This window comes from Cucurbita pepo, chromosome LG13 (assembly GCF_002806865.2).
Source record: "Cucurbita pepo subsp. pepo cultivar mu-cu-16 chromosome LG13, ASM280686v2, whole genome shotgun sequence".
In the NCBI taxonomy this organism is placed as follows: domain Eukaryota; kingdom Viridiplantae; phylum Streptophyta; class Magnoliopsida; order Cucurbitales; family Cucurbitaceae; genus Cucurbita; species Cucurbita pepo.
In genome coordinates this window covers 2,530,536-2,659,363 of record NC_036650.1, presented here as the reverse complement: position 1 = coordinate 2,659,363, position 128,828 = coordinate 2,530,536, and the positions used below count along the sequence as shown (strand labels likewise).

Below are 128,828 nucleotides of genomic sequence, written 5' to 3'. Positions count from 1 at the left end.
TTTTTTTTTTTTTTTTTTTTTTTTTTTTTTTTTTTTTTTTTTTTTTTTTTTATAATTGTTTTATAAGTATTAGGGTAAGTATCAAGGTCATAAAATAATTACGCTAAGAATAAGATCAAACCAAGTAAATTAAATTCATATTTAAAAATAAATTATTAAATGTTTTTTATATTAAAATTTTATTGTTATTAAAAACAAAAATTTTGAATAAATTATTCGAATAACTTAACTTAAATATTTTATAGTTCGATTAAGCTGATGAATACGCTTATGACCTTGATGTTGCTATGTTATGACTCACTAACTATGAATGGAATGTGAGTGTTATGACTATAAAGGTGGAAGGAAATTCCTCCGTACGTGTTCCGACGAGAATACCGACGTTTCTTCAGCCTCTACAGGGGTTTGCCTTTTGAAGGTTAGTATAACACTTCCGAAATACTTCCTAAACCCCCAAAATCAACGATCTTTGTGAAGTAGAAACCCACGATTTTCTTCTTAAAACCCTCTCTGTTTCCTCTCTCGATCTCGCAACTTTTCTATCTTTTCGTTTTGCTAGCTTACTCCCAACCGAGGTTTGAGCATAGAGAAACTTAAAGAGATTGGGAAACGTTCCCGAATCTAGAGTAATTGTCACGATCCAATTTTTTAGGCTTCGAAACTCGAATCGAGACTAAAAAGATAAAAGCAAAAAATAATAATAATATATAAAATACAAGATTAAAAAATTGAATAAAATTTAAATAAAAAAAATCTCAAATTAAATACAATTATAAGACGGTATTGTTTAAAATATTACAAACGGGAAACAAGTTTGGAATACAATTATAAAACAAAATACAAAAGTCTCCAAAATGTAAAAATGGAGTAACACTCCAAAACGACCCCCTCTTTAACCACATAGCTCTCGAATGCTCCTCCACCTCATCCCACAACTTCAAACACCAGAAAAAGAGAGGGAGAACGGTGAGTATAAAAATACTTAGTAAGCAACCTATTTATAGGCTCTCATCGCATCCTTAACCTAGTAAGTATGCACGAGCTTTCCATTGCTATTTGAGTAATTGGGTACCCTGATGTTTCGAGCGAGTCTCTAAACTGAAGCGTACCCCTAAGGGTATATGCTAGTTTTCCAATCTTTCTTTTCTACAACTTAGGTGGCTTGACTTGCTCATGCAGTAAATGACTAGTGTATTAGGTGGGTTAAAGCGCGACCACATAAACTGCGAGATAGTATGGTTGGATCTCAATTTGAACATCATCCATGAAGGTTAGTTGACGAGCCCTCCCACAAGACCACGATCCTCTGTGTGCCGATCAGCTACTAGGTCAACCTACGTGGTCCCACACTCCAAGCTTAGGGACGGGTTTACAATAAAAAGGTCATGTTCAAGAGACTCCTGGTCATTTCTACTAAGTTGGGGCACGTGTCGCACTACCCTAATCAGTGACACTTAGCTCTACGATATGGAAAATGGAGTAGAGTCTCGATGGTACACTACCAGAGCAAAAAAGGTAGTGGACAAATTAGTGACACTGTTCACATTGATATAGTCTGATCAGTTATCTTGGTTGTTCTTGGTTGTCGTGGAGGTCTACGAGATTCTTAGGAGCTTCTAGGCAGTTTAAATCTCATCTCTTGTTTCCAGGACGCTCGAGCTTAGCTCCTCGAGGATAATCCAAATCTCTAGGTACATTTAGGTCTAAATCAAGTCTTCAGGTACACTCAGGTCTAAAACCTCTAATCGCCACTCACGATCCTGAGGTTCTGGGTCTACTGAAAATATTTTGACCTAGGTCATCGTGTAAGCCGCACTAGCTGTAGTGCCCTAATCTTAACTAAGTTCTCTCATGCATGATTTGCTAGGGAGATATACCTATTGATCACCTAAGCGCGTAATCCATACTTTGAACTTTTCCTTGGTCACATTTGGGAGCTGAGGAGGTTTATTGGATTCCTAAGGCGGCTAGGTGGATTAACGGGGAATTTTGGCTCTAGGTTGCTCTACTCCGAGATCTCAAGTCTTTCTTAGATCTCAGAGCACTAGAGTCTAGATCCTCTGACCGTTGCTCACAATCCTAAGGTGCTCAGTAGGGTCATCGTTTGAGGCATCCAGTCTAGGGTCATCGTCCAGCCAACCAAACTCTAACGCCCTAGCTATGTGCAGATAAACACGCTTTATAGGAAGAATACATAGTCAAACACATGGAGCTAATACATACTATATCATGCATACATGCTCAGCAGGGAGATAACATCCATCAATCACTCGGAGCATAGATTACAATAGTTCATCTTCCTTTTCAACACAGCGGAAAGCATATAAAACAGCATTATCACAAATCTCATCATAGGGACATTTTGGTCATTTCTTACATCATGCATAACATACTCATACATGTTGCCCAACTCCTATTTTAGTCTTGCAATTCGTGTTTCTAGCTTTTCATAATATATAAAACAACATGCTTCTCGGAAATCTCAACCTAGGGACATAACGGTAATTTTACCCTAACACACAAACAATACATACTCATCCAAAAACTCCCTTCCGAAGTCCATAACATGCATTTTCCAAAGTCCATAACATCCTAGAAATTCCTACGAGTATTACTTTCATAAAATCCATGTGGTGACTTACTTGGATGACGTGTGACTTCCGAAGTTAGCTTTTCCACATGCTAGGAACTCCAAACCTTCTGAAATTTCTCTTATAAGTCCTAATTTAAGTAAATTTAGGGTTAGTAAAATTTGAACGAATAGCTGATAAATGAAGGTCAAACGGGCCGAAAACACCTCTTACGTGCTATCACCTTCACATTCGACTCCTACGTCAAATTTTTTTATTTCCTAACCAATTTTCGATTCTTTTCTATTTTATATAATTTTTATAACTTTCTCTACACAAACTTAATTAAGTTAGTTTCTTCACAAAACTCGTAGAAATTTAATCCATCTTTAATAAGGTATTTTTCTCATAATTTTTAGTCAACCACAACAAGAAATAATTGAATCCAAAGATGGTCGAAAACTAAAAACTTACCAAAATTTTCATTTTCATGACGTTCATCGAAACGCCACCTTCTGGTTTGAATCAACTTTGAATTCCTTCGTGAAACCTGTGTAAATCCCTTGAATATTAACATACTGAAAATTTAGAACTTAAATCCAAGAAAAACTCTCGCTTTTGAAAAAAAATCATAATCAAGAACTGGAAAATCATACGTTCGGTTTTTTCTCAAATTTTTTTTTTTTTATGAAATGAGTGAATTCCTAGTGTGAAGTTATGTTTTCATCTCCCTATTTGGTCAAGTCTCCAAAATGTTTGGTATACTGAATCGTCTACCAAAACATTCTCATTCATATAAATCAAAGAACAAATCCTCACAAGCAAGAGTTCATTGCTCACTCAGGATTAAGATTGAGTCGCATATGATTATATTGTGAAATATTAATCTTCTCAATTAACGGATTTATAAATAGAGATTAAATATTTTGTAGTCCAATCTTATATAAACTCATTGCATATGATACCCCCAGTCACATGCTTCTACGTAAACGATTTGAATCAAATAATTTGTAACAATTACAAAGTAAGTCGTATTAATAGTGCTTAATAAGTCACTTAACCTTATCCATATGAACATGATACTTTTGTATGTCAACTACATATTGTTCAAGAAGAGCACCAAAAGTTATTGTAAGATTCACATGCCCACTCGAGATGTTGATACTCGCCACAACCGAAGACTGTGTTGTACAAAATGCCAGAACCAAAAAAATGTTATGATACCCAATTGTTGTACCGGAAGTGGAAGTAAAATCGATCGCACTCACACACCCACAAACAGAACTTAAGACACAAAGATTTACACGGGTTGGAGAGAATAAATTCCCCTATATCCACGGGTGGTAGCCAATCACTGTAACCAAAATATTTACAAGTGTATCTTTCACATTACAATGTCTTTCAACAAAGTTTCTCCTAATTGCCTCTAGAATGGCAACGATTCCACATCTAACACAAATGTCATTAGACAAATACAAAATAACAATAACTCCACATCTAAACCAAAATGCCACCAGACAAATACAAAATGGCAATGACTCTGACTCCACGTCTCAAAACAATGCTACACAAGGCTTTATATATATTATAGGCATAACAATATTAATTCTAATACATGAACCAAATAAATGAGAATATGAAATGAAATGGTTATGAATTAAATGAGAGTTAATAATTAATAACCATAATAAATGAGAATATGAACCATTAAGTTGTCTGTAGATACAGGTTGCATGTGCTAAGGCTACATTTGGATCTATAGTTACTCGGACTAGACAATGGGGCATGGTGCGAGTTAGAGGCCTACATCCATTTGCATCTGTGTGGTGCAACTATAAATCTCGAGTTCATGGTCGTCTTTCTCGGCATGATTATCCATTTTCATCTCCAAATTCGTGCTTTAAGGTACTTTACTCTTCCTCTAAACCTCCCCATTTTTTTAATTAATTTTGAATATTACATGTAGTTAATTTTTATTTATAATTTTAGAGAACAAAATTCAATTAATATTTTTGAAATAATTTCAAAATAAAAATAAATAAATAAATAAATAAATAATCAAAGTCAAAGATAAATGGACCTTCTAGAGCTTCTAGTGCTTTCCGTTTTCTCTCACTCTTACTTAAACCCTCGTTCCATTGGACCGATCTTTTCAAGCGATTTCTTGATTCTGCTTGCGTCTGCCCGCCATGGCGATTATCTCCGACTACGACGAAGAGAAGGAAGAAATTTCGAAGCCAAAAAGGCCTTTCTCCTCCTCCTCCACTCCATCATCTTCTTCATCTGCTAAGCCTTCTCACTTCAATGCCGACTTTGATCCTTCAAACCCTCTAGGGTTTTTGGAGAAGGTGTTCGATTTTCTTGCCAATGAGAGCGATTTTCTCTCCAGGGATAGAGCCGAGAAGGAAATTGAGACGGTGGTGCGTAGAGCTGTGGAGAAGAGAAAGAAGCATGAGGAGTCACTTGAGCACAAAGGGAAGGCTGAGAAGAGGATCAAGGAGGAGGTGAGGAGTGTGAAGCAGGAGGTGAAGGCTGTGAAGGAGGAGACGAAGACTGTGGCATCACCACCAGAAGAGAAAGTGGGTGTGAAGTTGGAGGGGAACAGCGAGGAGAATGGGCCAAGAGGTGAGCATTTTGTGCTTTATTTTGTCATTTTGTGTTGTATTCGCTTTATTGATATTGTACTATCTAGAAGAGGTAAAGGAGTGGGAAACATTGAAGAGCTGAAATGATTGTCTGTTCATAAACCTCGACGGACAAGTATGGCTAGATTTTACTGTCAATAGTGCAGTGAACAGGCAAGGTTTAGCAATTGGAGTGAGGAAATTTGCATTGTGATGAAGCATTGGTGGCAGTAGTTTTGTAGCTCTTAGTCCGGATGGTTCATGGTTCTAGTTTGTAGTTAGCCCGTTGTTTACTTGGTTAGTAGGGTGTAGGCTAATCCGTTAACCCTCCATAAATCAAGGGCGGGATTCATCTGATGTATTGATACCTGTTCAATGTTGCTCTGAGTTCAAGATTAAAGTGAAATAATTGGGATATTATTCTATTCTAGCCATATCACGGGTTAGAAGTTATGTCCGAGTCTTATTGTTTTTCATGTCAATTGAATGGTATTATATTGCTTTTTTGGGTATATGTGTGTGTGTGTGGAAACTCTGCTGTAGTTGAGAAAACTTACGTAGAAAATATGACTTCTTATGTGGAGTTTGAATTTTATCCTTTTGAGTTAAGCATGATATCTCATCATGCAGTGTGATAGTTTCTGTCTTTTCTTTTCATAATGTGTCTGTTAAAGGTGTCTAAAATTCCTCTGGAATTTGGAACTCAGTATGAGGCTTCCCCAATCAAATTTATGAAATAAATCTTTTTGTCTTGTGAGTTCGACTGCCTGATCGACCCTAGACTTTGTTTGTAAACCAAATGTCATCTTTAACTTTGTTTGTACTTATGGAATGTGCAGTTCCCAACAAAGGTAATGGCCTTGATATGGACAACTACTCTTGGACACAGACCCTGCAAGAAGTCAATGTTAATGTACCTGTACCCAAAGGAACCAAGTCCAGGTTTGTGGTGTGTGAGATCAAGAAGAATCATCTCAAAGTTGGACTAAAGGGTCAACCGCCAGTGATAGATGTATGTTTGTTAGCAGCAGCTTGTTTCTGTTACGGGCATATTTGCACGGAGTGTGTTTTTATACTTTCAAGTTCTGAATTATCATCACTTGCTTGCAGGGAGAGCTTTGTCAGATTGTCAAGCCAGATGACTGTTACTGGAGCATAGGTACTTCTGGAGTTCTGTTCACAATAAAAGAGTGAATAATGTTAAATCTCTTTTAGATATGGCTTATTTTGATGCTGTTCAAGTCCTTGGGAAAAGGGGATAGCATAAATAAGAAGGGATGCATAAAGTTAACTAATTGTTCCATGTTTTATATTGGTACTTGTTGCAGAGGATCAGAGCACCATCTCCATTCTTTTGACCAAGCACAACCAAATGGAGTGGTGGAAGTACCTAGTGAAAGGTGATCCTGAGATTGATACACAGAAGGTTGAACCTGAGAACAGCAAACTAGCAGATTTGGATCCAGAAACACGACAAACAGTTGAAAAGATGATGGTATGTATTTTGTTCATCTATTTTATATCTAATACACGTATAGCTTTGTTATATTCTCCTGTATATTTATTTTTGTGCTTTGATAAAGAATCCAACTTTTTTTTAGTTGGAAACAAGAAATACTTTTCTATTGTATTGGTGAAAAGTTATAAGCATAATAATTTATACACTCCAGCTAGGACTTCCCGAAAATCACCCCAACAAATGTTAATATCTTCAGAAGTACAGTTGCAAAAAGAACTTGAAGTCCTCACTGAAAGGATACATAACATTTTGCTAAGTTCACCACCTCCTCCCAATATAAACACTTTTCTCCAAAATTCTCTGGTTACTTCATACCAAACCTCGTATGATTGCTTTATACATTTAAGCCCATTGTGCTTGACGCCTCAGTGGGATTTTCAAATGATCAACAAATCATCCAATAGTTCTCTTAATCTTATTCTTTTCCCCATTCTGAAGAAACGTGAAACCTCAAGTTTCTTACGACTGAATTGGATCTTAAGCGGCTTTGTGATGGAAACCAAATATATTGAAATATATAAGATAATGATATTACTTGTAAACCACCAAGAAATTTCAGGCACTTAAAATTTCCTCACTCTTGTGATGCCACTCAAGCTAGCTCATGCTTTGACTCACTGAACAAATGTTTACCCCCATCTTTTCAGACTTACTCTATTTACAACGAATCATGAAAATAACGACTCCTAACTGATTGCTGTTATTCCCATAATATCCAATAATATTCCCACTTATATCCTTATAGGATTCCATCACTTTGCCAACTACTACTAGTATGTCTCAGTAGTATTTTCAAGCACAATCATCCTCTTAATATACGAATACCCCCTTGAAAGTTGAAATGAAGGCAAGACCACTTTTTTCAACTCACTAAATGATCGTGACTCTAAATCAAGGCCTTCCTCAATAAATTCCTCAAGACTTATTCGATGGGTCTGCCCTGATTTTATATATATAGTGGGACATTGGGGTGGGTCATGTGAGAGTCAATCTTCCCTCAAAGAGAAAAAGGATTTCTTCTATATCGGCAGATTGTAGTCACTCTTAACAATCAGAGGAAGTCTTAACTCAACTATCAAAAACTGTTAAATTCCCCAGAGAAGGATATAGATATTGTTAGATTTTTTTGACAATATGATGAAAGGGCAGAGATCATCTCAATTTTAACCATGTTCCGCATCATTCTAGGAGTTCATCTCCCTCATCCTTGATGCCAATAAAAATTCATGCTCGTGAGTAAAATTATTTTTTATCAGCAGAGACACCTCTGAAAACTACCATGTTTAATAGATCTAAACTCATCATGCCTGATTATGCTTTCCTGTCTCTTGACATTCAATGAGTTACCTAAGTTCGCTACTTAGTGCGCATATTGTTATGCATTGATGATGGGTACGGTTGCAGCCGTTGCTATATGTATATTAATATATTTTATAATAAATTGATAATCAATTCATCTTCCTTGACTTGGGGGAAATTTTTACAGTTCGATCAAAGGCAGAAGTCCATGGGACTCCCAACCAGCGATGAGATGCAGAAGCAAGAGATTCTGAAGAAGTTCATGGCTGAGGTGATTTATTTGTACATGTGTGCATGTGTTTGCTTTTGGTTTATAATATTCTATTGATTCTCTCGACTGAATCTCTGAATTGCCATGCAGCATCCGGAGATGGACTTTTCAAGGGCAAAGTTATCATAAATGGAAATTTTCTTCCTGATTCGACAACACATATATAAGAGAACCCGCTAAAGAAAAAGCAAAAAAGATTATAGTTTCTGTTCAGAGCTGGAGAGTTTTAGGTTGCTTTTGGGAGATCGAATTCTTGAGTCGGTTTCTTAATGTTTAGGGGATAGAGGGTCTTTTCTAGATTACAAGAATGGCAATGTGGACATATTCTCATTAACTAATGAATCGGGATTTTGGTATGATGCACGTATGGAATTAAGTCATATCATTTTATTTTTCATGATAATTTAGATGGGCTGTCTACGATGGTGTTCCAAGATCTATTTCAGCAAAAATCAATGTTGGGTCCGAGTGAAAGGCCCATGGATCATGAGCAAGCAGATCTATTTCAGCAAGTAAGATCCAAGGTGATCTCTCTTACAAAATGATATTTAGATTCCATTACAAATAAATGAGCAGTGCTATTCAGAAGATTATACATGATTTCGTTAATTGTCTGGAGAGTGTGATAATTCCAATCCAATAGACAAATCTTGATTAGGCTACCTTCGCTAATATTTGGTCGTTTGGAATTTCTTTTTCCAAATTTTTTCTCTCTAGGTGGTGGCCACAGAAAGAACCAAGCTACTTCATTGAGACCATGAAAGGGACTTCTCAACCTAATTGAATGTTGGGTTAGGACATCATTTTGATTTTTCTTTCATATGTTATTCTTTTTCTATATTGAACGGTGATAAATTGCGATGATTTGTGATTCAAACAGTGGCATTCATCCTTGTGGCGGAAACGTGCTGACAGGCGTCGACCCGTGCCTATCTAAGGCATTTGGGTTCTTCTAAATGCCCTTTTCCAATAAAAGGTAGAAGGGTCTACACCCCTTTGTCATTATTGTGTGATAGACCCACAAATGCCCCATCAATGGAAATGATTCTCCTTGGAAAACCTGTACCCTGGGGGGACCTCTAATCCTCCCTCCAATGTCTGAGGGGCTTGGTTTGTAGTCTTCCCCTCTCCATTCACTTTGCTACCAAACAGCCTGCTTTTGTTGTTGTGACCAATAAAACCAAGCTGAAACACAACAGCATGCCATTCCCCTTTAAATCTCTCTCCCACATGCTTCCCAAACCATCCCAAAATGATTCCCCCTTTTTCCTTCAATCTTGCTAATTCGTTGCATTTTGTTGGTGTACCCATAACAATCCCTTTAGAACCATTCTAGCACAGGTATAGGGATGCCATGAATTCCACGAAATATAGGTTTAGAAATCTTGAACATCTTTTATATCTTCATTAAAATACTCCCACTTTCTTGTTTGATAATATTCATTAATAAATCTTTCGTGAAACAACACCCCCCCCCCCCCCCCCNCCAAAAAAAAAAGGATTTAAGATTCAGCTTCTAGACATAGAGTTCCTTTTTTCTTGGGCTTTTTCCTGTCAGTGAAAGCAAGCCAGTTGTTTTCTTATCAAAGGGGAAAGGAATCCTCCAAAAATATTATCATCAAGACAGACAAGGACATATTCTTGATGAACCCACCTCATCTTCTCACAAATTTTGACCCAAAAAAGCAATAATTCTCTCATAATCCTGGTGAAAGCAGAGCTCAGATTTCCCCTTATTCATTCTTTTTCCCATAGCTTTGGGAAAATGGAAAATTTTTCTTTAATGCTTATCTTCACGTCCAAATTCACTATCATTGGCATGCCACTTGTCATTGGAATTTTCTGCTCTCTTTTTTCCCATCTTTGTTTTTGGTTCACAATTGAGATGAGATGGCCCTCCACCTGCAGGACCAACCCCAACACAACGAATGAGTCCTTGTCTGAAGTGATGGCAGAGGAGACCTTCTGCTAAACTTTTGCCTCAAAGAACTGTCTCTTAGTGTTTGGTTCCTCACTGTTCTTTTCCAAGATGTGAATCATTTTTTGTACTAATCTTGTACTGCTGAAAAGCTTGGCCGTTTAATCAACTGAAAACCCCATTTTATTGTACGCTCCAAAATGTGAATAAATGATGAAAAACAAGGAAATTCCTTGGTATCAAAAGCAAAGGCAACTTTTCTCTAAACCGATCTGGAACAGTGCTAAACCTTATGTGAATTTTCATTCATTTTAATGATTTTCTGTCTCTCTTTTGATTGATGTTGTATTGTTCATCCACCAAGAGACAATGGAAAGAACCATTGCCAAGAATTGGTTCATGTTCATGATGCAAAAGGAAATTAAACAAAACAACAAAAGCTGAACTTGACAAACTTTTTGACCTTTTCTTGGAATAAGACCGAAAGCAATGAGAGATGTAATTGTGGAATAACTTAATTGTTTTGAGCTATGAAATTTCCAGATCTTTATTGGACCAAAGCTATTACATTGGGAAACTGTTATGAGACTGATTCTGAAAGCTGATGCCGACAGCAAAACTCAACAATTTAACCCAAAACAGAACTCATAAAAGGGTTATAAAAGGTTACCGTTGTTGCGCACAAATGTCACAACAAAAGATGCTCTAATACCAGTTGTTGTATTCTAATGTTACAACCAAAAAACGTTACGATACTCGATTGTTGTAGCAGAAGCTAGATCGATCTCACAAACAGAAATTAGACAAAGAGACAGAAATTAGACAAAGAGACGCAAAGATTTACGAAGAAATTCCCCTACATCCAGCCAATCACTATAACCAAAATGTTTATAAGTATATCTCTTGCATTCTCACACTTAAGTATATCTCTTGCATTCTCGCACTTTAAAATTTCTCAATAAAGTTCCTCTCAATTGTCTTAGGCAAATATAAGGCTCCATACCTAACCCAAATATTTCTCAACAAAGTTCCTCTCAGTTGCCTTAGGCAAATATAAGACTCCACGCCTAACCCAAATGTCACTAGACAAATACAAAATGATAATGATTCCACACCTCAAAACAATGCTACTATATATCGGCATAGTAATACTAATTCTATACATTAACCAAATAAATAAAAATATGAACCATCAAAGGTTATGAACTAAATGAGAACTAAATGAGAGTTATGACAATACATCTCATAATTGAAGATTTTGATCAAAATAAAAGGACTTTTATCAGAAAGTACGAGCCACAGAACCCGAAAATCTCGTGGTTATTTCCTTTCGAGTTTATATGGTGTTGAATGCTCTAGAAAGAAAGAAAAGAGTCGGTTCAAATCCAAATTGTTTATCTCATCTCAGTCGCCAAACGCAAGAATGCATGCCATGGACAATGACTGCCACTTCATTCATGGTTGTCCATGTCAGCAGAATCCAAAAGGACAATTCAAAGCTTGAGGCATGTAAAAGGGGTCCAAAAAGTGGGGCCATGCAGCCATAGCCACCTCACTTACAATTCTCTAAAACAGACAAATCCCACTCCAGCTGTTTCTTCTTTAAGCCATCTCTTTCTCTTTTAGTAACTTAAAATTCCTCTTCTTCCTTCAGCTGAAAGTGATAAAAAGAAGTCACATTTTTAAACACAGTTTCCACTCACTTCTCCAATTTTCCTTGTTTGTTCTTTGTGATTTCTGCTAATTTGTTGTCCCCACAACATGTGATCCAAGGCTGCTTAATCTCATGCCATAAATTACCATGAGTAGCTTTTAATTCTATGCCTAACTCTTCTCTAAACCTTCTAGCCACCATGCATATAAGGAAATCTCGTTGCTCTCAAAATTCGTAGGATATTAAATTGTGAGATCCCACATCGGTTCGAGTGCGGAACGAAACATTCTTATAAGGGTGTGGAAACCTCTCCCTAGAAGACGCGTTTTAAAAACTTTGAGAGAAAACCTAAAGAGGACAATATATGCTAGCCGTGGGCTTGGAGTGTTACAAGTGATATCAGAGCCAAAAACCAAACAGTGTGCCAGCGAGGACACTACGCCCTCAAGGAGGTGGATTGTGAAATCTCACATCGATTGGAGGGGGGAGCGAAGCATTTCTTATAAGGGTGTGGAAACCTCTCCCTAGTAGACTCGTTTTAAAAACCTTAAGGAAAAGCCTAAAGAGGACAATATATGCTAGCGGTGGGGTTGGAGTATTACAAGTGGTATCAGAGCCAAAAACCAAACAGTGTGCCAGCGAGGACACTATGCCCCTAAGGAGGTGGATTGTGAAATCCCACATCGGTTGGAGAGGGGAACGAAGCATTCCTTATAAGGGTGTAGAAACCTCTCCCCAGTAGACACGTTCTAAAATTGTGAGGCTGATGACGATATGTAACGAGTCAAAAAGACAATATCTACTAACAGTGGGATTGGGCTGCTACATAAATGAACTAAACAAGAGATTACCTGGGACAACGAATCTCTTTATATTTCTACAAGAATATGATATCTAAGTTAGCGTGCATCTGCTTCTAGATATCGTATCAACAGAAACGTTATCGTTACTTATGTATTCAAGGTGTTTTCGACCTCTAATCAATGTCAAACTTTATATATATATATTTGATGCATGTTAAATGGTGTATTTGAAGAAAGTGCTATTTTTGTGCACATAGATAGTAGATGAAATATGGGGATGCAAAGATGACCAAATGCATTTAATATCTTCCACCTAGCAATTCTTTTCCACCATCACCTACTTTTCTGTAATCATGGACAAGGATTTGCATTTAACTATCAAAATAAGTGGAAATTTTTCAGCACATTTGGTCCACAAAGACCTCATCATCTTTAATGGAATTAACACAAAACCAAAGAAATAGATTCTTTTGGTTTTCACTTACAAATCCCAAACCACACTTGTACCAATCCAAACCCGACACGTTTCAACCTGGTAATTGGCTCTTTCGGACTTTCCTTGTTGTCTTTTTTGGGTTTTCTCTTTGAGACTTTCTCTCAAGGTTTTAAAATGCTCTGCTAAGGAGAAGTTTCCACGTCCTTTTCAAAAGAATGTTTCGTTCTTCTATTTAACTGATGTGGGATCTCACAATCCATCCATTTCGAAGTCTAGCGTCTTCGATGACACTCGTTCCCTTCTTTAATCGATGTGGGACCTTCCAATCTACCCCCTTTAGGGCCTAGCGTCCTTGTTGGCACACCGCCTCGTGTCCACTCCCCTTCGGTGCTCAGCCTCCTTGTTGACACACCGCCGTCCACTCCCCTTCAGGGCTTAGCCTTCTCACTGGCACATCATTTAGTGTTTGGCTCAGATACTATTTGCAACAACCCAAACTCACCGCTAGCAGATATTGTCCTCTTTGGGCTTTCTATTTCGGGTTTTCCCTCAAGATTTTTTAAAACACGTCTACTAGGAAGAGGTTTACACCCACTTAAAATAAAATGTACCGAAACTTGAAACTATACTAAACCAATGATTATATTAAACAAACTTCTAAGACTAAAATTCTGAAGTGGGTTTCACTGTTTGTGTCTTATTCCTTTCATTCATGCTGATTCCCTTTTGCCTATGGAACTTCTGGAAATTCATTTTTATTGGATTCCATAAGTCTTCATACTAATCATACTCCAAACCATATTTTCTCTCTATACCCAAATGCCAAAAAAAACCTATATATTTGTGCGCGCACGTGTCGATAAGATCTTTATATCGCTTAAAACATCCAACATACTAAAGCTCCAAGTGGCAAACAACATTTTAAAGCAGGAGCTCTCGTGTTGTTCAAATCCTTGTAATGTAATTTTCTCATCGTTCAAGATTGATTTCTACCTCATGGACTTTAACCCGTTACGTATCACTGTCAATCTCACAGTTTGCCTAACTCTAATATCATTTGTAACAGCCAAAACCCACTGCTAGCAGATATTCTCCGTTTTGACCCTTTACGTATCATCGTCAACCCACGATTTTAAAACGTGTCTGTTAGAAAGAGGTTTTCACACCCTTATAAGAAATGTTTCGTTCTTCGGTCCAACCAATGTGGGATCCCATCAACATAAAGTTTTGAATTGATCGGTGACTTAGATATCCGTGCATTTAAGAGAGAGAAAGACATATTCTTTGAAATTATGGTTTGAGATTCACTAAATGACAAGAAAGTTGGGTGGAAATTTTTATAACTCAAATCCAAATTGCAATGTGGTGGAATAGGACTCTCCATATTCATGAAGAATTTGAATAATTTCTTTGGCCAAATAACAACAATCCTCTCTCTCTCTCTATATATATATAGATATCTATATATATATATATAGATATATATAGATATATATATATATTGTAGTGAAGTGGGCATTGCATTAATATTTATATAGTGAAAGTTCTTTGGTAACTCACATCAGTGGACAAATGTTAATTACATTAAAGTATAGGGCTAGAGTTGTAATTAGGTTGTAGATGATGTACCTGTTTGCAAAATATCAATTCTAGAGGGTCCAGCTAGATAAACCTATGTCCTTTCATTACAAGGGAACAACATATTTCTATCAGGTCCTTCAAAAACACATTATTTATCATTTTTCATCCTTTTAGGGTCTCTGCCTTTGGTTAGGCATGTTGTGATATTTGGGCAGACAATCAAGGTTTTCTAAAATACACTTCTTTTCTCCTTTTTCCTTAGGTCCTTCAATTTTCATCAAATTAACCGTTTACACGTAGTTTATAACGGTTTAGTCCTTGTAGTTTTAATTTGTAAACGTTTTAGTCTCTATACTTTAAAATTTGTAACAATTTAATAGCCCATTTTATTGCTAGCGAGGTCCCTAAATGTTAGATCCCACCTTGGATAGAGAAGAGAACGAATTATTCCTTATAAGGGTGTAAAAACTTATTTCTAGTAGACGCGTTTTAAAATTGTGAGGTTGACGATAATACATAACGGGTCAAAGCAGACAAAATCTGTTAGTGGGTTTGGGCGATTACACTAAACTTTCGTGAAAGTAATGGTTTAAGTTCTCAAACCATAATTAATGACAATTTTGCCCTTGTACTTTTAATTTTTGGCCGTTTTAGTGTTGACACTAGATATTGATAGAAATTTTTCGGGTAAGAATTAAATTGTTACAAATTTGAAAGTAGAATTATATATTGGTTGAGGGAAGATAAAATTGGAGAGTTTTTGTTTGTTGTGTGAAGTCTCACATGGGCAACTCAAAATCTCTATCTATAGAAAGAAGTATATTCTTTTTAACCTTTTGTTCTAAAAGAATATACTATATAAGTTTAAATTATACCAAATGCCCTCCAACTTTGTGTAATTTTCAATTATGTCCTTTAAATTTTATTTTTATTCTAAAAAATGTCTTTAAAAACTCTTTAAAAATGAAAATTTACGCCTAAAATAAATGATAACAACAATCTCTCAGGGAGAGTACTGGTTGTTAGATGAACACGAGTCTCTACAATGACATGAAATTGTTCATTTTGAGCCTAGGCTCTCATGGCTTTACTTTGAGCTTCCCTAAAAGGCCTCACACGAATGGAGATAGTATTCCATGATTATAAACTCATGATTGTCCTCTAAATTAGTGAAGGTGGAACGGTGGGTGGTTAGTATAGATCTGAAAATTTTATTATATTTGATGATTGAAAAGGTGATAGAATTATTGTATTGCATTTTGTGAAGTGCTTGGGCTGCTGCTACCTATCCTGTTTTTATGTGTTTTTTTTTTAGGATTTGATTTGATCTATTTCAGAGAGATATTGTTTTAAATTGCTGGGTGTTGTTGAAAATGGCAGCATTTCGTCGTGAATCTATTAAAAAAATAAAGAAATTTGAGTTTCTAATGTGAATACAAATTCTAAACAAAATTGGATTGCGGCTAAACTTAAATCATTCGATTCCATCCCGTAGAAATGTTTAGAGTTTAGGGTTTAGGGTTTTGAAATCGAGTAGAAATATTTAGGGTTTAGGGTTTTGAAGAGTAAAAATATCTAGGGTTTAGGGTTTTGGAATCGAGTAGAAATATTTAGCGTTTAGGGTTTAGGATTTAGGGTTTTGGAATCGAGTAGAAATGTTTAGGGTTTAGAGTTTAGGGTTTAGGGTTTAAGATTTAGGGTTTAGGGTTTTATAATCGAGTAGAAATGTTTAGGGTTTAGGGTTTAAGATTTAGGATTTAGGGTTTAGAAAGGTTCATTTAACTCATGTAATTCTACCTTAGTTTTATTTTAAAATTGAACGAAGAATCCTTATTTAAATAGAAGACAGAGGAGAAGTAGAAGAGATTTCTCTTTATTACTGAAATAAGATCGAGAACTAAGATTCGCCCCTTTATATATATATATATATATGTAAATATTAGCCACAAAACGAACATATTATATTACTTATGTTATTGCGTAAATCTGTTGATTTTTTTAGATATTGAAAACGAAATTACGTTGGTCCATATTGTATTATATTATTTTGTTTATGAAATATTATTAGATTCGCTAGAATGTAAAATTATTTTAAAAAATAGAAATTATCCACTAAAAAGATTATTTTAAATTAATATTTTAAAAAATTTTACGCGGAAATAAATATAGAATTTTGTGGGAATAAAAATTGAAATAGGTGACGGGACTGGGACGAGAAAGATTTTTCGGTTTCCACGTCACAGACATCTCTAACATTAATTTCGGGTGTTGTTGAATTGATTTTATAAGTATTTTAAAACACTATTCTCTTTACATTTTTAAATTACTTTTTAAAATATTTAGAACAATCCATTCAAATAACATATGGCAATTAAATTTTAAATTTTTAAAAAAAATAAAAATATATATTTTTAAAAGCTGACTAAAAATTTAAATATTTATTTAAGATAGAAAATTAAAAACAAAATCATTAACAAAGAAGGTTTGATACTACTCAAATTTACATTTAATACAATTTAAATTAAAAATAGAAATAATAATAATAATAATAATAATAAATATAAATAAATAAAGTGGTTATACTTTAGTTTATATAAAATCATATACCAACTATTTTTAAATTCTCTATCATGATTTATAATTAATAATTCTAAATTTATCTCTAACTTAGAAAGTTAGGTTCAATATCTATTTAAGTTCTAAAATTCCCATCTACAATTTTAAATAATAATAATAATAATAATAATAATAATAATTCATTAAGAACAAATTCTTTATATGCTTCATAAACACTTTTGTTAGGTCACATTGACATGATTTAAGGATTAAAATATAATTAGAATATGAAAGACCATAAAGGAAATTGAATGGAAAGATAAAAGTTATCTTAAAATACGTGAAATTGAGCTTAGTGTCACGGACATGTTTGTCCAAGTCGTGTTGGATGTCTTTGTCATACTTGTTCACGACATGTTGTCCATAGTCGTATGTTGTGTAGGTCTTTATTATTTCTATCATTTTGATGTATAAATGCTTATCAAGATCGTATTTACACTCGTTAGGGCTGAAATGCCTCAAAATATACTAAGGGATGTGACTAATCGTTAATTTTTTCGATATGGGTTATATGCTATCAAAGTTGTTGTTGCTGCTTATTTGCTTTTTCATAAATAGTTTTCAACGCATTTCCTCACTTACACTTTCTCTCAAACGTGATCGAGAGTCGATCATACGTTTGAATTGTTTGTGACTTATGGTTTTCATTCGACGTACTTGTTCGTTCGATTAAAACAAGTGTCGTACAATTGTTGCCTCGCTGCCACAAGAGTGTGATTGTAACACTTAGCTCAAAGACAATTATCACGTACAACCTATCTTGAGGTCAAATATTTAAATCATCGTGTAATTGGCGGAAAAGAATTCTCACTCCCTCTCTCTCCTTCCTACCAACCCTCCCTAGACAAAATCCACGTGGCTCGCGTGGTCGATGATACCCATCTCTTTATCTAAGTGCCCCTCCTTACAACTAAACGCTCGACATTCAAATCTATACGTTTTTCAATGGTTCGAAACTAAATATAAGTAGTAAATTTATGTTTTTTTTTTTTTTTTTTTTTTAAGAATAAAGACTATAATAGAATAATTGAGATGAATTATCAAGATTTTTAACTAAATTTACACCGTCTTTTTCCCAGCTATGTTAGCATAGCTTTACTTTAACAGCTACATGATGATTCGACGTTCGTGGTAGACATAAGAGCTAAACGGACTTAACCGATATAACAAAAACAACTAAAGATAAAACTAGAAACAAAAAAACATTCCCGAATTTAACTTTTTACTTTTTACTTTTTACTTCCATAAAACTTACTTAATTCCAAAAAAAAGTAAAAAGATAATTTTATTGCAAATAATGTAAAGAAAACAACAAATAAGAAAGAAGGGAGATGGGAACTCATCATACCACAATAATAAACCAACAAATTTGCAACTTGGAAGGTGTCATCCACGCGCTACATTGGCGCGTGGATCCTCTGATATGGGACCTGTCTGACCAGCCCACAAACTTTTCCCTAGCAATTTGGCTTGGTGCTCATACCCTATGCAAATTGCAATAATTAATTATTATTTTTTAAATTAACAAAAAAAAATTATATAATAATTACAATAAAATAAACAACAAATTGAGACATTGCAATATATAAAATATATAAAATAATGATTTATTCAAAGGTCTTTTCTTTGTGTTTTTTTTCTTTTTTAATTTTTTATTATTGCATCAGCATCATCATTTAAAGGACAATATTTCCACCCAATTTTTTAATTCTTCTTTTTGATTTTGTATGAATTTTATAATTCAAGATTCTTATGTAACAGTTTATTTTTTTTTATTTATTTTTTTTTTTTTTTTTTCAGTTCCCAAATCCAAAAAGGCTTAAATACAAACCCCACAAAAAAAATTTCAGGGTTGCTCTCAGTTTATGACCTACTTTCCTGGGATACTGGAGAAGGCGTTTTCTTGGCTTCTCTTGTTCTTCAAAGCTTTGGAAATGTATGCTGAAACTGAGCATTTGCTTCCTTATTTCCAGAATTTCTCTGATGAATTTCAACTAGCAAAGGATTTCTGCAAGACCCACAAGCTTGATTCTCCATTGGTACTCTTTTTTGCTTCTGGGTTGCATTTTTTTTGGATGATTATGAACTGGGTTTGTGTTTAAACTTGCTGATTGCCTTGTTTTAGGATGATTATGAACTGGGTTTGTGTTTAAACTTGCTGAATGCCTTGTTTTTGGGCTTGATTCTGTGTTTTGGTTGTTGTTTTTGTTGGATTATGACTTCTAATGGTTAGTTCATTGAGAAATTGAGAAGAAGAGCCTCAGAGAATACTTTCTTTGTTACACCATTGTATCTGTGTCTGCTTTACATGCTGGATCTGGAAAAGGATGTGTGCAAAAAGGCATATAAAAGGAGACTGAAAAACAGAATAGCTTCAATCATTCTTCCTTTTTTTTAAGTTGAATCCATTATTTTCCACTGTTCTTTTGCTTAATCTTCATGGAAAAGTGTTTTTAAGAGAGGAAAATGGCCTGAGAGAGCTTGTGGAGATATGTTCTTAGTGATGGAAGTGGTAATGTTTGTTTATGAGAGCTGTTTAAGCTATGATATCTGCAAAGCTTCAGTATAAATAGTTTTGATTCCTTATCTGTTCATCATAGAATATGTTCACCTGTTTGTTGTATCCTTTAGGTAGCATTAGGGATTAGTTTGATTGTTTATGTTCATCTGGAAAAGAGAGCTCTTCTTTCGTTAGTTTCGTTTTTCATCGTTCGAACTCGTTCTTTTAATGCAGAGCAACATGGTTCAGACGTCGACGGTATGTGAATACAACATGGGTGGTGAAGGGGATCTATTCAAAGCTCCAGAGCCAATTATTGAGGAATCGTTTTTGGGTCTCGATCCTATGATGGCTGCGATTTCTATGATGTCGTGTGGCAACACAAATATCTCGTTGGAGGGACTTGAAGATGCTGATTTTGAATCACTTCAAAGTGATCAGCTCTTGAGTGAGGTTTACTATGAATGTGAGAAGGATCTTTTAGAGAAAGCAGCTATACAAACACCGATATCTGAAGTTCTCGATCTTAAGGATCAGATTTCAAAGACGGACGAACACCGAATTCCAGAAAACAAACCAGTTCTTGATGCAACACTTCAGAAGAGTGTTAGCTCTGGCTCCTTAAGATCAATGGAATGGATGCAAGGTCCTGCAATGAAGTCAAGTCTTTTAGATTTTAGTGGAATGGATATCAATGAGGTCTATGGGATGCGACGGGCGTATAGCGAAAACGATATCAAGGTAAGACTTTGTTTCTAACTTCATCATCAAAAGTTCCTTACATGTTCTTGAGCTATTTAATATTTCGGAAACGAAGCATTCACAAATTTGATACAGAAACCGACATGAAGAAGAATCGAAACGTTCATGATTCGAGTAAAATGGGTGTTATATGTTGTCTTTAATCATCTTCACAAGTTAATTGGTGGCTTTTTGTTTGTTTCTGAACCTCTGTTGCAGACTCTTAACAATGGCAATAGGAGCCAGTTCCATTCTCCTCTCGAACGGCCATTGTTAATCAGCAATTGCACGGCCGAAGAACGCAAAGAAAAGCTCTCAAGATATCGAAATAAAAAGACAAAAAGGAACTTTGGGAGAAAGATCAAGGTAACTAATTTATATGGTCGAACGAGTTAAGTAACACTCAAAAGGGATCGTTCACTTCTATCAATGGATTCAAACTAGATATATTCATCGATGTCGTCTTTAAATCTATAGACTACACAATGCAGCAGCATGTTTAGCGATCATTTTTCGAAAAAAAACGATCGATAAGACGAATGCTAAGAACAGAATGGTTTTTTTTGTTGACAGTATGCTTGCAGAAAGGCTCTGGCTGACAGTCAACCAAGAATCAGAGGAAGGTTTGCGAAGACTGAAGAATGTTAGATGAGGAACATCAGGAAAAGCATGAATCTGCAATTAGAAGGATAGTTGATTTGTAAATATTGTTTGCTTAATAAGAACAAGAACGAGAACGAGAACGAGAACGAGAACGAGAAGAAGAACGAGAAGCATGAAGGAAGTGTTTGTTGATAGTAGTAGTCTAAAGCTGTGCACTGTTAATGTATTATTAAGAGTCTGTATTGTTGTAATTCAAGTGTTCTCTAATCATCCTTCTAAGAACATTCTCTCAAACAATGTCTATGTTCATTTCTTTTCAATCTTCTCATCTCCAACCACTAAATTCTTCACTTTTTTATATTTTATATATAAGTGAAAATCAAGTGAAGGGTAGTTTAGGTATTACACAAAAGAAATGAGGTTAGTGTTGTCCAACAATGTTTCTTTGACCCGCTCACATAACTTAAGGAACCAATCATCATTAAGTTTCAACCTCAACGACCAAAAGTACATTTTGTACTCTAGTATTATATTTCAATTCTGTGTTTTGTCGATGTCTATCATAGATGTTCATAGAACACAACGAAGATGGAGAAATTTTTTCGTCTTTGTTTTTCATCCATATATCCATATATATTAAAAAATATTGTTTTAAAAAAAATCTATTTATGATAATTTCAATTTTCAAGGTAGAAATTAATAATTATAACTAACCTAAAACATTTTTTTTTTAAACATATATATTTATTATTAATATCTAAAAGTGAGGCATGGGAAGGAGGAAGAATATTCCCGATCCCGTTTCCAGTTAGCTAACAAAGAAAAATCTCTCCTCACGTCCTTCATTCCCCAACGGAGAATTCCCACTATATTTCTAACATAAAAAACGCTCTCTATCATCTTATTCACAAGCATTTTAGTCCAGTTAGTTCACTACTTTCTGAACAGCATAAGAACTCAAAAGAAAGCTGGAATTAGTGACATTTTCAGAACACTTAAAAGAGTTTAGATATTACCTTGCAGGTCGAAGCTCCCCAGCTTGGCGGTTGTGTTTGGCTCCTGAGAATGGACAACTTCCTTGGAGGGAATTATTGACACTAACTGACCAAGAACAAAAGCAAGCAACCTCAAGACACACTATGCACCAAGGTGCAGAACAGTAGGAAATTTTATTCCTTGCAGGAAGATGAAGCAACATGAATATAGAAAAATCAATAACTTAAAACTAAGCAATATGAAATGCAGAAGCGATATTAAAATTGTTTCAATGTGTACTTTCAGGAGAATGATGTATCTGCTGACTCAAAATTAAAGACTCTGACCCTATTGGCACACCACCACCACCACCACCACCACCCATTAACCCCACCTCCTCACAACTCTCCCCCCCTATTTCATCTCCTCCTGCTAAAGATAAAGGACCACTCACTGCTTTGTCAAAACAAGAATTACCAACTCCACATCCTGGAGATTCTTTGCCATTTTCGTTCTTACTCAATTCGTCGCATCCTGGAGATTCTTTGCCATTCACAATCCCCTTTATGTCGTTGTTGTTACTGAATTCATCGCATCGTGGAGAGTCTTTGCCATTGACAATCCCCTTCATGTCGTCGTTACTGGATTCATTGATGTTATTAACTGGTGTGTTGTCATTTGCTATGACAATGGTATCCTTCTCAGCGTCTAGGTTCGCCTGCTGCTCTGAATCCATCATATCCACTTCTGTTGAATTGGTAATCGGCACCGACTCCTCTGAGTTCTCAAGACACTTAACCTCCCGAGTGGCAGGAGAAGCCAAATCCTCCAGTTCCCCCAAAGCAGCATCCGCCTCAACTGCCAAATCCTCCAATTTCCCCAAAGCAGCATCTGCCTCAATTGCCTTATCAACACCAGTGGTTTTGATGGGTGCCTGTGTCATTTCCGCATCAACAGTTGAAACAGGAGCCTTAACGTCTTCATTATTGAAAGTAAAGCCCTTCTCTTCATGTTTCCTCTCCGAGAAAGCCATTCCCCCGGAAACAACTTGCATCCCCTGCTGCTCTTCTTCAAGCATCCTCTCAGAGGAGGGCATTTCCCTAGAACTAGCTTGCATCTCCTTCATTTCCGTTCTCTGCTTTTTGTACAAGTCCATTGCATGCTGCAAAATATCAATACCACAATTATTACATGGTCTATTAACTTTTGAGCGTCATTTGTCGCTAAGAATCTACAAGGATAAAGTTTTACTAACATACAAATGGCATGGTACTTTACAAGTTTTCCCCCATATTTTATCAAAAGAGAACAGAAAGGGCCATGAAATCCAGCAGAATTGCCAAGACACAATGATTAAATATCAGAAACTATAACTAACACAACGTTTCATAGTAGTATAGTATTTTAATACATGAAAAAAAAGGACAGTCCAAATTTGTACCATCTTGCGAGTCCCGAGCATCAAATATCTAAAACCTAATGTGAATACTAAAAGACCACAGACAACTTATATTTCCTACACTTACGCAGCCAAGTATTATACCTGAAAAACTGAGTTCTTGTTTGGACGGAAAAGAGATATTTGTGCACTATTTGAAGAGATGGACACAGCTCTCATACCACCCTGTCAAAAAGTCGATGCAAATCATGAATAATAATTAAATTCATAGAATTATGAGGAAGGCATAAACAGACATAGGTGAAATATGAAACTTAATCCAGGATTTTACCTCAAGAACTATATAAGCAGCAGTTTCCTCATCTGCAGTTGCACAGTGCTCAATGTCCATCAATCTCTGACACTGTTGGTACAAATCAGGAAGTGCAAGTTCTGTGGAAATCTTAAGCTTAGAAAGGTAAGAACAACTAAGTTTAGAATTATCATCCATTGACCGACTAAGAGGACCTGGTGTTTCAGATAAGAGTTCGGGGGTGTTGGGGCTTTCTTTTGCAGAAGGGATATTAGGCCTTATTTCAGCAGTTTTTGTCAAAACAGTATCAGCATTCTCATCACATATCTCTTTACTTGATACATCATCAACAGGATCTTGCACCGAACGCTCATCTTTCTGAAATTGGGAAGGTATTTCCCTTTTCAGGGAGCCACTCTGTCTCTTCCACATTTCAGCTTTGGAGTCCCAACCTCGACCATTCACCATCTGCCTGTTCTCATCCCATTCAGCTCCATTATAAATATGAGATTCATCCCTAAAGATACCGTTGTTTGCATCCCATCCATGCAAGTGAGAAGGGCTTGAACCATCCAACATATTCTGCCACCCTAGTGGATGCATGTGACTTGAAAATCTGTCAGCATCAGGCATCCGATAATGAATTCCCGAGTGATTGATATCAAGTGGGGGTCTGATACCAAACATAGGCGGTGCTGGAAACTGTGGCATAAGTGATTGGAAACTTCCATGAGGAGGAGGTCCATGCTGGAAAGGGATAAAGCCATTTGGTAGTGGTGCTGTCCAGTTTGGAACACCTCTCCAAGTGTTGCCATGTACTCTACCCATATTTGGATCATTACCCCTTCGAAAACGGCTATTAGAATTAAGTCTGCCATCATCATCTAGTGAACCATCAAAAGGAATATCAACTCCACCCCTAAAAGCAGGGCGAGGATGGAATGGTGATGGATTGCTCTGACTACCTTTGCTATAATAAGACTCTACCTGAGATGAATCATCCATCACAGGCTTCTCTCCTTGTATATCCCAGCTATGCCTATCCTTATTGGAAGAGAGGTCTTTGGCATCAATAGAATTATTGTGCCTTCGTCCACTTTCTTCAATGTCAACATTCTGCAGAAACATAAGAACTGTTAGCATGTCCAAAGTCATTCATAAATGTAACAGATCTTTTGGACAAGCTCAATGCTGATAGATACCTTAGAATTTAAAGTCCTGTCTCGTAACATCTCAGTAGCATTGCCACCCTCTATTTCACTGGGTTTCTCCGAATAAGTGTATTTGGAACCCTTTTCTTGTACTACCGAAAGAACACCTTTATCTCTAGTAGAAATGGATTTGGACCTTTCTTCCTTTTTTGGGTATCGGTCTCTCAAATCTTCCTGATCTTGATGCCTAGAATGGAAAAAGATAAATATTAGATGAACATCTCATTGCTCTGTTAACTCCTGCAATTCATGAAGTCAGTTACCCACTTACTACAAACAAATTATAATCCTTTAAATATAATAAATCCTCTTGACGACATACATAGTTAAGAAGTTTAATAAAAATCAAGACCACATAACCGTCATCAGTTGTTGCATCATTTCCTATCAAGAAGAAATTCTTCCAAAAAGGAGAAAAGGAAAAAGGAAATCACTACACAAGAATTAAGACAAACAAATGAATGTATGGAACCCTAAGTTTCCGCACTATCAATCCTAAAAAATATAAGAAAAAAATAACATGATGCAGGAAGATGCAGTGAGAACTCCTTTCAGAAAAAGAAATAAACCGAAGTTGCACCACACAATATTAAAGAGTTTCTTTGTGGCGGAAATTTTTTTAACTGATACTAGTCTGTGAGGCTCCCTTGTCAGTACCTTTTATTGGACCCAACTAGTGTGCCATAATGCCTTCGCCATTCATAAGGTAAAATGAAAACTCAGCCAAGAAAAATTGCCAGGTATTATAATAGAATTCACAACAATAGTTATTCATAAAAAGAATCACCACTTAATCATAATAGAATTCACAGCTACGACCATTAATAATAATGCAGATGAAAAGACGTGGAGAAGAAATTGCTCATAGTCTGGTGCTCTCTCCTCCTTTCAAAAAAATTCCTTGAATGAAAATTTGAGAAGTAGTTAAAATACCATTTTGATCCATCTACAACATTTCGTTCTATCTTAGCCCACGTACTTTCAAATATTCAAACTTAATCCACATACTTTCAATAAATTTCAAGATTAGTCGTATTAGTCAATCCCCCCCCCCCCCCCCCCNCCTTTCTTTATGTCAATTTCGGAAACATATTCACATTGCCTTTTCTTGAATGGAAACTATTATTATTCTACCAATTTCAATAAATATTAACTTCAAACTAACACTAAGGTTCAATTTCAAGATTTATTAAGCGTATGGGATTAATTTTGAGCATTTGGAAGTATAGGAACAAAAATAGAATGAGAAATATAAAGTACAAGGTCCAAAATTCTATTTTAACTAAAGATGTGAGTGCTTAACCATGCTTTAAAAGAATGAGAAATAAAGTACAAGGACCAAAATTCTATTTTAACTTAAGATGTGAGTGCTTAACTATGCTTTAAAAGAATAAGAGATGAGAGCTACCAATACGTAAGTGCAAAATGGTATTTTAACCATAGATGTAACTACTTAACCATACTTTAAAAGCAATAAAGATGATAGCTACCAATATATAGTTGCTTATTAACCTATTTATGCAATTCAACAGAGATAACATCATTGCACAAAAAATTTATCTATGCATCAAGGACTTCAAACACACCATAGACCAACTGTAACGATAAAGAAAAAGAGTTGAAACCTGTATTCATCTGTGACAACACGTGAATGAGAACTGGGCGAACTCTTCCGTCTATGGCTACTTAAACTAACATCTCCATGCCGGGATCGTGATTGAGACCTTCCTCTCTCAGCATCTGAATCCACTTTATCATTGCTCAAAGACTTCTTTTCATCATTTGCATGGTGACTATTCTTCAAACTTTTAGATCTAGCATCAACAGAATCATCATGATCATTAGGAGATCTTTTCCTTCCCCTACTATCAACATATTTTGTGTATTGATCATCAAAATGTGAACCATCACGGTCAACATCACATTCATAATCAGAGTAACGGTCACGTGCACGGCTTCGACTACGATGTCGTCTACTATCCCGATCATGGTCACGGTCACGGTCACGATCCCGACCACGATCACGATCACGTCTACGCCTACTCTCTTGTTCATGATCACGTTCATACGCATGGTGGCGATCATGATCTTGATCTCTCATAGCATCTATATCACCTTCACGTTTGGCCTTGGTTACCTCTCGATCAGGATCGCTATCTTGAGGCTTATTTCTCTTATGATGCATATCCACTGCATCCTTCTCATCTCTCAAATCTCTGTCATTTGACCTGCTGATGTGATCTTTAACAAGTTCATTTCTTTCCTTGCCATCCCTATCAACATCTTCCCGGTACTTCTCCCTATTTCTCTCATCCTTGTATTTCTCACTCTTTCGTCTTCCATCCTTCACAGTATCATTCTTTGAAGATAGCTGTCTATTATCGACATCCCCTATATCATCTTTATGTTTATCCCCATCAAAAGAACCAGTTCTCTTCCTAACTCGGATCTCCAGGTGATTCTCTAATCCAGGGCTATGCAACACATTTTCTGCATTAAAGTGCAACATGTTACAAACTAACATATTTACACAAAATTCCACAAAATGATAAAAACAAGTTGAAAACTAATAATGAGCCAACAATACAATGGTATTAGGGAAAGCTAAACCATCTATTTGTTCAAGGGGATCACAACTCATCTAATGATGAGACCATAGGGAAAAAGAAAAGTTAAGCTTTTCATTAGTACATAAACCAGCACCAAAAATAGATCATTAAAAAAGTGTAAAAGATGCTACAAAAATGCCAAGAAGATGACTAATATTTCCATTAAATTAAAAAAAAAAATTATCATACGATGAACAATTTCATAGTTAATATCTAGTATGACACTAACTCCAAGTCACCAAGTATCAAATATTAAAATACTCAGCATGACAATTTTCAAACTAGACTTGATTGTTTAAATAGATTCCAAAAGAAAATAAATATGTCTAGTAAAGTTCCAAACATCCATCTATACTATAAGAAAATGACCTAACAAGCACAATCAGCTCTCGCTAACGTAACACTCAATAAAGAAAATTTGTTCACCTAAACATGATTGCCTGAATATGTGCGTCTGAGAGAGAGAGAGAGAGAAGGGAATAATTAGTTATCATGATTGAAAGCAAACCAAATTGAACTTCACATCCAAAATTTGCACAAAATTAGAATACTAGTAGTACAAATTGAAAGAAAAACAAAAAAATACTTCTCCAAAAGCAAGTATAATCTAATTCTTAAGATTAACCAATTTAGCAAATCATGCATATATACAGCTAAAATCTGATGAACGAAGACTAAGAATTGTAAAATGACAAGAATATCAAATAAAATCAGAATTCTAGAACCAAAACATAATTCAAAGAAAACAAAAACAGACAAAAAAGAAAAAACAAAACAAACAAAAAAGAATTTGGAAACATAGTGAAAAAGAAAAATAGAATTTAAACCCTTAAACATCAGTGTACAATAAGTTAGCAAATTGAGACAAAGGAGAAATAGAATAAAATCTAGGAACTTATATCCTATCCTAACTAAAACCAACTAAAAAATCACTACTAATCAATCAAGCCATTTGCTGGCATAAGGTACGCCAAAATCTGATATATAAGTAATACTGTCATTAAACTGCACGATTAGGGGCAGAAAAAGTTGTGTATTCAGAAAGGCGTCACTGGTGATTTGTGAAAGGGAGGGTAGTGTAACTCCATTGTTTTTGTGCAGGATTGTCACAAAACCTTTGATTCTAAAGTAGTTGATCAAGGAGTGAGTGGGAAAGTCAACATATAGGACAGTAGTGAATACAGACAGCTCCAAATTCCCTTGAACTAAGGGCTCGTAGTATGGGTGGTAGGTTGTTTTGCTGACCTACTTTTCACTAATAAAACCTTGGCTTTTTCAGGAAATGAGATAGGAAGATGACATTCTTTGGGTGCAGAAGGTCTTGAATAGGAGATGTTGTTCCAAGGAAGGCCTCTCCATGAACGAAGAGGAAGGATGTAAATTATTACATACCAGCAGATGGGACCTAAAGGGGTAAAAGGACCTGTCCTCTTTGATACACATATCTTCCATGCCTCGAAGTTTGAAGGGGCGATCTTAAGCTGAGGTTGTGGTCCTTGATATGAGTAGAGATGAGGTGGTCATCGTTGATTGGAGAAAACAATTGGAATCACTGGAAAATCTTTCAATGTCGGTTAGTCTTTTACATGAAATTTGATGCAAGAGAAAGAGTAATCTAAGATGTGGCATTAATTTGTTTCAACCAGACAGAGAACTTAATTCTCATGGAAATGCAGACAAGGCAAGAGGGTTTAGTAATCCTTGTGTAACTCTTCCTTGAAATTCTGTGACAGTCATCACGGCGGAATCTCACCAAATCACGCACTTGGGAAAATTTAACATTCATTCTTCACCAAATCAGCAAAATGAAAGCATCTAATTATCATTGTATTATCCTTTTAACTTCACACACAACTACACAAAGATAATAATAATGATAATAACAATAACAAACAATAACAACAAAGAAAGAAAATGATTACCACCAATTTTTCCAGAAAATAAAAAATTTCATATTGATATTAAGAAAAGGCAAAACCCATCTTAGGTGTGGGGTGTAAGACGATCCTGAAGAGAAACAAGGAGATTAACGCCATTGCAACCTTTAGTACTCAAAAAAAGAATGATCGGGTATAGTCTAAAATGTGGCAGCGTAGAAATACAAAAACCACTATCCTCACTGTCATTTCATACAGAACATCTTCAAGCAGAGAATCTATCAAACAAGACAGAAATGGTACTTGAAAAAGTTTTTAAGAGAACAAAATATGACCAGATTATAATAGAGAAAAATAGAAAATAAATAGTCCAACCAAATGAGTCAATGACGGGAACAAGATCTCCAACGCAACAGAAAACACTACAAAATCAACCCGTTAATCCTAAAAATGAGGCTAAGAAAAATGTGGACACTAATCAGTAAAGACAAAGAGCAAGTTCAATAGATACACAAGTTGGCCTGTGATGAAAAAAACTAAGTGTAACCCATTGCCTGACCTGAGTTCTTTTCCACTTGTTTTTCAACACGGAGATCTTCACTTGCAACCCCCCTGTCACTTCTTCCTTCTCTACCTTTCCTATCCTTCTCCCTCTCCCTTTCCCTTTCCCTTTCTCTTTCCCCTCCACCACTCCTACCCTCCTTTCGGCTCGACTCCCGGTGCCTTCCCTCGCCCTTTCCACTACTCTTCTTGTGTTCTTCGCCATCCCCCTGAAATCCCACACTCTCGTCCCTTCTCTTGCTCTTGGAATCCACCAACGTTTTTGACTTTTTGGAAGGAACACCAAGCTCATCGTTGCTTCCCCCATTCCACCTATCAGTCGTTCCCTCATCATACCTCTCCTTACGCCGCTTCGAATGTCCATGCTCTTCCATCTCCAGATTCTCTGAACCGTAGAACTCTTTTGAATCCTTCGATTCGAATCTGCGCTTCTCACTAGAAGCAGAGTCCTTCGTTACCCTACTCCCACTCTCTTTGCCCTTCCGATCTCTCAGAGTGGAATCATTTTCCGAGTCCGAAGATTCCTTAGCATCCTTCAGACCATGTCTACTAGATTTGTGCCTCGAACCCCTCGGCATACTGAATCACACTGAAAACCCTAATTTCAAAACAAACCCCCAAGTAAATTAAAAAGAACCCTAAATTTCAAATCTTCTAGCCGTATCCCACAGCTCGACTGGGGAAAATCAAAACCCTAACAGCAACGCCGTTCCCCACAAAGATAAAACAAAAACACCCAAATCAGGGATTCACACTGAAATAGCAGAGGTCTCAAGCGGAACACGAAATACAAAAAGAAAACCAGAAAACCAGAAAAACCCTAGAGAGAGTGAGGTAAAAGGATCGCCGGAATGTAGATGCACCGGTCGGTGATAGGGCGACGGCGGCGGAGAAGAAAGGAAAACGGTTTCTTAGGAGTTGGGAATCGGGATTTGGGGTTATGTCCGAGAGAGAAGACGAGACCCGGAGAGGACTAGCGGTTTGCGGATAATTTGGTCCACGTCAAACGAAATTACGGTGCTGCCACTGCTCCACTTAGCCGATTAAAAACCCATACCCCATTATCCCACCACCGTTGATCTCATCAATCCCCAGCCGTCGATTCTTTTTTCTTCTCCCATTCCAATAATATAATAGTTACAAATATTATAATATTTATTCCAATTAATACAACTTAATTTTCTATCTTTATTTCTTATAGTGTTAAAAATATAAATAAATAATTTAATAATTCATAACTTCATATCGTCCATCATCGACTCGTGTTTTATTTATATGGTAATGAGCTGGCAGATCTTCATATTGTCGACTCGTGTTTTATTTATATGGTAATTCGTTTGCAGCTTTTCGTATTATTGACTCGTGTTTTATTTATTTGGTAATAAGCTTGCAAATTTTTCCTAAAGTCTACGGTAATGAGTTCGCATTTTCTTTATGCGTTAAACTTAAATTCATGCTAAATTATGAAATAACTCAAACTTTAAACGTGTATACCATTTAAAAATTAAGTTTAATAATTAAATTAAAATTTTAAATTGAATCGAAATTTAAATTATAGAGATAATAATAAAACTTTTAAAATATCTTAACTAATTGAAAAATAAAAATTTAAATCATACAATTAAATTATAAATTTTATCTTAAATTTTTTAAAAAAAAATTATCATTAATATTTATATTTTGTTTAATTTTATCAATAATATTTATATTTTGTTTAAATTTATCATGCAAAAATTAATAAATGAAACCTAATTTAATTAGTGAATATTTTAATAATATAATAGTAATTAAGTAGGAATGTTGTTGCTAATTACCACGAATACAATGACATTATTTAATTTAGAAAATGAAAATAAAAATCACAAATTGTTAAGAAAAATGTTTTTCACAACGGATTGATTTCACTCGTTGGTTATATAAATCAATCTATCAATATAAACGATACTAAATAAACAATTATTTCATACGTCAAGTACCGAGTCTCCTTACCAACGAAGAAACTAAATACTAAGGAGTCATGATATCATTGAAATGTGAGTGGCAATAGCTTAAAGCTTAACGTTGTACTCTAATGTGGTGGAAGTGTCTCATCCATAAAGTGGAGACAATGCCACTTGTAACTGTTCGTACCTCCTGAGTCGCTCTTGGAGGCTTTTAAGGAGCAAACGGCGGGACGCTATTGTTCTGGACAAAACTTCAAATCTGCAAGTTACCAATTAGAAATGAAAACATAAAAGATGGAGATGAAAACGGCTTCTTTTGGAGTCCTTTGTTCGATATTTGAGGGTTTACCAATCTACGACTAAGTTTAGAGCATGCTCTGATACCATGTTAGACGAACACGACTCTCCACAATGGTATGATATTGTCCACTTTGAGCATAAACTCTCATGTCTTTGATTTGGGCTTCTCCAAAAGGCCTCGTAACAATGGAGAGAGTATTCTTTGTTTATAAACCTAAGATCATTCTCTAAATGAGTCGATATAGGACTTTCATCATCCAACAATCGTTGCCTAATTAACTATAGATTTATAAATAACAATGTGTGTAGCGCGGCTCTCCCACCTTATACTATGAATTTTTCTTTATATTATATAAATATTTAAATAATTTTATTCGGTAAATATTTCTTTTAATTATAAATTTAATTTTTAATATCTAAACTTTTTATATTTTATATTTAATAAATCCTTTAAAAATTTAAGAGCATTTTTTAAATAAAATATTAACTGTTTCATCCAAATAACTATAAAAGATATATTTAAGATTTTTTTTTTTAATTTTATTTGGTAAATATTTTTTAATTATAAATTTAATTTTTAATATCTGAAATTTTTATATTTTATATTTAATAAATCCTTTAAAAATTTAAGAGAGTTTTTAAACAAAATACTAATTAGATATATTTGAGATTTTTTTTTTTAAATTTAGGGTATTATTCAAACTTATATTTCTTCCAATTATAAATTTAGTTTGTCCAACTTTAAATTTTATATTTAATAAATCTTTTAAAAATTTTAGGGTATTTTATAAATCTTTTAAAAATTTTAGGATATTATTAAACTTATATTTCTTCTAATTATAAATTTAATTTCTCAAACATTTAATTTTATATTTAATAAATCTTTTAAAAATTTAATATCAGTTTTTTTTAATAATTTCATCTAAATAATTATAAAGTTTTTAATATCTCAAAATTTAATTTTATATTTAATAAATCTCTTCAAAATTTGAAGGTTTCGGTTTTGGTTTGACTTACCTCTGCTCGTAACAATAAAGATATATTCCTTCACTTACCATTATCCTTCCCTAAATTAATCGTGTGACTCCAACCTAACAATCCTCGACAATAAATTGCTTACCATTATCATTCCATAAATTAATCAACGTGTGACTCCAACCTAACAATCCTCAACAATAAATTGCTGAACACCCTAAATTAATCAACGTGTGACTCCAACCTAACAATCCTCCATAATAAATTGTTGAACACAATTCTTGGTAAACACTCGCATTTTTCATTAGAGATTACAAGACCTACTGGAAGACTATACTGAGTGTACGCAATTTACTCTTTAAAATTTTAAATCTGGACTTGCTCCTATTGGGCTAGTAATATATTTTAACAGAATTTGTAAAAAAAAATTAAATAGATGGTTGAACTCTTTCTAATAGATTCTTATATCTTCAATTTTATATCTATTAAATCTACCTACTGTTCAACCAATTATTAAAAATTTCCAATATTTTATTTAATTGACAAAATATATTTTAAATATCATGTATTTACTAAAAAAAAAAATCAATTTTATATGTAGTAGAAAATTATCAAATATATTTTTTAAAATTAAATATATTAATAATTTATTAAATATAAAATTAAAACGAGAGATATGAGGACAATATTTATTATTAAATATAAAAATTTAAACACTAAACTTAAAAAAATTTATTAATTTAGTAGGTAGATAATTTTTAGGGATAATTATAAAAAAAAAATTTAGGCAATCTTATATCCCAAATTAAAAGTATTAATTTCTTTAAGTATACCATAAGTGGCTTTGTTATGAATTTGGTTGGATAAATTGAATGAAATATAAACGACATATACTATATGGGCAAATGTGTTGTATTTTATGACGGATTGACATGTATTATATTATACTATGACTTATATTATATGGTAAATTATGCTATGATATGTTTATATCATGTTATGGAGCTTGTTGTGACTTCATCGTCACATGATGTATAATACTTCTATATGATATGACATACCCACTGTGTTAGCACAATTACTTTAGGATTATGTAATACTATTAAGCTACATTATATGTTTATGTCATGATTTATAACTATGAAGATTTCATGCATTATTTTATGTCGTGTGCATTGGGATACTTACCTTTTATGATGAATACGATATCTATCGCCATGATATTATGTGAGATTCTTTCCCTCCGCTCTAGTAACATGAGTGTACGTTAGTTTAATGTATCAAATGCAATACATATACTTCTCTTTTATGTTTAATTTATTTATAATAATAAATATTAAATATATTTTCTCATTTTATATTCACTATATAACTATATTAAATATTAATTTGAAAAATAGAGCTTTATAATTTCCGATTATAAGCTCAAATTATATATAATTATTTAATTAAGAATTTTAATTCATTAACTAGAGATCACTCCATTATAAACCCATATTTAATGTTTATGTACTGTCGCACAAGTTATGTTCATGAATATAATTATTATAGATAAATCGATTACTTACTCTTGGTTCATAATTACATTTTTTTCATCTTAAATTTAATTGGATTAAATTGTTTAGGGTGCAACCACAAACCAACTTCCTTTTGGCCCAAGAGTGAGGCCCATTGTTCACACCGTGAGATTCATGTCCATTGTTCCTTCTGGATTGTCGGGTAGAAAACGTATTTGGATAGGTTAATATCAAGTTGAATCTTTTGAGAAAGTATTTTTAAAATAGTAACCGGGAGAAGTAAGTGTGTCAACATACGATCGACGTGAGATTCATGTGGGGTATCGTGGCAGCTGGGTTGTTCCTAGATGGAAGGTGTTTGCATTATTTAATAATGGGATTAACTCATAAAGATAAAATAATAATTTTATTTCTAATATTTAACCTATCCTACGGTAACTTATTGGGATAAAAATACATGATTTAAAATAATGAGTCACGTTTAACAAAAGGTTGATTAATGAAGTATTTGACCAAATTAATAGTAACTAAATATTATAAAATAAAAGTTATTTTGGTGTAATATTTGTTTACATTGTACAGTAAAAACACTTGACTTACCGAACAACACTAAATACTATAACCTTATAAATCATTTATAAGGTTCATTTTTTCAAATTAAAACTAAATAACATGGTGAATATTCTATCATAATTATTCACAGCAATTACAAGTCTACAATTTTTTAAAAAATAAGATTAAAGTTGAAAATAAATTGGATACGTCTATCCAGATATAATCATCAGATCATAATAGATAAGACAAGAATCTTATATTCTAAAATTAATTGATAGAATTTAGACCGTAATGTTAGGCATATACACGTTATATGTCATTACAGAATTCTTGTGAGAAAATACAACTAAGATTGTGTGATGAACATGACAACTTTCAAAATTTTCTACTGTCCGCCAAAAATGGCATTCACTGCTATGGACAAAAAGGGTATTAACAAATTAGTTTTGAGCTCGACACCTTGCTTGAGAGTTGCTCTGGGACTTATTTCACTCGGTAAAGCAAGCATTAAGAAAAAGTCAGTTCTTGAATCTCGGTAAAGCTGCTTCTTTCCTCTCCTAAGTCATTGTAAGAAACCCCCCATTTTTTCTAAGCAACATCTGTCCATTTATACGTCTATATTAGTTTAGGTCTAACGAGATCAACAAAATTGTTAGCTACACCTATTTTCCTTTTCAAATCCAACCTTATTCTAATGTACCGTGAAACGTAGATCATCGTCGTACTTAATCGAGACTTAGGTCAAATTCCATCTCGAAACCTAGTGGGATTAGGAGTAAAGCATCCCGAGATTAACGAAGTTTTTAAAAGAAAAATGATAATAAAATAAAAAATTACTACCAATATAATTTTTAAAAATAAAATACAAATAACAAAAATAATTACAAATTTGATTTGTGGGTAAAGAATAACTTTTGAAAAGTGGTCTATGGAAGTAAGGGCCAATCAAATGCTCTCACGTAGTCTAACGCCATTGATACTAACAGAGCAACCTCCGTTCGCCGTAGTTTCTTCGATCCCTTTCGGCGGCAAGGTATCTGTGTTCAATGACTCCCAATCGAAAATATTTGCATCTGTTTTCATAATTTCACTCAATTTAGCGGTTTCTGGAAAAGTTTTGAATGGATGAGAAGGTGAATTTGATTGGATTGGATTGAATGTTCATGTGGTGGGTGAAATGATGATTCGAATTTTCTTCTTCGTTAATCGACGAAGAACATTAGCGATTTCTACGTTTCATAGCTTTGATTGATCGTATGGTTCTATTGATTCCTTCGCAAAATTACTTGTCCTCTTAATGTTGTAATTAGGAGACATTAGGTTAATTATTTCTATGAGGATTCAGATTATGAGCGAGTTTTCTTCCATATCAAGGCATAGGTTTCCCATGTCAGGCCATTATGGAAGGATTGCAGGAAAATTTTAAAGGAGTGACTGGAAAAGTGGAGTGGAGCATCTTTTACTTACTTTGTGCTGTAGTTTTCCACACTAGTGGCAATATTCTTCAATGAGTATTTCTGTTGTTGATTTAACTTTGACATCCTTTTTTTTTTCCTGATTTCAATTAATCTTGTCTGCTTATTGGGAACATGGACTGTAGTTTGGATTTAAAATAAGCTGCTCATTCCCTTTGAAAAGGGAAAGGTGTCTTTTAAGAACAAATTAAGGTTCTTTGGGCTATTATGACTATAATCAAGAAAATAGCTTTAGAAGTTTCGTTATTGAGTTGGGGCCTCCATATTGAAAAGGAAAACTCTGTGTTTATAGAAAAATTGAGAATAGTTCTTTAATGCCATTCACTTCACAAGACTTATTGGTTCTCTTGTTTGTTTGTTATTCTGAAACGAACAGTTCTTCAGGATTTTCTTTGTTCCTTTGCATAATTCGGTATCTCTGGTCACCCTGTTTTTTACTATATGAGGTCGTAGTTGTAGTTTTTTTGGTTTTTTTTGCTAGGAACTTAGTCATGTTATTGAATATCGGATAAGGCTTTTGATTCATCAATGCTAAGAGAACTAAAAGTCGCTTGGCCTTGTAATGGGAAACCAAGAAAGAAAAGGAAAAAGGGTCCTTGTATAGATTGATTTGTGGCTGGAGGACATTGCCTGCTTCTCATTGCAGTTGGCAATAAATCTTCATTTCTCAAAAGTTTGCTTAGCTGCTTACTTTGGTGATATGTGAAGTATCAATATATGGCAAAAAGAAAGTGCATCGCACAAGAATTCAAGGTGGGGAATCTCAATTGGCTCTCACCTTTAATACTTCCTTACCTTTACCCTACATCAATAGGAAGGGGCCTTCTCCTACTGCAATCACCTCATACCTTCCACTTACTGGTACGTGCCTTAGATTTTTATCTATCTCAATCTGGCTTCTTCTACTTTGTCTCTTATGATTAACAGCAACAAATAGGAAGAAAAAGGTGCGATTTTACATTAATTTTGTTATGGGCTTCTTTGGATGGAAGTGTGTGTTATACACTGTTTGATTTGTGACATGTTTGTTGTAGACTGAAAATTGATCATTGTAATACTTGGTGCATGCTGCATGTTGAGCTTCCTGTGTGATTGATGACCGTGGGATCTCGTGTAACTTGCATTTCTTCACGACATATGGAATTAATTCGATACGATATGTGGGCTTATTTATCATTATTATGAATTTCTTAACCTCATGAACTATATAATCTCAGGGGTCGTAGGCTATTCACCAATTTGTACACTTCACAAATGCACAAACTATACATAGACCAGATAAATGTTGATTACTTTGCACATTTCTCATCGTCTATTAGATGCATGCATATGTAACTCTCCAAGCTCAAAATTCAATTCAAAATTTGTTCTTCTTTGATACTATAGGTATGCAATAAACTAGTCAAAATCTAGATTCTAAATCCTACTTAAAATCGTGGGCGTGGAGTGTTATAGATCGTATTAGAGAGAAATCTCTCCATTATGATGGGGTTTTAGGGACGGGGTTTTAGGGACGAATTAAGACAGAATAAGAGGACCCATACTAGTCTATAAGGACAATCTTTATTGCATGTTGTTCAAAATAAGTAAGGTGACCTTACCATGTAAAAAATGGAAGAAAATGTTAGGGCTACGGGTTGAATGAATTTTTTTTATTTATATCTTGGGTCTGGACAATTACACACTCCAATAACGATATAATAGCGAAAAACAAATGAAGTGCATTTTGTATCCGATGTTTCAAAAGGTATGTAACAACAGGCATATGTGAGTAAGTTCTTTCTTTTTGGCCAGAACTCGTTGTATAACATGAAGTATTGTTTGGGTGCAGTTTTTTTTTGTGAACTAACCAAAGGACAAGGCCGAGGCAAGCTAAATCAGGTTGCTTTCTTCCATGGAGTTTTTTTTTTTTTCTTTCTAAAACCTTTTGACTTTCATGGGGATGTTGATAACATTGCATTTTTTTTGGAGTAGGAGGAAGCTGCTTGGAAGCAAAATCAAGTTACATTCTTCTATGGTAACATTGACAACATACAATTGTTGCTAGAATGATGTTCACTAAGAGTTCCTATTTAATTTTTTATAAGTTATTTTTAATGACTTATATAGATATTTATGAGATCTTTTTATCCATTAAATACAATAATAGACTTTACTCGCCCATAACAAAGTCACCTATAGTTGAGTTGAGCGAGTAATCTAACGCATTTTCTATACAATGATTAGAAATTGTTTTATTGTTTAAATTAGGAAGAATTGACGGTTTCGAAGTTAAAATGAAGCATGATGTTTATTCTTTCCCCTTATACTTCTCTAAATTTGGTTCGGATTTTGTACGTATCGACCAATCATGATTGTTTACAATTTAAGCGTTATATGTACGTTTTTTTGAATGTGTCATAAATGTAATAAATATTTCTCCTCTTTTTATATGATAAATTACTTTAGTCGCATAACAAAGTCACCTATGGTTGAGCGCGTAATCTAACGCCTTTTCTATACCATGATTAGAAATTGTTTTATTGTTTAAATTAGTAAGAATAGACGGTTTCGATGTTTATTCTTTCCCCTTATACCTCTCTAAATTTGGTTCGAATCTTGTAAGTATTATAACGTCTCAACTAATCATGATTGTTTGCAATTCGAACGTTATATGTACGTTTCTGAATCTATCATAAATGTAGTAAAAATTTCTCTCCTTTTTATTTGATAAATTATTGTCGTGTTGTATTAGCTACTCAAACGTTCAACTCAAAATTAGGTAATGGAGCCAAAAGTTTATCCTACCCAAAAATTCTTAGTTCATTTTACCTTCTTATTTGGTCATCTTAAGCTCTATCTATCCTTGATAAAAACCGAGTCTCTACACGTCTCTGTTCAATATGTTCATAAATATATAAGCGAGAACAAACAAGTCTCACATTAACTATCTATGTGTGTATCCATGTATGCATTTACATACTTACATGTTTACATGCACGACGACATTTATATTTTAATCTTAAAAGTAAAAGTTAAAAAGAAAAATAAAATATAATAATAAAAAAAGTATGTATTACACGTAGGATTTAGCATTATAATTATAACAAAAAAAAAATTGTTTCCATGATTCTCTAATAAATATTAAAAAAAAAAAAAGAATTTTCTACTTTAAATTTTTATTAATAAAATTTCTTTTACCTTTTCCTTCACTCACTTTTATATGGAAGAAAATACATTATAAATGATTAAACAAATTTAGCATATTACAAACCTTACCATGGTTAAAAGTTAACTCTAGTTAAGCAAGGGTTTTTTTGTTCTTCCATAAAAAAAGTGCACCATGGTTAAATCTCAAAAAAAAAAAAAAAAAAAAAAAAAAAAAAAAAAAAAAAAAAAAAAAAAAAAAAAANTAGGACATTTGGAAATTCTCTCAGCCCTTCTGGTGGTTTTGACAAATGGGTCACTGTACATGGTGATGGTCTTCTCAGATTCAAATCACTTCAAACTCGGACCTCTTCTATTTATTTCGTATTAGGTAATTCTTTCTACGATTTTCAATTTTCTTGATTCGGATGGAGCTTCATTTCTGCTTAAAGTTGTTCTTTCAATCTCACTTGTTTTAGGGTTTCATTTTCACTACTGGATTGCTTCAATTCAAATGCTCTTACTCAAATTTGACCGTTAGCTTCGAGTTCCAATTCCTTGTTCTTGGATCAGTCGTTAGCTTGCTTGTTCTTCCGATTGTTTGTTTTTTTCTTTTTTAAACTACTATCGTTTACTGTTCAGTGGCTCTCAGTATGCAATCGTGATTTTCTCGTATCTGGTTTTCCGATGGGGGTTTTAGGAGAATGTGGGTTTCAATTTGTAAATTATATTGTTAATTATGCATTTATAGCAAGTGATGTAATGTGTGATGACTTGACGGGTAGTTTTACTTTTAACAGTTCATAGGTGCATGCGAACAATGAGTTCCTGACAGGAAGATGATCTTATATGGATAGTTTTATAAGTCTATCCACATGCGTTATGATGCTGTTCTTGGTTGCATGTATGTAAATTGTAATATGCAGTCTGATTAGCGAATACAATGTTTTATAGGTTGCTATTTATTTCAAGATTTAGACGTTGAGTATAGGAAATAGATGAAATGCTCCGAACATCCCGAGAACCGTGACGTAAAGAAGTTTTAGATAGGTTGCCTGACATAGAAGCAATGAGTCACATATCCCATGGATCTATTCTTTGATTTTATCACTCTGCCTGCAAATCATTTGCTCTATCGTCAGCTGGGCACGGAAAAAAGCTTCTTACTAAAGTTACCTAATATAATCGTTCTAACATTTCAGACCGATGGGATACTGACCAAACAAATGCTGCTCAGTCTATTTATTAGCTCTAGAATGAAGTAAATAAGAGCATGTTATCTTTCTTCTGAATAAAATGATATTCTTGTCTAATCGATTACCAAATGTGTTGTCTTTTTTTTTTTTTACCAACAAGAGCATAACTTATCCGTCAAGGTGTCTTATTTTTCCCTTGAGATTGGAGGTTCAAATTCTTATCCTCACATTTGAGGAAAATAAATTGAATAATAGATTGATAATTTAATTTTTGGAATCTTGATCTATACTATATTTGGCAATTTCAGGATCTCTAGTGGTATTCTCATGCACAACATTTGAGCTAAATAATATTGCAGTTGCGCACTGTGCTTCAAAATCTTGTGGTGTTTAAAGAACTACTGAAAACTAATAACCATATTACAATATTAGAAGGGACAGTAAGAAACGATATCTAAGTTAGAATTAAAACAACAACTTGATAAAAACAAGAAACATTTTGTCCTTGGACTTGGTAATTTAGTAATTGTGTGGATGTAGTAAGAGTATTTGCTTTGGAGATCATGCGAGTATATTAGTGAGATTTCCTGATCTTTCATGTTCTGGATTTGGATGAATGATGGAGAAAACTAGCACTTAATTGTTGCATGTAGGAAGCATTAATTCTCTAGTTTGGTTAGAATTTGATTAGAGTATTACGTCATCTTGGGCATTCGATTTTTCACTATTATCTTTTAATTTGGTATTACAATCCTCATGGAGGATATGTTGAGCGTTTGGGCACGCATTTTCTAGTGATACTGCAGAGAAAATACTATTAGACTAGTAGTTGAGGAGTATAAAAATTGAGGCAGTTTTTGCTGAATAAAAAGACGAATGATAGAATTTGCATGACATTTGAGTTGGATTTTTTTTCAGTACATTCATCATGATTAATGTTGATATATATACTAACGCTTAACTTTTATCAATCTATCTCTAAGTTTCTTTAGCAATTCTCTCTTCTGAACCTAACCCCCAGAAAAAATCTATTGTACTGCCCACTCTAGCAGCCAGGTGTACTTATAACATTTTATTTGATTTTGTATCAGGTATCTTAACTTCTACTATACCATTGCCTATTTAGAGTCAGATATTATTGGTTGATTGAAGTTTCATAGATAGGCGTGGTTTTTAAGAGTCAGATTCGTAGGGAATTATGGAGTGCAACAAAGATGAGGCAGCTAGAGCAAAAGAAATTGCTGAGAGAAAATTTACAGAGAGAAATTATTCTGCTGCAAAGAAGTTTGTTTTGAAGGCTCAAAATTTGTATCCTGGGCTTGATGGTCTCTCACAAATGATGACAACTCTTGAAGTGTATATCTCTGCAGAGAATAAGATAAATGGGGAAACGGATTGGTACGGGATACTTGGTGTGAACCACTTGGCTGATGATGAGACTATTAGGAAACAATATAGAAAGCTGGCTCTTGTCCTTCATCCTGATAAAAACAAGTCACTTGGTGCAGAGGGCGCATTTAAATTGGTTTCGGAGGCCTGGAGTTTGCTATCTGACAAGGCAAAGAGATTGGCTTATAATCAGAAAAGGGACCTGAAAGGGGGTCGACAGAAAACTCCTACCCACACACATAGTACTTCAGTGCCGCCAAGTGCAAATGGCTTTCAAAGTTTTAAGAATGTTGCTTCAAATGCAAGGAACGTTCAAAGTAAGGTCCATGTAGGGGCTACTACCCCATTGCAGCCTTCTCAAAGAAAACCAGATACTTTTTGGACTCTTTGCAACCGATGCAAGACACACTATGAGTACCTTAGAGTCTATCTAAATCACACTCTCCTTTGTCCTAATTGTCATGAAGCTTTTTTGGCCGTAGAGAGGGCTCCACCCCCAAATGTATTGAAGTCACCTAGTTGGTCTTCTCAGCAGCAGCATCAAAACTCTAGACAGTATACAACTGGTGATGCCTATGGTACTGGAAGAAACTCTAAAAAACCTGATTCTGGCCATTCTGTGGGTATTAATTCAGTTGATAATACAAACTTTCAGTGGGGTCCTTCCTCCAGGACAGCTGGTGTTGGTAGCACTTTTTCATCAGCTTCCGCACGAGCTGCAAATTTGGGTCAACAAGCAAGTGAGAAAGTGAAGAGAGATCGCGATGAAACACAGCCATCGACTGAAGTGGATAGGAGTCAATTGTCTTCAAAAAAGAAAAGAACTGATGGAATTAACAGCTTTGGGGTCCACGCGGCAAATCAAATGGCCAGTGGAGATGTTGGCTTATCTGAATTAAGGAAGAGTTATCCTGATACTCAAAAGTTTCATAGTTTTTATTATGCATTTAACAGGACCGATAGCCAGAGAGAGTTGTCAATCTTTGAAATCCGAAACATGCTAATGGACAAGTCTCGTGCTGAAATACATAAGAAACTTAAAGAATGGAGCTCATTGGCTGAAAAGTCAACTCTGAATAAACAGTCCAAGAAGCAAAAGAATGTGGTGAATGATGGAACTCATGATATAAAAATTAATGGTAAACCTTCTGCAAACGGTAAAGGATGGAATGAGAAGGAGCCTGAGTCTGACTCTTTAGCTAGTAAAAATACAGGCAGTGAGAAGGATCCTATCTCAATTAATGTTCCAGATCCTGATTTTCATAATTTTGACTTGGACCGAGCTGAAAGTTCATTTGGGGATGATCAAGTCTGGGCTTGTTATGATGATGATGATGGAATGCCTCGTTTCTATGCGCGAATTCACAAGGTGATGTCCCTAAGACCATTCAGAATGCGTTTCAGTTGGCTCAACTCAAGAAGCAACATGGAGATTGGCCCAATGGACTGGATAGGTTCGGGGTTCACAAAAACCTGTGGGGATTTCAGGATTGGAAAATATGAAGTCACAAGATCATTGAACTCCTTCTCGCATAAGGTTTGCTGGGTGAAAGGTTTACGAGGGGTGATTCAGATATTTCCTCAGAAGGGTGAAGTCTGGGCTCTTTATAGAAACTGGTCTGCAGATTGGAATAAAGATACTTCAGAAGAAATGATTCACAAGTACGATATGGTAGAAGTACTTGATGATTTTAATGAAAAAGAAGGCGTGTCTGTTGCTCCTCTTGTTAAGGTTGGTGGTTTCAGGACAGTGTTCTGTAGAAACATGGATCCAAAAGAAGTGAGGAAGATCCCTAAAGAAGAGATGTTTCGCTTCTCCCATCAGGTCCCCAATTACTTACTTACGGGAGACGAAGCTCAAAATGCTCCGAAGGGTTGTCGGGAATTGGATCCAGCAGCAACACCTTTGGAGCTCCTGCAGATTGATACAGAATCATTTCAGGTAACCACGAAGGAGACTGAGGTAAAAACTGTAGGAGAGATATCTCATATTAACCAGGAAACTGTAGTTAATGAGGTGGAAGACACATTGGAAGCTAGGAAGGTAGATGTAGTAACCCAGGAAGATGAACAAACTAAGATGTCTGGTGATGTTACCTTCCAGGGTAGCTAAGGAAGCTTATATGGCAGATAATGCCAACAAAAGTAAATCAACTAAACAACGTGGAGTTTGCTCGAGGTATACCCAATAGGTGCATTTTTTGAATTCTGTCTGACCAAAGTTGTAGAGAATTCTTGCTTTTGTTTGGATTGGATCCATTGTTGCTCCAATTGTTTATTGGTTTTGTGGCTTTGTACTTGACACAGTGGAATCTCTCAAGTCTTATCGAGAAATTCATCGATAATGACCGCCATACTTGAGACAAAAATGAGATCCAACTTATCTCTACTTACCTGAAATTTTTGAGGGTCTAGTTATATGTGGCTCCTTAGCACATAATTGACTCAAACCCAGTCCTTAATTCCTTCATTGAAGGCCCGCGTTTATACTTTTGGTTCATATTCCCTTCTCTTGTAAGGATCCTTTAAATATGTTTGTTTTCTCTTCCTTATTGAAGTATCTTTTAGACAGCATACAGAATGATATCTCCGTCAGTATATTTCAGTTTTTGTTGGTTAATTCCTTTCCCCTTTTCTTCACTTGAACGTACAGAAATTGGGTGATCAGGTACAAGTAAAAACATCAAACTAGTATTAGATGGCACTTGGTATTTCTACCAGACAGAGCAAGCATACGGGCATGTTTAATGATTGTCATATACAATAGCTACATAATGTTCACAAACGCATGTAGAAGTCATTCTATTGATGTGTCATTGTGCACGGTATGACCATGAATATACACCATTCATACAACATACAACATACACATACAACATACACATACAAACACACATGCCTCCTCTCTTCTATGTACATGTGCATATGGGTGGAAATTTTGAGTTTTGCAGGTACGTTATAGTTCAATTGGCTTCTTGCTGAACGCACGGAGGGGAAGAGAGAACATCTTAAAAGGTTAGCCAACAGGCAACCTTCTGAATAAAATATGTTCAGCTAATAGGAGTGGAGGAATTTCGTAATGGCTCTGTGGCAAAATATCTTAATGTTTGTGACTGCCAATCTTTCTTTATATTAGTTTAATACCAAAATCTTCCTTTGTTGCAAATTATGACACGTTATTTGTTTTTTGTTGGGCACTTTACACCAATAATCACATGGATGAAGATTTGCAGAGCTTATAAAAATTAGTACTGATCTAACTAGTGTATATCTGATTGGTGCTGTGAATTAGAGAATTGATACTTAAATCTTTGTGCGTTCTAGTCATTGTCCAATTAGTCACAGGCTTAAGAATCATAGGATGCATTCATGATTTTTGGCTTGACATTTTCTATAAGATTTCCGACACAAACAACCAATTTAAATCCAGTGTTGTAGATTTCTTTTGAGCGAATCAGCACTCTGTTTAGGTTATATATCCATGTATTGGCCACTGTGTCGACAGCATTTTCTTTGCCTTTTTCAATAGTGGCTTGGTTCTTCCATCTGTGCTCTTAATTTAATATGCCATTCTGCTTAGATCTTTATGCATTTGTTGTACATGGTGGTGGCTGTGGGAGATCTTTCTTGCTCCTAAATAATTTACACCATATGATCTGCAATTATTGGTTCATGATGCTTTACTTCTCCATTTTACTTCATAAATACCATTCAAATCAGCTGTTGTAGAGAATTTTTTTCTTGATTTTCTGCATCATAGAGCCCAACAACACCAAATCACTTACAGTTAGATCTTTAATTTACTTGATCAAATGCATTGGATCATTCTTTTTTGCATTCATTGTTGCATGTGTATAAATCATAATGCTTTTCTCTCTCTCTCTCTCTCTCTCTCTCTCTCTTTTCTTCTGGAAATGAGAGATTGACAGGTGCCTGACATGAGGAATTTGAAGTACAATAATGAAATGGTTTGCTTTTTTGGTTGTTTTGTTAGTGAAAAATGCTTCATCTTTAACTGGAGAATGATGCCTTTGGTTGGAGAAGAAGAGTGAGGGGATATATGCAGTCCTCACTTTCTGTCTGGGGAACCATTCCTCCAATTTCTTGGTAACATTGATATGACTGACCATTCTTTTTCAGCTCTGCCTTTGAATTTCTTATTCATTTTTTCCAAACCCACTTTCATATTTTTAGCAATTTCCATTTTCATTGCTTGTTGATACCCACATCAAGGCTTCAAAGGCATCTTGCTTGTGGGAATTTGTATTAGTATAAATTTTTTTTTGTCTACTCAAGTATGATCGAGACATCATTTGGGGCGTAGCGTAAAGTTATTAAGTCTAGAATTATTTAGTATAGTTAGTTATTTCATCCGCGGAGTTAGAATAATTTGTAGAATGCTAAATTGTTTAGTATGAGTTACAAAAATTTGTATTTAGAATACAATACTTGTTTTGTTTAAACATAGAATGTCTTGTCGTCGACTCGTGGCTCAAAACTCCCTTCCCCTTAAATGGCAAACGGTATAGAATTAAAGTGAGTTTAGTTGTTTTAACGAAAATAATGGGAAAAAGAAACGAATGAATATGGTGAGTATTTTTCTACGTTTTGTTTGTGTCAAACAATTTTCTTCTACAAAAATCGAGAATTAAAAGAAAACGTATAATTATTACTTTGGTCTAATTTATGAATTTTTTATAATTTTATTAAAAGTATCAATTTTGATTGATATAAATAAAATAAGTGTTTTTTTTGTATTATTTTATTGTGAAATTAGAATTAGATTCCCATGGTTTGGTCAAATTTTTTTTAATAAAAGATTTGTTTTCATCCATTTTAAAATTTTAGTCTTCAGTTATATTTTTTTTTTGTTTTTTTTTGTTGGTATTTTTTAGGTATATATTGAAACGAATTCTTTAAAGTTTTAAAAATAATTAAGTTAAATAATACTTATCGTACTATTTATTATTTTATTGAGCAGGATTTTTTATTTTTGTTATTTTGAATATGATTAATTTAAGAATTATATATATTATTTTAACACATTAAATTTTTTTAATATTAGGATATAATACGGGTTAATCCAAAATATATTTTATTATCTCAAAATAATAAAATTATACATATTATTTAACTATTATAAGTCAAATTAGGTAAATTAAAAAAAAAAAAAAAAATTTAGAAAAGAGCAGAAAGTGAAGTTGTGGAGCCCACCAAGGAAAATTGGAGGTGAAGGTGTGTGGGACCCACAATGAATTTAAGAATTTATTACGTCAAACTTTAACCTAACCCTACTTCCTAAAGATTTTGTTTAAACTATAAACTTTTTTTTATTGCTTTAATTCATACTAAACTTTTAAATTAATATTTTTATTTAAATTTTAAATTTTCATGAAAATAATTTAATCACAATTTAGTCTAAATATTTTAAAGATTTTAATTTTGATTATATAATAATTCATAAACATATTTAGTTTTTAATTAATTTATCAAGACATCTATTAAACATAAAATAATATTTTTTACTCTAAAAACTAAATTTTTAAAATTTTTTAAAATTTATTTATCATATTTTCATCCTATCATTATTATTATTATTATTATTATTATTATATATGGGAATCCTCTTTTTGTTGTCCCAATTATATTCCTTAAATATTTGATCAATTCAAAACAAATGAAGCATTAAAGATATAAGTTATTGGTTAACACATTATTATATAAGAAAAAATGATTTGCATTTGAATTGAAAAGAAAAGTGAAAGTGTTTGCATTCACGTGACTCATAAAGATATTTAGTTATAAAAAATTGTATATTGGAATGACGTTTCTTACGCTTCTTTGACCTAATAAATAATTTTCGTGGTAGGGAAAAAAATTCGAGGTTAGTTGGGTCTTATCTAGATTAACAATCATTTGATTGCATGTACGGTATTCAGCTGAAGGTGAGATGACATCATTCAAGGTCGTGAAGCAAAGCACAATATCAAACGAAATTTGCTCAATACACACTATATTTAGGAGACAATAGGCTCGTGTACGATACTGTGTGAATGGCTCTTGTGATATGACCCATTCGAGTATAGCTTAATGAAAATAACAATAATTATCATTTTAAAGTTAATGGTTCGACTTCCACATGTAGTTGGATGGGTCCATGCACACTAGCTTCTCGTTTCTCGTTCCACATGTAGGGTTATAATTTCATCTAGTTGAGCTAGACCCACCAACCTCACCTCAAATATGATTTTGTTCGGCCTTTTTCTTTCCTATGGTCCAACTTGGGTAGAACTCCTCTCCCTTCATTACCGTTGTTGAATTAACAGTTTTACTGATATATTATCTGTATATACTAATATTTTCATCTCGAGATCTATTCGAGATTCTCTAGAAACAGACGGCACATACTTTCCCCCGTTATTAAAGTGGGAGAGAACTAAAAATCCATCCTCCTACCATTTGTGTAAGAAACTTTAAACCCCTTTTGCATGTGTGCGTGTGACTTTAGCTATTAAGGGAACCAAGAAAAGTGTCCAAAGCCCATAGTGTTCCATCCCATTTCACTTCCCATCACATTATTGATTGTTACCTTTCTAAACCAATTAGACCAATTAAGAATTAAAGCTAACGTCACGTGCTTACATTATTTTTTTCGGTTCAGCAACAAAAGGTCGTTTAAGTGAGCATAACTCAACGATAATTGACATGTACTACCTCCTTTTAGGTCAGAGGTTCATATATTCATACTCTCATTTATCACAGTGGGACGAAAAATTTAGACTTCGGACATTTTGATCAAAAGTGTATGTATCTTTAATAGCTTGTTCTCAAGCTGGCAACCGGTGAGATCCCACATTTAGGGAGGAGAATGAAATATTCTTTATAAGGGTGTGACATGTTTTAAAAACGAGGGGAAGTCCGAAAGGTAAAGCTCAAATAGGACAATATCTGTTAGCAGTGCAAATGGTATCAAAGTCAGACACCAAGCGATGTGTCAGCGAGGAGACTGAGCCACGAAGGGGGGTGGACACGAGGCAGTGTGCCAGTAAGAACGCTAGACCCTAAAGGGGTGGACACGAGGCAGTGTGTCATCAAGGACGCTGAGACCCTCCCGTGGATTGTGAGATCCAAAAAGTATCACACCAAGCGATGTGTCAGCGAGGAGACTGAGTCCCAAAGGGGGTGGATATGAGCCGGTGTGTCAGAAAGGACGCTAGACCCCAAAGAGGTGAACATGAGACGATGTGTCATCAAGGACGTTGAGACCTTCCGTGGATTGTGAGATCCAAACAGTATCTATGGAGTTATGGACAAATGATTATAACTTGTTTAAGTGTTTATTCGAGAATTTCGTATAAATTTTTTTTGTAATATATGAAAATGATTCAAATGTCTATAATATAATATATTTATTTTCGTACTTAAAAATCCTAACAATAATTAAAAACTAAATTTTTTTTATATGAAAATAAAATCTAAAATGAATTAACTTTTAAAAAGTTGACTAAGATCTCAAAATTGTTAACAATAAATTAAAATAGGAACAAAGTTGACCAAGCAAATCAATTTTACAAAAAATAGGGAAAAAAAAAAAGAGTTATTTATGATTTATTATTATTATTAATATTAAAAAAAACAAGTATTTATTAATTTATTTAATATAGATAAATATCTCACTCAACAAAAATATCAACTGCCGTCAAGTGTAGTAGACGGCACCGTTAGGATAGCGGTTTCAAATACAAGTAACCGCCGACAAGAAATTTATTTATTTATTTATAATTTATTTTTTCGGTTAAAAAAAAAAAAAAAAGTCACCTTTCTATTTTTACCCAACGGTTAAAGATAACGACGAGAAAAGTCGGTAATAAAAGGGGAAGGGCATAAGACGTGATTATATGCAAAAGATAGGGGTAGTTTCGGGATTGAAAATTGTTGTCATTGACAAGAGAGATCATTAATATATTAAAGCAGGAAAAGAAGATAGTTAATTAAATTAATTAATTAATTAAGAGAGAAAATTTATATGAAGCGATAAAGAGGAGACGAAGGAAGAGAGGAAAAAGCTTTGAGGCTAAGTTCGATCGGTCGTCTATGGCGGTGAGTCTCCGCGCCGTTTTTCCAGTGAGAGACCAAATCTAGTTTGTGTTTCTGACGGAGATTTTGCTGTTTTTTTTTTGTTTATTGAGTTTTTTATGCCGGCGATTGGATCTTTTGGTTGCCGGCGATTGAGTGAGGACTTGGATTGTATAGGTTGATGTGATGATTTGACCTTAGTTTCGTTTTTGTTTTTGTTTTTGTTTTTTTGTTTTTTTTATGATTCTACAGAGAGAGTTGAATTTTGCGATCTTCTTGTTTTTGTTTTTTTAACTAACGAGGGAGGAAGGAGAAAAAGTGGTTTGATTTAGCTGTGGAGTTTGATTTTGTTGTGTGGAGAACGAGAATCAGTAGCGAAAATGAATGGTAACAGCACTCGGAATGGGAATGTAGGAGGATTCAGTAACGCGGAATGGGAGCTTATTCGGAGGTACCACAGGACTGAGCCTGCTGAGAATCAGTGCACCTCTCAGCTTGTCAAGCGTATTAAAGCTCCTGTTCATCTTGTAAATCATCTTCCCCTCTTTCTCTGTCCAGTTTAAATTCTGTTGATGAAGATGGCTTTCTTCATTATTTATTGGTTTTATGTTTTTCAAATCCTATTTTACTTCTCAACACTAATGGTCTAAGAGGTTTCCAAATTTGGCGGATCTAACCGATCGGTTTGGCCTCAATTAGTGCTGTATGTATCATGATAACTTGTATCTTATTTTATTAACTTAGTTGTTTCTGTTGGTTTCTGCATCCTCCCATGTTTATATGGAAATCCGAACGTCCATGCATTATACCCCAATCATCATCACGGCTCCTTTCTTGCCTTTTGTGGGCGAGTTCAATCCCTTGGATATATTCTGGAAAGAAGACATTGTCTTCTCGGGGTGTTGTTAAAAACAACATTTGGAGAATACAGAAGCAGAGTATAATAGCAATTCTATATGAATCAACTGCTAACAAGAAGTTCTTTTCATTTGGAATTTGATTTATGCAGGTAGTTTTTTTTTAAAAAGAAAGTGAAAGTGAAAGGTAAAGTCTTACAGTTCAAACTTTAAGTAAAAAATGTAAACGCATTGCATTACGAGGAAGTAGCAAACTATGGTTGCTTTATGTTTTCATTTGTTCTATATCTGAGATCATATGGATGTTTTTGGAATTATTAGAACTTGGAAAGCGAACCATTATGGAAGGTCTTTTGATCCTATTTGAACAATAAAGATGCAAGTTTGTAATAAGAATTATGATGATGTTTGTATATTATCGTAGCTAGGGTTATTGGATTCTTGCCTTCATTTGTACTTAATTATTTTCGGAATTGGAATGGCTCTTCTCCAGGTATGGTCTCTGGTAAGGAGGTTTGATCAACCACAGAGATACAAACCTTTTGTTAGCAGATGTGTTTTGAAGGGAAACCTTGAGATCGGGACTCTCAGAGAAGTTGATGTGAAATCGGGGCTTCCAGCCACAACGAGTACAGAGAGATTGGAACTCCTCGATGATGATAGGCACATCCTTAGCATGAGGATTGTTGGCGGAGATCACAGACTCAAGGTACAGGTCTCAATGTATTTTTTATCTGCTCCTTTCTTGGAGAACTCCATGGTTCTGATATTGGCTGAATATATGCAATTTTTATCTTTCTTTTCAGGGTGAAACTAATTGTTCTGTTTTCTATAAAATATGCATGAGAATATTTGTAGTATTCATATTTTCTGAGCAAAACAGATTTTTGCTGATATTCGTCCCTTGAATGCTTGAAACCTAAATTTATCCAAAGATTAGTCTAACCTATTTTACAATGACATCAAATCAGTATTTCAGGGAACTGTGATTTCATATGTTCAAAAGGAGGAACTGTTGAGAACATTTCTTATTGAAAATTATTTTGGACTTGCCTGATAATAATGATCATGTTATAGAGTTTTCGCCATGATTTTGTTTTAAATGAGCTTTTGGTAGTCATTTATGCCCACAGATAATGCGCCAGATTTGCAAGCTCAAGTTGGCTTGAATCTTCATCTTTCATATAATTTTAACTATTTGCGTTAGCAGCATGTGCTTTGCAATAGAAAATAATGCGCTTCTTATGTTTAGTATCATTTGACTGTCCAAGTAAGGATTAACATGAATCAAAGCTCTATCATGTCACTTGCTATGTGATTGATGAATTAAACAGGAAATTCTGCTTTGTTTGTGTACGACAATATAGTTCTAATAGCTATGACAATATTTTGGGGATGCCTAGTTAGATGCTCCATTTTTTAGTGTGTCTAAATCAGTAATAAATTTTAATAATCTGTAACTTTCTTTCAGAATTACTCTTCAATCATTTCCTTGCATCCAGAAATCATTGATGGAAGACCAGGGACTTTGGTAATTGAATCATTTGTGGTCGATGTGCCTGAAGGAAACACAAAGGACGAGACATGCTACTTTGTGGAAGCCTTGATTAAATGCAATCTCAAGTCACTTGCTGATGTTTCAGAGCGGCTTGCAGTGCAAGATCGCACTGAGCCTCTTGATAGGATCTAAAATCTGGGATTGGTAACGTTTGATGTACGCAAGGGGCTTGCCATGAATGAAGCCTCCAAGGCTCTCATATCTTTGGAGGCTTTGGAGATGGACTGGCAGGAGGGTATGTTGTACACAAATTAGCATCATCTTTTATCGGGTGATATTATATTCCTTTTCATTTACGTTCAGCAAGTCAAATCTAGTACCTGGAGCACAAACGGTCTTGTAAGGTTTGAGAAACTCTAGAATTTAGAGAGAGAGAGGGGGGGGGGGGGGGNTTTCCAGGGTTTTGTCCATGGTTATGTATGCTTATTGATGTATATATCTTTGATGACTGATAACAATGAATGGTTTCTGTATATGGCTTCCGCTCTGTTTCAATTTTACGAACTACAGTTAGTCATTGTCTGTCAAAATGCCATGTTTAGTTGAGGTAATGTAATGCTATTCCTTGGTGGTGTTCTGTGTTTTAGGTTTCTCAGCCGTCTTCATCACGGAGTATCTGATTTTTTGACATCAAAAGGCTCCATCTGACCTGACACTTGCATTACTGACTCTTTTTATTACCATATCTGTCAATGTCCCTATCTTCATATTGTCAGTTTTGTTTGCATTTGTGATTTACTTGTACTGTATATACTGATATTCTATTATGGCCGTCATCAGTGTCAGAAACTTGTGTGCACATATAAATGTTGATGGTAATGCAAATATCTACGGTTTTTGAAGTGCTGATGTAAATAGATTAGAAAAGGTTGTGGAAACTATATTGGATCCATTCAAGTATATCTGGTGAGAGTGGACACATTGCTGCTGGATTCATGCAAAATATCAGGTTGGACTGATAAGGTCGTGTCTGAGTCGATATTTAAATGGGTCCAAGTTGCATCATTTTCTCTCTTTCTCTCTTTCTATACTAATCAAATTCAGCTCACTTGAACCAATTCATGCAGGAGCAGCACTATGGATTCTACATCACTCAAGGACTGTCGGGTTTCTGGGGGGCTGAATCTACAATATGTTGTCATCACAGCCCATTTTCAAATTACAACTGGGAATGGAGATGCTTTGACGCTCAGCTCCAAACCTGCAAACTGTGAGTGCATCTCTCTCTCTCTCTCTCTAGCTGGCTTACCCGCTTGACAGTAAACTAGGGGCTGAATCTAAGAACATGTCATCATTATCAGATTCATGACACACGTGAACAAATGAATAAAGAAATGCGTTTAAGACGCCCATGAGTGGAAAATCCAAAAAAGAATCAACCAAGCTATATTTTGAACACTCATCTTAGTGTTAATAATCCATCTATCTACATATAAGTTTAGAATAGCCTTGTTTTATTAGAGATCTTATGGTTAAATATTTATCTTTGAAGAATAGTTTTTATTCACCAACAGTAACATTAAACATACAGAAATTACACGTAACGTCATCAGAAAGAAAAAAAAAATGTCACAGATTACAAATGCGTTCTTCCATTGTCACAATTATAAATAACTTGCGTGAAAAAAAAAAAAATGTTAAGGGACTGATTGCTGTGTGCCAAAAATTCACCCCACTTGTGGAAAGTGGTATAATACACAATAATATGCCTAAAGAAGATGCTAGGATCCTACAATTACTGCCTATAACCCCACCATTATGTATCAGAATAAATATTTTTCTTTCACGGTTGTTTCAGGTACTTTACAGAGAGGACAATGGAGACTGATGCAAACGTTAAGAGAACTTCAAGCCAACACAAGATCCCCTTGTTCTTCTACTTCTACTTGTTGCTCTGGCAGCTGTCCTCCTTCTCGATAAGGAAGTAGAATCCTCTTTATTTCTTCAGCATTGAGTGTCTCATATTCTAACAGAGCATTTGACAGTGCATGTAATGCCTTTTCATGCTGAAATAAACATGGCAAACGTTAGAACAGAACTTGAAATGCTGATGTGAGATTGTTGTTCTCTGATTTAGTTTCCTAAAACTTGTTTCAATCTCCAGGAAACAAGAAACGGAGTGGAGTCGGAGTCGGAGTCGAAATGTAAAACGAACCTTTTTTAAAAGGGCTTTCACGCGATCGTATGCATCTCTTAGGAGTTTAACCACCTGCACAACAGATTACATACTTTAAACGTTTCGCAGGAATTAGCTTAGCTTGGCGAAATCAATCAAATGGCTGGAGGTACTAAAAAACATACTTCTGCATCGATTCGGGATTGCATTTCCGAACTTGGACGTTCTTTGATATGAACCGGTCCTATTGAATCGCTCATCCCACAATTCGATACCTTCAAGAACATCATGGAGAATGAGAAAGCAATGTCCATAAAACATTTGGAAGAGTCTAGTGAAATACCATATATTGGGCAAGCTCTGTAGCTGTGTGAAGATCACTGCTTGCTCCAGTGGTGACATTGTCCTGCCCAAATATGAGTTCCTCTGCAACTCTTCCTCCCATACAAACGTCGAGTCGTGCTAATAGTTGCTTCTTGCTAATAGATGTCTCGTCACTTGAAGGAAGTTGTGTGACCATTCCTAGAGCAGACCCGCGAGGCATGATCGTGGCCTTATGAATCGGGAGAGCACCCGCGGTGTTAAATGCAACGATCGCATGACCACTCTCATGATAGGCAGTGAGCTACAATGAAAGAGATACATCAGCAAGCATCCATACAATATTTTGGAACTTGAAATATCATTCAAATAGGCTTTAATTGAAAGAACTAAAAGCATTAATGATTCCTCGGACATTTATATACCTTCTTCGACTCTTCTGATAAAAACATTGTTTTTCTCTCAGTACCCATAACTATTCTATCTTTTGCGAACTCCAACTGTGAAGAGTTCAACTTCTCTGCACCTTCAACAGCAGCTTTAATGGCTGCAATGTTAACCAAATTTGCAAGATCTGACAAGAAAACAAATGTTGGTTGTTAAGAAAATTCAGCAACATAAAGATCTAAAATAGTATCTGAAGACTTACCCGCCCCGTTAAATCCCGGCGTGCCCCGAGCAATTGCTTTCACATCTATATCTTCATCCAACGGTTTGTCTTGTAAGTAGAGCTCTAGAATCTCTTGGCGACCCCGTACATCGGGGTTTGGGACAACGATCTACAAATGAATGTTGTTAGTTTTTAAGTATATTGGCTCAAGAACTGGATATCGCACATTCGGATCCTGCTATCAATGAACAAAATGATTCCACGAACATCGAAAAAGCGCTAGAATTTTTCCCAATTAGAAACCTTAATCGAATCGACTATCTCTAAACGAGAAAAGGCTTAGACTCGGACTAATAAATGCTCCATATTTCCATTCATAACAACACAAAGGAAATATTTCTTAAGAAAAGAAAAAGAAAAAACAAACAGAGCTTCAAAGGAACTTACATGCCTGTCAAATCTACCGGGCCTTGTCAAAGCTGGATCAAGAATATCTGGCAAGTTTGTAGCAGCCATTAATATGATGCCCTGCAAAGAAAAAAAGTAATAAATTGTACATCTTAATGAATAAGTAATCTATCTCACAACATGCAACAAATTGTTCTGCTGTACCTCATTCTGCTCAAAGCCATCCATTTCAACAAGCAGTTGATGCAATGTCTTCTTCGTGTGGCCTTCCCACTGTTTCCGAGTGGACCCAACAGCATCGATTTCGTCGATAAAAATGATGCAAGGAGCCTGTGGAGGATGGAGAAAAGATCAATATTATAATAGAACTTGGATGCTTTCACGCTCTAAATTTGTCAATAGGTTACACATTTTTTACCGCGACTGAAGTCACCTGAATGCAACATTATTTTAGTCGAGTTATCCGAACTTGACTAAAGTTACTGAAATTTGACGAAGGGAAACAAACCTTTTTCTTGGCAGTTTGAAATAATGATCTTACACGCCGAGCACCGACACCAACAAACCTGCCAATTGAAAGTACAATGCGAGTCGGAATCACTAATGCTAAAGTAATACTCAGAAAGTCCCACAATCCGAAAGCTGGTAGTCTCTACACTACGTTAAAGACGTGAGAATGAAACATCATAAACACCAAAGCCCTTCATGCAAAATTCAAATCTACATATAGAAGGAAATATAGCAAGTAATTCTTATTATTTTCCTAACCTATTGACATTCATAGAAATAAATCATCGTCTAAGTCGCAAACTTCGTTATATTTTGGTGTATGAAATTCTTTACTCAATTGATTTTGATAATTAAGCTTTTAAATGTTTTTTTAAAGTTAACTTTGCAAGAATAATATTCCAAACCTTGCCATTAATTTGTTGTTAAACATTAACATACATATTCATATCTCAGGCGAGGAAAAATGGACGCATCCTAATCGAAGATCACGAAAATGCACAAAAATGAGGCTTACATTTCTTCAAACTCGGATCCTGCTTTATAGAAAAATGGTACTCCAGCTTCACCAGCAATAGCCTTGAGGACAACAGAAAAATAATTACATTTCAGACTGAACAATTAAATAAATCATGTCTTCCAGAAAAAGAACTCTGAGATAATATTGAAAACGTGATATTATGAAACTACCAAAGAAATGACAAAATTTCAACTATATCAGTAGGTTTGGAATTATACATGACAAGTAAATCTCCAGGCATTAATAGATTTGCAGTCATTTTCTAAGTACCTACTCCACGTAGAACCTAGAATCCGGTTCAAGTAAAGATTGAAAACACGAAGACGCTACTGAAGAGTTCGAGCATCACAAGAACATAAAACCAAAAATTTTAAACTAATTAATATCGGGGATTTGGCACTTAGGTGGCCGCAAATGTTTTTTTTTTACACAATGTATAGCCAAACTGACCTTATAAAAAAAAGAGGAGGGCCTTTTTGTAACCCAGTTACTGTACTTCGATTTTGATAAGTCGAGAGTTCCCATAAATCTTTCTTTCCGGAATCTTAGTTCTTCTCTTTCTTGTTTATTAAGACTACTATCATTTTTGAATTCGAAACCGAGACTACTGATAAAAACCTGACCGTATCAAGGTCGTACGCCTGCTTCTCCCCTTTTTCAATGACATTTTACAATGAAGTGGACGCAGATGATTTTAGCTATAGTTGGTCAGCTTAAGGAGCTTTTCCCCTCAATCTGTTTTTTCGACTATCAAAGCTTTATAAGAATCCTAATAAATCCTACTAAATTCTTCATACGGTCCTTATATCATAAAAAACCTGAAAACTCCATCCATTTGGCAGGAAAAGAACCCTCTACTTCTCCTCACGTTTGCTTTAACTGATTAAAGAATAGGAAACCATGGACCATTTGTTCACTTCACACTGAGTTTGACATCAAGAGTTGGAGTTTCTCTCTTTATAAGAAACTGGGATGTATTATTTTTGGAAATATGTTGAATATAACAAACTCAAAGTGAAGGATTGGAGTTTTTGGTATGGCTTAGTGCTAATCCCAAGGATTTTTCTCGCTTCTACCCGAATTTTTTTCTCATAGGAAGTTCTTTGGAAAAGCTGGTGTTCCGACCAAAAAAACCCACCCCCTACTTCACTGGTTTGTCTTCTGTGATGGAAACAGCCAGGTTGGGTCAACAAGAAATATCTTCGTAGGACTGATTGAGCGAGACTAATGGCTTTCTTTCTGAAGTAAGCATCACCAAAGAGGGTGATTTCTTTGCAGGTAAGAAAAGTGTACAAAGCGTGAGAATACCGAAGATGAAAAAGAAAAAGAAATGGCTCGGGAAAAGTCAAACAGGAAATTTACTCAGTTAGTTCACTTGTGATTGATGTTAAGGAAGCATGTAGACTTTTGGGTTTTGTATTGACCATTTATGGTTTGCTGGTAGGTGGTTGAGTACTTTTGCATCTGCTAATGAAAATTTACAAAAAGAAATATCTTATCTAACAAAAAAGAACAACCATTATTTCTAGACTTTCATCTAAAGGGCATCTACTACTACCGGAGCTCTAATGGGGGCAAACGACAAAATACCAGTCAGCTATCGGCCAAAGTAGTAAGCATATTGTTTAACAGAAGATCAACAAAATGAAAGCCAACAGAGCCATGAAGAAAACCTAGCATAGATGATTGCAATTCTAATAAAGAACATAATCTCTTTTATAGGAAAACTGAGTGAAGTTTTACCTTAGCAAGTAAAGTTTTTCCAGTTCCCGGGGCTCCTGTTAAGAGAATTCCCTGTAAATAAATCATTTAGGCAAGTACCATATGAAAATGAATTAATTAGAATACACAAAAATATGAGATGACAGTAGAGAGGTAAAGTACTATTAACAAATCAAAAGAAAAGAGAAAATATATATATATAGAAGGCCAAATACGGTAAACAAAATCAAAAGGANTGAAGGAATTGTAAGGAGAGAGATTTATTCCGAGATATATTATTATTATTATCATCATCGTTATAAGAAAGGTAACAGTTCATTAATATAATGACATATACAAAAATGGGAGAGAAGGTAACTCGACCCACGGCCAACAGAGGTTCTATTAGAAAGCCCTCCGATCGTCCCAATCATCAGAAATTGAACAGTTACAAAAGGAATTACTACTAGTTCCACACCAAGAACCGGCAGCAAAAATAATATTATCAAGAAAAGAAAGCAGGTTTCAGTCTCTGCCTACTCAAATTCAGCTATTTCTCTCTATCCAAAAATTGCACACTTTCAAAGAATCATCTATTTGGATCTTGTCTTAGGTGCTGATGCTCTCTACTAAAACTTCTCATTCACCTCTCGGGAAATGTATCCTTCCAGACCATAGTTCAAAGATCCACGATTAGAGTTTTTTAGGATAATTAAGATCTTCAAGGAGGGAGCTGCAAGTAAGGGACCCTAACGGTCAAGAGGCCTCAACTAGGAATTCCTCCTCTCAAATTCCAAAGCTCCTATTTCAAACATAAGCTATAGTAGTGATGGCGAAAGGTTGGAGAAATGAGAGGCTAGAGTACTTCACAACCATAAATTCTCTCAGAATTTAAGGTTTTAACTTCATCATGAAGCACTGCCCAGTCAACGACATGAAGGAAGAAGATTTCAGCACTGCTCAACAGAAGGGACTCTCTGGTCAAGTCACATATTTTCAAACCTTGAACAAGTGCCACCATAAACGATGTTGTAAGCTTTAAGAAATAGAAACGAGGTCTGACAGCTCTTTCCACCTTACTAATTGGGGAGACAAGAAAATGGTGGGTGCAAGTATAGTTGGGTTTTTCCTCAAATATGACTAAGTAAAGATGGTATTTTTTCCCCTAAGAAAGATTGTTGATCAGGTTGTCGAAGAGTCTCATGCTTTTGGTAGGAGTAGAGTGTCTTACTCCAAGACCATCTAGCCATGCAATAAGCACATAAGTCACAGCGGTTCTTGATCTTTAAACCATACGGCTGCTTTTTTCTTGAACTGTGAAAAATTCCAAAAAAAACTATAAAGAGGAAGTGTATGTCAGCAAAATCTGGATGATGAGATGTGAAAGTGGAGGAAAGATTTGTAAGTTCTCCATACCCTTTGGATTCCTTTTCTTTTCTGAGCTAGAATTGGCATACTGTAAAGGTCCACTAGTTCTAAGCCATTGATTGATGTCATTCAAGGTGGGGTTAAGCATGTGATATGTCGATCGAACTTGATAAAAAAAAAAAGCAGATGAAAAAGAGGAGGAAGGAAAAGAGTCCACTTATGCACTTCAAAGGCATTGGGTGGGCAAAAAACTCCTTGAACTTACACTGCATTCTAATTTTTTATGTATCATACCTATGAAGTGGTATTGTGGCAGCCTTAATGCAAAGGAGCATAAAGAGGAAAAATTTTGCTTTCATGGAGATACCCCATGGACGAAACGGTTTATCACATAAAATTTTTAGCTTACAAGGATGAGCAATCTCCATTCACCTGGTTTATGAGAAGCAGTACCATTTGTATCTGGAGAAGCCTGAAGTTTAATATCAGTATATCACTAAAAGCAAGAGACTCCGGTGCCAAGCTTAGTCATCCAAGCTTAATCTTCCTTGTTGTCCTCCGGATGACATCCATGTCATGGTTTTAGTAACAAACTGAAAATCTAATGGACCAGTATGGTGGTACTGCCCTGCCTAACTTGGTTGGACCGATGTAGGTGTGTTTCTTAGTATAGGTGTTGAAATGTAGTGGAAAGAAATGATTATATCCTATTCCTTATCTAAGATTTTATGTCAACAGATCAAGGATGGTGCTATTCCAAAGATAGTGATTTTTTATGACGAACTGTGACCCTTAATAGCATTAATACTATGGACAAAAATCAACGGAGGTTTCCCAATATATCCATACCCCCCGATATATACATATACATACATATATATATATATATATATATATTATAAAGACTAAATTGTCATTGAAAAGGAATGAAAGAATACACGGGCATCCAAAAAACAAGCACACAAAAAGGAGGCCCTACTAAAGGAAGAGACTCCAGTCAAGTACAAAGATACCTAATATATAATCACAAAAATAATTTGTGGGAAGCATAGAACCCAGCGGGGACCAAACATCAAAGGACCCCTCTCTCGATACCTCGACCAAAAATTGCACAAAGACCCCAACTTGCCAAAGAAACCTACCTTTATCACAAAAAGGAGGGTGATTGAGTAACTCCTTGATCATCTCCCCAAATCTATGTCTAGCAACTTGGACACCAAATGCAACAAAGAAGTAGGTCCAAATAGACTAAGTAAACTCGCAGCTCCAAAGGAGATGATCCAAGTCTTCCTCCACTTTCAGACAAAGGATATAGCAAAATTGTCTTATCAAGGCATCTTCCTCAATAGCCTATCAAGACACCAACTCTTCCATAGAAAGCCTACCAAATAAAGAACTTAACCTTCTTCGGGATTTTTACTTTATAGAGAGAGGAGAAAATAGACTCACTATACAGAGAAGGGCTCTACATGCGATGAAAAAATGAGCTACAAGAAAAGCCACTAGAGATGTAAGTCCATTCTCCACAATCTAAACTCAAAGATAATACAGTTGTGACATCTGTCATTTCCCTATCAAAAAATAACCACAGAACCCAAGCAATAAAGAGTAAGAGCTCCAAGAACAAACAACATTAGCCACCGAGTTGGTTATCTATAGAACTCGGGTGGTATAAATGAGGAAACATATCACAGAGGGGTCTATCCTTCATCCATTTGTCCTCCCAAAAATACATTTCCTTCCCATCACCTACAAAACAATGGACCAGGTGAGCGAAAAAGGAAGCTCATCAGAAATTTCTTCCAAAGGTTTCTATTAGTACCTTGGACCCCACCCAACATCCATTCAATAAGACGAGGGCCGTCATTGTTTGCTATAATCCTATACCACAAAGTAATAAACTCAAGGGGGGAATGTTACAACCATTTAGCCAAGAGGGCTTTGTTTCCGGCTTTTAAATTCCTTAATTATAAGCCCCCTAGGCTCAATGGCTTTCCCACCATCTCCCACTTTACCACAGGCACGTTTCCCCTCATTGATCCCCTGCACAAAAAATTCATCATCGACTTCCCAAAATTTTTTTACAGAGTCGAAGAAACCCTAAAGGGGGAAGAAAGTAAATGGGAATTCCACTCAAAACGGAACAAATGAGTGTTAACCTTTCGCCTTTGGACGAAAACTAGGGTATTCATGAGTTAGGTCGAGTAGGTTGTGACATTTTTTAGACCCAACAAAATTGTTCATGTTGTAAATTTTTCAACCCAAACAAACCTTATTAAATAATAAACTCAACCCAACCCAGCGAGGACCAACCAAACCTTGTAAATTTTTTGGGTTGGGTTGGTTCGGGTTGCTTGGGTCAATTATTCAAAATTTTGTTTTTAATAGAAGTAAAATGTTAGTTCCTACAACATCAATTTATTTATTTTCAAACATTTAATTAAGATTTGCCACTCAATTTCAATATATATTTTGAAATGTTACCTTCCAAATGGTTAAAAAGAGTTGTTCAAAGAATAAATAATCAAAAAAATAATTATGAAATTAAATAAAAATAAATAAATAAATAATTGAATCGTAAGGAAAAATCTATGTTTTAAAATTAACAATAAATTCGGGCGGATTCCGTTCAACCCAACTTAGTATTAGGAAAGCCATTAACCAATCAAACCCACAAAATTTTCATTTATTTGAACCCAATCCAAATGTACGGGTTGGGTTGATCAGGTTTTTCAGCTATCGTAATTTTTAACACCCCTAAAGAAAACTACTCTTCCCAAGATGCAAGCTTTTTACGCGTCTTATCCATCACCAAATCCCAAAACGGAATGTGTAACGGCCCAGATCCACCGCTAGTAGATATTGTCCTCTTTAGGCTTTCCCTTTTGAGCTTCCCCTCAAGGCTTTAAAACGCGTCTGCTAGGGGAAGGTTTCCACACCGTTATAAATGGTGTTTTGTTCTCCTCCCCAACCAATGTGGGACATCACAATCCACCCCCCCTTCAGGGCCCAGCGTCCTCGCTGGCACTCTTTCCTTCCTCCAATCGATGTGGGACCGCCACCAAATCCGCCCCCCTCCGAGGCCTAGCGTCTTTACTGGCACACCGCCTCGTGTCTATCCCCCTTCGGCACACTCGCCTCGTGTCTATCCACCCCCCTCCCATCGAGAAGGCTGACACATCGTCTGGTGTCTGGTTGTGATACCATTTGTAACGGCACAGATCCACCGTTAGCAGATATTGTCCTCTTTGGGCTTCCCCTCAAGGCTTTAAAACGCATCTGCTAGGGGAAGGTTTCCACACTCTTATAAATGGTGTTTTGTTCTCCTCCCCAACAAATGTGGGACATCATAGAATTTTTCTCAGATTATGACCCAAGGGAAGACCATGATAAAAGGAGGGAGGACTAAAAGGAGGGAGGACTAAAGAGAACAAACCTCTGTTGATCGATCTTTAGACCTGACACAGTCTCAAAGAATGCTAAAATGTGATTCAGGATCCAAAATGACTCCTCGCTTGAGTAGAAGAAGATAGTGTCATCGAAAAATTGGAGATGAGATAGAAGCCCCTTGTTCTTACCCACTTCCATCAACTCCTCTAGAGACAATCCTACTAAGGATATGCACAACAAGCAAAAAGAGGGGAAATAGGATCCCCTGTTTGGCCACTTGTTACATGGACCTTCCCCTAGGCCTTCCATTAAGGAGAATAGAGTTGCTCGCTGATCTAGTACAACTCCAAATCCCCGTAGAGCTTGTACCCGAAGTTTTTCATACGAAGGACCTTATCAAAGAAGTTCTAATCCACATAGTCGTAGGCCTTCTCAAAATCAATCTTAAAGATAACCCTTTCTTTGCTTACGACTCTTGTAGTTTTCGATTGTCTCGTTAGCAATGAGAGCCTAATCAAGAATTTGTCTCCCCGTAATAAACGCACCTATCCCCATCAAAATCGTTGAAGGGATAAATTTTTTCAGTACACAAGTACTATGCTATAATAATGAAGGATCTCTGTTAAGTCTGTCCATTCATTTGAGCTTGCTGAAAATGTTTGGATGTTCTTTGGCCAGATGTTTGGGACGCAGAGGTCTAAATTGAAATGTATGGAAAATTGGATGGCTGAAATCCTTCCAGAGCAGTGGTTATAAGACAAATCTAGAGTGCTTTGGATGAACCCTGCTAGAGCTATTTTGTACCTTCTTTGGAAGGAAAGGAACTCGAAAAAAATTTCAGGCAAGCCAAACTCTCTTTACAGTTTACGACCTCTAACTAGAGTCCCCAACATAAGTCGTTTTGTAGTTACACTATAGACACCATCAACTTGGATTACAAGGTCTTTTTGTAATCGTTCCGTCATACCAAAGTTGTTGCGAAGATAAACGACATAAACTAATCACAAAGCAAGGCAAAAGACAATCGGCCAGCTAAAGAGCTTCCAGGCAAGGAAAAGGGGCAACAAAGTAAGCAGAAATAAGACAACTACAAACGAAAATCAAGACAGGGAGTGACAAACACAAACCTTCGGCAACTTTCCTCCAAGCCGGGTAAACTTGGAAGGGTTTTTCAGATACTCCACCACTTCTTCCAGCTCTTGCTTTGCATCATCACAACCTTTAACATCCTTAAATGTCTTGACATTCTACAGGGAAAGGTTATCACTGAATAAGAACAAAAACACTCCCAAGAAAAATTATGCTTGAACGTACAGGAACCAGAAAAGTTCGAAACACGTGTTTCTAATCAAAAGTAAACTTATTTTCTGTTACCTACCTGCACAAAATAGGAGCTTACTAAAATGTAAGACTATCAATACAAAGAAAAATTATGCATGAAAAAGATAACTTCTCTACCTACTAGTATTCATCTCAACTCCCTCCTAGCCTAGGAGTCAGAAACATTTTAGCAATAATGAAAAATCCTAAATTTCTGCCAAGGCTAATCAAAACTAGAAGAATAACAAGCTTTTTCTACCCATGCCTCTGCAGATAAAGGAAAAAACAATAATAATAGAAAACTATGCAGATTGTTCGGAAAACTGTTGTCACGGTTTTAGTTTTCGAAATGTTTTTTTTTTCAAACGCAAATGGGTAAGTTGAAACCATTATTCACAAATTAATGTAATTAAAATGAACAACAACATTATTTTTTCTAGATAAAAGAATGGTCATTTATGAAAAGACAAACAGTAAACAATCAAAAACAACTTCTATACATAATTTGTAATCTAAAAGGCAGAAACCTATTTTAGAAACAAATACCAAACAACCCCTGGCCTTTCACGACATTTACGTACTTATTTCACAAACAATCGGACAAAGAAACCACATGGAATACTTTGTATCTACCTTCTCTGGCATAACTTCTTTATTTAACTCCTTTGGGGCATATGAAGAACTTGAACCAACGCCTGAGGCTCCTATGCCACCTAAACTCCCTATGTATTTTTGAAGTGCACTAGCACCCATAAACCTGCAAGAGGACTCTCATGTACTGATTAACAACTAAAAAAACACAAAACCAAGCATGATTCTGGGGAGAAGGGCGGAGGGAGGAGAACAATGGTAGAGATTGTGAAGTAAGGGCTAATACCATACTAATCCAACAGCAACAGTGAAAAGTATAGTGGAGATCAGTTCTTGTACAAAACGAGACTTGTTGGGTACTTTAGGGCCAACCTTCAATAGAAAATAACGTTACGAATTAAAAACTAGGAGGACGATAGTAGTTCACATAAAGAAACAAAACTAATATGATATGATGGAGGGAAGTCCAAGAAATGGTATGATACTTACCATTACTACATGCAATGGTTGTTTCTCAGAAATGCCAGGGTTCACAAAGGGCTCGTCCACGTTTCCTGAAGCACGCTGCTTCAACTCTTGTAGCTGTGCATTTTTATCGATCAGAACAACCACAAGAATAACCAAATTTATTAATAATAATTAAGATCAGACCAAAGAGCAATTATCCAAGTGTGTTCATACAAATTCAAGATCTTCTTATAAAAGGAAGAGAAATTGGTCAAGCTTAAGTACCAATGTAGGAAGAGTTGATGGCCTTCCACTTTCAGAATCTGGAAGATACTCAGAAATTTCGTTGGTGACAACAAGAGCTCGAAGATATTCCACTACTCCTCTACTGTCTACAGCATGATCCCTTTGCTCAAAACGCCTAATGACAGACTCGGGACTGGAAATAGTTCCACACGTTACAGAGAATGTGAAACCGTAAGTATCGTCTAGTTACCGACATATGAAATAATAAATCCAAATAATAACACTACTTGAAGAAGGCAATGTCAGAATTAATGATTGAAACCTCAGCAAACGATAAGGGGAAAGGGGGATAATTCAAAACCAAAAGAGATTGATAACACACTATGGTCAGTGCTACTATTGAAAACTAAACAGACGGTTCAAGACTCTTTTTCAAACAAATAAATTGAAATGAAATCACCATTCACAAAACCATAACTTTATAAAGAATGACAACCTAAGTAGGTCTTTTCTAAGAACCAAACATGTAACAGTCAGGCCAACCGCTAGCAGATATTGTCTTCTTTTGATTTTCCCTTTCGAGCTTTCTTCAAGGTTTTTGAAACGCGTCTGCTAGGGAGAGGTTTCCACACCCTTATAAAGAGTGCTTCCTTTTTCTCCCCAACCGATGTGGGATCTCACAATCCACTCCCCTTCGAGGCCCAGCGTCCTCACTGACACTCGTTTCTTTCTCCAATCAATGTGGGACCCCACCAAATCTACCCCCTTCGGGGCCCAGCGTCCTTGTTGGCACATCGCCTCATGTCCACCCTCCTTCGCGGCTCAGCCTCCTCGTTGGCACATCGCCCGGTGTCTGACTCTAATACCATTTGTAACAACCCAAGCCCACCGCTAGTAGATATTGTCCTCTTTGGGCTTCCCCTCAAGGTTTTTTAACGTGTATGCTAGGGAGAGGTTTCTACACCCTTATAAAGGGTGTTTCGTTCTCCTCCCCAACCGATGCAGGATCTCGCAAAACAAGCAGTACAACTTTCACATAGATCTTGTATTCGACAAGACAGGAAAATATTGTCCAGTTAACAACATGAAATCAAATACTGCTGTTTTTCTAGAACAAAATTGTGAGTGTCCGGTGTACACCTTTGACTTATCTCACATATCTCACAGGACAACCTTCAAATCCTAGCAGTAAAAAAAACGAACAAAAATTCTAAATCCAAAGGTAAGTGACCACCATGATTTGTGTAACAAACACTACTTGAACAAAGCATTGCAAGAAAAGCTTGTTACTAATCAATTATTCACCAGCTCAAGTAGAAGCAAGAGGAAAACTACATGGCCATTGCTATCTTGAGTACCATGATTATTCACAGTTCAAAATACAAAATTCAAAAACCAGTTTGCAACTTAACCTCTGCTTATTCAGCTCGGCTAGTAGAGCACTCTGCTTGGCCGCATCCTTCGGATTCGCATCAGCCTCAGCAGTTAACCGCTCCAAACGCTTCTCCTGCCGCCAAAACGGCCACCAACTATACCAATCCATTACAATTTCAATCACCTTCTGAAATTTCCTTCTCGTTGCTGCCCACAATCCCATCAAGAACACCACAAACGGCAACCTCTTCCATTTCTCCTCTTTCTCAGACTGAATTCCACTCTCAAATCCCTCCAATTCCACACTTCCAGGACTATCCAACACAGTCTCAGCATTTTCATCAGTGGCCATCACCCCACCCTCAATGTTCATCAGAATCTCCGAACTCTCACTACTACCCTCCATCCTACTCCCATCAAAATCCGCACCCTGATCGCCAAACCCACCAATATTGAAATCTTGAGGACCAGAACCCATATTGCCACCACCGGAAGAAGAAATCGATTCTGAATTGAAATTCCCATACTCAGGGTGCAATGTACAGGGAAGAGAAGAAGAAGAACGACGCACAAATCGAAACCCACAACCCCAAAAGGGGGTGCAAGAAATGGAAGGACAAGGAAGAGACAGCGACAAGTGAACCCTTTGGCTTGAAGAAGAAGAAGAAGAAGAAGAAGAAGAAGCAGAAAGAAGGGAAAGAGGAGGATAGAGTGAAGGATTGCAGAACAAGGAAGCTTGAAGATTGACCATTATGGTTGAAGCTCCAAATGCCAAAATGAAGAGTGAAAAGAGAGCAAAGGAAAAAGGAGAGGGCGAGGGCGAGGGAGAAGGCGGCCTTATCCTAAAATAACAATATTTGGATTTGCAGACCTCTCCTTGGCGCCGGCTTTTTTACGCTGCCTCTGTCAATCTGTGTTTGTGGGTAAAATTATTCATCCACGCTTTTTTTTTTTTTTTTTTTTTTTTTTTTNACAATAAATAATAATAATAATTTTAACAACATTTTTTTAAATATTTTTATTATTATGTAATATAGGTTGTAAAATATTTATCTATTAATTTAAATCTTTTTTCAAGAGATATTTCTTTCTTAATATTTTAAAAGAGGTACATCGACATTCTATCGATATTTTTATCAATGTCGATGATTTAAATTTTAGTATCGACGATTTTAATGTCCTATATATTTTTTAATTAAAATGGAAAAAATTTAAGTTCAGGGATAAAATTTAAAATTACTCTAAAATTTTGTTTTATGAACGATAGGAGAGTTAATTAAGATTAAATAATTGAGAGTAGAAAAACAAAAACAAAAAATGTTATTTTAACTTTAGAAAATTATTCTTTTCTTTAGATTAGTTTTATTCTTTATCAACTTTAAGGAATTATTTTTAATGCTTTTTGGTAATTTTTTAATAGACATTTATAACTCATGCTTAATAATAATTAATAATTAGTTACATCTAAATTTAATCAATAAAAACTATGCGAGGAACTTTACATTTACTTATAAATATATATTTAATCAATAACAATTAATGGATTATATTTTTCCAAATATAAATATAAATATATTTTAAAATAGAGATTTTGTAAATTTCAATTTTAAATTTCATCCATCTTCAAAAAGAAACTTTCAAAATTTGAAATCAAAGGTCTAATCGATTGTATGTTTTCGAGGTTCCAAGCGATTGTTGATTTTATAGTAATAAATGTTTGACTAATTTATTTATGTCATTTCTATTGTTTTGATTTTTATGCATTTATAGCTATTATTGTTGATTAGTAATTTAATTGATTTTTAGTAATTTAATTAATTTTTAGTAATTTATACTAAGATGTTTCAACTCCAATTTCGAACGCCAACTAAAAGTTTATATTGAAAAAATAACAATAATACATGAAATAGTTTCTTTACATTGACGGTAGAAAATCGCTAATTTATGCTGAGGATCCCGCTCGAATCCTCACAAAAATAAATAAAAAAAATCTAAAAGAAATGAACAGAATAAAGAGAGATATCTGTGGTTAAAATGATAATACATTTTTAAGTTTAGGTTTAAGATTGTAACAGGTGGAATTTAACAAAGTTAAAAGCTTTGACAACTTAACAAGTAAATTTGATTTTTTTTCATCAAAAGTGTTAAATGACAACTTCCATTAGCTTTAAAAATGTAAATATAACGAATAAAACAACTGCAGATTTAGTTGCTCCCCAGCTATGCTCATTAGGTACGATCTCCTGAATCAAGACCTGATACATATCAAACAAAAACACAGTTTTTTAGATTTATAATTGCCCCCTCAATACACTTTTTCATCAGCCTGAAAAACAGCACGGTTGAAACACAGTTCAGATTATAAATGTTGAGTAAGTCGAGCAGAAGGAATAGACACAACGTAATCACGTATCCAAAGATAATAATCAATAATAACCGAGTTTCGCAACTCACTTAGCTTCGAAGAAAGGTGCTTGGTTTTTTGCACTTGGGATGATCGATCTTACATTCATTCAAATCCCTTAAAATGAAAGAGAAATGAACAAGAACTGACCAAATGTGTTCTGAAACTGTCGAATTTAATGCACATTTTTCCTCTGCCAAATTGCATGCTCTAGTACGTTAAGAAGCTTGGTTTTCTTGAATGGACATTCAACTATTAAACAGAAGACAATACATGCTATTGCCTGTGATCGGGGCGATATGGTGGTGGCGGTGTCTGGTGTAAACCACTGGGGCTTGGCATCATACCTGGGGCCATCTGAGGCGGCATTGTCCCTGATGACATGTAAGCAGGATTGTGCATGGGCATGGAGTAAGGCGCAGCTGGACCACCAGATCCCCAACCTGAAGAAGGCTGAGGCTGCACCCCAGGCTGCTCGGCGGAAGGACCATACTGGTTTCCGTTGTATTGATGGGTGGAAGGACCCATCATTTGACCTGGTTGCTGCCCCACAACAGGCGGTTGAGAATTTACCATGGAAGGAGTATTGGGAATTGTATAGTCTCGACTTCGATCATTATTCACCTACAATTACATCAAACTAGCCATTTAGGTACATTCAACTTTAATAGAATCAAGGATTGAAATCTCTATCGATATGTCAAGGAAGATCAAACATCGATTATTCGATATTTTTTTATATTCTTTTTATAAATACAGATAAAACATTAAAAAGAAATATTGTCTATTATTCACAATATAAATATGAATACTGATAACAAGATCTATAACTCAAGACGTTTAGAAAACTTTTTTAAAGGCTTCAAAACACTTCAATCCATAGAAAATAATCAGATTGCATCAGAAAGATAGATGGAAGATTCAATGTCCACTTTCATTTACTCCGGAGCAGAAGAATGGTATTTTAAAAAAAAGTATTTGTTAAATAAAAAGATCATTACAATCGGTAAAAAGGACACAAATAACCAATTAATGAAGAAAAACACAACAGTGGATTGTTGTTGTTCTTGGACAACTAACCACAAAAGTAGAGTTTTTATTACCTTGATACTCAAATCAGTATGGCGCGAGTATGAGATGTGAAGCTTGCAGAATCCTCCATCATAAATACAGTGTCCCTCCAGGGCTTCCTTGGCAACTACCGCAGTCTGAACATCTGTCCACATGTAGCATTTCCTGATTACTATGCTACATACTTATATTGAAATAATATGGATTAAGACAGAAAATTTGAACCATATGAAATATATTGTTGACTTCCTTTTCTTTACTCGACTCTTATTTTACTTCAACGTTAAATTCTCTCCCTATCTAAGCTTTTAACTCGTTCACAGATTTGAAACTAAAAAAACACCTTTTGAATTTATAAAGGATACAGTTGCAATCAATAAACGGTAGAAAATATGCTTCAACCGTTTCTGCAAACATGTGGTTGCCAATTAACATTTGCACCCAACAGGTGAGACTAGTGTCAGCACGAGTTTAGTTAAAATGAACTACCTGGATACTGAATCAAGGCCTGCACTCCCCCATTCTTATCAAACATGGCAATCTTTTGGACAGGTCCAAATGAAGAAAAAACCTACCAACAAAAAGATAAATGGTTGGCATAATAAAATAATTTGCAAATAATTATAAGATACGAATTATCAGTCGTTCAACACACACACACACACACACATGCTTCTGAAGTCCACAGACAATTTTTATAAAATTTCCATATCATGCAATACCATGTGCAAAACCTCCAACGTCACTGCATACTGCATGTTCTCAATGGAGGCAAGAAGAACATTACTCTCTGGTTCAATCTTCTTTCCATCCAAACCCACGGTGAACTGCAAAGGTGACTGACGACAAATTCATTCAAAGGAGGAAACAGATATAGAAAAACAATATAGGAAAAGAAGAAAGGCCAAAATTTGTAATGGTATGCCAGCACTTTTGTGAAAAGTAAACAATTTGAAGCTTTATCTTTTTTTTTTTTTTTTTTTTTTTTTTTTTTTTTTTTTTTTTTNGAACCATTTTCTTTATCTCATGCACGTAGTGCATGGAAAGAAGAAAATTTATAGGCACAACTTAACAACATGCCACCTAATGCATTCCTTACCTGACCACTTCCATCTATGGCCGATGGAGCAACAGGCAGATAAGGATTAGTGTAGTCCCTGAATCAACGTACTATCAGGAAGTAGAGAGAGAAAGAGATAGTGATAAAACAGACTGAAGTTACAGAAAGTGAAATATTAAACAATAGTCAAAATAAACACATTCATAGAAGATTAGATGCAGAAAGTCAAGAAAACCTGCTTCGATGGCTCTGAAATTTCACAGTCAAATCAGTGTGGGCAGAGTAAGTAATTCTAAGGGAACATGGTCCAACATGATCAGGAAGCAGATACCTGAAAACAAGAAATAATTGATGATACATGTAAAAATAGCATAATGACATGCAAGTATCTAAAACTCAGTTCTTTTCAAAAAAGGATGAATACTACAGGCAATGGAATGAAATTTTTCAAGTCAATATTTTATGACACTTCGATTACTGACTACAAAAACATTCATAGACGGACACCAAGATAGTGCATGTGCACCTCTTCTATGGCTATATACTCCATAAAAGAGAGGCAAAAAACCATGTGAAACATTCAATACAATTGTCACCTAGGGATGCTTCTCCCATCTAAGGCATTTTTAGCAGACGAGGCAGTCTCTGCATCTGAAAATTGCACCAATGCCTAAAAAGTTCACATCATTAGCTGAATAAGATTTCCTCAAAGCTCAGAAGTAATAATAGTGAAACTACTACTAAAATTATAAATATTCACGGACCTGAAATCCAGCTGTTTTCTCAAAGGTAGTAATTTTATGCACGAACCCAAAGGCTGAAAAGACCTAGCATATTATTGGATAACCTTTAGGATACAATTCAACAAAATGATATCACACCATTCATCACATTTTCAGGATATCACAACAGCTATTAGATGACTACTATCATGTGAATTATTACAATCATAACCAAAGGAAAAAAACCTAAATCTCCAAATATAGACCAAGTAGGATGTCTAAATGGAAACTAACATGAACATTTAAGTGCAAATTCTGTAACAAAAAACTGTAAGTTAAGACTACAAAAGTTTATTGTTGCAATTGCAACGCTACAGCCAGGAACAAGAGTAAATGGAGAACATATGGAGGATATTAGACAACAAAGATACAAGCTTTCAGATTAAAACACAATAAGTATATGGCAATCAATCGTTAAGACGTACATTTCAACTCCTCTCAAAGAGAAGGTACGATGAAGCAAAAACACAAATCCAAAACAAGTATATAACACCCGACTCTCTCAGTTGTGGAAAGAGCAACTATTTGTTTGAAATTAATAACCACCTATGGGTATAATCAATACTCAAAATAATCATCAATGAAACAAGCTGTAAATTAATAGTTCAAGGCCTTTAGAAATTTAAAATTCAACCTACAAATTTTAAAAAGATCAGGCAAAGACACCCCAAAAAGATCAGATGCTGAGCCATAAGGAATGTCATCTTATTAATCTTCCGTCTAAATTTTCAAATGTTTGTCCATTAGGGCAGAATACTTGTATACTGAAAACAGATGATCCAAAAATTTAGAATAAAAAATTTCTATACTCTGAATCTAATGACTGGATGTAGACCGCAGTATCACTGACACACATGCAGAGAGATAGGGAGAAGGATGCACAAGAGAGCAGAAAAGATAATATCCTAAACTGTGAAAGGTAGGAGGAAGTTGAGGAGGAAGAGAAGGGAAGAGAGAGGTAGTGTTAAGGAAAGGAGAAAGGAGACAAACACACATGTGCTCTTTCTCCCGATGCACTAAGCTGCCATCAAAGATATTGCCTTGACAAGGGCCTGCTGATTCATTTACATTCGTGTCAAACAAAAGCTTTTGAAACATGACAAACTATAACCTAATCACCATAATTTAACTTAGTGCCACAGAGGTTCACCTTTAACTGCAACAAGAACGCATTACAATCTGCTTACCAAGTGCAAAACATCAATGCTGACAAGGCGTGCATCAGTGCCTTCAATTGTTACTAAAAGCACATTTCCAGGAACATCAGCAGTAGTTTTGTTGTTCACAATTTCTTGCCGGTTGGAATACTGCAGATAAACAGTTTTTCCTCTAACTTGAGCAGGCTCCGAGGATGATGCATAATATGATATCATTGCAATAGCTTGATTTATGTCTGCCTGTAACATTAAACTTAGTCAAATATTTATCAATAATGACTAGCCAGTGAGGTCCATTGTAGATGGAAAACAATGTACACAAAAATCCTGCACTTACAAACTCAATAAAAGCTTGATTTCTGTTTGCTCCAACATTACACTTTGTGTTCACAACTTTTCCAAATGGCTTCCCCAGTTCAATCAGTTCCTCCTCAGTGCATTCCCAAGGTAAATTCCTCAAGTGGAGAACCTTTGACGGTGGCTGGGTATAACGGAACTGTGGCTGACTAGAAACTGATGCCATTTTGCCAAGTTACAGGAGAATGCTACAAAATTATGGGCAGCCTTAATACCATTAAAACTTCAAATTTAGTACATAAAGTTAAACACAGCACTCCACATTCATTAACTTATAATTCCATGCCACCATCAAAAATTGTACCACTAAATCCTTAATTCTGCATTGATTTGAACAATATTTCATTGTCATTAATTGACGTGGAAGAAAAGAATCTGTGGATGCATAAAATACAACCACGCTTATTAATGAATAAGCTTCTTCTTCTCTTAAGTTAACTGCCTTCAGCCATAGCACAAAATTGCACATTTTAGCATCTTCTATTCGAGAACAAAAAGGTATGCATTACAATGATGGAATAGATTTTCGTAAAGAGGTTCCCTATTGGAAGTTGTTTGGCTAGAGTTTGCATTTCATTTCTCTGGGTTTTTCTTCTTCTATTTCTTTTCATCTCCTAACCTTTGGGGTAAGCACGTAAAGTTGAAAATATTAACAAATGGACCAAAGAATTTTACCAAAGCAGGTCCAATCAACGTCATTCCAAAGCACAAATCAATCCACCAAACAACAGCAGTAAAACCAATATCACCATTAAGATAATCCCATACAAATAATTAGAGCAGTTCACAACCCATTATCACCAGAGAAATCAATCCAACGATACAAGCAAAATCGCAATGACATTCATCGTCCACATAATTACAACCAAATTTCTTAAACACGCAACCACACAATAAACAATCGAACACAATCAATAACGAAAAATCAAAACAGACACAAAAACAATCTTCGAGAAAACAGGCACGCAGGTCGAAAACCCCAAAGCGAGAATCGAGAGGGAAACAGGCAGCATTCCAAGTCGAAATACCTAAAAACGAGGAACAGAAAACGCAATACAAACAATGAGATGGAGATTGCGAAATGGAATACCTGAGAGTATGAAAGATAAACCCTCGGGAAAGCAAGGAATTGATGAGGCTATGGAAGTTAGGGTTTCACAGAGACCTGGGAAGGGGGAAGTTTTCGATGGGATTCTGCAGAATATGAACTAAAACGATTGAAATAAATATTTTCTTTTATTTTTATATGGCATATGGATTTTGGATATGCCAAGCGTGGGAGAGCTTCAAAAAAAAAAAAAATAATAATAATAATAATTATTATTATACTGTAATTTTTAATTTCATTAAATTTAACTATAAACTTAAAACCCCTAAATTAAAAAAGAAAAATACAAAAATATCTAGATGATCCAAGTGAATAGTTTTGACGTTAGTAGTGTTGGGCTCAATTTTTTAAAGCTTTTTTGAGTCGAGTCCACATAGAGCCTTTTGTACGCTTGAGCATTGGGGACGTTGTTTTTGAAGGTGAATGCTGTCGAAAGCGTCGACCTCCATGCAAGTTATGTTAAAATATCGTCATTAGCCCAATAGGGTTAAGCTACGAGTGACTAAATTCAGAAAGTTAGGAATAGATTGACTACCAATAAATACCCTCACTTAGTTCATCATTTCAAGAAATTCCAAGCAATAGAAAGCAGTAATTTCTACAGTGTTTTGTAAATCTCGATTGGTCTTAATAAAGTGTGCGAGTGTTTCCAACAGAGAGTTGTGTTCAACAATCTTGTATTAGGTTATCTGATATTTTGGAATTCTTAGTGTGCTCTATGGTTGCAGCTCTGTCTGATTTTCCACAACATAAATGATTTCTTAAGATTATTAGTGTTTGAGTTTCATTTGTGTTGTGAGCAGTCTGTGACTCTACAAGTCTTGTGTCGAAAGAGCTTGTTTGGTATTACTAAGATGTAGCCAACACGATGGGTGATTTCCAAATCGTTGGAGGAATAAAAAAACTCAACAACAACAACTACGTGGGCAACATACATGATCTTTGGGAGAATCAAAGACCACAATCCTTGTGCAAATGGAGAATCAAAGCACGCAAAGCAATATTTGGCCACAATCGGAGAAGAGATGTTAGAGCATATTTGGGATGACAAGACACCAAAGAAGCATGAGACACGTTTGTGATGTTGTTCTCAAAGAAGAACGATACGAGGCTACAACTTCTGGAGAATGAGTTGTCAATTTCACAACGTCACATGACGATTGCTTAGTACTTCCACAAGGTCAAGTCGATCTGTCGGGAGATTACTGAACTAGACCCGAAGTCCGCCATTGTAGAATCTCGAATGAAGAGGATTATATAATCCACGGATTGCGACCAGAATATAAAAGGTTTATTATTGCTATACAAGGATGGCCCACTCAACCATCACTTGTAGAGTTCGAAAATTTGTTAGCCAACCAAGAAGCTATGACTAAACAAATAGAAGACATCATATTGAAGGGGGAAGAAAAGCACTCTATACAAGTGAAAGTCGGAGCAATAATAGGTCGTCTACCAAACGTGGATACAATGGTGACAAAAGAAGAAGTCACTGAGGAACTGCACAACCTGGGAGAACTCAAAAGAATGACAACCAAAGTTCTCTAAGGAAAAAATTTGAGGGCATTTACTACAATTGCAGGAAGAAGGGCCACATGTTCAGCGATTGTTGGTCCAAGAAAGAAATCTGTCGAAAGCAAGATGGAGGAGGATGTTAGATAAATCCCTACCTGTTAGATAAATCTCTATGTTTCAGTAAGAGTGATCCCTAATTTAGTTAACTATTTTTTTTTAGTAATTTTAAATCTGTTGTGCGCCGAAAGCGGAACAAATGTACTCACAACACCAATGAACGGAATTACACAAAGAGACACCAAGATATTTACGTGGTTTGGAGAGAAGAAGTTCCCCTACATCCACGGGTAGCAACCAATCACTAATAAACAAAGTGTTACAAGTGAATACCTCACTATCACACTACAAAGACTCTCACCAATATGTCACTCAAGAAATACAATATGACACACAAAACTTGATAAGTTAAGCAGTAGATTGTTAGAGTGAAGAACATAAACAATTGGATCTCAAGTGCTATTTTATTAATTCTAAGCATCACATTATATAGTTTTTGTTGGGATTTATGCCCTAAAGCCTCGTAATTAATTATTTAGTTTTTAACAATAATTTATATTATTTTATTTGTAATTTAATTGTTATCCATTGTATGAAAATCCAAGGTTACTAATGTAATCTTGAACAGTATGTGGTTGACATACAAGAGGATCGTGTTCAAGTAATAACCTAAAGAGTCTATAGTATATGGATAAGGTTGGGTGCCTTATCCTAGTAACCCTATTGATATGGCCCACTTTGTAATCGTTACAAATGATTTGATCCAAATCATTCATGTGGAGACATGTAAGTGGGGGTATCCTATACAATGAGTTTGTATGAGACTGGACCAAGAAATATTTAATCTCTCTTTATAAATTCGTTAATTGAGAAGATTAATATTTCATATGATGATCATATGCGACTCGATCTTAATCCTGAGTGAGTTATGAACTCCTGCCTGTGAGGGCTTGTCCTTCAATCTCTCCCACTTTCTCTGGAGAATGAAATTACATCTCCGAGAGAATTCTCGAAACTCTCTCTCCAATCCCTTTGGGATTTTCTTTCAAGAGGCTCCCACAAGCCTTGACCTTGTGTTCGAGTCATAGTAAGGAAGATCTTGTGGAATATTGAAGAACTTCTGCATGGTTGGAATACTTCGAGGAGTCTTGCAAGCTAGGGTTTCTACAAAGGTAGAGTTCTTACTCTTCTATTTATTGCTTTGTTTTAATTCTTAATAAAAAATCAAAACGGTCCAATGCTTCCGCTACGTGGGTGAAGAGTTCATTCCCTTCTGCCTTTACAATCATGGTTGAACCTAAAAATATTAGAGAAAGAAACTTAAAGTCACAAAGAATAGGACTAATCAGTCCTAAAGAATAGGACCTTATGACAATTTACAATAATCTCCACCTTGTCATAAGATCTCCAAGTTGATAACTGATTTGGTTGCTACTACGTCAACAGACTACTCCTTTCTTCCGACGTTGATGAAATCCAAACAATGCCAGAACTTTTCACGAGCGATCACCTTTGTTAACATATCAGTAGGGTTATCAGCAGTTCCAATTTTTAATAAACGGATGTCCCCTTCACTAATAATTTCTCGAATAAAGTGAAAACGGACATCAATATGTTTAGTACGAACATGATGGACTTGATTTTTTCGACAAACAAATAGCACTCTGGCTATCACAAAATACATCTATATGTTCCTGCAAAATACCCAAGTCATTGATCAAACCATGCATACAAATAGCTTCTTTAAAAGCTTCCGTTACTGCCATATACTTTGATTCGGTGGTAGACAATGCAACAGTAGACTGCAATGTTGAACGNCGAGAGAATTCTCGAAACTCTCTCTCCAATCCCTTTGGGATTTTCTTTCAAGAGGCTCCCACAAGCCTTGACCTTGTGTTCGAGTCATAGTAAGGAAGATCTTGTGGAATATTGAAGAACTTCTGCATGGTTGGAATACTTCGAGGAGTCTTGCAAGCTAGGGTTTCTACAAAGGTAGAGTTCTTACTCTTCTATTTATTGCTTTGTTTTAATTCTTAATAAAAAATCAAAACGGTCCAATGCTTCCGCTACGTGGGTGAAGAGTTCATTCCCTTCTGCCTTTACAATCATGGTTGAACCTAAAAATATTAGAGAAAGAAACTTAAAGTCACAAAGAATAGGACTAATCAGTCCTAAAGAATAGGACCTTATGACAATTTACAATAATCTCCACCTTGTCATAAGATCTCCAAGTTGATAACTGATTTGGTTGCTACTACGTCAACAGACTACTCCTTTCTTCCGACGTTGATGAAATCCAAACAATGCCAGAACTTTTCACGAGCGATCACCTTTGTTAACATATCAGTAGGGTTATCAGCAGTTCCAATTTTTAATAAACGGATGTCCCCTTCACTAATAATTTCTCGAATAAAGTGAAAACGGACATCAATATGTTTAGTACGAACATGATGGACTTGATTTTTTCGACAAACAAATAGCACTCTGGCTATCACAAAATACATCTATATGTTCCTGCAAAATACCCAAGTCATTGATCAAACCATGCATACAAATAGCTTCTTTAAAAGCTTCCGTTACTGCCATATACTTTGATTCGGTGGTAGACAATGCAACAGTAGACTGCAATGTTGAACGCCAACAAACAAGTCCACCAGCCATAGTAAATAAATAACCCGTAGTAGATCGTCGCTGTAACGACCCTAAATTTTACCTATTTAATCTAAGGTCATTACTATACCTTGAAATGCGGAATATACATTAAATGGGCCCCGTTCATAAATGCAACTTACACTCGCCTTTTATTACCTCATGAAAGAGAACTACCCTAGACTATGAAATGGAAAAACAACTACCCTATGCATGTTCATTTTTTCTTCATTTCGGTTTTGTTCATTTTTTCTTTATTTCAATAATGCTTGCAAATACAATTCAACCTATACTAACCTTACTAATGATGCAAACCGAATTCAACCTAGACTATGAAATGGAAAAACAACTACCCTATGCATGTGTCACGATCCCGGGGTGTACGATGCCGCCGTCGATGTCACATGGGTGCCTTGCTCTTATTTGAAAAAGTAAAGTAGCACGAGGCTTGAGTATTTCTAGAATACTCAGTAAGTGACCCCGTATCAGGGTTATGCAACAATCACATGCAATGAAATGATGGGACCTATCTTTTGTTTTGTTTCGTTTCATTTCGTTTCGTTTCGTTTTTCCTACGGTGATGTCCTAACGGGTAATCGTGGACATGTACCATATACTCTACACACAGTCCATACGTGCGAGTATGGGCTCACCAGCTAGTTCGCACACCGCTGGGCCACTTTCCTTATCCGGTGGGCATACTCTGGGAGTCCCTTATGCTGGGACCCGTTAAAACTAGTAACCGTCACGGTAGCACTATGCAAAGCATAACGATCGTTGTCCTGCCATTGAATGTACGCGTCCGTACCCTCGTGATGGGATAGGGGTATCCCCCAGATGCATGAACACACATAAGGCATGAGGTCCCCCTACTTCTACATTTATCATTAATGAACATACCCCCTGTCACGTTCCATGCTTCATGTCATTCTCATTTTCAATTTACATTTCATACATATTCCTGTCAGGGTTATGATTCCAAACAGTTTACCGTGTTTCATGTCATACAATTCATGCTGTTTACATTCAAATATTTCATACAATCATGTCATAATCATTCAGGAACCACATATCGTCACATGCATAACATATCACATCAAACTAAGCAGCATACATAGCATACATTCACGTTCACATGAGTACGTACTTAAGCACATTAAACTAGCATACAATTTAATGCCACGTGCAAATCCACGGACACGTGCCAACATACAACAAATAATGCGTAAGCTACGACGGGTGAGCCACTTACTTGGGAGGCCTTAGCCGAAGTACTCCCTAGAATATAACGTAAGCTCCTAACTCCTCGTGAATGTTCTACGCTTCCGTTGGTGGTTGGTTCCTATTGGTTCATTCGTCACTTTCGTTAGTATTTCGCAAACATAATTAATTCCCAACTTGAATTTGTGAAATACGACTTTAAAATGATCTATTTTACCTTAAACAGGGCCAAAACTAAGTCTGGGTGGGTCGGAACAGTGACAAATGGGCTGGAAATAGGTTTCCCAAGCTGAATAAGCTACCAGAGCCGAGAAGCCGCCACCGAGCCGATTGAGTCGCCGGAGCCGAGGGGAGCCGCGTGTCACAACCTTACTACGAAGAGAGTAGGTTGTGACCCTCACGCCATGACAAGCAAAGGGGCGTCCCTCAAGAGACGCCCATCCGGCCATATGCGGGCCAACGTAGGAGAATGCCATGATGCGATCGAGGAGGACGATGCATCATCCAACACACCACCACGCAAAGTGGGCATTGAAGACATGTTGAGACACAAGCATAACAGAAACATCAGCATAGACATGAAGGACAAGATAGGCTTGTTGAAGGGCCGGGTAGGGCCCCGGGCCTTAACCTCAAAAGTCTGGGTTTCGAAAGAAATTTGGGCATGCGGTTCGGGAGTTAAGTCCGTCCATATGAAATATGAATGCTCGCCAAGTTTGGTGTCAATCGGACATTGGACGGACAATGCACGACACCGTATGACACCTCACGAAAATCATGTCTACTCCTGGTAGAATGAAAATGGCTCAAAATGTACTATAGGGGGTACCATGGTGTTAGCTCTCCACCACCCCTGGGCCCTGTGGCCTAAGTGAGCTACCCTGTGGCACATACGTGTGTCACAGTGTGGGCGAGCGTGCCGAGACGAGTGTCTCGGGCGACTTCCTTTGAAATGGGTTTTTGAAGGACAGTACCGGACGGCACGGGTGTGCCGGTATTGCGCCCTAGCCCGCGTGTTGGAGGTTGCTACATACACCCGCTATCCGGTACGGTATCCGTAAATGACTCGGCATGGGCACGGGAGGGCCTATGCCTCGATAGAACCCGGATGGATGGATGTTCGGGAAGTCCCGATGAGATGAACGACACGCGGGCCCATTCTCGATGGCACGACTGAACGAGTTATGATGGCCGACGACATCCCGAGACTCGGGATGGCGTCAAGACATACGGACCCCGTCGATGGGGATCGAGATGGCAAGACGAGAGGCGACGTTGTATTAAGAGACCTTGGCCCGAATAGAGGCAAGGTCGAGCCGAACGAGTTGGCCTAGCATAGAGGCAAGTCGGATGTGTCGCAGATGATTGGACATACACGCACAGGCGGCGTGTGTGGTTGGACAAGCTTGGATTCCGCACAAGCGATGTTCGATTGGCGAAGACAAACCTCGCCTAAGGTCCGACGAAGCCACAAAGCCGNGTATAGATCACGACGCCGCACGGTCAAGAATATAGGATCGTGACACCGCGCTGCAGATGTGTCACGTGGCACAATCAAAGGGCAACACGTGTGCAGGGGTCTTGGGTCGAGGCGCGGGTTATCGGATCGCTCGCGGGTGACGGGTTGTTCGCGGGTGACAGGCCGGCTTGGCTGAAGGAAAAATGCAGGTGGGCTAGGCTGGGCGTGTCGGCGTTGGACTAGGCTTGCGGGTCTTGGGTCGAGGCTATTGGGTTGGGCAGTAACTGGGCTTACGTGTTTTGGGCTGAAGCGATTGGGCCGCGGTTACTGTCGGATACTGGGCTGACCTAAGGTGATTGTTCGGTTCGGGTTGTGGGATCTGGCCCTTGGGTCGGACTTCGTCTTCTTCACCCGGTTGCCTGCGTGTTTTTCCGGCGACTTTTCTCTCTCCTCGTTAACGTTGTTTCGACGTCCTTTTTCCCTTCTTTTTCCTCCGTTCCTGAGTCTCTTCTTCCCCTGACCCCATTTTTCGTACAGATCTGGTTTGTAAAGGCCTCACACTCCCGGATCTGGAGAAGTTTAGAAATCCGACATTCCGTCTCCCTTGCCGACGGTGTTCAACATATAGGATTCGTCTAAATCTACCCCTAATGTGTGTAAAAGGTTCTGGGATTACTTTTGTTGCGTAAAATGGAGGTTTTGACGTCGATTTCATATGGTTTTGCCTCGCCGGAGTTTCGTCGAATTTTTTTGTTCCTCTTCGTTTTTCTCTATTTTTTGTTCTTTGCAGGTCGTTTTGGGGTGGCTGAAGGTCAGGGTCGAGTTCTGTGGCATCCTAGCCTTCGGCTGCCCTTTGTGGGTCGTGTGCGAGTGAGTTTTCGGTTCTGCCAACGACCTTTTTTTTTTTTTTCGTTACCGTCGCTTATCCAAATCACTAGCATAATCAGAAGCCACATAACCAACTACAAGGTTGTCAAGATTAAACATTTCTTATTTTTGAAACTTAATACCAACATCAATAGTACCAAGAATGTACCTAAGAATCCATTTGACAGTCTGCCAATGCTCTTTACTAGGATTATGCATATAACGACTCACCATGCTTACTGCGTGTGAAAGATCAGGTCGAGTACATACCATAGCATACATCAAAGCACTAACAACATTTGTATAAGGAATATTGTCCATATACCTTTTGTCATCGTCAGAACTTAGACACATGGAAGCACTAAGTTTGAAATGAGGAGCAAGTGGAGTACCAACCAGTTTTGTTGAATTATTCAAACTAAATCTTGTCAATACCTTGTTTAGATATTGAGATTGAGTCAACCAGACGGTACCTTTTTTCCGATCTCACTCTATCTCCATTCCACGTATTTTCTTTGCATTGCCTAAGTCTTTCATTTCAAATGTTTTAGAAAGCTGATCTTTGAGCTTATCAATCTCCACCTGTCTCTTTGGAGCAATTAACATATCATCAACATATAAGAGCAAATAGATAAACGATCAATCATCAAGACACCGATAATACACACAATGATCAAATTGACTATGAGTATACATATGCTCTACCATGAAATGATCAAACTTTTTATACCATTGGCGAGGAGATTGCTTCAGCCCATATAAAGATTTGTTCAATTTGCATACCAAATGTTGCTGTCCAACTACTCGAAAACTAACTGGTTGCGCCATATATATTTCTTCTTAAAAATCTCCATGCAAAAAAGCAGTTTTTACATCGAGTTGTACAAGCTCAAGATTAAATTGAGCAACCAAAGCCAACAAAATTCGAATGGAAGAATGTTTTACCACAGGTGAGAAAATTTCATTGTAATCAATACCTTCTTTTTGTGCATAGTCTTTAGCCACAAGTCGAGCCTTATAATGTATACCAGAAGAATCTTCTTTTTTTGCAAAAACCCATTTACAACCAATTTCGTTCTTACCTTTTGGAAGTTGTACCAAATCCAAGTTTGATTTATCTCTAATGATGCTATCTCCTGATTCATAGCCTCTTGCCAGTGCAATCTATGTGGGCTCTGGATAGCATCTTTGTAGTTGTTGGGAACTCCATCAACCAAAGGGAAAGCATATGTTATCGTATCATCAAACCTTGCAGGTTTTCGAATTTCCCTTCGNCCAGTTTTGTTGAATTATTCAAACTAAATCTTGTCAATACCTTGTTTAGATATTGAGATTGAGTCAACCAGACGGTACCTTTTTTCCGATCTCACTCTATCTCCATTCCACGTATTTTCTTTGCATTGCCTAAGTCTTTCATTTCAAATGTTTTAGAAAGCTGATCTTTGAGCTTATCAATCTCCACCTGTCTCTTTGGAGCAATTAACATATCATCAACATATAAGAGCAAATAGATAAACGATCAATCATCAAGACACCGATAATACACACAATGATCAAATTGACTATGAGTATACATATGCTCTACCATGAAATGATCAAACTTTTTATNCATCTTTGGTCTAGGATCCAGCTTTGAGTCTGTCACATGATAATAAGCAGGNATAAAGATTTGTTCAATTTGCATACCAAATGTTGCTGTCCAACTACTCGAAAACTAACTGGTTGCGCCATATATATTTCTTCTTAAAAATCTCCATGCAAAAAAGCAGTTTTTACATCGAGTTGTACAAGCTCAAGATTAAATTGAGCAACCAAAGCCAACAAAATTCGAATGGAAGAATGTTTTACCACAGGTGAGAAAAATTCATTGTAATCAATACCTTCTTTTTGTGCATAGTCTTTAGCCACAAGTCGAGCCTTATAATGTATACCAGAAGAATCTTCTTTTTTTGCAAAAACCCATTTACAACCAATTTCGTTCTTACCTTTTGGAAGTTGTACCAAATCCAAGTTTGATTTATCTCTAATGATGCTATCTCCTGATTCATAGCCTCTTGCCAGTGCAATCTATGTGGGCTCTGGATAGCATCTTTGTAGTTGTTGGGAACTCCATCAACCAAAGGGAAAGCATATGTTATCGTATCATCAAACCTTGCAGGTTTTCGAATTTCCCTTCGTGGTCTATTCCTGGCGACGGACTCAGGTTTCTCCACTCTTTCATTTACAAGGCTTTGCTCCTACTGTTGTAAGACATCAGAGTTATTATCTACCTGATCAATAGGTTCTTTAGTAGGAGCAACCATATTAGGAGAGAACACCACCTTCTCCACCTGCTTCAATGCCTCGTCATTATTTTCAATTTTCTGCAAAAACATTCCAGACTCATCGAATGTCACATCTCGACTATGAACAATCTTACTTGTTTCTGGACACCATAACCTATAGCCCTTTACATCTTTGGTCTAGGATCCAGCTTTGAGTCTGTCACATGATAATAAGCAGGACACCCAAACACATGCAATTTATCATAATCACTAACAGTAGTACCTGACCATACCTGAAGCGGAGTTTTCCCACTATTTCCAGAAACAGGTAAACGATTCACCCAAGTGAACTGCATAACTGAGAGACTCAGCCCAAAATGACTTACTCAATCCTGCTTGAGACAATATGCATCGAACCTTCTCNAATTCATTGTAATCAATACCTTCTTTTTGTGCATAGTCTTTAGCCACAAGTCGAGCCTTATAATGTATACCAGAAGAATCTTCTTTTTTTGCAAAAACCCATTTACAACCAATTTCGTTCTTACCTTTTGGAAGTTGTACCAAATCCAAGTTTGATTTATCTCTAATGATGCTATCTCCTGATTCATAGCCTCTTGCCAGTGCAATCTATGTGGGCTCTGGATAGCATCTTTGTAGTTGTTGGGAACTCCATCAACCAAAGGGAAAGCATATGTTATCGTATCATCAAACCTTGCAGGTTTTCGAATTTCCCTTCGTGGTCTATTCCTGGCGACGGACTCAGGTTTCTCCACTCTTTCATTTACAAGGCTTTGCTCCTACTGTTGTAAGACATCAGAGTTATTATCTACCTGATCAATAGGTTCTTTAGTAGGAGCAACCATATTAGGAGAGAACACCACCTTCTCCACCTGCTTCAATGCCTCGTCATTATTTTCAATTTTCTGCAAAAACATTCCAGACTCATCGAATGTCACATCTCGACTATGAACAATCTTACTTGTTTCTGGACACCATAACCTATAGCCCTTTACATCTTTGGTCTAGGATCCAGCTTTGAGTCTGTCACATGATAATAAGCAGGACACCCAAACACATGCAATTTATCATAATCACTAACAGTAGTACCTGACCATACCTGAAGCGGAGTTTTCCCACTATTTCCAGAAACAGGTAAACGATTCACCCAAGTGAACTGCATAACTGAGAGACTCAGCCCAAAATGACTTACTCAATCCTGCTTGAGACAATATGCATCGAACCTTCTCTATTAATGTCTGGTTCATTCTCTCAGCAACTCTATTTTGTTGTGGCTTACCAGGAACAGTGAAGTGTCAAACAATCCCTTCATCTCAGCATACTTTAAGGAATGGATCATAAGTATATTCTCCACCATTGTCTGATCTCAGGATTTTCTTGTCCGTCTGATTCTCTACCATTTTCTTCCACTCTAGGAAGATTTAGAGAACCTCGTTTTTGTGCCTCGTGGGATACATCCAAACTCTCCTCGAGTAGTCATCAATAAAGGTGACAAACACCTCTTTCCTCCCAATGAGACATTCTTCATGGGACCCCATACATCAGTGTGAACATAATCCAAAATGCCCTTTGTTTGGTGTATAGCTGTACCAAACTTCACATTTTTTTGTTTACCAAATATACAAGGTTCACATAAATCAATTTTAACAGTTGTGGCACCCTTAAGGACTCCTTGGTTCACCAATGTCTGAAGTGCCTTCTCACCAGCATGCCCAAGTCTCATGTGTCATAATTTCGATACGTCTTGTTCTTTCAAATTTGCCACAGCAGCATGCCCAATTATTGTGGTTCCATTGAGGTAGTATATGCTACCTCTTCAAGTTCTTTTAATTGCCACCAAAGCTCCACGAGCTACTTTCAAATTCCCTCCTTCCAAAATGATGCGATAACCACTCGCATCCAAAACGCCAAGGGAAATCAAATTTTTCTTAAGTCAGGGACATACCTCACATCATTGAGTTTTCGTATAACCCCATCAAACATCTTGATTTGTACTGAGCCGATTCCCATCATCTTGCAAGTACTATCATTGCCCATATAGACAACTCCACCATTGAACTCTTTGAAGTCCAAAAACATCTCTCTGTTGGGACACATATGATAGGAGCACCCAGAATCAAGAATCCATTCACTGGTTTGGTAGACTGATAAAGAGATCGTCAAGGCATTATCTGTATCCGTGTCGTCATCTCTAACCACGTTGGACTTCGACCCCTTCTCTTTTAAGATCGGGCAATGTTTCTTCCAATGGCCTTTCTATCGACAATATGCACACTCATTTTTATCAAGTTTTCTCCAATTATCAGATCTACCTCTCGACTTTGATCGAGACTTTCCACGTTCACTCTTTTTCCAAGTAGAAGTCCTTCCACGAGCAGTGAGAACATTTGTGCTAGAGTCTTGATATGTCTTCTTTTCCTTCTTTCGCACCTCATTATTCATTAAGGCATTTGAAACATCTTCAAAAACAAGATCAGTGAGTCCATGTAGTAGGGTGGTTACTAAAAACTCGTAGGATTCCAGCAAAGAATTCAACAACAACAACGCCTTGTCTTCGTCATTAATTGTAACATCTAGATTGAGCAAATCAGTGATGATTTTGTTAAAATCATCCAAATGCTCAGCCATTGAAATACATTTCTTGTAGTCAAAACGGAAGAGTTTCTTCTTCAAATAGTGTTTATTTTCCACACTCTTCTTCATATATTTCGCCTCAAGCTTGTCCCATAGTTCTTTCGCCATATATTTCGCCTCAAGCTTGTCTCATAGTTCTTTCGCCATGTATCCTTCATAAATGGATATTTCTGATCCTTGCCAAGACAGGATCTACTAATTCCACAAGCTTGTCGATTTAATTTCGTCCACTCGGCGTCTGTCATGTCTGCAAGCATCTCCTCTTGGAGAGAAGCATCAAAATCTTGCATGACCAGCAAATCGCTAACTTCGCCTCGCCAAACACCAAAATTATTGGTTCCATCAAATTTCTCTACTTTGAGATTGGAACTCAACAATCTCGATCTACACCGTGATTTAATTCCAGATGATTCTGCCATTTGCAATAATTAATCTGGATGTAACTAAAAAGCACCATTCTTGAAAATTAATTTTCAAGAAAATAAGCATGATTGTGAGCACGTCTAGCGGCCAATGAGGCCAAAACTTTCACAATACCCCAAATACCCCAAATACCACAATCAGGCTCTGATACCACTTGTTGTGCACCGAAAGCGAAAAAAATGTACTCACAACACCAATGAACGGAATTACACAAAGAGACACCAAGATATTTACGTGGTTCGGAGAGAAGAAGTTCCCCTACATCCACGGGTAGCAACCAATCACTAATAAACAAAGTGTTACAAGTGAATACCTCACTATCACACTACAAAGACTCTCACCAATATGTCACTCAAGAAATATAATGTGACACACAAAACTTGATAAGTTAAGCAGCAGATTGTTAGAGTAGAGAACATAAACAATTGGATCTCAAGTGCTATTTTATTAATTCTAAGCATGACATTATATAACCTTTACAATCATGGTTGAACTTAAAAATACCAGCATAAACAAACTTAAAGTCCCAAAGAATAGGACTAATCAGTCCTAATGAATGGGACCTTATGACAATTTACAACAAAACCCACACAATTAAAGTGAGTGGGAAGTACACGAGTGGAAGCGCCTGAATTAAGTTTCCCACATCTTTCTATTTTAGATGTAATTTTTTATTTAAATATCTCAACTAATGAGAAATGAAATCGACGGGGTCTTCAACGCAAATATTCTCTCCCTATGTTTTTCGTTATTTTCTTCAGCCGTCTTTACTACGTCTGTTTTCCTCTCAATTGCCAGAAGTCAATAAGTGGTATCAGAGTAGAGGTACTGTATGCCAAAGAAGAAGATGAACAAGCACTCATGGCGATGATGGAGACCATATCAATTATGAGAATTATTGGATCATTGATTCAGGATGCTCAAACCATATGATTGACGATCAGAGTGGTGCAATGGAAGCGAGGTGACCCTTAGAGAAGGAAGTATTACTAGACCTTGAGCAAATTGAAGAAATTCTTTTGACCGGAGAGAAAATTGAAGAAATTCTTCCACGGAAGATGGGGGAGCAAATTGAAGAAATTCCACATAAGACGGGGAGCAAATTGCACACATTTGCTTAAGTGCTGATGTGCCTGGAGATTCAAGTGACACTAATGTTGGTGAGCAAGATGTAATTCAACCAAGAAAATCTAGTGTAAAAGAAATGACACCTTAATGAATTAGACGTTCAGAAAGAATCCAGAAGCCAAATCCAAAGTATGTCGATATATTTACTATAGAAGACGAAGTTAATGAGCCAGAGACATGAAAAAGCATCAGAAAACTCAGCTTGGTAGAAAGCGATGGAGGAAGAAATTATAGCCGTGGAACAAAATCAAACTTGAGAATTAGTGCCAAGACCAAGAGATACCAAACTCATCTCTTACAAGTGGGCTTACAAAATGATGTCTCTCGGATGAATCAATCGAAAGATACAAGACTCAATATGTAGATCGAGGGTTCTCTCAAGAATATGGACTAAACTATGATGAAATGTTTTGTCCAGTGGCGAAGATAACTATCATATAAGTTCCTCTAGTACTTGTGGTAAATAAAGAGTGGAAATTATGACAAATGGATATGAAGAATGCTTTCCTGAACAGTGAGTTAAACAGAGAGTTCTACATGGACCAACAAAAGAAATTCGAAAATGAAGTTGAAGTTATTAGTCAATATATGCAAAGTCCGAAGAAGCCTCATTTGGATGCGGCTCGACGGATCTTGAGATATGTCAAAGGAGACCACGATACCCGAAGATCAATCGCTGGGTATGTGTTCAAGCTCTGTTCGAGAACAATTTTTTTGTGTAACAAAAGACAATCAACAATATCATTGTCAACTAGAGAGGCAGAGTACAGAGCAACAACTAAAGTAGCTCAGGAAAATACATGCTTAAAACTTTTGATTGAAGATTGGCACCAGAAAAATGAGTATCTCATACCACTTCATTGCAACAACCAATCTGCGATTCTCCTAGCAGAAAATTCGGTGTTTCATGCTAGAAAAAAGCATGTGTAGGTACACTACCATTTCATTAGAGAGAAAGTCTTGAAGAAAAAGAAATTTGGTAGTAGTTTCTACCGTTTTGTAAATTCTACCGTTTTGTAAGTCTCTTCTCGATTGGTCTCCACAATGGTATGATACTTTGAGCATAAGCTCTCATGACTTTGCTTTGGGCTTCTCCAAAAGGCCTCATACCAGTGGAGATAGTATTCCTCACTTATAAACCCATGATCTTCCACTAAATTAACCAACGTGAGACTCACTCCCAATAGTCCTCAACAATTAACACACAAGCATCCACTCGTATTTGAAACAATATTGGAGAAGCTTTTGAAGAAGGAAGAAAGTGGAAGACAATAACTTTGTTCACTGAAATGCCAGTAAGAAGTGTCGTCTCATGGAATATCATGATTTCTGAATACTCCAAATTAGGACAGTACAATGAAGCTCTCAATCTGGCATCACGGATGCATTGCAGTAATGTAAAATTAAATGAGATGACTTTTTCCACTTTGTTGAGTATTTGTGCTAAGTCAGGGTGTACATTGTTCAAGATTGTTGGTAGGGAGTCACATGTTGGCTAATTTAGGGAATGATCATGAGTTTATAAGTAAGGAATACATCTTCATTGGCATGAGATTTTTGGGGGAAGCCCAACGTAAAGCCATGAGAGCTTATGCTTCAAAGTGGACAATATCATACCATTGCAGAGAGTTGTGGTTCCTAACATGGTATCAGAGCCATGCCCTTAACTTAGTCATGTCAATAGAATCCTCAAATGTCGAACATAGAAGTTGTCAGCCTCAAAGGTGTAGTCAATAGAATTCATGTTTTCTCTCTAGAAGATAGGTTTCATCCTAACCGTATAAATTCTATAGCTCAATTTGAGTATGAGGATGTTGAGTGTGAGATCCCACATCAGTTGGGGAGGAGAACGAAACATTCTTTATAAGGGTGTGGAAACCTCTCCCTAGTAGATGTGTTTTAAAAATCTTGAGAGGAAGTCCAACAGGGAGAACCTAAAAAGGACAATATATGCTAGTGGTGGGTAAAACAATAGAGTAGCGGAAATGATATCAGAATTAGACACTAGGCGATGTGCCAGCGAGGAAGCTAAGCCCTGAAGGGAGTGGACACGAGGCAGTATACCAGCAAGAACGCTGGGTACTAAAAGGGGTGGATTGGGGATTCCACATCAATTGGTGAAGGGAACGAGTGCCTTTATCTGTTGGCCAAAGTCGAGGGTAATATGCATTGTTTTACTCAAAAGGTTGGTGTTTCCGCTACTCTATTTGAATTTCATTGATTAATGTTTTTCTTTTCATTTATATACGAGTAAGAAAATATATCAACAATGAGAAAAGAGTGAAAAATATTGGACATAAATCTAAACATTCTAGCAATACAACTGATCTTGCTTGATCCTTAAATCCGGAAATTCTCAAATTCAATCACAGGATCTCCAAGATCTTATGTAGTAAATTTTTTACCATTTTTAGACAAATATTCTAGGAATCTCATTGAGAACATGAAGTTGAATCGCCCTCAACGGCCCAAATGTCCCCAGATCCACCGGATATTGTTCTATTTGGGCTTTACCTTTTGGGGATATTGTTCTCTTTGGGCTTTACCTTTTGGGCTTTACCTTTTGGGGATATTGTTCTCTTCTGGCTTTACCTTTTGGGCTTGCCCTCAAGGCTTTAAAATGGTGGTTTGTTCTCCTCCCAACCACCCCCCTTTTGGGGATATTGTTCTCTTCTGGCTTTACCTTTTGGGCTTGCCCTCAAGGCTTTGAAATGATGGTTTGTTCTCCTCCCAACCACCCCCTCAGGGATATTGTTCTGATGGCTTTACCTTTTGGGTNCCGCCTCGTGTCTACCCCTTTTGGGGAAGAGCGAGAAAGCTGGCACATCATCCGTCGAGGCCCCTTTTGGGGAAGAGCGAGAAAGCTGGCACATAATCCGTTGTCTGGCTCTGATACCATTTGTAACGGTACAGATCCACCGATAATAGATATTGTTCTCTTTGGGCTTTCCCTGTTGGGCTTGCCCTCAAGGCTTTAAAACGCGTATGCTAGGGGAAGTTTCCACACCCTTATAAATGGTGGTTTGTTCTCCTCCCCNGTTTTGGGCTTTACCTTTTGGGGATATTGTTTTCTTCGGGCTTTACCTTTTGGGCTTGCCCTCAAGGCTTTAAAATGGTGGTTTGTTCTCCTCCCAACCACCCCCCCCTCATTCTTATTGGCACACCGCCTCGTGTCTACCCCTTTTGAGGAAGAGCGAGAAAGCGGCACACCGCCTCGTGTCTACCCCTTTTGGGGAAGAGCGAGAAAGCTGGCACATCATCCGTCGAGGCCCCTTTTGGGGAAGAGCGTGAAAGCTGGCACATAATCCGTTGTCTGGCTCTGATACCATTTGTAACGGTACAGATCCACCGATAATAGATATTGTTCTCTTTGGGCTTTCCCTGTTGGGCTTGCCCTCAAGGCTTTAAAACGCGTATGCTAGGGGAAGTTTCCACACCCTTATAAATGGTGGTTTGTTCTCCTCCCCAACCAATGTGGGACATCACAAAGATTCTCAATGTGATTGTACGACACTTACTCTCGTCCTTAAGTAAGTCAACCAACTAAAACTTGAGTCATAGTTAGTATGGACTCTTAGAAAATAGTTTTAGAAAACGGTATTAGAGAAAGTTTTGGAAAACCTTTAAAAAGCAATTTGAGAAAATAATGTTATAAGCTAGCACGTAATATGAAACAATGATAATATGGGTCCTCGATAGTTCATTTTAAGGCAAATTATCTTTAGCATGTCTGTAGACATGATTTTAACGATGAGTCATGCATAAATTATAATCATGAAAGCAAGTAAAAGAATTTAGAATAGATATGTTGTGAGGATTCGAATTTTTGTTTTATTTATTTTACATTTTATGCTANCTGGGCTTTACCTTTTTGGGGGATATTGTTCTCTTTGGGCTTTACCTTTTGGGCGGCCCTCAAGGCTTTAAAATGGTGGTTTGTTCTCCTCCCAACCACCCCCCCCTCATTCTTATTGGCACACCGCCTCGTGTCTACCCCTTTTGAGGAAGAGCGAGAAAGCGGCACACCGCCTCGTGTCTACCCCTTTTGGGGAAGAGCGAGAAAGCTGGCACATCATCCGTCGAGGCCCCTTTTGGGGAAGAGCGAGAAAGCTGGCACATAATCCGTTGTCTGGCTCTGATACCATTTGTAACGGTACAGATCCACCGATAATAGATATTGTTCTCTTTGGGCTTTCCCTGTTGGGCTTGCCCTCAAGGCTTTAAAACGCGTATGCTAGGGGAAGTTTCCACACCCTTATAAATGGTGGTTTGTTCTCCTCCCCAACCAATGTGGGACATCACAAAGATTCTCAATGTGATTGTACGACACTTACTCTCGTCCTTAAGTAAGTCAACCAACTAAAACTTGAGTCATAGTTAGTATGGACTCTTAGAAAATAGTTTTAGAAAACGGTATTAGAGAAAGTTTTGGAAAACCTTTAAAAAGCAATTTGAGAAAATAATGTTATAAGCTAGCACGTAATATGAAACAATGATAATATGGGTCCTCGATAGTTCATTTTAAGGCAAATTATCTTTAGCATGTCTGTAGACATGATTTTAACGATGAGTCATGCATAAATTATAATCATGAAAGCAAGTAAAAGAATTTAGAATAGATATGTTGTGAGGATTCGAATTTTTGTTTTATTTATTTTACATTTTATGCTAAGATTTTATTTTTGCTGCCAAAACGAAAAGATATTATGCTGCATTTATTGTCGTTGGAAAAGGTATGATTTCTAGCGGAAATTACTGCCTTAATGGAAAAGTCATAAAGACCTTTTATATTCCCATATACAACTCTCNGAAGTTGGAGACCGGACATTTTTAGGAGTTTACTTTTATTAGACTGTTTTAAGTTATAGGATTGAGTACCGTTTTATTTGGATTTATTTTGGATTCAGTATTGAAGGTTTATTTTCGGAGTTTAGGTAATGTTTTGGATTCATGAATTTTTATTATTTTTTTTAGNTATGCATGGGTGACGTCACTAATTAGGTTAAAGAAAATTAGGGGCGTTACATATGTAGTCACATGCAACACGTCCTGAATAAGCATGATCGTGATACATGATAGGTTGTTGAATACTGCCTTTGCAATGAGTTCTTTGACATGCATGTCGAATATACTACACATGTTTAGTAGTTGAATTAGTAAATTTTGTCCTCAACAGTGACACCCGATCATGAACGTTTTCATTGCCATACATAATATTTTAACTCGTGAAATAGCTCAAAATGTTCGTATCGTATAGGATTGGTGTACTAAACTTGGGAGCTATTTTGGTGTGGAATTTGATGTTGATTATTGTTCTTTTGGATGTCCCAATTGGGCATAGGCTCTACACAACCTTCTTTCTCCTTCTTCACAGCTTCTTGTTGATCATGTTCCTTGTTCCTATAGATGCAATACAGCACAAGTTGAAGCAATCCCAATGGGCTTCCCACTAGATTTGGAGACTGCAAATTATTTAATTCAAACTTTCACATGTTAATTTGGAACGGAATCGTTGTTGACTCATGACTTTCTTTAAAATTAGAACGGTACATTTTAATTAAATGTTTGAAAAAATAAGTAAATAAATGTTTTACGAATTAACATTTTACTTTTATTAAAAAAGATTGGATAAATGACCCGACCAACTTTAACCATTCCAACCTAAAAAATTTATAGTTGGGTTGGATTGGTTATTCGAGTTAAAAAATTTATAATTCAAATCATTAAATTGAGTTAAATTTATAATTCAACCCATTAATCGTCTCGAAAATTATAGTTAAAAGTACGTTTATGAACTTAATTTTCAAAACAAAATACTTAATAGTTATCAAAAAGGGTTTTAGCGAGAACGAACCGCAAGGAAGATATCATGGCTAAGGAGTCCGTAAGCCAGCCATAAGGAACTTGCAAAGAACGAAAATAACGACAAATAAAATGGCATAAACTCGACACTCTTCGTCTTTAACACTTGATTCTACAAGACATAGAAAGAAGATCATTTGTAATGAACTAAACTTTTGTTCATCACCGAACGAACAAAAGTTTAATTTAAATATAAACGTTTAGAGAACTAAAAACGAGAACACGACCGAACGAGCGCTAGCTTACCATGGCTACCAATGGAGAGGCATACATGGCCACAGAAGCAACAAGGCCAATGCATCCCACAAAGAGCTTACGAAGATGATGAGTATGAAGAACAAAAGCAGAGATCATTCCCACACAGAAGAACACCGTAAGAACTCCCACCAATCCCAAAACCACCTTCTTCTGCACACATTATTTTCAAATCTTTTACCACAAATTATACATTATTATTATTCGGGGTCGATCGATCACTTAACATGATATTCATTATTCCATTCACGTTATGTCTTTAGAATATCGAAAATCGTGATTTTGATAATGATTTGAAAAGATGTAATATAGAGACGTGAAAGAGACTTGTCAAATACCTATAGATATTGGGGTAAGGAATCAATTAAAAAGTTTTTGAATCTTTTGCTTTCAATTATCTTTTATTCAAATTTTAAAAAGGATAATGTATATTAAATTTTTCGATTGATGATAGACTGTTTCTGTCCATATATAAAGCTAATCTAAGGATAAGAACAATAACTAAATAAAAATTATAAAACACGAGAGACCGAATAAGAATAAAAATAAACTCAAACGTAGGCACTAAAAGCATATCTTTGGCATGCGTGGATGCCGAAAAGAAAAAAGAAATAAATCTCGAACAAATGAATGACATGTTTGGATAAAACGAAAAAGTAAAATGTTTATGAAACGGGATGTAAAAAGGGAGTGGGTTGGCGAACTTGCCTTTGCTCGAGACGAGGCAAACGAGAAGTAGACGAAGATGAAGGAGAACTCGAGAAGGATTCCGAGGCCATTAATGGTGACAACAGGGAAGTTCTCCCATCCTTTGCTTACAACTGGTAAACCATACCAAGTGTAAAGAAGACAGTTCATTAGGGCAACCATGTATGGAACACATGAAAACTCCTCTGTGCTCTTCTTCTTTATAACCCTCCAAAATGTCAATCTACATATACACAATACAATTTCAAAATTTAAAAATCGAGGTTCGTTTTTTTTTTCGAAATTGTGATCGAATGATTTGTAAAAACGATAACATTACTCCAATTCCCTGCTCCCCATTTCTCGTTTAAACAGGGATTTCTCATCCCACTTGGAATTGGTTCGTGGTAGCTCAAGCTCACTACTAGCAAATATTATCTTATTTGAGTTTTCCCTTTTGAGTTATCCCTCATGCGATTGTGCGGCACTCACTTCTCAGCAACAAGTGAGTTAAGCGTATTCGTTCTTGGGTCGCCTACGGCCAAGCGACGTATGCTCGAGCCTCTGGCCCCAGTTCAAAAAGAAAGTTTTAGAAAACGGGAGCAGAGAGATTGCGAAAGAGAGTTTTGAAAGTAAGATTTGAGAAATTAAAATTGGTGTTGTATGGGAATGTAAGCAAAATGCAACAACAAACAGCTTACTGCATATAACTATCGAGTAGGGAGAAGTTGACAAGTTTTTAAAACGCGTCGGCTAGGGAGAGGTTTACACACCCTTATAAAGAATGTTTGGTTTTCTTTTCCAACCAATATGGGATCTCACAATCCACCTCATTTCAGGTCCCAGCATCCTTACTGGCACTCGAGCCTCTCTTCAATCGATATGGGATCTCATAATCCTCCTTCAAAACCCAATATCCTGTTGATACTCATTCCTCTCTCCAATCGACATGAAATCCCACAACATTTCTACAACCCATCTTAGAACACAATTGTTGAAAGACGATGAATTAATAATAAGAAGAAAGGAAAGCTGGAAAAATTTGATTACATGGGCACGGTATAAAGCAGCAAAGAAGCAACATTTCCTGCAAAAACGAGGAAACTCATTGATATAATTAATAATAACTTAGAACATGAGAATGAATTGAAATACAAAAATAAAACTAGAAAATACCAATCACTCCAACAGCCATGCGAATGGGACACAGAGATCCCATGATGTTTTTTATTTTATTTTAAGGTAATTTTGTTTTGTTTTGTGTCGAGAACAAGAGAGAGCTAATTAATTTGAACTCAAACACATTGTTTTGCAATGGATGTTTAAATAGAGAGTTGAAGGAATATAAAACACTATTCTAGATTTCCTTTTTTATTCCCTTATTTATTTAGTGCTACATTCACTAGCTAGTGGCATTACTTTTTCTTCCAATATCGAAAAATTATTTAGACTAAAATATCATTTTGGTCTGTGTATTCAGATCACTTGTGTACACAACCGTAAAAAAACAAAATAACGAACTACCTCTCCTTTCATCTCTCACTCCTCTTCTAAAATATCTTATTCCATATCAATAATTCTGATCCCATATCAATAATTCTATTAAGGTTTAACATACTTAAAAGATACAGTAAATTATGGTGTATTTTATAGAAAGAGAAGAGTTGGTGAATTAATTTGATTTACTAATGGTGACTATGCTAGAGATGTAGAAAATAATAGGAGGACTTCAGGCCTGTGTTTATGATGAGTGAATGAGGAGTAGTTTGGTCGTCTGGTAAACCGTCTATGATCCACTTTATCAACTATAAAAGGATGGGTCATTCTCAACTAGAAGGAACAAAGCTAACGTGGGATAATGCTTCGACTATTAAATTGTTCAAAAATTCAGTTCTACATGGTCATTCTGAGCACACAAGAGTAAGATTTTACTTTTGTTTTTAAGAAAAGTTACGGAAGAAAAAGCGGTTAATTTATTATTAAGTGGTACTTTAAAATAAACATGCTAATTTGTTGACAAATCTTCTCAAATTAGAAGCATTTTTTTCTAGGATAGATAAAACCTCAATTGTTTCTGTATCTAGCTTAACCATTCTCAGCCAAAACTTTACAAATAAGTTAGAATGTTGAATATAAATTAAGACATGAAACTAGTCGGACTATATTCGGGTCCCAATTTTCATTTCAGGTCAACTCAACACCATTTTAGGTCCTGGTTTTCATCAGAAATTTAAATCGATTTCTGATTTCTGCTTCAATAATACTTTAGAAACTGTTTATGTTGATTGAAAGGTAATATTACAACTTTGAAAAGAAAATATATATATTTTAAATAAAAACGACTAAAATTCAAAATACATATATATATATATATATATATATATATATATATATATGAGACGAGAATAGCAAGTAAAACCATGCAAGTACGAGTCCAATAAAAATAACATTATATTATCGTAGAGATACAAGAAAATTGTGGTTCTCTATCTATTTTATAGTCCAATGAACTAAAAACTAATTTAAAATTTGAAAACACGAACATAAAATTAACTTTTATAATTTTAAATTAATAAGAAAAATACAACAATATAAGAGTCTTGGGAGAATAATTCCACAACTGTTGAGTATATTTGATATTGATTAACAAATGGTTCATTAACACATTACCTTTAAATGTTCTTCAAATTGATGTTTCATATTTAATCAATGTTCAACTAAATGAATAATTCACAAGAATAGCATATTTGCAAATGGTTGAAGCAGGTCTTTTTTTTCTTTTTTTTCCTTTTAAAATTATATATAAACTTTTTTTAATTTTTTTTATAAATGAGTATCGCCCCAACAGTTCAGCTATGCTCATATTTTCTTTGAAATATATACGTTCATAAAATATCAATTGGTCGAACAACTCATATCTGCTGATCCCATTTAAAAATAAAATAAATTTATTAACAATTTCTTATTTCGTTGAATGGATTAAAATAAATAGGTCCCATTTGATTAACAAAAACATTTATTTTTATTTTTTTATTTTCAAAATACATATAAAAATTCTTCTAATTTTAGTTTTTTTTGAAAAGACAACATGATAAGATAGATCGAAACTATTCTCGATGTAGAACTATTAAACCATCCCTACGACGTATTCATTGGCATCAATATTTTTAGTTTTATTTTTATTTTTATTCTTTTTAATTATACATGTGTCGTAACAGTGACAGTTGAGAATATATGTCTTAATTAGTTAAATTATGTTCATAACGATGCCTGCCTGACATTAAATTATATGTATATATATTCATTTTAAGTTGAACAACTTGTACGGTCGAAAATCTTGACTTTTTGTCTTGTTGGTCAAAGATATATATGTCTAAACTAATAAAATTGTGGTCGGGTATTATTCAATTGGAATATATATATATATATATATATAGAATTTCTCCAAGTGAAGGGAAGAATTTGTTGGGTGGAATCCTAATAGTTCTTGCTTTTGAATGATGGAGAATTAAACAACTCATAGTGAGTTGAAGCAAAATGCCTCAAAATATCCCATTGAAAAATGATATAATGTTAATAATTAGATTTAAAAAATAATAATTATCTCTCTCGAAACGTGTGGTTGTTCGAATTCTAGCAATTTATCGAAATTTTATAGGTGAGACATGAGTGGTAAATATAGTGAACTTGCTGAACGTGTGATTTTCTACTTAATTAAGGAGTTGTAGTACCTTCATCTGTTTGAATAGCTGGACGTTGGGTCTTCCTTATAGTATTTAATAGACTTTAGAATCCCGAGACTAAGCAAATCTTAGAGAGCTGGGATGTTCACTTTATAGAGATAGAGAACGTTTCTTCGTTAGTGGTAGCAGGGGAAGCAGCATAGGTGGTAGGAACTTACTAGGTTTAGATACCAATTCGAAGAGCATTCGTTTACCTCTCCTTACTTGCGTAGTTGTTTCTCTTCATCGAAACAAGACAGAGCAATGGAACCCGCTTAGTACGCTAGCTCCATTGCACGGATACTTGAAGGTAATTGAAGAGCTAGGAAAAATAATTCTTCTTCTAGAACTTTCTTTAACAAAAATTAATAACGATTATGGAAGTAATTACCGTGCATGATTCTCAAATTATTAGAAAGAGAAAATTCACCCAAAAATGTTCGACAATGTCTCTATCCAAACATAAAGACTACAACTTAAATATGAAAATCTAACTATTGTGAGTCGATTCCATGGCCTTCTTAGCCAACGTCATTGTCTGTACATAGAGCCCTTGCGTTAGTTAAAAAAATGTTAAACATGGTTTGAGTATTTAAAAATACTTAGTTAGGTAGCACACTGTTGGGATCGAAAAATGCAATCATGGTTCACAGTAGAGTTGGGTGTATAATACTTCTCTACATATGGTTCACGCACACATACATGATCACAGAGCTTGTATGCGTACTCTTCGACTTGACTATGGTCTAGCATACGCTATAGAAAGAAAAGAGCACGTATCATATCATGATGTATGCGTCTGTACAAAATATATTGGAGAAGTATTCTATGCTTGTGACTTACATCATACTTTCTATGACACATATATAAATGTGCATGACATATCATTCATTCTTATCATACATGATTCATCAAGTGTCTCATAGAGCATAACGTGAACACGGTATCATAACATACATGGATTAACATACTAGAAGCACATGCATCATAAAATTTCATAAACACATTATACAAGAAATAACACGTAAATAAGTCACATGATACCTGTCATTATCAACAGACAATTCATCCAACTTAACCTAAGACATTCCGATAGAAATTCAATTCCTTTCTTGGCCTAAGTCGACGTCCCTAAATTTTATGAGTCGATGTTGATCTAGTTTTTCTGGTTGAGATCGGGTTACAAAGTTGAGATTTGGTTAGTGATTTAGGTCGGAAGTAGAGGTTGATTAAGAAGTCTTTTTTCATTATTCTTTTTTCTTTCTTGAAGGTTGGAAATGGTGGGTTTAGAATATTATTAACGAAAGAAAAGAGACGAAAAAGTTGAGGAAATGGAGAGAAGTGATAAAAGAGGAAGAGGTCGAGGGATTTGCGAGAATTAGGTTGAGACGACATCCACAAATGGAAGAATATTTTTTTAGTGGGACGATAGTTTTAAAAAGACAGATTGCTCATCTTTTCTTTAATCTCGGGAGAAATACGATCGGGGTTAATTCAAACCCTTCTGGTAAAATAATAACAATCCCCACATTCAAACCGTTTCAGTTGAATATCATAAGGAATTTGAACAACTGCTTCATATATATTATCAGGAAGTACCGTTTGTGGAACATCAATATCCAAGGGCTTATTAGCTAAATGTTAATTGGCTCAGACATTACGCCCGATTACTTCTCGTGAATTTTTATAACCCTGTTGTATAAAAATGGTTAGGTAAAGGTCTCCATTTGTTTTTCTTGTGGTAAAAAAATGATCAAAAGAGAGTTTGAAACATAAAAGAATGGAAAGATTGGGAGAAAAACATGAGAAAAGGTATGAATTATTGAGTTTTCTTCTCTTAAATTGCTTTAGCATATTGCACAATCGTGGATGATTCTTGCACCACTATGTTTGTCTATTTTTGGAGAAGAAACCAAGTAAGAATAAATCAATTGCTAGAGCTGTCCACACCGTGCCTTTTGGAAGACGAGATAACCAATTTTGAGTTAGCTTGATCTAGGGGTGTACATGGTCCGTTGGGTTGGGTTGTAAGACTTTTTTTATCCAATCCAAAAGTTCGGGTTGTTTGGATTGGTAACCCAAACCAACTCGAAAATTTTCACAACTCAACTCAACCCTCTATTTTCGGATTAAGTTCAGATTGGGTTGTCAAGTTGTCAAAAAAAATTTTAAGTTTTATTTATCCATAATTTATAATTATTAAGATACAATTTTAGATAAAATATACTTAAAGTTCACAAACACAAATCAATCTATACTTATTGATACAAAAAAAATCAATAAAAAACAACCCGTGAAAATTGTAAAATAATATAAAAGAAATTAAACAAAATAATATATATATGCCTAGCATCGAATTCAGGCATGGATGTCCTTAAAGAGGCCGAGGTACCACTCTAGCAAACCTATTAATACAAAAAAAAATTCTTAACATAAATTATATATTTTTATTTGGCTCGGGTCAACTCGAAGATTTTATCCACGAACCCGAAACCGAACCGATTTAATTTGGATTCAAAAAAATGAACCCAACCCTACCCAAAATGCTAATCTAACCCAACCCAATCCTTATAGTTCAGATTGGGTTGGTCCGGATTGTCGAGTTGAATGTACACCTCCTAGCTTGACCCAATTTTTTTTATCTATTTTCGCTAGTTCTCACATTTCTCGTTCTCACATTTCTCTTCATTTAAGACCTATTTAAAGAGTTTCATGAAACATCAGACATGAGAGAAGGACAATTTGAACTAAGAAGCCCTGACAAAGCAAGCAACAAAATTGGACTACTTTCTATACCAAACCTTATAATACTCCATTGTTTGTAAAGGTCTAATAAATTATTCTACTACTATATGGAGATGGTTAGGAGTTCACCAACTAACCCGTAATCGTAATTTTTCAAAATTCATGAGTATACTTTAAACAAGGTAATAACAATTTTGATCATATTACTTTTTGTCCTAAGAATACTTTTTTACAATTTTTTATTTCATTCATTTAAGAATATTAATGAAACGAAGTGAATATGAAAAAATATATAATTGTTGAAATAAAATTTGATCTGATACTAATGTGTAGAAATAAACGCTTGCTCTGAAACTAACTTGTTAACTAGATGGTGAAGGAGATGTCGAGAGAAAAGAGACAAGTAGATAAACGCTTGCTCTGAAACTAACTTGTTAAAATAACACTCACTAGATGGTGAAGGAGATGTCGAAAGGAAAAAGACAAGTAGACAAAAGAAATTTTGAAAAGCCCTTTTCTATTATACTGTACTTTTTAACTCGGTAACTTTTGCTCTCTAACTCGATAACTTTTGCTCTCTCTTGCTCTGCTTTTTACAATGGAAAACGTATTAATTTATAGGTTTTTATCCCATAACCCACTCTCATAACCCACTCTCTCCTAAAAGGATTCTTGGCCCTTCATTTTTTTCTTTGGCATCATCCTTCCTACTACTCAAATTTCAAAAACCTTATTAAAATTAACCAAATAAAAAAAACTACCTTTATTCTTTCATTTAAGTTTATTCCCAACAAAACTCCCCCATCAACTTAAATGCTCCTGACTCAGCAAAACTCCCCCCATCAACTTAAATGCTCCTGACGTCTGTCATGCCAATCATCTTCTTGTATTTGTCGAAAAGTAGTTTCGGTAGCAGTTTTGTAAAGATGTCCGCAACTTGATTCTGACTTGCCACATGCAGCAATTCTACGTTTCCTTCCTTCACATGATCACGGATAAAATGAAATCGAATATTAATGTGTTTGCTTCTTTCATGGTTCACTGTGTTCTTAGCCAACTCAATTGCTGATTTGTTGTCAACTTGTATTACGATTGCACCTCGTTGCTTTAGCTCCATCGTACTCAACAAATTTCTAAGCCATATTGCGTGACACACACACCAAGATGCTGCTACATACTCAGCTTCACACGTCGAGAGTGTCACGATTGGTTGTTTCTTTGAAAGTCAAGTAAATGTTGTGTTGCCCATGAAGAATACATAACCCGATGTACTTTTCCAAACGTATATGTCTCCGCACCAATCACTGTCAGAGTAACCGACTAACTTGTAATCTTCTATTTTTTAGTAGAATAACCCAAGTGACATCGTTCTTTGGACGTGTCGTAGGACTTGCTTCAGCACCTTCCAATGTGAATAAATTGGCTCCTCCATGAACCGACTTATTATGTCGACACTTAATGAAAGATCTGACCTTGTGCATGTAAGATAGTGAAGGCTTCCCACCAAGCTCCGGTACCTATTTGCATCTACTCGTTCTCCTTCATCGTACTTTGAGAGCTTTGCACCTGGTTCCATTGGTGTTGATACCGGGTTGCAATTTTCCATCTTGTACTTCTCCAAAATCTCCTTTGCATATTTCTCCTGTGATATAAAATTACATGTTTCTCCTTGTTTAACCTTCAAACTGAGAAAAAACTTCAACAAGCCAAGTCTGTCATCTCAAATTCTCACGTCATTGTACTTTTGAACTATTCTATCATTTCATCATTGTTGCCTGAGAAGATGAGGTCATCGACATGGAGAGCGACAAGTATCACATTACCTCCACTCTTCTTTGTATAAAGTAAATGTTCGTGAGGACATTGCTTGTACCCGTTCTCCTTGAAGTATGTGTCGATACGAGTATTCCATGCTCGCGGTGCTTGTTTCAACCCGTAAAGTGCTTTCTTCAATTTTAGTACCTTCTTCTCTTCTCCAATTTTCATGTACCTGGAAGGTTGTTCGAGGTATACTTCTTCTTTAAGCACACCATTAAAAAATGCTAACTGATATCCATTTGAAAAATTGGCCATTTGAATTGGACTGCTTGGGAAATGATCAATCGGATTGTCTCCATTCTAGCGACGGGAGCAAACATTTCGTCATAGTCGATTCCCGCATTTTGCTTGTATCCCTTTGCAACAAGTCGCGCCTTGTACCGCTCAATCTCGCCTTTAGCATTTATCTTTTTCTTGAATACCCACTTCACACCTATGGGCTGACTTCCTTCCGGTAATTCTGTCACTTCCCATGTGTTGTTGCGATGAATCGCTTTAATCTCCTCATCCATGGCAGTTTGCCACTTCGTGTTTCGCACCGCCTTTTCAAAGCTGATATTTTCAGCATCTGCCAGAAGACATACAAGGTGTACCTCATCTGTTGAGTCATACAAGTCTCGCAAACTCCGCGACAGTCAAGAGTCAAGAGTAATGAACCCAAGAGTTGATTGAAGACCTTGCAAGTGTGTCAAGAGTGCCAGAGTGGGCAGGACAGTTGCCGGTCAGAATTAGAATCAGTTGGGGGTTAAAGCCAAGACTACCCGAAGTTCATTAGTGTCGTGTGTCGACACTTCATTATGGGGAGATCTACCCGTCAAACAAAACCAAGCTCATTTGCCAAGTGCTTGTAGTTCAGAAGTTGGCAAGGCAAATGAAACAGTAAGTGCACCATGTCGGTGCCTTTCAAAGAACCATTCACATAAGAGGAATAGTGTTAGTGGTTACAAGCAGAGAAGCTGAGAGACGAGAAAAGACAAATGTCGGCCAAGTGCGAAAGTTGAGTACAATGTAAGTCCTTATGGGAGGACGACCTTGCTGCAAAGAGGCAGGCGAGTTCGAGTGGGGGAGAGCTGAATCAATGTCTCTCACCCCGTAAAGGTACTCTAACATGCGAGCACACGTGTATTCCTTGAGCCACCACCTTGTGCCTAAGGTGGATGACTCCACGAGATGTCGAGACCAGTATCCGCTCGAGAAGTGAGCATCAAGCTGGACGTGAACATAGAGAAGTGAAGTTGCGAGAAGATCTTGAGAAGTTCAAGTGCAGCAATAGCCACACGAAGGTGGCAAAATACAAAGTGTTGGCTGAAGGGTAGTGCCAACAACTGAAGCGGCTGCGAAAAAGTTTTTACTTGACTCAATAGAAGAAGTGGCTGCGAAGAGAAGATGTCATGGTCGGGCTTAGGAGCCCACCTTGTGCAATTCAGAGGATACACACATTGAGGCCAAGTTAGCCACAACAGGGCAAAGTGCCCTTTTAAGTCCATAGTCGTCTAGTGAGTGTCTGCAGAGAGAGTCAGCCTAACCACAGCTATGGCAAACCCTGAATAGTCACGTCTACGTTGCGAGTCTAAGTGGCCGAGTCCAACATGGGCGAACAACAGAAATAGGTCCAAAGGTGATATGAATCCAACAACTGATCACGTGCATGTACCCGAAGGACCGATTACAAGAAGCAAGGTTAAGAAGATTCAAGAGGCCTATACATTGCATCTTCAAAAGCTAGCTAGTGTACCGGTTGAAACAAAGACTTTTGAGCCCAAAAATCTTTATAGCATTAGCATATCAAATCAAGAAGATAATGGAGTGGCTGATATTGGAAAGTAATTAGAAGACTTGCCTTTGGTAGTTGAATTACCAATTAAGGAAATTATTAATGCCTTATTTGCTTCATTTTATATTTAATAGCATTTATTAATAGTTTGTATGAATTGCCTTATATTCTTCAATTTGTATTTAATAGCATTTATTAGCATTTATTAGTGGTTGGTGGCTGAACTTTATTTTGTTAGGGTTATCTTCTGGGCCTATTTAAAGGCATGTAATATTCATGTTTGGGGGATTTTGGTTGAATACAGAAAAAACCTTTGTGTTTTCTTGATAACCTTTTGGTGTTATTCTTTTTCAAACCTTGCTTTAGGTTTGATGTTTAAACCGATTCATTGAATTAGTTTTGATCAAGCTAATTCTGGAGTGAATTGTCTTGGTATCTAAGAGTGACCATCATAGATTCCAAGTTCGATCTAAGAGTCATTCATCTTCTAACCAGCTCTTGGTTGGAATCAATCCGTTAAGTTAGCTTTCTCTGTGAGCGTTTTGCAAGGATTCTAGAAGGACCTCTAGCTTTGCAAATTCCAGCATTGTAGGCGCTTATCAAAAGGGGGATAGCCTGTAGATAGTGTGCACAAATTTTCGTATCCGTTTGAAGCATGTTTGTTTTACAACAAGTCAACAACAAGCCGTCTAGACTCCGCTCCCATAATAGTTGGTGCCGCGAAGAGTAATATCGTGGTTGGCTTGCGAGCCACACCCCGCGGGGTGTACCGTTATGGGTCACTCAGAAAGTATGCAGATTGGCCAAGAGTAGTGCCAAGCCAAAGTTGAGGCAAGTTCACCCAACAACTGACCAAGTCAAGGGTCACAATGTGGTGCCATATGACAAAAGAGAAGTCAGAAGCATCTACTCGAACTAGTCCCCAAGCTGACGGAAGACGTCAACAAGATGAGCATTATGACAAAAGATAGTCAGGTGCTTAATAATTTTATACTTTTCTGAAACACAACCAATAACAGCAAGTCGAGTCGACAACAGTCAGAGAGTTCGGATCGTCATCGGGATGATGCCGAGGTTGAGTGGGGGAGAATTTCACTGTCAGTAGGGCGAATGCGCCCCGAGAAAGTCATCGAGGACGATGACTAAATTAAGTGGGGGAGAATGTCATAATCTGCAATACGATTGTGCCCCGAGTAAGTCATCGATGACGATGACTAAGTTAAGTGGGGGAGAATGTCACAACCATACTATGAAGAGAATAGGTTGTGACCCTCACGTCATGACAAACAAAGCGGCGTCCCTCAAGAGATGCACATCTGGCCACATGCGGGCCAATATAGAAGAGTGCCACGATGCGATCGAGGAGGACGATGCATCATCTAACACACCACCACGCGAAGTGGGCATTGAAGACAAGTTGAGACATAAGCAAGACAAAGACATTGAATAGACATGAAGGGCAAAGATTGGCTTGTTGAAGGGCTGGGTAGGGCCCCAGGCCTTAACCTCACAAGTCGGGGTTTCGGAAGAAATTTGGGCATGCAGTTCAGGAGTTAAGTCCGTCCATATGAAATATGAATGCTCGTCAAGTTTGGTGTCAATCGGACACCGGACGACAATGCACGACACCATATCACCGTTCACCAAAATCATGTCAACGCCTGAAAGATTGAAAATGGCTCAAACTGTACTATTGGGGGTACCATGGTGTTAGCTCTCCACCACCCATGGGCCCTGTGGCCTAAGTGAGCTACCCTGTGGCACATAGGTGTGTCACAGTGTGGGCGAGCGTGCCGAGACGAGTGTCTCGGGCGACTTCCTTTGAAATAGGTTTTTGAAGGACAGTACCGGACGACACGGGTGTGTCGGTATTACGCCCTAGCTCGCGTGTTAGGGATTGCTACATACACCCGCTATCCGGTACGATATCCGTAAATGACTCGACATGGGTACGGGAGGGCCAATGCCTCAATAGAACCCGAATGGTTGGATGTTTGGGAAGTCCCGATGAGATAAAAGACACGCGGGCCCATTCTCAATGGCATGACCAAGCGAGTTATGATGGCCGACGACATCCCGAGATTCGGGATGGCGTCAAGACATATGGACCCCGTCGATGGGGATCGAGATGACAAGATGAGATGCGACGTCGCATTGAGAGATCTTGGCCCAAGCAGAGGCAAGGTCGAGCCGAATGACTTGGCCTAGTGTAGAGGCAAGTCGGATGTGTCGCAGACAATTGAACATGCACGCGCAGGCGGCGTGTGTGGTTGAACAAGCTTGAATACCGCACAAGCAGAGTTCAATTGGCGAAGACAAACCTCGCTTAAGGTCCGACGAAGCCACAAAGCCGGGGCGAAAAATATATATGAGGCTTAGTTTCCCTTAAGGCTGGTCGTGAGCGTGTCAAGATTACGACGCCGCACGGTAAAAATGTAGGACCGTGACAATTGGTATCAGAGCCGATGGCGAACATGATGGGACAAATGTCGCTACCACGATTGACGAAGACGAACTACGAGAATTGGAGCATCCAAATAAAAGCTCTTATCGGTTCTCAAGACGCATGGGAGGTGGTCGAAGAAGGTTTCGAAGAACCGAAGGATACCACGGGATATACAGCGACCCAAACAAGGCGTTAAAAGAATTACGATCAAAGGATAAGGCAGCATTATACATGTTATTCCGGGTTGTTGACGAGTCGGGCTTTGAGAAGATTGTCAAGGCAACTAATTCAAAAGAAGCGTGGGACACTTTAGAAAAAGTGTTCAAAGGAACCGACCGAGTCAAGCAGGCGCGTCTCCAGACTTGCGTGGCGAGTTGGAGAGCATGAAGATGAAGGAGTCAGAAAACGTATCTGACTACATCACGCGCGTACAGACCGTGGCAAATCAACTAAATCGAAATAAAGAAATGTTACNGTCGAAGAAGGTTTCGAAGAACCGAAGGATACCACGGGATATACAGCGACCCAAACAAGGCGTTAAAAGAATTACGATCAAAGGATAAGGCAGCATTATACATGTTATTCCGGGTTGTTGACGAGTCGGGCTTTGAGAAGATTGTCAAGGCAACTAATTCAAAAGAAGCGTGGGACACTTTAGAAAAAGTGTTCAAAGGAACCGACCGAGTCAAGCAGGCGCGTCTCCAGACTTGCGTGGCGAGTTGGAGAGCATGAAGATGAAGGAGTCAGAAAACGTATCTGACTACATCACGCGCGTACAGACCGTGGCAAATCAACTAAATCGAAATAGAGAAATGTTACCCGAGACGCGGGTTGTGGAGAAGATCTTGAGGTCGTTAACAGACAACTTCAAGAATGTTGTATGTGCCATAGAAGAGTCAAAGGACCTAGCGACGTTCACGGTCGATGAGCTTGCTGGTTCTCTCGAGGCACATGAACAACGTAAGAAGAAGAAGGAGGAGACACTCGACCAAGCGCTTCAAACTAAGGCATCAATAAAGGATGAAAAGGTACTCTACTCTCAAAATGTTCAAGGTAAAGGTCGTGGAAGTCGCGAGAATGGTCGAGGTAGTCAAGGCAACAGTTATGAAGAAAATTATAAGGAGAAGAGACTATCGAGCAAAGCAAATTGGCGTGGAAGAGGATGCAATCAAGGACGCGGTCAGGGATATAATTTCAACGTCGTGTTACAAATTCAAAAATATGGCCACTATGCAAATAATTGTAACTCTGGCAAATGTTACAATTGTGGCAGAATTGGTCACTATGCAAGAGATTGTCGAGCCGAGGAAAAGATGGAAGAAACGATCAACCTAGCCTTGGATGACGCAACAAACAGAGGCATTCTCTTGATGGCCCAAAAATGAAGACCTGAAAACAAAAGAACGCGGCGGTGCGAAAGACGATGGCGAGGAAATTGAAGAAATTGAAGAAATCATGAGTGAGGTCGAGAAAACGAAAGTGGCTTAGGTGGAATCATAAAATAGAGCATACGGGAGTTTTGTTGGAAATAAACTTAAAAAAAAAAAAAAAAAAATAGTTTTAATTTTGTTAATTTTAATAAGGTTTTTGAAAGTTGAGTCGTGAGAAGTGAGGCCAAAGAAAAATGAAGGGCCAACAATGATTTTAGGAGAGAGTGGGGTATGGGATAGCTTAGATTTTAGAAAACCTATAAATTAATAGGTTTCCATGGTAAAAATGAGAGAGCAAGAGAGTACAGTTTAATAGAAAATGGTTTTTCATAATTTCTTTTGTCTTATTGTCTCTCCACTTTCGATATCTCCTTCACAACTTCGTGAGTGTTATTTTAACAAGTTAGTTTCAGAGCGAGCGTTTATTTCTACAAATAATTTGTTGAAATAAAATTCGCTTTGATACCAATTTTTAGAAAATAATAATCCGCTCCGATACCAATTTGTAGAAATAAACGCTCACTCTGAAACTAACTTGTGAAAATAACACTCACAAGACGTGAAGGAGATGTCGAGAGGAGAGAGACAAGGAGACAAAAGAAATTCTGAAAAACTCTTTTCTATTACACTGTGTTAACTCTTGCTCTGTCTACCTTGTACAATGGAAAACCTATTAATTGATAGGTTTTCAAATCTAAAATTGACTGTCTCATAACTTACTCTCTCCTAAGATGATTCCTTCATTTTTTTTTTCTTGGGCCTTTTCTTCTCTACCACTCAAATTTCAAAAACCTTACTAAAATTAACAAAATAAAAAACTACTCTTTCTTCATTTAAGCTTATTCCCAACAAAACTCCCCCATAAACTTAAATACTCTGTTCAATGATTCCACATGGGCCACTTTCATTTTCTCGAACTCAGTCGTAGTTTCTTCAATTTTCCCTCCTTGTCCTCGAGCGGCAAACTGAGCTTGTCCTTTTCTGATGAGACTTCATTTGGAGCTTCTCGAGAACAGCCCATTTGAGATACCAACTTCTCATTTCTCCCGTTCTCAGCCACGCTCGATTCAGACGTCATAGCTCTGTTCAGTTTACTCAATTCCATTCGCAAGTTCACAACGACATTTTCAGCTTTCATTTTTGCTTCCTCCATTTCGGCATTATCACGAGTGAGTGTCTAAATCGTGTGTCGTAGATTCATTGACTCCTGTTAGACTTGATTCAGGTTCACGTCGAGTGAGTCTCTTTGTTGAGTCAACATCTCTATATCTTTCTCCTCCCTCGCTAGCTCGTCCACTAGAGCATCAATCTCCATTAACAAGTCATTCTCTTTCTTCACACCTTCTTCACTTCTTCAACTTTCATCACAAGTCCAGAGATTACCTGTCCATTCTCTTCACTTCTTCCACTTTCATCACAAGTTCAGAGATTACCTGTCCATTCTCTTCACTTCTTCAACTTTCATCACAAGTTCAGAGATTACCTGTCCATTCTCTTCCTTCTCCTGTTTGAGATAGGAGGAACTCTCACTCAGCTCAGCAATTTCCTTCTCTAACCTTTCAACCTTTATTTCTAACTCTTTCTTTTCTTCTTCCATTTTCATCCTCTTTTTTCTTTCTTCCTCGAATTGCCTTTCAGTTGGTGCTCTCTCTCTTCGAGCTCAGGCTTTCTGTTATTCGGTTGTTAATCTTTCTTCGATTTTCTCATCTCTGCTATCAGGATTTCGCCACATCCGCTGCGCATCACCTCATTTCCAACAATTTTCACTACCTCACGACTATCGCCATCGTCTTTCGCACCGCCGCGATCTTTTGTTTTCAGCTCTTGTAATACCCGAAGAAAGAGAAATAGAAATAGAAAAAAATATATATATAGGAAAAGTCGAGAGAGGGGCAAATAGGTAAGTTGCCCCTCCAACCACTTGAGGGGTCCAAATGAAACCCTATCAACCGTCCTGCAAAAGAAAAATAGTGAGAGAAAAGGGTTAGAGATAACCTAGAGAGAGGAGGAAGAATGAACGGCCGGAAGACTCATCAAAAACTACCGTCGGAGTCTACTCCGGTCAAGATCATGATGCAAGGAGCCTTTCTTGGAAGGGAAAAGAGAATGTGCGTGGCCGGAGTCCCATTTTCTATCAAAAAATCAGAAAAACCCGCGAGGTAAGATCTTGAACGTTTTCTCAGATCTACGATTTTCCTTTGTGAATCAAGATCTGAAATCTTGATACATTCATTTAGGAACAACTCTCTACAGGATCTTTTAAGAAGTTTGGCCGAGACCTCAACCCGAAGGCGGAGATCCGAGNTCCTCGGCTCGACAATCTCTTGCATAGTGACCCATTCTGCCACAATTGTAACATGGAATTACAATTATTTGCATAGTGGCCATATTTTTGACATTTGTAACACGACGTTGAAATTATATCCTTGACCGCGTCCTTGATTGCGTCCTCTTCCACGCCAATTTGCTTTGCTCGATAGTCTCTTCTCCTTATAATTTTCTTCATAACTGTTGCCTTGACTACCTCGACCATTCCCGCAACTTCCACGACCTCTACCTTGAACATTTTGAGAGTAGAGTACCTNGTAAGGAACCTCTAGGCGATTAATGAGAGGACGATGCACCGGTGAAACCCAAGGGGCAAGCTTCAAGGGGCTAAGATTAGAACTAGGTGTCCTAGAACTGAATTAGGAAACCGTTGGAACCTGTTAAATTCGGATGCGAAGAGAGCCTACAAGTAGGTGGCTTACTAAGTATAATTTTTATACTCATTCCTTTTTACCTTCCTTTTTGTCAGGTGCTGGTCGAGGTGGAGGAGCGTTGGAGAGCTGTGCGGTCACAGAGGGGGTCGTTCCGGAGCGTCAGTCCCTTTTCGATCTTTTGGAGTCTTTTGTGAATTCCTTTTATATTTGTATTTTATTTCCTTTTTATAAACTTAAATCCTCTTTTGAAATATTTTAATTTTATTTGATTTTATCTTTTTATTTCACTCTCCTTTTTCTTTTCTTTTCTTTTTTTTTTTTGTTTGTTTTTTATTTCATCTTTTTACTCACGATTCGGTTTTTCGAAGCCTCGAAAATCGGGTCGTGACAGCTCTTCATTTTTGGGCCATCAAGAGAATGCCTCCATTTGTTGCGTCATCCAAAGTTAGGTTGATCGTTTCTTCCACCCTTTCCTCGGCTCGACAATCTCTTGCATAGTGACCCATTCTGCCACAATTGTAACATGGAATTACAATTATTTGCATAGTGGCCATATTTTTGACATTTGTAACACGACGTTGAAATTATATCCTTGACCGCGTCCTTGATTGCGTCCTCTTCCACGCCAATTTGCTTTGCTCGATAGTCTCTTCTCCTTATAATTTTCTTCATAACTGTTGCCTTGACTACCTCGACCATTCCCGCAACTTCCACGACCTCTACCTTGAACATTTTGAGAGTAGAGTACCTTTTCATCCTTTATTGATGCCTTAGTTTGAAGCGCTTGATCAAGTGTCTCCTCCTTCTTCTTACATTGTTCATGTGCCTCGAGAGAACCGGCGAGCTCATCGACCGTGAACGTCGCTAGGTCCTTCGACTCTTCTATTGCACATACAACATNGGTATGATGTTAGAAGATGGTTGCATGCACACTCTATTAATTGCTAGGGCCCATTTCTATNTTGCACATACAACATTCTCGAAGTTGTCTATTAACCACCTCAAGATCTTCTCCACAACCCGCGTCTCAGGTAACATTNTTACCTTCCTTTTTGTCAGGTGCTGGTCGAGGTGGAGGAGCGTTGGAGAGCTGTGCGGTCACAGAGGGGGTCGTTCCGGAGCGTCAGTCCCTTTTCGATCTTTTGGAGTCTTTTGTGAATTCCTTTTATATTTGTATTTTATTTCCTTTTTATAAACTTAAATCCTCTTTTGAAATATTTTAATTTTATTTGATTTTATCTTTTTATTTCACTCTCCTTTTTCTTTTCTTTTCTTTTTTTTTTTTGTTTGTTTTTTATTTCATCTTTTTACTCACGATTCGGTTTTTCGAAGCCTCGAAAATCGGGTCGTGACAGCTCTTCATTTTTGGGCCATCAAGAGAATGCCTCCATTTGTTGCGTCATCCAAAGTTAGGTTGATCGTTTCTTCCACCCTTTCCTCGGCTCGACAATCTCTTGCATAGTGACCCATTCTGCCACAATTGTAACATGGAATTACAATTATTTGCATAGTGGCCATATTTTTGACATTTGTAACACGACGTTGAAATTATATCCTTGACCGCGTCCTTGATTGCGTCCTCTTCCACGCCAATTTGCTTTGCTCGATAGTCTCTTCTCCTTATAATTTTCTTCATAACTGTTGCCTTGACTACCTCGACCATTCCCGCAACTTCCACGACCTCTACCTTGAACATTTTGAGAGTAGAGTACCTTTTCATCCTTTATTGATGCCTTAGTTTGAAGCGCTTGATCAAGTGTCTCCTCCTTCTTCTTACATTGTTCATGTGCCTCGAGAGAACCGGCGAGCTCATCGACCGTGAACGTCGCTAGGTCCTTCGACTCTTCTATTGCACATACAACATTCTCGAAGTTGTCTATTAACCACCTCAAGATCTTCTCCACAACCCGCGTCTCAGGTAACATTTCTCCGTTTCGATTTAGTTGATTTGCCACGGCCTGTACGCGCGTGATGTAGTCAGACACGTTTTCTGACTCCTTCATCTTCATGCTCTCCAACTCGCCACACGAGTCTGGAGACGCACCTGCTTGACTCGGTCGGTTCCTTTGAACACTTTTTCTAAAGTGTCCCATGCTTCTTTTGAATTAGTTGCCCTGGCAATNTTTTTTGTTTGTTTTTTATTTCATCTTTTTACTCACGATTCGGTTTTTCGAAGCCTCGAAAATCGGGTCGTGACAGCTCTTCATTTTTGGGCCATCAAGAGAATGCCTCCATTTGTTGCGTCATCCAAAGTTAGGTTGATCGTTTCTTCCACCCTTTCCTCGGCTCGACAATCTCTTGCATAGTGACCCATTCTGCCACAATTGTAACATGGAATTACAATTATTTGCATAGTGGCCATATTTTTGACATTTGTAACACGACGTTGAAATTATATCCTTGACCGCGTCCTTGATTGCGTCCTCTTCCACGCCAATTTGCTTTGCTCGATAGTCTCTTCTCCTTATAATTTTCTTCATAACTGTTGCCTTGACTACCTCGACCATTCCCGCAACTTCCACGACCTCTACCTTGAACATTTTGAGAGTAGAGTACCTTTTCATCCTTTATTGATGCCTTAGTTTGAAGCGCTTGATCAAGTGTCTCCTCCTTCTTCTTACATTGTTCATGTGCCTCGAGAGAACCGGCGAGCTCATCGACCGTGAACGTCGCTAGGTCCTTCGACTCTTCTATTGCACATACAACATTCTCGAAGTTGTCTATTAACCACCTCAAGATCTTCTCCACAACCCGCGTCTCAGGTAACATTTCTCCGTTTCGATTTAGTTGATTTGCCACGGCCTGTACGCGCGTGATGTAGTCAGACACGTTTTCTGACTCCTTCATCTTCATGCTCTCCAACTCGCCACACGAGTCTGGAGACGCACCTGCTTGACTCGGTCGGTTCCTTTGAACACTTTTTCTAAAGTGTCCCATGCTTCTTTTGAATTAGTTGCCCTGGCAATCTTCTCAAAGCCCGACTCGTCGACAACCCGGAACAACATATATAATGTTGTCTTGTCCTTTGATCGTAATTCTTTTAGCGCCTTGTTTGGGCTGCCGTATAACCCGTGGTATCCTTCAATTCTTCGAAACCTTCTTTGACCACCTCCCATTTGTCTTGAGAACCGGGAAAGCTTTCATTTGGATGCTCCAATTCTCGTAGTTCGTCTTCATCAATCGTAGTAGCGACATTTGTCCCATCATGTTCGTCATCGGCTCTGATACCAATTTGTAAAAAATAACAATCCGCTCTGNAAGTTAGGTTGATCGTTTCTTCCACCCTTTCCTCGGCTCGACAATCTCTTGCATAGTGACCCATTCTGCNCCAACTTCTTAAAATGACACTCACAAGACAATGAAAGAGATGTTAAGAGGGGAGAGACAATGAGACAAAAAAAATTCTGAAAAACCTTTTCTATTACACTGTACTTTAACTCTTTCTCTATTCTTTCTCTCTATTTTTTACAATGGAAACTTATTAAATTATAGGTTTTCTAAAATCTAAAATTGGCTATCCCATAATCCACTCTCTCCTTTTCTTTTNTGGAATTACAATTATTTGCATAGTGGCCATATTTTTGACATTTGTAACANTATGATGCATGAAACCCACCAAAGACATGAAAGAAATGGATAGCTGATGAAGAAGACAATGTGTGCAGTAGAAATTAGAAAGGACATGAATAATTGAGGCTATACCCTGACCAAACCAGAGAGAGAAGATGAGTGAATTTTAAGTGTGGAAAAGGAACACAAAACTTTTCTTTTTGTTTTGAAGCTGCTTTGTGTTATACCATATTGATTTTGACATTATTCTGCTTGCCTTCCACCTTTTCCCACTCTACGCTAATCTTCCATTTTGCTTGCTTGGATTTCTTCAACATCACACTATTTACTCTCAATCAATGCTTCATCACTCTCATCCCTAATCCCTCTCTCTCTTGGTAAAACTATTATGAGATTCCATATCAGTTGGAGAGGGAAACAAAACATTCCTTACAAGAGTGTAGCAACCCCTCCTTAGTAGACACGTTTTAAAATCTTGAGAGAAAACCTACCTAAAGAGGACAATATCTGCTAGCGGTGGGTTTGAGATGTTACAAATGATATTAGAGCCAGACACCGGGCGGTGTGCCGGCGAGGATACTAAACCCCAAAGGGAGGTGGATTGTGAGATCCCTTATTGGTCGGAGAGGGGAACAAAACATTTCTTATAAGAGTGTGGAAACTTCTTCCTAATAGAGGCATTTCAAAACTTTGAGGAGATGCGAAAGAAAAATTCAAATAAGACAATATCTGCTCGAGGTGAGCTTAAATTGTTACTATATCATTGGCCCTTAACTCTCTCCTCCGGGTGTAGGTGTGTAGAAGTGAAGGGGTCCTAAACAGACAAAATAATTTTGTATTCATTTCTCTGTCCTTGCCTGGGGGTGGGGGGCTGTTGCAATTGGAATACTGAGCCCAAATAAATGCAGGATAAGATGTGTCATATCTGAATATGTGTGTGCAGTGTAGAGCAGTTGGGGGAGAAGGTTAGCTGAACTGAACACAGGCACTACTAGACCACTTCCCCAGGTCCCCAACTACCAGTTGAACATAAATGGTAGGTTGGATTACGAACTCTGCACTGCCTAAAGCAATCAGTATGGAGAAAGAAGGTGACGTATCAAAGAGTTTTAGGCATCCATTTCAAGTTTTGTTGGTGGGTGCTGAGTTTTTTGACATCTCTTAATCCTAAAAGAATGAAACTACTACAAGACCTTCCCCCCAAGAACACCTCTCCCTCTCCCTCTCTCTCTCTTTCCCTTTCTCTCTCTCTCTCTCTGTAAGTTGTCAACTACAAGTCTACCAACCAAACAAGTCAACCAACAAACTTACTTCCCAAAGTTTGGTGGGCAAAAGAACATATAGGCATTCACATAAACTTAAATTTCCCTGTGGATGTTTCAACCCTCCCTCTCATTACAGTTTTTCCTAAACTTCTGTCATCCTCAGTTCTCTATCTTCTTCCTGTTTCAGTGCTGCCTCTAACCTTTAGAGGAAACATGAACAATCATCGTCAGCAGAAACATGCCAAACTCCCTCCACTAGAATCTGAAGGTTTTAACTCGATTGTCTCTACTTACCATGTCCTATTACTCAATCCTGGAATTCGTCTCTTCATGATCTTCTCACTTTCTAATGATATTTGAAGTCCTACTTCCTTTTTATGAATGTGTGGTTTATTATCTAACAGAAGTCAGCAGCACTAGGTGGCAGTTTATAACTATGACAGCACAAGAGGAAGATCTTATCCATAGAATGCATAAGCTGATTGGAGATAGGTAAGTTGGGTTCAAGGAAACCCAGATTTTTCAGCAAGAATGGATATAGATTCTGTTCCATCTCTCCTTCTAGTATCTGAGTTACTAAGAAAATGACTTTCCTTTCAGGTGGGATCTGATAGCAGGCAGAATTCCAGGGCGGAAACCAGAAGAAATAGAGAGGTATTGGATAATGACTCACCTTGAAGGGTTTGGAAAAAGAAGAAGAGGATGAGAGAGACAGAGAGATATAGGAAGTGAGGGCTCAGTCAAGAAGTCTTTAAAGACTTCTAATGGGTTCTTTCCTTCCTCTTTTGAGGTTTCCCTGAAGAAAAGCATGTCCTAATAACTTTAGTGTATTGCAAGTACCCTTCTAAGAACACATGGTATGGAACTGAGCTATTTTTTATCTATCAAATAACACAGCAGAATTTATAAAGCAAAGACCTCTCGGTTTATTGTGTGTGCGTGTGTGTGTGTGTGTGTGTGTGTAAGGATGTAATTTGAACATGTCCGAGTCTAACATGTGAGGTTGACTGTTATATTTTTCAAACAAGTTTATAAGGAGAAATTAAATAAAGATTACCTAAAGATCAAGGCATAATAACTCCTTTGCTACTGTTTAAAAAGAATTATATGAACAGTTGATTTCATGGGCTCGAAAATGAATGAGATCCGCTTCATTCCCAATATCATAATGATTTGGTCAGCCAGTTCCCTTTAAGGTACAGAATTGCCATTCAATTCTAATCTCAAACCACAAACAATTCAAATCTCCAATCATTAGCCTTTTCAGATGCACAAAAGATGGCTGACAGCAGACACGCTCATAAGTTCAGTCCAATAAAAGTATATCTTTCCCGAGAAACAGAAAAAGAATGCAATGAAATGCCAATTCTGAAACAACCCAGCTTTACGTGTAAGAAGGATATATTTTAATTGAATCTATGGAATATCTCTGTAAAAAAAAGTTAAATAAGTACATGAGAAGTGAGAATTTACTCTCACCTATGGATATTTTAAGCACATGGATAAAGATATGAAGGATATTTTACTTGAATCTACAGAATATCTCAATACAAACAGTTCAATAAAGGCTAGAGGGGAGAATTTACTATGATGTATGAATATTATAAACAAAGATTACTGTGTTGCAAAGGATTGGAATGAATAATGAAAAAGAAGATTTTCCAAACTGAAGTGGTAAAAAAGGGAAGAGACAGAGAGAGAGAGAGAATAATATTACTTTTAGGAATATATGAAAATGTCACAAAACTATTCAGCTCCATCCGAGCGACTTAAATTAGTTTACGCCTCCAAAATTTGTCCACCCCTTCTGTAGTTTTCAGTTTTTCTTTTCTTTTCTATTTTTTTAGGGTGGAGGTGCTATTATTTATTCTATGTGCACCTATTGGCCTAGACAAAATCTACAAAACTGAGATTGTATACCCATTGTATTTAGTTCGCATGTTATGATATCCACAGTAAGCCAAAACGAAAACGGCCCTGGTTGATGAGTTTCTCCTATGCACAGCTTACACCAGAAGTAGGTAAGAAGCAGTTCTTACCCTGTCATGAAGCTGAGGTTGGATATTTGTGATGAAGAACATATTTCACAACTTCGTAAAATGATACCACAATCCCAACTGATGGGCCTGCACGGCCAACACGCGGTCCAACTCCTGCAAATAGTCCTTTCAGCCCACCATCCCTGGTTCAAGTTCAATTCAATTTTAGTCAAATACAGCAATATCCAATCACTTGACTTTATTAATTAAAGCTGCTTTAGATCATATATTTTTTGCCACAATCAATGTGATAGCTCATCAGAGATTAAATAATGGAGCCCTTTCAAAAATTTCATGCTTGATGATGTCTTTCTAGTGAAACATCAGAATGAAAACGTACTACAATTTAATAGTCCCAAGTAGTGAAATACCTCCAAACCTCCATCAGTGTCTGCCTTGTTGTCATACTCAGTGCCCTTACCGGATCCTTCTGAAAGTTGCAAAAGAAATAATAAAAAGATGAATAACATGGATATGTGGTGGTGGTTGTGGTGGTGGTGGTGGTGGGGGTNGGGGGAGACCAAATTACCTATACTTGGAAATAGTTCTTAAGTCCTAAGAAAAGAACAACAGGCAATATATTTAGAATGGTAAAAACCTCTATCTGTCGTCGGGTTTTTGCAACATCCAGGGGGCATGTAGTGGCAGCAGCAAGACTTCCAGCAGCAAAACCAGCAGAAAAGTTGGCCCCAAACACACTGGCTGCATTAGCGTCGTCACCTACCAATCCAATGAGTTTCTTTCTGACCTATAAAGATGGAAGAAGCTCATTTAAACATTGAGTACAGTAGGTTACAGAATAATAAAACCTCTCTACAGCTGGACGGCTAAATTCTCACTGGTTCAAGGGTTGACCAACAAATTGCTGAGAATGGAACATCACGTGCAAGCTGCGCCCCCATTCCAGTCCATAGGGCACGGTAACTTTTTGCTGCTAAAGTTTCATTAACAGAAGTAAGAAACAGCACCTGAATTTGAACAGGTGTAAAGCACATTATTAAACAATTTTGTATACATTAGATATTAACTTACAGGCGGCTTCACCATTTGTGCTCTTAACATTGGAGACGACACCTAGTAAAGTCTGCCAGACTCCAGGCGGCTTTTTGCCTATTTGCATCTCCTTCAATGCCTATACAGAACCAAATGAACCATATCATTCATTTAAATGAATGCCACAACGCGAACAACTTCCAACTAATACTTAATCGAGCATGTCAAACTCAAAACACACAAAATATGCAAACACAAATAAATATGATAGCAGATTTTAATTTAAAATTACTGAAAAAAAAATTTATAATTAAGTTCCGGTATGATAACATTTTTCCAGTTGATTGTTTATGAAAAATTAAACTTGTTTACTACCCAATTAATTGCTTCTTTCTTTTTTTCCCCTTCTTTTAGAAAAAGACTTTAGGAATCCTAGCCAAATTAAGAAAAATGACTATGATTTTGATAAAACTTTAAAATGTAAACCAGCTTAATTTTTGAAGAACATAAAATAGCAAAAAAGTTGCCAAATAGAGCCAAAAAGATGAGCAACACCCTAAAGATATTTCAGCTATGCTTCCAGGTGCTCATTACCTGCATGCGAGTTCTAGCAAGCTCTATTGGATAACAAGTTGCACAAGCCAAAGAACGCGCCAATGCCCCAGCGACTAAAGGAACATAAGGAGTAGCACTTTGAAGATTTTGGGAAGTGATCTCTTCTAACCAATTACGGAATATGTCATAGCAAGGTAAGTAGATTCCCACCTGTTCTTGTAAATAAAATGGACATTAATCATTCCTCAGATAACAATATTCATGAACATATAAGTATTCAAAAGGAAACTTAAGACAATGGGAGTAATATGAAGTCGTACCGTGGGAACAGCAAGAGCTAAGCCAGCATTTGTGCCTCTCCACAACCTCACAAATCCTTCCTGTGAATTTCATTGGGTATAATGAACACGAAAATAAATACAAAGTTCATATCTTCTTTAACTCACAGCCCAACTTATACTGAACATCTATTCTACAAGCCAATTGTGTTGCATCATTCAGTACCAAAAGCTGAAGTAGTCCTCAAGCAAAACTACAGAAATGAATCACAGGTTTATCCATCGGTCAAGATGAACAAGAGAAAGCTGACCAACCTGTCGAATAATTTTGTAAAAGACGTCCAACGTCCCTTTGTACTGAAAACAATCAGGAGGACATATTGCTACTGTTCCATGAATCCCCGCACGTGCACATGAAGGAGAACACCTTAAATCTGCAAACAACTAGCACCGTATATAGCAATCAAAGATTAATAGACTATAGAGGGAAATCAAATCCAACAAAAAGCATTACAAACATAAAAATATCCAAAAATACAAATCTCAAAATGAAGTAAAACATTAAGATTGAGATTTGATAATATGCTGCTAGCTCCTTACACCATAAATTTCATGCCTTTCTCGGAACATTAAGTTTTACTGTTTGAAGCAACTATTTGAATGAATCCAATCCAATTATACTTTTTTTCTTTGACCAGAAATTGAATTCTACCTTTAGCAGGAGAAGTCTGGGAATAACCTAACAAATATTACAATCACATCATGTTAACTATACATGTATGGAAGATTATTTGCATTGAAGAATACCAAAAAAGAATAAAAATCATGTAAAGGGAATGAATGCCCTGAAAACTGAAGTAATTTGACAGGCATCAAATATAAATACACTGTAATATCATATATCATGCAGCAAAAACAAAATAAAAATCAGAAACACAATTAGATTCTGAAGGAGGTACATCCAAGATGGGAGTAAAAACGAATCGATGGAACCAACCGTGTTTGGTCCAAAAAATGCCATGCGACTGGTCAAGTCACTAAGTGGATGCGAATAAGGAACACCTGCAGCTTGAGCTTGCAACCTTGTCTAACAATTCAAAAGGCAGAGAAATTCTTAGACTGCAGAATAGTGCATATGAGATTTTAATATGAAATTTTAAGAAAATCTCAGAGCACTTCTGTTTTTCAAGGAGTCATGTATAACTATAAAATTTAGGTTAAATTTAATCCTTGATTTAAAAAAAGAAAACACTTATATCCTCTTTGACCCTAATATGTACTTGACATTAATAACAATGCTTAAACATTGACAAGACACCTTGATTGGATTAACAAGTGATAATTTGGATGTGCCAAGCTAACTAGCTAAAATACAGATAGGCCAAGCCAAAAATTCAATAAGATGGGTAGACACAATACATTTCTTCCAGGGGTGTAAAAATAAAATTTTTAAAAACGATATGATAAAAGGACTTCTCAATTGGTCACCCAACTTAATACTAATTTCGCCCGAGCAAGCTTAACTGTGGAATTTTGATGGGATACAATGGCATTAGTGTTGGTACAACTACACCCAAGCACACTTGTATTAGTCCAAGCCCACTGCTAGCAGATACTGTCCTCTTTGGGCTTTTCCTTTTGGGTTTCCTCTCGAGGTTTTTAAAAGGCATCTGCTAGGGAGAGGTTTCCACACCCTTATAAAGAATGTTTCGATCTCCTCCCCAACCAATGTGAAATCTCACAACACTACACTTCAAACCAAATTTTTTGGCTTCCTCACTCTAACTTCATCTAGGTAACCTAATTCCTTGTTGTTTTATCATCATTTTAAGTTTACCCAAGTATCGTATCATATTATATCAAGAGTTACTAAATTCAAAATCAACAGTAACACAATTGAAATTTTGTTAAGTCCAAGACAAAATTTGTAAATTATTATAAAACTTAACAACTTTTTCTGTCCTTATTTCTCCACAGTTTTAAACAGTATGAAAAAATGTAAATTAAAATGGAACTATGACTCAAGTATCTAAAACATCAACAACAAAGAGAACTCTGATTCAACATTACCTTTGCAACATCAAGAGGATTTACAATTACTGCCGAAAGAAAGGCAGCTCCAGCAGCAGAGAAAGCGCGTTCTCCAAACCCTAATTTTCCATCAGAAGCAGTATGACTCGAAAGCTGAGACGCAGAAGCAGAAAGTCGCACCCCATCACTCTCCACAGCCAACATCGAAGAATCACACCCGTCAATCTCAATTCTCTGAGCTTCCTCCTCCGAGCCAATCCATGAATCATGCCCTCGCTCCGATTTCACCATCCTCTCCGCCAACGAGTTCATCCTGCACCAATCGAACACTCGCTTCTCAAATGAAAAAAGAAAAGAACAATACCAAGAAAAGAGCCGAAACCTGATTGCGTTAATGATTGGAACACTGGAATTGCGATTGAAATATCAATTTGAAGAGTGGAAAAAGGAAAAGAAATGAGTTCTCCAAATTCCTTGGAGAACAGGAAAAATGGAGGAGGTCTTACCAGAAGGAAGAGGAACAGGAGCAGAAGAGAAGAACAACCTAAATTTCTCTNGAAAAAAAGTTGAAAATCATTTTTGTGTTACCTTAATAGATAAAGTTTAGCTGATTAAGGCATACATACTCGAGAAAAAAGATGAGAGCTTAAATTTTTCAGGTCGACAACTACGAGTTGTTGGACTAATCCAATTTTAATTGGCGTATGGGAGAGGTGTGGAAATGAGAGGTGGAAAATCAAACAAACGTGGCAGCCACACGCTATGGAAGCCATCGGGACTCAATTGGCTTGCATTTGAAACTCCCCTTATTTCCAGCTTGTAATTGGGAGCTAATTAATTGGAATGAAAACTAATTAATTGCAATGAATTTAATTTCATTCAAATATGATTACCGATCTGTTCAAATGATATCTCTCTATCACATGTAAAATATGCAAACTTAAAATATAAAATATGACTACTGACTTGTTTAAATGAGAGAACAGTCTCTTCATCTCTGCCACTTATTTCAATTTTCATCTTTATAAGAAGTTTCTATTTATTTCTATTTATTTTTATGAAATTGAGTTGGATTCAAGTAATTCGCAACCCATCTGAAATTTCTCTTTTTTTTTACATTTTATATATATATAAATATAACTCTTCATAAATTTAATAATATTTCTAAACAAAAAAAATAATATATTTACAAATGTAAATATATAACATCATTTTTAATTGAATGCATGTATTTTAGTTATTATTCTCCACTATTTCATTTTATTTACAATAATTATAAAATTTTATTTGGGCTAAATTCTATGCTGGCAACAGAGGTATATGAGTCAGATTGAATTGGGTTGAGGGAGTTTTTTGAACTATCTCTCTGTCGCCTTCTCCTTCTTTCTCCCACAAAGTTTCGTGGTTGTTGGATGTTCATGGAGGTAAATCGAGAATTCTTCCAAAAATTTGATTTTCGTATTCCCTCTTCGACAGTGACGATGACGAATCACGACGTGAGTTCTCTCTGGAAGGAATATACGAAGGTCGATGAGGGCTTTCACGGTTGATTTGCTCAATTTAGATGCGAAGCTGAGGGTTTGAAGTCGCGGGTTTTTTCGTTGGAGTTTTTCTTCGGTTTTCTCTCTATCTCTTTCGGATATTTTTTTATCTCTTCGTTGCCGTGGTCTAAGAGACTTGGGCTGATTGCTGACATTCGTGTCGCGATGTTGAAGGTCGAGGAAGCATTGTGAGGAGTCGGAGAACATGATTCCGTGCGGGTCGCGAGTTTTCTAACGACTGAATTTTTTCTTTTATTATTATTATTCCGATTCTTTACCATTCAATGAAATATATATATATATATATATATATATTGTTAATTGCATACACTTGTTTATTATTAAATGGATAATCGGTTTATTTTAATTATAAAATAAAAATAAAGAAGAGTTGTAGTGAATAGCATTAGGATTGAGTGCAGAGAGCCCCACAGTAAGATCACGTGCACCACCTGACCGCCTCAAGTGGAGCAGTGGGGTCCAGTGGGTCGCACGCCCAAGGGGACAGACCAATGGGAGCTTCTGGAGTGGGCCCCGCTCTGTTTAGATTTATGGTCAGGCGCTATACACGTGACACGTTGAGGAGGACCGACCGCCCCTAAGGTTGTCGAGCAAAAAAAATAATAATAATTAATTAATAATTTTTAAATTTCTTATTTACTTATTTATTAAAATATTTTGCGTTTTTTTTAATTCTCATATTCTCCACTAATTTTAAAGTTTAGGATTTTATTAGACATAAATTAATATTTTTATTGTTAGTACTATGTTTAAAAAATACTCATAAAATTTTGAGAGTAGCATTAACACTCTGTACCTTTAAAAAAAAATTTAAAAAATCTTACTGTAAATATATGAACGAAAATAGTTTATCAACACCTCATAGATTCTCTTCGACCTTTTTAATGTTACTTTTGAAATCTTATAAGGTGTTTTTAAATTATTCTTAAAAAAATGTTAAAGATATTAAGGAAATTTTTGAAAATTTAAAGGTATTCTTGAGATACTTTTTTAAGTTAAAATGATATTTTCGAAATTATTTTGAAAGTTTGAGGGTATTTTTGAAACAAAATATTAACCGTTTCCATCCAAAACTAACGTATGAATTTTTTTTTGTTAGGTTTAAGGGTATTTTTGAGATTAAAAAAAAGGTTTAATATATTATTGAAACTTTTAAAATTTAAGGATATTTTAACATAATCAACGTTGGATGAAAGTCAAGATTGGTGTGAGACCTTTTGGGGAAGCCAAGATTAAGGCCATGAAAGCTTATGTTCAAAGTGGACAGCATCATACCATTGTCAATACACTTACTTTTTTTTTTTTTTTTTTTTTTTTTTTTTTTTTTTNATACGATTAAACTATAAAAAAAAATGAGGTTGTTTCTCGCTGACACTAGTAGTAACTTCCATCCTATCACTCTCATTTAGTTATAATCTCGATTCATTCATATACATCTCATTCGCTCGACCGTAACGAGAACTTGTTTTGAGTAACAGTGAAGTAAGTACAAAAAGCATTTTGACACCGTCCAATGTCAATTATTATACGTAGAGCCAAATCATGTTCACCTAATCATCATTTTCTTCACTAATCAATCTTAATTAATTTCTTATTTAACTCGATTCTAATCCTTTTTATCTCCCTCCTTTTGACTCATTCTTCTTCATCTTCTCTTCCTAAGAATAGTTTGCTTACATATGAAGACATTAGACCACGAACGCCCATTGACCTAATCGGGTAGACATAATAATCTACATGCAGCTCCACGGGAAGCTGTTGCACGATCTCTAGCTCGACTATCTTAATCGCGGGATTAGACTGATTCACTCCGCATAGATTGACTAAATGTAGACAGCCTTTCACTGACATCAGTTTTCTTTCTCGTTATCGTTTTACTAATAACATAGAAAAGGCAAGCCAAAACCAACTCTTAAAAAGTTGCAAAACTCGTCTCTTAGAGTTACCTTGTGAGATCCCACGTCAATTGGAGACAGAGAAACAGTGCCACAAGGACACTGGGTCTTGAAATGGGTGGATTGTATGATCCCACATCAATTGGAGAGGGGAACGAGTGTCGGCGAGAATGCTGGCCCCAAAGAGAGGTAGATTGTGAGATCCCGCATAAGTGGAAGAGAAAAACCAAATATTGTATATCAGATATACATATATATATATATATATTTAATCATATATGTTACGTGGTCAATAATTGACTTGACCTTATTATTGTTATTATTTTGTCTATTGAGACCCTGGTTGACTTTTCATAACTTTTAGAAAACCCCACGTCAGAAAATAATTAAATATACTAATAAATATTAGTAATTAATATAATATATATTAATGCTATATAAAATATTAACATTAAATTAATCAAAATAATAAAAATGTTGATTTTTTTTTTTTAAATTTAGAAAAGGAAAAGGAAAAAGAGTTGAAGGGTGTATAAGATGATTATTAATTAATTATAATGGTTTAAGACAACTAATTCACAGCTATAATATAATCTACCTGGTTGAATTGCTGGTTTTTGAGTGATTTACAGCCCGCCTCCTAATTNCGATATTAAAAATAAGGTTGAAAAGTTGATACTCTCGAACGATCTTATAATAAAATGAAACAATATTTACATAAAAATGGAATCAAACAATTTTTTTCATTGGAATATTTATAAATAAATAACGATTTAGATCCTAAAATTTTAAGTTAGTGTTTCAAACCGAACACTACAATTTTTTAAATTTGAAAAATAATTTTAATTCGTCGTTGAACTTATGCAAGATTGTTGCATGTGTACAAGACTTCTAATATATAATGAAATAATTAAAGTAAATTATTAGACCGTATTTATTTTTCCGTTTATTATTCTTTAAAAATAGTTATTTTAAAGTTTTAATTTTTCAATAGAATGTTTATTAAAAACATCATAATAAATTAATATATTTCATTCACCAATAAATAAATAAATAAATAAATATATATATATATAA

General features: G+C 36.5%; 10 protein-coding genes and 2 long non-coding RNA genes across 19 annotated transcripts; 7 read left to right on the top strand and 5 right to left on the bottom strand.

The window, feature by feature from the left end:
* The first annotated feature begins 4,691 nt into the window (after positions 1 to 4,691).
* LOC111809107 (protein BOBBER 1-like) lies at positions 4,692 to 8,661 on the top strand. Its single transcript, XM_023695458.1, has 6 exons — positions 4,692 to 5,195; positions 6,034 to 6,206; positions 6,305 to 6,353; positions 6,523 to 6,689; positions 8,200 to 8,283; positions 8,374 to 8,661. Exons 1-6 carry the CDS (start codon positions 4,760 to 4,762, stop codon positions 8,410 to 8,412), a joined length of 948 nt encoding a protein of 315 aa, XP_023551226.1. The 5' UTR covers positions 4,692 to 4,759; the 3' UTR covers positions 8,413 to 8,661.
* Positions 8,662 to 19,120: 10,459 nt separating this feature from the next.
* Positions 19,121 to 21,457, top strand: LOC111809106. Its single transcript, XM_023695457.1, has 4 exons — positions 19,121 to 19,330; positions 20,026 to 20,532; positions 20,752 to 20,898; positions 21,106 to 21,457. Exons 1-4 carry the CDS (start codon positions 19,157 to 19,159, stop codon positions 21,178 to 21,180), a joined length of 903 nt encoding a protein of 300 aa, XP_023551225.1. The 5' UTR covers positions 19,121 to 19,156; the 3' UTR covers positions 21,181 to 21,457.
* Positions 21,458 to 22,285: 828 nt separating this feature from the next.
* LOC111809105 lies at positions 22,286 to 31,078 on the bottom strand. 2 transcript variants are annotated; one of them, XM_023695456.1, is made up of 7 exons: positions 30,058 to 31,078; positions 26,638 to 27,502; positions 25,004 to 25,199; positions 24,017 to 24,917; positions 23,841 to 23,941; positions 23,654 to 23,734; positions 22,286 to 23,272 (listed from the first exon to the last, which is right to left on the bottom strand). In XM_023695456.1, the coding sequence occupies exons 1-7, from the start codon at positions 30,635 to 30,637 to the stop codon at positions 22,400 to 22,402; spliced, it is 3,597 nt and encodes a 1,198-aa protein (XP_023551224.1). In that variant the 5' UTR covers positions 30,638 to 31,078; the 3' UTR covers positions 22,286 to 22,399. The 2 variants fall into 2 exon arrangements, with proteins under 2 accessions (XP_023551224.1, XP_023551223.1); XM_023695455.1 differs by having other exon boundaries at positions 23,841 to 24,917.
* Positions 31,079 to 36,266: 5,188 nt separating this feature from the next.
* On the top strand, positions 36,267 to 38,957 carry LOC111808138. The gene is made up of 2 exons (XR_002817031.1): positions 36,267 to 37,685; positions 38,656 to 38,957. It is a non-coding gene; the product is annotated as an uncharacterized LOC111808138 (long non-coding RNA).
* Positions 38,958 to 40,222: 1,265 nt separating this feature from the next.
* On the top strand, positions 40,223 to 45,239 carry LOC111808970. 4 transcript variants are annotated; one of them, XM_023695233.1, is made up of 3 exons: positions 40,223 to 40,341; positions 40,430 to 40,486; positions 42,238 to 45,239. In XM_023695233.1, the coding sequence occupies exon 3, from the start codon at positions 42,345 to 42,347 to the stop codon at positions 44,646 to 44,648; it is 2,304 nt and encodes a 767-aa protein (XP_023551001.1). In that variant the 5' UTR covers positions 40,223 to 40,341; positions 40,430 to 40,486; positions 42,238 to 42,344; the 3' UTR covers positions 44,649 to 45,239. The 4 variants fall into 4 exon arrangements, with proteins under 4 accessions (XP_023551001.1, XP_023551000.1, XP_023550999.1 ...); XM_023695232.1 differs by lacking the exon at positions 40,430 to 40,486; XM_023695231.1 differs by lacking the exon at positions 40,223 to 40,341 and having other exon boundaries at positions 40,356 to 40,486.
* A 5,309-nt stretch (positions 45,240 to 50,548) lies between these two features.
* Positions 50,549 to 53,411, top strand: LOC111808405 (abscisic acid receptor PYL8-like). 2 transcript variants are annotated; one of them, XM_023694342.1, is made up of 4 exons: positions 50,549 to 50,635; positions 50,864 to 51,138; positions 51,962 to 52,177; positions 52,940 to 53,411. In XM_023694342.1, exons 2-4 carry the CDS (start codon positions 50,992 to 50,994, stop codon positions 53,156 to 53,158), a joined length of 582 nt encoding a protein of 193 aa, XP_023550110.1. In that variant the 5' UTR covers positions 50,549 to 50,635; positions 50,864 to 50,991; the 3' UTR covers positions 53,159 to 53,411. The 2 variants fall into 2 exon arrangements, with proteins under 2 accessions (XP_023550110.1, XP_023550109.1); XM_023694341.1 differs by having other exon boundaries at positions 50,549 to 51,138.
* A 13-nt stretch (positions 53,412 to 53,424) lies between these two features.
* On the top strand, positions 53,425 to 54,949 carry LOC111808404. The gene is made up of 3 exons (XR_002817064.1): positions 53,425 to 53,975; positions 54,094 to 54,236; positions 54,825 to 54,949. It is a non-coding gene; the product is annotated as an uncharacterized LOC111808404 (long non-coding RNA).
* On the bottom strand, positions 54,543 to 68,832 carry LOC111808403 (ATP-dependent zinc metalloprotease FTSH 11, chloroplastic/mitochondrial). Its single transcript, XM_023694340.1, has 17 exons — positions 67,984 to 68,832; positions 66,611 to 66,764; positions 66,368 to 66,460; positions 66,165 to 66,250; positions 65,921 to 66,044; positions 65,095 to 65,214; positions 59,252 to 59,302; positions 57,506 to 57,567; positions 56,990 to 57,047; positions 56,686 to 56,811; positions 56,521 to 56,601; positions 56,113 to 56,242; positions 55,889 to 56,037; positions 55,486 to 55,767; positions 55,328 to 55,417; positions 55,182 to 55,235; positions 54,543 to 55,032 (listed from the first exon to the last, which is right to left on the bottom strand). Exons 1-17 carry the CDS (start codon positions 68,694 to 68,696, stop codon positions 54,874 to 54,876), a joined length of 2,532 nt encoding a protein of 843 aa, XP_023550108.1. The 5' UTR covers positions 68,697 to 68,832; the 3' UTR covers positions 54,543 to 54,873.
* A 1,504-nt stretch (positions 68,833 to 70,336) lies between these two features.
* LOC111808932 (polypyrimidine tract-binding protein homolog 2) lies at positions 70,337 to 76,004 on the bottom strand. 2 transcript variants are annotated; one of them, XM_023695180.1, is made up of 11 exons: positions 75,867 to 76,004; positions 74,757 to 74,964; positions 74,450 to 74,659; positions 73,245 to 73,307; positions 73,077 to 73,150; positions 72,716 to 72,811; positions 72,520 to 72,577; positions 72,143 to 72,259; positions 71,910 to 71,991; positions 71,453 to 71,565; positions 70,337 to 70,973 (listed from the first exon to the last, which is right to left on the bottom strand). In XM_023695180.1, exons 2-11 carry the CDS (start codon positions 74,940 to 74,942, stop codon positions 70,626 to 70,628), a joined length of 1,347 nt encoding a protein of 448 aa, XP_023550948.1. In that variant the 5' UTR covers positions 74,943 to 74,964; positions 75,867 to 76,004; the 3' UTR covers positions 70,337 to 70,625. The 2 variants fall into 2 exon arrangements, with proteins under 2 accessions (XP_023550948.1, XP_023550949.1); XM_023695181.1 differs by having other exon boundaries at positions 72,143 to 72,247.
* A 19,245-nt stretch (positions 76,005 to 95,249) lies between these two features.
* On the bottom strand, positions 95,250 to 98,194 carry LOC111808688 (bidirectional sugar transporter SWEET3b-like). Its single transcript, XM_023694830.1, has 6 exons — positions 98,103 to 98,194; positions 97,977 to 98,013; positions 96,948 to 97,170; positions 96,231 to 96,392; positions 95,977 to 96,096; positions 95,250 to 95,584 (listed from the first exon to the last, which is right to left on the bottom strand). Exons 1-6 carry the CDS (start codon positions 98,143 to 98,145, stop codon positions 95,390 to 95,392), a joined length of 780 nt encoding a protein of 259 aa, XP_023550598.1. The 5' UTR covers positions 98,146 to 98,194; the 3' UTR covers positions 95,250 to 95,389.
* A 20,028-nt stretch (positions 98,195 to 118,222) lies between these two features.
* LOC111808050 (transcription factor TRY-like) lies at positions 118,223 to 119,309 on the top strand. Its single transcript, XM_023693828.1, has 3 exons — positions 118,223 to 118,666; positions 118,803 to 118,890; positions 118,999 to 119,309. Exons 1-3 carry the CDS (start codon positions 118,612 to 118,614, stop codon positions 119,102 to 119,104), a joined length of 249 nt encoding a protein of 82 aa, XP_023549596.1. The 5' UTR covers positions 118,223 to 118,611; the 3' UTR covers positions 119,105 to 119,309.
* A 788-nt stretch (positions 119,310 to 120,097) lies between these two features.
* Positions 120,098 to 124,849, bottom strand: LOC111808049 (mitochondrial carrier protein MTM1). 2 transcript variants are annotated; one of them, XM_023693826.1, is made up of 11 exons: positions 124,801 to 124,849; positions 124,334 to 124,607; positions 123,261 to 123,350; positions 122,579 to 122,707; positions 122,306 to 122,365; positions 122,025 to 122,195; positions 121,470 to 121,569; positions 121,277 to 121,371; positions 121,036 to 121,185; positions 120,809 to 120,867; positions 120,098 to 120,580 (listed from the first exon to the last, which is right to left on the bottom strand). In XM_023693826.1, the coding sequence occupies exons 2-11, from the start codon at positions 124,604 to 124,606 to the stop codon at positions 120,442 to 120,444; spliced, it is 1,266 nt and encodes a 421-aa protein (XP_023549594.1). In that variant the 5' UTR covers position 124,607; positions 124,801 to 124,849; the 3' UTR covers positions 120,098 to 120,441. The 2 variants fall into 2 exon arrangements, with proteins under 2 accessions (XP_023549594.1, XP_023549595.1); XM_023693827.1 differs by having other exon boundaries at positions 121,277 to 121,368.
* Between the last annotated feature and the right edge of the window lie 3,979 nt (positions 124,850 to 128,828).

Bases quoted from the DNA above. Each gene is read 5' to 3' on its own strand.
- LOC111809107 (XM_023695458.1), top strand. From the start codon at position 4,760: ATGGCGATTATCTCCGACTACGACGAAGAGAAGGAAGAAATTTCGAAG. The intron at 6,207-6,304 runs GTATGTTTGTTA...ACTTGCTTGCAG, and splicing joins GTCAACCGCCAGTGATAGAT to GGAGAGCTTTGTCAGATTGT. The intron at 8,284-8,373 runs GTGATTTATTTG...ATTGCCATGCAG, and splicing joins TGAAGAAGTTCATGGCTGAG to CATCCGGAGATGGACTTTTC.
- LOC111809106 (XM_023695457.1), top strand. From the start codon at position 19,157: ATGACCTACTTTCCTGGGATACTGGAGAAGGCGTTTTCTTGGCTTCTC. The intron at 19,331-20,025 runs GTACTCTTTTTT...CTTTTAATGCAG, and splicing joins ACAAGCTTGATTCTCCATTG to AGCAACATGGTTCAGACGTC. The intron at 20,899-21,105 runs GTAACTAATTTA...TTTTGTTGACAG, and splicing joins ACTTTGGGAGAAAGATCAAG to TATGCTTGCAGAAAGGCTCT.
- LOC111809105 (XM_023695455.1), bottom strand. From the start codon at position 30,637: ATGCCGAGGGGTTCGAGGCACAAATCTAGTAGACATGGTCTGAAGGAT. The intron at 24,918-25,003 runs GTATCTATCAGC...ATGTTTCTGCAG, and splicing joins ACAGGACTTTAAATTCTAAG to AATGTTGACATTGAAGAAAG. The intron at 23,735-23,840 runs GTAAAATCCTGG...ACTTTTTGACAG, and splicing joins CTGCTTATATAGTTCTTGAG to GGTGGTATGAGAGCTGTGTC.
- LOC111808970 (XM_023695232.1), top strand. From the start codon at position 42,345: ATGGAGTGCAACAAAGATGAGGCAGCTAGAGCAAAAGAAATTGCTGAG.
- LOC111808405 (XM_023694342.1), top strand. From the start codon at position 50,992: ATGAATGGTAACAGCACTCGGAATGGGAATGTAGGAGGATTCAGTAAC. The intron at 51,139-51,961 runs GTAAATCATCTT...GCTCTTCTCCAG, and splicing joins TTAAAGCTCCTGTTCATCTT to GTATGGTCTCTGGTAAGGAG. The intron at 52,178-52,939 runs GTACAGGTCTCA...ACTTTCTTTCAG, and splicing joins GCGGAGATCACAGACTCAAG to AATTACTCTTCAATCATTTC.
- LOC111808403 (XM_023694340.1), bottom strand. From the start codon at position 68,696: ATGGTCAATCTTCAAGCTTCCTTGTTCTGCAATCCTTCACTCTATCCT. The intron at 66,461-66,610 runs GTACTTAAGCTT...AAAAATGCACAG, and splicing joins CATCAACTCTTCCTACATTG to CTACAAGAGTTGAAGCAGCG. The intron at 56,243-56,520 runs GTAAGTTCCTTT...ATTCATTTGTAG, and splicing joins CCGGTAGATTTGACAGGCAT to ATCGTTGTCCCAAACCCCGA.
- LOC111808932 (XM_023695180.1), bottom strand. From the start codon at position 74,942: ATGGCATCAGTTTCTAGTCAGCCACAGTTCCGTTATACCCAGCCACCG. The intron at 72,578-72,715 runs GTTTTCTTGACT...ACGTTGATTCAG, and splicing joins TTTCAGAGCCATCGAAGCAG to GGACTACACTAATCCTTATC. The intron at 72,260-72,519 runs GTAAGGAATGCA...ATTTGTCGTCAG, and splicing joins CCATAGATGGAAGTGGTCAG to TCACCTTTGCAGTTCACCGT.
- LOC111808688 (XM_023694830.1), bottom strand. From the start codon at position 98,145: ATGGGATCTCTGTGTCCCATTCGCATGGCTGTTGGAGTGATTG. The intron at 98,014-98,102 runs GTATTTTCTAGT...TCGTTTTTGCAG, and splicing joins CATGGCTGTTGGAGTGATTG to GAAATGTTGCTTCTTTGCTG. The intron at 96,393-96,947 runs GCAAGTTCGCCA...TAATGTGTGCAG, and splicing joins TTGCCTCGTCTCGAGCAAAG to AAGAAGGTGGTTTTGGGATT.
- LOC111808050 (XM_023693828.1), top strand. From the start codon at position 118,612: ATGAACAATCATCGTCAGCAGAAACATGCCAAACTCCCTCCACTAGAA. The intron at 118,667-118,802 runs GTTTTAACTCGA...ATTATCTAACAG, and splicing joins CCCTCCACTAGAATCTGAAG to AAGTCAGCAGCACTAGGTGG. The intron at 118,891-118,998 runs GTAAGTTGGGTT...CTTTCCTTTCAG, and splicing joins CATAAGCTGATTGGAGATAG to GTGGGATCTGATAGCAGGCA.
- LOC111808049 (XM_023693826.1), bottom strand. From the start codon at position 124,606: ATGAACTCGTTGGCGGAGAGGATGGTGAAATCGGAGCGAGGGCATGAT. The intron at 122,708-123,260 runs GTTGGTTCCATC...ATACGGTGCTAG, and splicing joins CATTTTTTGGACCAAACACG to TTGTTTGCAGATTTAAGGTG. The intron at 120,868-121,035 runs GTTTTTACCATT...TGCAACTTTCAG, and splicing joins AAACCCGACGACAGATAGAG to AAGGATCCGGTAAGGGCACT.